The 144,179-nt window shown below is 40.5% G+C and overlaps 1 protein-coding gene across 4 annotated transcripts; it reads left to right on the top strand.

The window, feature by feature from the left end:
* The first annotated feature begins 23,460 nt into the window (after nucleotides 1–23,460).
* Nucleotides 23,461–137,972, top strand: NRP1 (neuropilin 1). 4 transcript variants are annotated; one of them, XM_075746525.1, is made up of 18 exons: nucleotides 23,461–23,639; nucleotides 23,838–24,328; nucleotides 27,599–27,773; nucleotides 70,190–70,371; nucleotides 75,073–75,300; nucleotides 82,939–83,094; nucleotides 85,847–86,013; nucleotides 103,489–103,644; nucleotides 106,459–106,603; nucleotides 108,054–108,385; nucleotides 112,959–113,103; nucleotides 116,048–116,152; nucleotides 119,156–119,215; nucleotides 126,422–126,559; nucleotides 130,406–130,677; nucleotides 131,178–131,271; nucleotides 132,889–132,945; nucleotides 134,196–137,972. In XM_075746525.1, the coding sequence occupies exons 2-18, from the start codon at nucleotides 24,262–24,264 to the stop codon at nucleotides 134,483–134,485; spliced, it is 2,769 nt and encodes a 922-aa protein (XP_075602640.1). In that variant the 5' UTR covers nucleotides 23,461–23,639; nucleotides 23,838–24,261; the 3' UTR covers nucleotides 134,486–137,972. The 4 variants fall into 4 exon arrangements, with proteins under 4 accessions (XP_075602640.1, XP_075602643.1, XP_075602641.1 ...); XM_075746528.1 differs by having other exon boundaries at nucleotides 23,482–23,639; nucleotides 116,048–116,131; XM_075746526.1 differs by having other exon boundaries at nucleotides 23,482–23,639; nucleotides 116,048–116,131; nucleotides 130,403–130,677.
* The last annotated feature ends 6,207 nt before the right edge of the window (nucleotides 137,973–144,179 follow it).

Below are 144,179 nucleotides of genomic sequence, written 5' to 3'. Positions count from 1 at the left end.
TGTATTTGCATATATTATATCTACATTACATAGAATAGTCTTGTTGAGTCCAAGTAAGCAGAGACACTGTTGGTTAGATGTGCCACATGAAGATCCATTTTAGTGCTGTGCTACCTGTCTTATGTAGCTGGTGTGATTTATCACAACAAAGGACATACTCTGGGATACTTAAAGAGATGTACTTTTGTTTAACTGTCCTAATATTAAGTAGAAAAAATGCTTTCTGTGAAGAGGAAGACTGTCATCCATCAAAGATTTTTAATCCTGGCTTTGCCGTGGTCATCCTTTTAGGGTTTTAAGGGTACAAAATGTACATTAACTGTAAGTACAAAAACTGAGATGATTCTTAACAGCTATGAAAGCAAATGAGGCATCATGTGAAGGTGAATACGCTGCAAATGAGAGCAGAGAGGCCGGGAAGCAAATTGTAGTATCCACTGAAGGGCAGCACAGTCTGCCTCACAGAGCTCTGAGCTGTGGAGAAAGGTCCTCTCCCCACCACCCCAAAACAGTAATGCTACAGAGAGGTTTTTAAGGATGCATCTCATCCTCAGATAAGCAGGTATTGCAGCCCTTCCTAGCATAGCAGAACAGGATTTGCCTGAAAAGTGTTCAGTAGAAATCTTGAGGTAAAGTAGGGTTGGGTGTACGGAAAGCACAGGAGTGTAGGTGAATCCCTTCTTCTCCCTGTCTGGAGCACCAAAACAGAAACAAAGGGGGAGTTTTATGACATAAGGTTAATTTTTTTTTAAATGTCCCTCCCTTTCATTTCTTGAACGCAGAGCCAGAAATAGCAGTTCTGAAATTCTGTAAGACCATTCTTGCACTTCTGGGAAATACCACTGTTATCTCTATATAGTCTGTTGCTGTGAGATTTGGAGATGTTTTGCTGACTGCAGAGAGCTGGATGTTCTTCAGATAAGGAATTGAAAGTTTATCTCATTACCAGATGCAAATCTCCACTCTAATGTCCACCCATTAACAGGTTAGACTATTGAAGTATGCTGAAATAGAATGATTGTACAAATGTGGTAGGGTCTCCTTGACATGAATGTTTGCAACATTGCTTTCAAAAGATTTATAAATATGAATGGACTGGTGATATGAGCCAGCATGATTAAGATGTTCCCTAAATCAATGTTACCACTGAGATGTCCACAAATGGCACAGAAATTATTTTATTCTGATAAATAAAATATCAGAGACAAAAAACACTGAGTGCTGTGCCTCCTGACCTTTTACCTTTTTACCTTCAATGAGCAACTGATACAAACAGCAATTAAGGGCTTACATTAAGCAAGAACTTAAGTTCCATGTGTTCAAGTGCTTTGTCAAGCAGGAATGAGGTTATTCATATACTTAAAGATTTGTCTTGGTATTAGACAAAGAATTCAAACTTTGAAATTTATATCCATGAAAATCCCATCCACATAGAACAGTTTTGCAAATCAAGAAATGTGCTGTGCTTTTTGGAGCTTACTGCATCCTGGAAAACAGAGAATACATTCTTCTGTCTCACTGGTTATTTCACTGAGCAAATGAATTTCTTGAAGAGTATTGGGCAGACTATGCATTCCTAACGATAAATATGCCAGTGTGATGACAACTGGTTTTACCTTGAATGCTTCCCTGGATAGTGAATTTTTTTCTAGTTGCTAATAATATGGCTCAGTCTCCCAGAGGGGTAAAAAGTACTTTCCTAGGAGCTGTGTTAGTCCATGCTGAATGAGAGGCCTAAGAACAATCACAGTGAGAAGTCACACGAAAGCTTTTTTAGTAAAAAAGGAAAAAAAAAAAAAAAAAAAAAAAAGAGGCTGGTCTAAAAGAGTTTACACAGCTGTGAGTGATAAAATATAGCAGCCATGGCAACCCACTCTCCAGTATTCTGATAATGCATCAGAAATGAGGCTATTAGAATTATTAATTCACATTAGTGGCTATTAAAATTACTACCTGCAGATTCACAGCCTGAAAATCCTTTTCTATTTCTAAGAGAAGGTTCAATTGCAGAAGGAACCTTTTTGCTAAATAGGTGCACTGTATTGTACGCTAGACATTATGGGAAGTCCAACAGATAATAAAGCTCACATTGCGCTTTATGTAGCTGCTTTGTAATGCAAGGGTAGCAGATGTAATACTTTATTCTTTTAATGATGGCAAAGAACCAATACAGCCCCAATAGCAGTAACAATAACTGGACTCTTACTGGTTCCCTGGAAGCTAATACTAGAAATCCAACTTACTGTAGGGTATTTCATTAAATAGCAAGTGACATACAAAATGCTCTACTTTGGTAGGTAATAAACAAAGCCAACAGAAATCAGCAGAAAAACTGAGCCAGACCCATAGAAAGGTTTTGTAGAGATGCTGCGGTGAGACTCAGGGAGTCCTGTAGAGATCTGGCTACATCCTTTCCATCCCCCATTAACTTAACTCAAAATGCAATTGCATGCTGTTTTAAGTAAAAGAAGAAACACTATTACACCAAGGCCACAGTGGGAAATAATCAGGGGGAACAGCAACATGGCAGAGAAAGAACATTTTATTTATGGAAATGAGCAGAAAAAGTAACACACAAGCTAGAAGCAGCCAAATAGGTATCAGTAAAAATAACACACAAGCAAAGAACATGAGCTTGGATCACAACCAGTTTTTAGGAATTCACATCACAGTCTATCTCCTTTAAGATCCCATGTACCAAAAATGGATATGACATCCAGTGTTCTTTCTAAAAATTACCGGTCTCAGAAAGAGAAGAGGAAAACAAGGGCAACTGCAAAATGAAATTTAGCATGTCCCCACAAGCTAGACACAGCAAATTCTGTAGGCATATACAATGGGGCTTGAGTAGCCTTTACACTAAATGCTATTCTAAATTCTCTTCCCCTGGCTGCCACCTAACTCAAGAACAGCCTGAATTCCTTAGAGAGACTATTTTTTTAACAAAGTTCCCCCTGTTCATACAGACATTTCTTTCTATAAATCCATTTTTTATTTCCTGCAGAACTCTACCAGTAATGCCAACAGGCACCTGGAAGTAGACATGTATCCACCTAAGCTTCCTTTGCAGCATGGAATCAGGCTCTCAACATAAAGAGACACTCTTCTTTTCAAACATGGTGGCAATTACTTTCCTATCCAATAAAAAGGTGTTAATACTTAAGGTCGTGAATTAGAAGGCCTGGGTTTGATTTCTTCCTAGAGATGTTCAGACTGCCAAACACTGGATGTCCAGATGGCAGTGTCCCTAATGCTCTCAAGGCTTGCCTAGAAAAGTTTGTTCAGTTTAGCAATGCCACCAAAAACCACCCACCGTGGGTGCACTTATAATGTTAAGAAGGTGAACGTAGAAATTTGGTTTAGTCCAGTTTGGCTAGCAAAATCAAAGAAATATTAGCTCATCGGGCATGCCAGAAAATGTTACCAATGTTCCTCATAAGAGATGACCAAGTAACAAAAATATTTGCCAGTGACCTTATTTGTAAAATTTCCAAGGACTACAATCCTACAGTATCAGTACCCTGCCCTTTTCCCATTTTTCCTCAGGCATTCAAACATTGGTGGATATGGTATTATTCATACAGATAACAGTATCCCTGCACAACCAAAGGGCTTCATGCATAAACAAAAGTATTTGTTGTTTCTTTTTCACTAGTCGCTGTTCATCAGTTCAAGTTCATGTCAGCAGGATGACTCATGTGCTTCTGTTTAGCACGTGCTTAGTGCTCAGCTGAGTGAAGCAGAGCCCGCTGTGGCCTGCAGAGCCCCGCTTGCTGACGGGGAGAGGAGAAGAGAACGGCTCGTGCCCCACGGAGAGGAGCTACACGAGCAACCAGCTGAACTGCCACGGAGGAAGTCCAACGCTGCTCCACGCAATGGGGAGTGCTCTCCCAAGTACCCCCAGATACAGCCACACTTTCTTAGGTCACAAAAGTGTCAGGGAAATATTTTTGCCTAAGAACTTGTTGTCTCATAAAAACTGAAAAGACTGGAAGAAGTGTTTTGGGTTTGACAATGCTGTGACAGAAGCCTGATCATGTCTCATAGACCTACCCGCCTGCCCGATCTCTGCTGACGGTCTCCTGGGTTTCCTGCCATTGCAGCTGCTCGGCTTCTCTATAGTCACTGTGGGGCATGGAGACAGCCTCAGCATGACCCCACAGGAGCAGGGCCAAAACCATCAGCAAACATCTTTTCTTTCCTCCTTTTGAAAAATCTGAATTTTTTTTTTTTTTGCTTTTTCCAAATTACAGCTGGAAACAAATTAAAATATTAACATATTCTACAAGGAAAAATCACCTTTCTCCATATAGTTTGTGTGCAATGGACTAATGAGCAGTCATTTGTCCATGCATCAGAAAGGAGATTTTTAGGAAACATTTGAAGTGAGAGACAAAAGAAACTTCACAGGGACTGGCTGGGGAGATCGTGTGAATCAGAACAGGCAGTAGAAAATGATACAGAGTCCAGACTAGGCAAAAAACACAGGTGGAGACCGCAAAAAGCAGGCTGAAAGGGGCGGAGGAAGTAGTGGAGGTGATAAAGCATTTCCCTTTCTCTTTTCACACACCATGAGTACATTTGCAGAGGTCATCAGTGTGACATGATGAGTCCCCTAAAAGTGCACCAGAGTGCATATCCCAGAAAGCATCCCTGTACTGGAAGAAGAGGAACAGCCGAAGTAGCCAAATACATTATTATTCCTTACAAAAGTGTCCATAGTTTAAAGAAGGAGTCCAGTTTTATAGTAAAATTTAGGTGGACAAATGCTGAAGGGTACATGATTAGATTCTTCAGTGGGCCAAGGGAGACTGACTCAACAAACGCACGGGTTGTTCCAGCCACGACTCCTGGGAGATGCTCCCCGTGCCTCGCACGTCACTGCTCCAGAGTGGCTCTGCGGAGGGAGCTGATGCTTCCACAGCAAAACGGGCTTTCCCCAGGAAACTACTTCTGCTAACAGTATCATCTGACAAAAGCAGTTTAAAATCATCTGCTTCTTTCTATTTTAACATTTTCTCTGTGTGTTTTCCTTCAGATCATTCTCTGTTAAGTCACCACAAAGGCACAGCTTCCATACATTGCCCATTGACTAAATGACTGCCGCTACTTTTAGTCATTTTTATTTTAACTTAATCTCATATTAAAATCTAAATGAAGGATGATTTCAATTTCTTCTTGGAGGCTGGAAGGAACAGCAATGTGGGACTGTACCAGCTGCAGCTTTAGAGCTTTATTTGGAAGGCTACAAGGACACACTTTATTTCCTTATGGATCTCAAAGGCCTGGACTAATTAGTACTTATTAGAAAACAAATTAGAAATGCATTTTATTTCTCCATATGGTGAAAGCAGGAGCTACAGTAAAGGGATAGGATATCAGAAGAGCCGAGATAGTGATTTGCAATGCGTAATTTATTTGATTAATTTTGCCTTTTATGCCTATGCATTGTCTACAAACAGGTAACAACTTTCTTGAATGCATCTGTTGTTCAAAACAATTTGTCAAATAATTTTTGCTATGTAGCTCATCTGTGAACAATTCATTGCATGTATTTGATCACTAAAATTCAAAATTGTAGTGCCAAAAATAATAGATACACAGGTGACCTGATTTTTTTTATGACCTTTTTATGTGAGCATGCTTAATTTGATTTTTTTAATTTTCTATCAGCATAAATTCTTCAAAATCAGCTTAAAACTGCTTGATTCCCAGTGAAATTGCTACTCAAGAGAAAACAGGCACTACCAGGACTACGTAGAATTCACAGAACCTTAGACCTTATCCTCACTGTTTTGTGAATATTTCTCCCATGATGTACTTTATGTATGTAGAAGGTGATCCTGACAGGTGAGTAAACAGAGTTAAAGCAATTTGATTTTTAAAAGTTAATGAATACCCAGAGAAAAAAAGAGAAGTGATCCCAGTAGCTACTGTCAGAGACACCTTATGGCAACTCATATCTGATACACTATTTCGGTCACAACCGATACACTATTTCTATGATTGTAAAAGACAGGAGCTCCAAGTATTTTGAGGCTGGAATAAAGAATTAACCGTTCAGTACTCCTTGAGTACCTTAGAAACAGAAACACCAATCACTTTGGTGATCTCCTTCTGATACTGTTCAGCAACAGGGTTACTCCAGCACTAAAACCTGCAGAACAACACCACACAGGTGGCTACGTCTTGGTGATGTTTGAGGTTGGAGCATCTCAAATCCACAGCTCTTATCTCCCTTTCTTGAGTAAGGCATAGTGGTCACCAAGCTAAAGTCATGCTTCTCAGCCCAAATCTTAACCTCTAACCTTGGGACTAGTTAAGGTAGTGAAAAACGCCACATGCCCGAAGTTCAGATCTTTAATTTCTGAGTAGATGCTATTCATATTCAATGGGCTTTTATATGAACTGTTTCTAGGAACTTCCCAACCACGTTTGTTGTGAAAGTCATGTTGTGTGGAAGTCAGTATTGCCAATGTGCTAGGTGTGCTTTCAGCATGCCCACCTACGAAACAGAGCGCCTTAGGGGAGCAAGGGCAGAAAAGCCAGATTTGTTCATCCCAAACAATTTCTCCCATTTGTCTGCTCTGGGCAATTTAAAACAGAGAAAATTATGCACAGAGAGAAGTGGATAAAAGTAATTATGTCTATATGCACGCTGGCCATGCAATTGCATGAACAATTGATTCCAGATATTCCTTTTATAGCCCCTACACCTGGCTGACTCTAAACTGTCATCTTTAGACCCCTGTACGGAGGGCACGTGCAGCCTAGTCCATTAGTAAGATATCTAAACCCTTTGGAAACAACCACATACCCTTCATACTACTAAATGCTCCAAGAAAAGGCATTCTATACATCTACTGGTAGAAAGAAGTGTAAAAAGAATCTATGCAAGCATGATAATTTGGGGGAATTGATTTTATCCCTGAATTAAATGGTTTTGTTCACTATTTGTAGATTGCAGTCAGACATAATCTATTTTATTCCTCTGAGAGGAAAAGGATAGGAGATCTGTTATCTTCCTTAAAATGTTTTTTGGCTAGAAAATGCTTCTAATTTGTATGATGCATTACTCCATTGATGTTATGGAACTACATGCTTAATTTATACAAACTGTAAGTATGCATGGATCATATGTAGTTTTCAAATTATGAAAGACTTATTGAAGTCTTGGTTTTCTCCGTTGGTTTCCTTTACTGACAGGACAGAGCTCACCTTTCAACCACCTCTTTTAACAGCACTTTGCTAATCTATAGGTAGTTTATAAACTCTTTTCTCTCTTTGAAAATATTTTCTCCGATATGTTCCACATTCAGAGCTGTATTTCAAAGTGCCACTTTAATCCTTTTTTTCTTTCTGATAACTTAGAGTATTGGTCATTACTTCGTTATTCTGGTCACATTTCACTGTTCTTCACTGAAATCTCAATAGAGAAAGAATGCTTTAGGCAAAATGAACTCTGAACTTTTGTGTCATCAAAATCTTAATGTAAGTATATTGAATACAGCCTGCACAGCTTAACCTAAAATCATAAGAAACACATTCACATTATAAAGTTTGCAAAAGCACACAAATGGAAGCTTTTGTGAAAAAGAAATTTCATTTCTCAGTGTTATTTCTTATGACCCTGGGTACTTACTAAATCTAATAATAAAAGAAGTTTGAAAATATTTATATAAAATCCAAGAATGGCAATGCAGAGAAGATAATAATAATAACTTCCTGCTCCCTCCTATACAAGCCATAATGCTTTTTACTGTCCATAAACTATTAAATGATTTGGCTTTCTACAATTACAAATCTAGGACATTGTCTTCATCTGCCACATTTGAATACTTACAGGTCATGATGACACCATAAAAGTTAATGTGCGTACTCTTTTTTTAAATACCATTACTACTCCAAGGAAGTAGTGCTTATCATAAAATTGTGTTTAAATTAAAAAGAGATATTAGCGTGAGTTAAAGTGTCCTTTTCTCTTTCATTCTTTTAATACTTCATCTCTCAGGGATCATCAGAAAACTACTTGTTTTCTAAAATAGCTGTTTCTGACTTAGGTACTTTGGCTCATACTTTTCACATATATCCCCACATCATTATTATATTAAATCACCATTTTTGTAGAGGATTTTGTCGTCTTCGCTTCACCTTCTGCATTAGTTATCAAACCTGCTGCTCCCTTCTGGTATAGACCAATTTCTCACAGCTTAATACTCAAATTATTATCTTAAAATTCCTAAAATGCAGTTCCACCATGGCTTAGCCACTTTTGCCGCTTTTAAAATCGCTACTTATTAATGTTAATCATGTTAGAATGCTGGGTTTTCTTAACTAGTATAAGAGCTTAAGTTTTTAATCTGAGTCTTTTTTCCCCTCACAAATTTCCAGAAAATTACTAGGATTAAAATACCATAAAGATTTCCTTTCAACCCATGTGAGCATGTAACTCAGATTGCTTAGAAGAGAATCTTTTCTCCCATTCAAAGGACATACGTGCAGACTGACATAAAGCACGATCTGTAGTTCATGTGTGTCCACTCCATCAGGACATTTGCACAGCTTGCATGCTGTGGTTAATAAAAAAGAACTGAGGGAATTTTGTTACAAGCAGCTATTTCTTCCCTTCACCTTCATCTTGTATCTGTGTCGTCACCCATCTTTTACACACCTTTTGAGTATCACCCTAGGTGAAATATATAAGGCTTTTAAGCTGTGCAGACCCCAAAGGGTAGTGAAACCTGGGTCTCCATTCAGAAGAATAAAGGTGACCCTACAGGGGAAGCCAAGCCAGCCTACTTCATTGCAATTAATTACCTGGGCTAAAGGAGAAGGACAAATGAACTCTTCACCCTCAGTGCTCTCCAAGACAAGCAGTGTCTCCACCTGTGGTCACACAGCTGGATTGGAAGAGATAAATGTGACCTGTTCTCTGGTGATATGTCAGACAGTTTAAGAAGCAGCAGTTTTGAAATTTGAGTAAGGACTTAATTTTGCAACCTGGATTTTAGAATCAAGCTGAGCACAAATGTATTAAATCAGATATTTCCGATTACCCATAAGAACTAAAGATACTATCTTTGCAAAACTATATGGCCATTGGTCTTCTTTAAAAATTAAAGTCTCGGTATTTGCAATTCTGTTGCTATCACATTGCTCCAAAATCTCACTTCTAAGGGTCTTCAAGAAGGAAGATGAGGCTACATAAACCAGTCTGGAACCTTAATCTGTCCTTCATCTTTTAATTCAGGTTAATTTCAGTTAGGAGAAGAGCACAAAGACTGTTCTAGTCTCACTTGGTTTTGGTTTCTCCCTAGCAATGGGCAATATCTCAGATGTTTGTTTTAATTTCTTAGCTCAGTCAGCAGACTTTGATACCTACGGCCCTTGGTTGTGATAAACAGCATAGCTTTTATGCTATCACTCACTTGAGTGATTTTGTTCTTTCCTCTCGAAATGTCAACTCCAGTTCCCACTGAACTCAACTGCAAAACTGCTTTAGGCTTCCACTAAAACAGGTTTGGGCCCCAGGAGATGAAAGAAAGTGATTTTGATCAATTGCTCATCTGCCCAAAGCACACTTTCACACAGGTTCTGTCAGGCTATATTTTAGCGCCCCTCCTCTATGTGATACTGAGAGAGATAATAACACAATTTGGGCTGTTGTGCTATCAAGATGCAGATGACACGCAGCTCTACGCCTCATTTTCATCAAACCCAGATGGTGCGGCATCTTTGCTTTGCCTGTGCCTGGCAGAGATTAATACTTAGATAAGGGCAAGCCGACAGAAGCTTAATTTGGACAAGATGGAGGAGGTGCTATTGTGTAAAGGAAAATAGGTGTGATCTTACTTCTTTTCCGCTTCCCATTTGGGAGGATTTCGACCTGCAGTGCATTTGGATTCCTCTTGCTATATGAAATCGCAGGTGGCTTTAAGGGCCGAAGACAGCATTTCATATCTGCTTCAGTTAGACATCTATCACATTTCTTCTTGGCTTCGGACAGTGCCACCTCCAATCCATGCCTTTGTAAATTCTAGACTTAATTATTGTGATGTGCTCTATATGGGGCTACAGATGAGGACCAACTGGAAACAATAGTGCGTGTTGAAACCAGCTGCTTGCCTGGCTGGCAACGGGAGCCGCTGAGCACATACTAGATAGTTTCTCTGGCAAAAATTCTGTCTCCCTCCCCACCAAAGGGATGGTTCCCTCCCTATTGAATCTGGCTCCTACACTGAATTAGTGTTAAATGACCTGGGTCCTATCTTCTTGAGAAAACATCTCCTGCCAAGTGAAGTCTCAAAGCAATTTCTGACAATATAATGTCAGAGCTCTGGAATTAAACAAATAGGAGGCAGTAGCAATGCTTTTAAAACAAACAGCTCTCAGCTTCAAAATTGGCTTCCCCAACTACTCCAACAGAGCCCAAATGTGTTAAGCTTGGCACAGTAAATGACCCTTCACTTTTCCCTGGCACTGGATTATCACCACGCTTATCACAAAGGACTGGTTTGGGAATCTCATAATAATTGCATCTGTATTCATGAGCTTTTTAACATCACCATTAATATCGCACTAGAGTTATGACTCCCCATGAAATTGCACTAAACTGACAAGAACTCAGTCTAAACAGCCTTGAAGTTTGGATTCTTATTTCAAAGATTCCATCCATGACCCATTGCTCCTCAAAATATGTGGTTCAGGTAAGCACTCCCAGGATTCAATATTTTTCTGACCTGCCTCTTGGGTCAGCAAAAGTGGTTTGGAAAACTCAAGAGAGTAGCCTTATTTATTACATTTCAGCACTTCTTTTTCAAGTTATAGCTAAAACCAGGAATTCTTAGGACATTAAAAAGCTCCTTTCAAATTTCAGAAGGACTTTATGTTTAGTTGTAAGATGGGAAAAGCCTGTCACTCCTTACTGCAGCCAAATCATCCATTACAGGGGGACAGCTTAAGTAGAATACCACAGTTAGAATTTACACTACTGTGTATTTAATGCAGAATACTAAAAAATCTTTTCTATTAGACAAATTTTGTTATCTGTATCCATGTCAGATAATCCTATTCTCCATCAGTAGTGAAACTGCCAAAATGGTGTAAGATACCAAGGACAAAGCTACAACTTTATGAGAGTAACAGTGGCAGAATCTGTTCTTTATGATAATACAAGAATCAAATTCCTTCTTCCATTGCTCCAGCTGACCAGTTCAGGCCTTGTTATCTGAATACAATAACTCTGTCTCAAATATTCTGAGTAAATGGGATTTAGATTTAATTTATAATTCTTGGAAGGGAAAATATTTCATTATTTCCAATATAGACTACGTACACCAATAATAATTTAAATTCCTAAAGATATGCAGGTGCTTGGATGGAAAAAGGAGATATTTCGATTCCTTGGTCTCTACTTTGCTTAATTGGATTTTACTGAGCATTTTAAATCGGCTGAGACTTTTGATCAACTGCACATCCACCGTCACTTCCAAGAGCTTTCACAACACCGCGAACCTGAATATGTATCTGACAGACATATTTTTTAATCTACTAACAGTTCCTTACTAAGATATTTTCATCAAAAATGTAAAACCTTATAAAAAATTCAAATGTTTTGGTTCAGTTGAGGCCCTCAGCCAGAATAATGTCATCTCATGTCTATACGACATGGTGTTGTTTTTATTTGGGGGCTTTTAACGCTACAGTGATAGTGATTTCAAAGGTTCTAGCTCCTTTTTAAGAGATAACTGCACTATTTTTGATTTTGATCTGTCACCACCTTGCCACAGTATGATATTCCAGGTTTCTTGTTTTGAGTAAATGTATTTTTTTATCATTTCAGCTTGATAAAACAGAAGCCCATTTTGAACAATAAAGCATAAGTAATGTATTTCTATTTTTATATGTTTTCTTGGATATGATTGCAATTTATGAGAAAAACCACTATAATTATGAATGCAAATGATTTCACAGTTACTGCAACAGATTTTGTTTATATATGTTAAACTATGCTGAGAAAGAGCCGGCTTTGATCTGGGAAACTCATTAATGTTTTTGCAAAACAGCAATCAGAACATGGTGTACAGCAGTGATAGTGACCATGGTTCACCAGGATGTGACTCAAACCATGCCAGCTTTGAAATTCAGAGACCTTCTTGTGTCAGCACACAGAGGTGGATCGTAAGGAAGCTAGTAAGTCTTTTTTAATAAAATTGTTTAAAAAATGTGTTTCTAGCCTGATACTAATAACAGTGTCGTTTATTAAAGTAATAGAACCATGGTTTCTACCAAGCAAAGGCAGAAGTTCCAGTGAAGACTGACAGTGCATATCCATACCCTGTGAAATTAAAAAGAGCGAGTGTGCAAGCTTGAGCAGTCAGCCCTTGACATCCACTCTGCATTCTCCTTTGTAGAGGTTTGGACTATTGCCCTTACGTCTCTTCAAGATGAAGCTTGGGTTCATGCTGGGGTTAGCTTCCACCAAGGAGCAGTATGGATGAGGCCATACCATGTTTAGCTATCTCCATCTGTCACCATCCTCCAACATTAACTCAGAAGACCTCATACTCTCACATGCAACCCAAAATATTCACACAACACTCCAGGGCATGTGTATACTCTCCACATAACACTTATTAAAATCCCACTCTTGAGGCTGTAAGGCAGTTTCCTCATTAGCAGCCTGGCCTATGGACCCAGTCCTGATGACAAGTGTTGTTAACACCACGTCAACAAATGTCTGAGAAGAACTGTGGAGCCAGCCTGGGCCTCACAGAGAGAGCAACCCTCCTTTCAACATGGAAAAAGAAAGCCCAGGAGGGGAGGGCCCGCCAGATGCCCCAGAAGAAACATCAGGATATTGCACCATCCACAGGCCGTAATGGTAGTACCACACAAGTTCAAAAAACAACAAAGTTATCCTGACAGTATCCCAAAGGCAATGTCTAAAAGGCATTCCTTGCCTTCACCTTGCCCAGTTTCCTGATATCTATTTACGCCTCAGTGTTTAACTCCTTCAGAGTTGGCCAAGGTGAGCTTAGAGGGATTTAGCTATGCCTTACACAAGGCATAGGGAATATCTGTGGGTGATCCAGCATGCAGGGGTAAGATGGGCAGTACCATGGACAGGCTCAAGACCTGGAAGAGGAAGGAGGGAAATATGGCATGAGAAAGGTCATCTCCCACTGCCTTCAGTGTTTTCCCAGAACAGTTGGAAGCCCTAGGCACCCTGGCCTGGTGACATAGGGAAATCTGGGCTATCACCTAGTAACTGAATAATAGGAATTTGGAAAGGAGAGAGATTATGAATCCTTTTCATGTCCTCATGCTCAAGACTCTCTGTCACGGTTTTACCCCAGCTGGCAGCTGAGCACCACGCAGCCGCTCGCTCACTCCCCCCTGGTGGGATGGGGGAGAGAATCAGAAGAGTGAAAATGAACAAACTCGTGGGTTGAAATAAAGACAGTTTAATAGGTAAAGTAAAAGCCGCTCACGCAAGCAAATAAGACAAGGAATTCATTCACCACTTTCCATCAGCAGGCAGGTGTTCAGCCATCTCCAGGAAAGCAGGGCTCCACCACATGTAATGGTGACTTGGGAAAACAAACACCATCACACCAAACGCCATCACCTCCCTTCCTCTTCCCCAAGCCCTTTATATTCCGGGCATGATGTCATATGGTATGTAATATCCCTTTGGTCAGTTGGGGTCAGCTGTCCCGGGTGTGTCCCCTCCCAACTTCTTGTGCATCCCCAGCCTGCTCACTGGTGGGGCAGTATGAGAAGCAGAAAAGGCCTTGGCTCAGTGTAAGCACTGCTCAGCAATAACTAAAAATCTCTATATAACAAAAACATCTTTATATCATTGACAGTGTTTCCAGCACAAATCCAAAACAGCCCCATTCTAGCTACTATGAAGAAAATTAACTCTATCATGTCAGCTGAAACCAGGACACCCTCCCAGAAACCTGTCTGGAACATCTGCAGGGGCTGATCCCTATGTATCAGCACAGGGACTGTCTCCACACTGGGGAGCTGAGCAACAGGTTGTAGTACATAGGGTCACCCATCACTTTGATTGCTTCCTCTCCACACCAAAAATATGTTCTCAAAAAAAGTAGCCCTTCATTTCAGTTAACTCTTACTTTGATAGCTTTCCATTTGCTGGATAGCACCAGTTTTTGCAAAGATGTAATTGTGCAGCTATGCCTATACTAGTTGATGAAACGGGTCAGGGACTGTGCTCTGGCCTGATGGCAATTAACCCAGTCTCGTTTACGCAGGACAGCTTTGTCCAGACTTCCTATGGGGAACGGTCCCTGGCCCATGCTAACTCCCAGACCTCACCCAAGCATTGCCTGCAAGCACTATCTTGCATTGACCAAAAACATACTGAAATCATGCTGGCAATTATCAAGACTGCTCAGATCCACACCACACCCTAATTAGTTTATCAGTCTAACTTATGGTCTGTTTAATTCACAAAAATAAGAAGCTGTTTCAAGTTGATATAAGTAGGAATTGGAATGACTGTAAGTTACAGAGCAACACTCTTTCCTTGTTCTGTCCTTTAGAAAAATAGATTTTTCTTTGGACTTGAAAATAGGTTGACAACTGAACAAAATTATCCTAATCTGTTTTAATATCTATAAAGTTGTGTTTCATGAAGATAAAATTTTCCATAGGGCACAGGCAAGCAACAGAATCTCCCAGAAAAACTGACTTATTTCAATGAGTATTTCTCAGATAAAACTGATCAGTCACCAAGGAATTGTTTCTTTTCAATGTTTGCAATACCTTACTCTTCAATGAGAGCTGATTATGGCTGGCAGCATTCTCATTCTGGGGCAGTAGGTCAATAGGTTAACATCCTGGCTAAAGGACCTGAGTGTGCTTCACTTGGCAACGCCGCAGCGTGCTGCCAGAATGCAGCAGCAGAAGATAATAGTGAGCTTCACTTCCCAGTAACGCTCCTCTTCGCCAAGGGAAGCATTACACACGAATATCCCCAGCCTCCTTTGAAGACCTGCTACTGTCCTTCTGCTGGGTTTTAGCATCTACACGTAGTCTTGCCACCATGTCTAGATACTAAACTTTTAAACTACTTTTTTTTTTTTGAAAGCAGTCGGTGTATAAAATGTTCACGTTTCATCTGCAAAAGTGTGGGCCTTTGGAAAGATGAGCACCAGCTCATCTCTGATCTTCTTTGGCCATAAAAAAGTTAACGTTTAAAAGCAAAAATTCTTTGTTAACACTGTCTCATCATAAACTTCAATTTTTTTCTCCAAGTACCACATTTACATAATTCAGAACCATTCATACACTTTGTTTTTAAATTTTAATTCACCTTAAACTCTCCAAAATAGAGCGTCTATACTTTACTTGGAGAGATTCTGAATATACTGATGAATATAAAATGTATTACATTTATACTGATTGCACCAGGATCATATAGGTGTGCCACAAAACTATCTTGTAAGACCAAAATCAAGGCAGTAAATACAAAAGAGGCATTTTCAATAAATCCAGTAAGTTCCCATCATTCTCAAAAATGATATTTTAATTACATTCAGGGAGTGATACTGCGCATGTCAAAAAATCAATTTAATTAATTTTCTAGCGTTTCATCCAGATACTGTATCACAAAGGTCTGGCAGCCCTTTTCTAATTATGGGTAATTGGGTGAAAGAACATTTGAATTTATATTAACATGTGAACTTTCTGCATGAAGGATACAGAGCTTTCCAGCAAGATGCTCAATGTTTTACTAAGGAGCTGAAAAAACATCAGCTCCTATTCCGTGTTGTGTGGCAGCTGAGGTGGCTCAGTCTTTTATAAGATTGCTCGGTATCTTGCAGGATTAATTTGAAGTGGGGTTCTTGGCCATTGGTCACAGCATGGTATTTTCTGCCTAGCTGAAATCATCTTCATTCCAGTCAATAAAAACCAAGCACCTTTTGGATTCACTACATGCAGTTGCCAAGCCGTTAAAGTGGGCTTTGACCTTTTTCCAGTCTATGTGTGGTACCTGGCTTTTGTCTGTTTATTACTTGTTAAGGTCTTTGTGATGGAAGAATTTGCCCCAAAGGAGGAGAAAATAATTGAAGGTTTTATGATATGCTATGGCATGATGAACAAGCCATGAAGGAAATCTCAAAAACAACATAACATATAAATGTCAGGGAGTTTCCATTCAAACACAAATCTCACCAGAATAAATCAATAACTGTTACTAATCAGAGTCTGAAATAATCTTAAAGAGCAAAGGTGTATGTAAGATTATAACTACAGGGATGAAAAAGGAGACAATGTCATGTTTACAGATTCGGCAATGGTGACAAAGGAGCTTCAACACAGTAAAGCCAACGGAGCAGTTGAGAACAAAAAAGCAATGTCTCTGGATAGATTTAGAAAAACATTGAATTTAATTTTTATTTCACAGCAAACAAGATGTTCTCTGGCAAATGATATGAATCCTTTGTCAAGGCTGTCCAGATGGCCTTTGCGAATAAAATACTGCACACAGCAGTGACATACTTGTTGGACAGATAACTTACAGATTTGGAAACAGCCTGTTGGAGAGCTTCTTCATTAAACTAATAATGTTTCTGGTTATTTGGTTACAAGAAGCCAAGGGCCTGGTGACAATTTCACAAAAAGGAAAGTTTTAGCTGCTATGACAACCTGGACAACTGTGTTTCTCCTCATGACAACCCATCTGAATTATATAAAATCATGAGCCCACAATGAAAACTAGATCCCGGAAAGGTCTCTAGGAAATGTAAAACCATACCTGGGAGATTACAAGAAATCTAACACAGTTATTCTGTTACCCTTTTCATGAAATAAGATTGAGAATATTGTGAGATGTGTTGAAAACTGCTTTGGTTATTGCTTAGAAGCTTCTTTAGAAAACTTTTTTTTTTCCACAAAAAGTAGATAAAAATTATTAAGTCAACTTTCCTCAAAGCAGGAGTTCTTCAGTTTACTTTATTGGCAACTAAATGGTCCTAGTACAGGTAAAAATGCAGTAGAAAAGATAGGAGAGAAAAAAAAGACAAACAGAACAAATTTCCAAGAAAAGTAAGGCCTTTTAAAACATAATTTCCTATTCCTTGTTCAGGCTCTCTTTTACATTCTTTTTCATTTTCTAGTTATATACCAAGGAGTCTGCCAGTCCAATTTTCTATCAATCACCCCCACTGGGTTTCTCTGACATCCCTCTACTCACCCTACAAATTCGGTTTTAAAAAAAATGACCACCCATATTCCATAGCCAAAACATCTTTCTGTTTTAACTGCATCTTCTTGATAGAGTAACAAAATAACAAAATAGCAAAACAAAATATTACTCTGTGGGGTTTTTTCAAAGCAATTTTACAAAACACAACATTTCAGAGCAATTTTTCTACAGACATAGCAATAAGGAGAAAATACTGAAAGAAACCAACATTCTGAAAATGAACCCATTAGATCAGACCTGTTATATTTCTTGCTTCCCACTTTCAAACCCCAACATGAATCGAAATTTACCCATGTAGAGCCTAAGACCTTCCAGATCTCAGTCCATATTCTTAGGGTGCAAGACCAACAACAGACATATAAATTAATTATATTTAACCTACTCGAACAGTACTCCTACCATTATATGTTATCACCTGAATAAAGATCTATGTGTTAAGGATTGCTTCCATCTCCTCCAATGAAGCTAACCGACTGGAGGTAATCCATTGCCTAAGAGTTAATCCATTGCCTAAGAGTTAATCCCTTTGAATAGGATTCCCTGAATTTCTAGTTAATCCACTATAGTCTACAAATGGGTTCTCCATTTCATGTATAACATCAAAGTATGCCAATGTAAATGTTCTCTAGTTAATAAATAACCCAAACAAGCATTTAGCTGAAAAGCCATTTAACATCAGCTGTAATAAGTGACAAAGAAAATTATGATAGAGAACATCTCTTGAAGAAGATGAGAGACGACTGAGAAAGGGAATCTGATCTGTAATGAATGCAGTACGACTGCTTGTTTACAGTGATTGCTGCATTGTAGCTAAAGGGGGTGCATGACAACTATGCAGTGTCGCTGTGACAGCTTCCATTTCCCTAATAACATCGCACCCTTCCTAGTATTATTCTATCAGATGTAACACGTATAAAGTAGTGCATATAATTTTCAATAATATGATATAATCATATGGACCTTTACAGATGAATAGATTACATGAGCAGGACACTAATTTTCCAGCCAAAAATAGAGCAAGACAAGAAATACAAAGATACATCTAACACTATTTTCACCTACTTCTTAATGATTATAGATCTGCAGTTTGGCACAGCCTTACTTTGAAAGGAACTGCTATTTTGGCTTTTTGCGGTAGTTATCTTAGTGTAAACACAGACATTGATATACCCATTGTGCAACCAAATGGAAACAACTGAAGTTGATAAAAACAAGTTTATAATTTAAGGGTCCATTACTGTCATACAGGATCTGCTTTTCTCCTTTGAAGTCAGTGGGATTTTGTCATTGCCATCAATGGAAATATAAGCAGATTTTTAGTCCGTATGGGTGGATTTGCTCTGTATTACTTCCTTCATCACAGAAACAGCTACTTCAAAACCCCTTGAGTTAATAAGGCGTTATTATTAAGGACACTAGCAAAAATCATATGCTGTATATGTCCCCCGCTTCCTATTTCAGATGAAAAGCAGATTACACTGAGAATATACGAATATTACTGAAGAAAAGGAGTGGGGCAATCTGGAAGAACAGGGTGACCATGCTTAGATTTTGGCAGCTGTAGCAATGCAAGCAGAAGAGGAATTAGGCCTAGGATAGACTTGACGAGCTTGTTGTCAAATTGGAAATGGGAGTAGAATGATATGTGTGATGATTTCCCTTTGACACAGATGAAAACATTTGACTTTTGATAATCAGATAATCAGCTAATAAAGCCTTGGGCTGTGCTAATTTGTTGGAGTGGAATGTGTTTAGACAGGATGATGAACATGTTTTGATAAGGCATTTGTGAGACGGCACAGTTGCAATTCCAAGGAGTTTGGTAAGATATTTGTAAAGTCACTCTAACCCTAACAATGTAGTCAGTGTGAAGATGTTGTAAATGCAAATGAGTCTGATCTCTAACCAATGGCGTATAGGATCTGAGTGTATTTTGTAATACCTGGCCATATGTAAATTTAAATAATGTATACATCAGATGGCATGGTTTATAAAAATACATGTATTTGCAGTGGTTCTTCGGAGAAGGGTAAGATGCACAGTGAAAGAAGAAGGATCATTCAGATGCATGTGGCTGTGCATGGAAAAAAGGTGTAACATGAGAGGACAGGGTAAAAAAGCATTGGGTGTGAGAGACTGAGTAGGAGGATAAAAGATGTAGGAGATAAAAGGGTTGAGAGAGGAGAGAGATAGACAAGTGAAAATGTATGTCTGATCTTAAAGATAAGGGTAAATAGCTTTGGTTCAGTACAGTAAGCAACATGAAGCCAAGCAGTGATTCATATGACAAAAGCAACAGGAGAGGAGATGACACAGAAGCCTAATTTTGGAGATATTGTTGGGGAAGATAAGTGAAAGAAAAGGAAAACATTAGAGACAATGTTATAAATGAGCACCAGGCTATGTATGAAGATATTAGTAGGTACTAGTCATAAAGCAAATCTATTTCTATTCTCCACTAAATATTGGTAGGAAGTCTCAATTTTCAGGCATTTAATATTATAGATGGGTTTAATTTGTTGTGTTTCTTTTTCAAAATAATACCAAATAAAGGTGTCTTCAGCCATGGATTAATCATTTGCCAAACTTAGTTTTTAATTAAATGCATTACTGTGCTACATGAGTTCATAAAGGAGTAAACATCAAAGTTGCTCTGTTCTGGTATTGTTAAAATGGGAAAAGTGTTTTTTCCTTTGGAATTTTAAGTTTTATATTACATGATTTAGCCCAAGGCAAATATTTTTTATGGCTGAATTATAAAGTTCTTGAGAAACAGGTTTATAACAGAAGTGCAGACAATCTTCAAAAAAGCATTATAAGCACCAAGTCAAATTATGAAGCAAAGATGGGCCTGAACCCAAACCCCAAAGCTAGCCACTCCATTAACTTTTACATACACTGGATTCAGATTCAGTCTTTGTAACACTAACTCATTCTTGCCATAAAATCCCATTACTGATGTGAAAAAGGAGAGCTGAACAAATGTGTAAGCAGTTGCAGGATCAGGACCTAAAATACCATGACTAAAATGTGAGAAGCGGATTATAAAAAGAGACTTCTGAATGTTTCATTTGATGCCAGTTTATATTCAAGATGATTAAAGATTAAACATTTTCAGATAAATATATGTAAACCAAGGATAGAATGTCTTCACTCATCATTTCAGGGCAATTCATACATGGAAGAAACCTGCACCTCTATCTGCGAATCAGAGAGAAAAAGATGGGTAGAAAAACTAGACTAATGCCATTCACATTATGATAGGGAAGGACGTTAATGTACCAGACTCTGCTATATTTCCTAGACCTTGAGAATTCAACAGAATTAAAAAAAAAAAAAAAAAAAAAATCCCAGTGTGAAACCCAAAATGCCGATGGAGTGCTGAAGAAAGGCAGAAATCTTCCTCCATGGGCCACGTTAGCCATAACAAAGGCCATTCCTGCTCTGCTGCCTTTGCAGCCTGGTGGACATCTCTCTGTGCCAGAGGAGGAAGCACTATTTGAGACATGAGCATGCTGAAATAAACCTTGGTGTATGGATTAGTGGTTGCAAGGTAGGCTCAGGTGATAAAAGCAACCTTCATCTTTAGTCTTACAATTTATCACATTGTACCATCTTCAAAATGTACATGTTCTGTCTGCATTTAAGTGTTTAATTTTTCTTTCAGAGAATGGAATTTCTTTAAAATACACTAGCCACTATCACACTGTGCCTGCATCTGCAGAAAGTGACTTGTTAATCCGATAGGAAAACAAATGGAAAAAAACCCCACAGTTGGTTGATTGGTTGGTTGGTTGTCTGGAGCATCTTTACAAGGTACGACTGGGAATGAGTATTTCCCCTCTGCAGATTCATAGAAATTACCCGACGGACAACGCTAATCCCAAAGCAAAGAGCCATCATTGTCATGCCCTGAGTGTAATTTTTGATATACATGCTCTCTGGATATCTGCTTACTACTTTTCACTTACAGAATTAATCTTGGTTTCTGAGACTGAGGTTTTAAAACAAACATGTATGTATACACTTCTGCAACCCCCACCCCCACCCCCGGTAAGCTATCATCAGTATTTTCTGTTTTCAAAAATAGATGTGCTTTATTTCAAAACCTATATTGTCTCTCAGTCAGTCACAGACTACGATGTGCTTCAGGACAGAACCAATTTATCTCAAGGACTGTCCAGCAGCATGAGAGTTTTAATAATCAGAAAGCACTGTTAACTCTCCCCTTCCCCCCTGTTCTGGGAACTTCTCTAAAAAAAAAAAGGGGGGGGGGGCTTAATGTGCTACCCATAAAATATACATCCCAATCAATCAAGGAAATGCATAAGTATTGTGTATGATGATCCAGGGACTGCCTAAAGACAGGGAAATGAGACTGAACCCAATAACTCAGTCTGACTAGTTCCAGCCTGCCTGGTTTCCAGCCTTGCCTACAGACACCGGCACAGGCAGGAGCAGGGGCAAGGGCAGGGACAGAGGCAGAAGTTAAGGAAGGAAAGAATGGAGTGTACAGAGAGTGTAAGAGGATCAAGCTGCGCTTTAGTGCATGATGTTACAGAACTGCAATCACGGAAGAGAAAGGGAATGTCTGGCAAAAACTCAGAAAGTAGTGATGAGAGAGTGTGCAGTATGAAACCAGCAGACAGATTTCCTACAGACTTAATCTCCAGACTTCGGCTGACCTTAAAGTCGGGGCTTCAAAAGGGCAGCGAGGGAGAGTGAGAGTGGAAGGCTCACTCCAGGCTGCAGACAAAGGGATGGAGGAGGCTGAATTTGTGTATGATTTCTGAACACAGATGTAACACATTTGTAGTTAATCTGTGTGGCTGCAGTCTTACAACTATGTTTGAAAACTATTTCAAACATAGTTACATCTTCGGAGTGGACAGGGATTTACTGCTGCGGCTGCACTTGGAGGATGACCCTGCCCGCAGCAAAGCCCAACTCTTTTCCCTCTGCATCCTTCAGAGAGACTCCTAGGAGGAGTAGGTCCTCTAACAGGCCTTTTTCCTGATGAAGCGTTAACAGAGTTTGTCTCGGCTGAGCACCAGTAACAAATTGTTTTCAAACTGCTCTGGGAGATGAGAGTGGCTGACATCCACCGTTGGCCGCAGGACATTTTCCTAGCACAGACCCATCTTTGGGGACCATTTAACACTGTGTTTCAGCTTTCAGCCCTAGAGCTCTTCCTCTAACCCCTACCCCAATGACTGGATTGCCTCCGCACAGAGGGAGCTGAAAGAGCTCCACATAAAAGACACAGTGGGGTTCAGCCAGGTAATCACTCCCTGGGTGTAGGGACAGCCTGTAAGGCAGGGCAATGGGGCAAGGAAGGGATAGGTCCCATGGCTGGTGAGCACCAGACCGTACAACCAAAGCAGCAGGATTCAAAGCCCACCAAGTCCCTGCTTTGTGCCTGTTCTGTGGTTTCAGGGGTGGGGAGATTGCTCAGAAGGAGATATGCAGTCCCCCGTGAGGATTTCGCACACCCTCCATGGGGAGCAGAGCAGGCCCAGAGGGGACGCCAGCAGCTCCTCAGCCCCTCAAGAGCCTTCATGAGAGGACAGACTTGAGAGGGGGCAAAGCGGCAAGAGAAGCTGAGAGAAGCAGGAATGACAGCCAGGGTGGGTGAGAGGGCCAGGATGCGGATGTAGAAATGCAAAGGGGACAAGGGTAGTGGGTCCGGGTGAGCCTGCCACCTGGGGGTCCCCTCACGGGGAGTCCCCACAGATCAGCCCACACCAGCGTAGCCAGCAGCCCCTAACATCACAGGGGACGGTGGTGTCCCACTGAGGGACCGCAGGGACTCCGAGGGAGGCGCGTGGGTCCGGGTGCTTGGCTGCACGCTTGCACGAAGCAGAAAGAGAGCGTTTGGGGGGCCGATGCTTGTGTCTGCGCGTCTGCGTGTGGGGCCGCGGCGACGGGGGGCGGCAGGGCCGGGCAGGGGACGGCAGGGCCAGGCAGGGCTGCGCGGGGCCGGGCAGGAGCCCGCGGGGGCGGCGGGGTGCAGGTGGGTGCCTCCGCCTGGATGGGCTCTACCTGCCGTGGCGGGGAAGGCCGCCTCTCGTCCCCCCTTTCCCCCTCCGCGTCCCCCCGAGCCAGCTTCTGCCTCGGCTGGGTGTCAGGGCTGGGGCTTGCCGTGTTTGTTTGTTGGTTCTTCCGCGCTGCCAATGTCTTGGGGGGCTGAGGAGGAGGAGGAGGAGGAGGAGGAGGGCGGGGAGGGGGAGGGGACTGGGGCTTGGGAGACGGCGGCTCCTCGGCCTCTCTTATTGCCGCTGAGTTGCGCTCCTCTTCCTCAGGCTGCGAGCAGGAGCCGCCCGGGCGCTTCCCCCTTCCCCGGCCGGCCGGGAGTCCCTGCGGCGGCAGCGCGCTCGCTCGCCTCCCGCCGGGGCAGGTGAGTGCTGGGCGCCGGGCACCGCCGCTCCGGCCGGGCAGTGCTGGGCACCGCCGGGCATCGCCGCCCCGGGGCTGCCGGCCCCGCGGGAGCCGCGACCGCGGGAGAGCGGGGCAGGAGGGAGGGGACGCAGTTTGCCAAACTCCGACGCCCGGCTGGTCCCCGCTCACGGCCGCTTTCCCTTCCTTCTCTCCGCAGAGCACCCCCGCCCCGTCTCCCGGAGCCCGCCCCGGCAGAGCTCTCCCGAGGTGCCAGCAGCCGCCAGGATTTTTGTCTGTCTTGTTTGTGTGTTTGTTGTTTTGTTGTTTTTTTTCCCCCCTCGTTTTCATTTGGCTTTCTAGTCTCCCTGGGAATGGCAGGGGCAGCGGCGCCCGGAGAAGGAACAAGTGTGGGGAAAGGGGAAGGGAGCCGGAGCTAAATGACAGGATGCGGGCGACTTAAGGCACAGAAAGAAGCCAGCCTCCCTCTGTGCCCGGGACTGCCCTTGCGGACTGTGCTTTCTGCTCCTGACGCCGGCTGGAGGATTTAAGACCTAGGAAGAGTTGTGCGTGGAGGGCTTTTTTTTTTCTTTTTTTCCTTTTTTTTTTTTTTTTTCCTCCTTTCCCTGCTCTCGGAAGGGAAAATGGATTGGGGACTTCTCCTGCACTGTGCAGCCCTCACCTTCACCCTCGCCAGGGCTCTGCGAAGCGGTAAGTGTCACGGGGCACGCAGGGTCTCAGCCTGGGCAGGCGGCTGCGGGGCTGGGCTGCGGGGCGGCTAGAGCCGGGGGCGGGCGGCGGGGCCGGCACCGACCTGAGCCCGGCTGGGGGGAACTTTCCGCCGGAGGAAGGAGGCGGCGCGGTCCTTGCCCGCCCTGGCATGGCCTTCCGACTTTATTTTCCGCTCTTTTGGGTTGTTGTATAAAGCAGGCTGCTCGTTCTCACTAGATCAGGACAGCTAATTATCTTAATACTGTTTCCTCCCGTAGGCAATTAAATGAGTCTCGTTTTCGATATCTGAAAGATAATGAACACTTTAAAGGAAGGCTTTCTCTCCCCCCCGTTTCTTTTTCCAAAGTGTAATTTCAGATTATCGTGCCTTTTACTAGCTGTGTGTGTACCTGAGGGTAGTCCTCAATTGGAGAGCTCTCTAGACTACCCCTTTCCCAAGTCTGCAGTTTACGTGTAACTTGCACAGTGCCAAGAGAGAAGCTGAGCTTCTCTGTGAAAGCTCAAGACTCCCTTCCAAGAGAGAAATCCCATAACAAATGACTGATGTAGCTAGTGTACTGTCAGGCAGCCCTTGAAAACACAACTAATTAAAAGCAGCGTGCTCCTCCTTCCCCGAACAATGCCAGGGCACCGTGAATATTTCACTGCATGATGCATTTTTAAAGACGGTCTAATTGTGGGACTGCTTGACGTTTAGCTCTCGCACATGAAACGGCTCGTGCGAGTTTTCCTTTACCGACAAATCCTGAACAATTATTATTAACTAATTATCAAATATTTACTTTTGCCTGACTGAGTTTTCAATCAAAGTAATTAAAAGAAGAGAGCACCCTCCACTTATGCTGGTATATTGTTTTAATAAGGGACCGCAAGTGGAGTGTCGTGGAAGAGAGAATATTAAAATCGCATGTTTTATGATGGAAGTTAATCTCTTTCTCCAATATGTTTTGAGGACAGTGCTTAATTTAATCAGAACAAGCTGCCTCCTCCAGCGCTGTGGCACAGGAGCAAAGGCGCTAGAGGCGTGCACCAAGCCCAGTTTGGGGATGCTCCAAGAGGTGCACTTTGCTCACCCCCCCAAACTAGGTGAGAGGAGCAGGCAGCCACTTCCCTGGCTCCCACATAAACCAGGACTGCCCCTAGTCCTGCACCCTCTGAGGGGTGGGAGGGAGGTACCCAGTGCTCTTGTTGATCATTTCTCCCCATTAAAAGAAGGGGAGTAGGGCGGGTTGCTGGGAAGAAGCCTCCACCATGGGCAGTTAATGTGGTGGCCCTGCTGGAGTCACCGAGGCTATTAACCTCCTCCATAACCTACCAGCCCTACTAATGCCACCATCACCTACATGCGGTACTAGTATCCACTAAATTAATTCATTAACCTTATTTAGAACTAATGGTCCAAAGTCATTAGAAACTACTCTTCTTAATCAAGTGTGAGAGAGATTGCACAGAGCCAGGGAGTCTAGCAGACCGCATTATCTTATTACACTGTCACTTTCCCAGAAGTCGCAGATTAAGGAGCGCTGGTGGTAGTGGGTCCACCTCAGCGTCCTCTGAAGTGACTCTGTCAAGTGACTAGAAGCAGCACTGCTTTATTTCAGGCATTTAACAGATGCCAGACTCTGCCATGTTGTTTGCAGGGCTGGAGTGGGCTTAATGAGACAGGATCACTTTCCGAGTGTGCTTACACAGGGAGGAAAAGGCAAGATTCCCTGAGAGCCCCAGACAGCGGATTAGCAAGATCACCAGTGACAGCTTTTGAGCTTTGAGCTGCAACGCCTTTTGTTCTGGTCAGAGGAAAACAGCCTGTTTTGCAAAGGCAAAGAGGAAATAAATAATAAGATAGCCTTTCCCAGCAACATGCTTAGCAATATCTGGGGTTTGACCATAAAATTGAGTACGTATTATCCCCTTCCCTCCTAATAAATGGCAAATAATTTCTACAAAGAGTGTAGCTTTATGCATTTTTGATGTGCATTTCCTCATTCATTTCCATTTGACCTGTTTTTCCTACAATAAAATCCTGTAGATTTATAAATTCATGCTGAGAGCAAGGAATGCCATTTTGCTTTCACAGGGAATGTATTAAATACAGCACTGCAGCCTGTACATACCATTATTGGGATGTAGTGATATATAGTCTCACTTTTTAGTGTGGACATTCTTCCTGTCTGTAGTTTACTGTCATATTTTGTTGCTCAAAATTAAACAATCAATGTGTGGAGAAAGTTTTTCCTCCCTGAAGGTCTATAGAAAGAAATCCATAGTAGTAAAAAAGTGGTAACACAAACCTGCACTGGACAGTAAAGTGAGTGACCATGTAGGTTGGATTTCTTGTCCCTTTTTATTTTTCCTGTAAGCCTTAAAATGCAACCCTGACAATGCTGGCCAAAGGGGCAAGATGCAGCATACCACATATTACAGTCACACTTGGTGATTCTGGAAACTTTTGCAACTATTTTGCTATTAGAAATAAATCTTTGTTGTTGCTGGGGGGGAGGAAGGGACGGAGGGAAGAGGAAAGGATGTTGTTCTGCTCCATTACTTTGATGCAGTCTCCAAGCATGAACAAACTTCCTTGAAGGAATAAATAGTGGATGACTTCTGCTTCACTAAAACCACTTTGTTCTCTGCTAGCCTGGTTTGAAGAGCACAGATAGTTTCAACCTGCCTAGATTTATGGACTGATAAAACAAAGGGAGGGTATGCTGCAAATGAGCTTGGATCCACCAAGACAATCCCAGTGGTCAGCGACACAGACCAGGCTTATCCCATAGCTGGGCAGGGGGTCAAATGGTATCCTTTTAGCTCTCCTCCCAGCTTTCCTTAAAACTTCATACTTAAAAAGATTATACTTTTTGGAGACAATTGTGTCTCAGATACCCTTCTGAGCCAACATTAACGCTGTTGTGAGGATGCAAGGTTTTAACACTGTAAGGGGCACTGTTTGCTCTGAGTGGAGGGCTTTTTAAAAGGACACTGTTTATCTTCTGCTACCTGCTGCCTCTCTAACCGCTGAACTTAAGGATGGGCATGGAGCAGCAGGCCTCTTCCCTTCAGTAAAATGTTGCAGAGATGCCTTTGTGTTAAAGGCATAAGGCTGCAGCAAAAGTTTGCTTGAAGAAGGCTGCACCCTCACCCCACCCCAGCATTCCCACAGCCGTCGGCTGGTTCACTCCTGCGGGCTGAAGCCGGGTGCTTGCCGCGGGGGGAGACTGAAAAAAGCCAATCGATTTGCTTCCCCCGCAGATAAGTGCGGCGACACGATCAAAATTTTGAACCCCGGGTACCTCACCTCTCCCGGCTACCCCCAGTCCTACCACCCCAGCCAAAAATGCGAGTGGCTGATCCAGGCCCCGGAGCCCTACCAGAGGATCCTCATCAATTTCAACCCCCACTTCGACCTGGAGGACCGCGACTGCAAGTAAGTGCGCGCGCCGCGCTCCGGAGCACCACGGCGCCACCTGCCGGCCCTCTGCTGCCGCCGCCCTGCGCACCCGGATCCCCCCCGCCGCGCTGAGCTCCGCGGGGCTCCGCGCCCTGCCCAGGGGCTGCGGGCGGTGTTTGCTGCGGCAAGATGCGGGAGGCCCTCAGCAGAGCATCCTTTGGGGTGGGGTGGGAGGAAGTCTAAAAAGATCTTTGCAAGTTTTTGAGCTTTATAAAGTATGTTTGAATTCTGCCAGCCTGATGGGAGAGGCAAGTGGATGATCTTGATGATGCGCGTTATGGGGGTGCGATTAGGCTAAGGCACCGTTGCGTGTTTGTTGGCCTGCTTGCTTCTCTAAGTCTCTAGAGTTTTTAAAAATAGTTGCCTTTCATTGTGTATCCTCACAGCTACAAACAGCCTATGGCAGGAACAGGCAATTTATAAATTGCCGAATCCTCTTAACTCAGAGTTAGTCTGGCATTTACTCTCAGTCATTAAGGGGCAGTGGACTGCAGGACTGATAGTCATACATCCCTCTTTCTCCCTTTGCTGCTGATTTATAGCCAGTAGCTCTTCTTTCCCCTCCTCCCGCTCCGCAGTAGTGCCCTGGGAGGAGGAAGGGGATAGCTGAGGCTCCCTTTGCTCCCCTGTGCTTGCCTCCCCTTTGACCATCTATTAGAGTAAGAGGGGGAGTCAGAGGCTCTCTGAAGCCGTTCCCCACCTTCCCCAAATCTGTAAATCACATAGCTTGCACAAGGCAACACATGGTCAGATCACTCCCCTCTTCAACATGCCCTCTAAATTCAGGCTACTTGTTTCATGAAGAAAATATTTTAGTGATTCATTATTTTAAAATTTCTTCAGTATCATGGTTTTTTCATCCCCTTCTGACAACTGCAAAAGAGAGTTACTGTTCATTAATGCTACCAGTCAAGGTTGTTCTCTGCATGTCAGAAAGAGATTGAACTCAATAGCCATTGGTGTTTGGCATTTCATGGGAGTATTCGAGATTTTACAGGATTTGGTCCTGTAAAATGAAGCTCAGCATCATCAGGAGTGGTTGTAACAGATCATGAGGCTGGAGTATTGGACTTAGAGAGCAAGTGTACTCGAGCACTTAATTTTTACCATGCACATCTTTGTTCCTACTATCTAATAAATTGATTAGTTAGATCACAATTATTGATTTCTCTTAAAATGAAGTTCTTTAATGATGCAGTATGGTGCTTAGTTGCTTTTTTGTTGGGTTTTTTTTTTTTTTTTTTTTTGTAATCTCTTATATATCAGCATTTCAGTACCATACTTGAGTGATAATGCAGGAAAACCCTATGCTCATAAAACTAAACTGTCTTTTCATTAAAATGAGTTTTTACTGTGGTGTTGGAGCTGCAGCTCATATTCACACCATATGTTCACACGCTGACTTCCCATTCTTTAATTTTTAATTTGTTGTACTCAGGCAATGATTCACTTCCCTGTGTCTTCTTGACACAGGTTTTGCTTTTGTTCTGTGGGACAGTGCTAATGCTTTAAAATGTTTGTCTGCCTCTCTTTGTCTCTTAGATAGAGATTAGGAAATTAAATCAAGCATATTTCAGTGTCAAACCCTTTTTGTTCCTTGCTAGAATACATGTTTTTCCAACGCTGTAAAACCAACATGGTCTTTGACAGCCCTAAAGTGGTGTACAGCATACAATTATTTGAAGAACAAGTAATCTTTGTGGCGTAGTGTTGTACTAAACAGTGCTAGACTGAGCTGAACTGGGTCCAGAGAAGGGATTGACTCCCTCCCTTCGTTGCTCCCTTCTCAATATTCATTGTCCACTCTCACTCCTGCACTATTTCTTTCTCTGAAAGGGGGCCCAGTGCAGTAATGAGATGGTAGTGGGTGGAAGGAAGTCTCTAAACAGGGTTGTTTGCATTGTCGTTGCAGTGTGCGATGATGACTTTACCGTCATTTGGTCTATGCTGATATGCTAATCTTCTAGGCTACGCTAAATTACTCATCTGCTACTTCCCTTATATTTAAAACTGCTCTTTTTAACTGGAGAGGGATTGTATTTGTGCCAAAAAAATCCCTTAGGACCAGAATAATAGAAAATTATTTCAGCAACAGGAATTTGTCAACAATATCTGTGGTTTGAAATTTCAGTGTCTACTTACAAAATTCAAATTCCTTGTACCAAATATTGGGCACAACAGGAGATTAATGCAATAAAACATATCACAAGATTTTTTTAGTTTTGCAACTAAGTACATTTTGATTTCCTAATATACTTAGTTTATTAGCAACTTGGTCCGCAATCTAGAAATGTGCAATTTAGGTTACACTCTAGTTTATTGAAAGGTTTAGCACTGGAAATTAATAAGCACTTAAATATGAAATGCAGATAGAAAATGGGAGATAGGGGAATTCATGTCTGGGAACGAAAAATGCCCCATACAATTAGAGTAGACTAGAGGAGAAGATTAGCTTGCTGGCCTAGCTCCCAAAATCCTCTTTATAATGCTGTTCATTGCATCTTAGACCTTAGTTAGCATTGAAAACAACTTTAATAACAAGGACCCTCTGAGCCCAGGGAGGGAAAGAATGTGACTTTGGAAAGGTTACCTTCTTGTTCTGTAGTGCCAACAAGAAAATTAAGAGACCTTATCTAACTTTTTTTAAATATTACTCTATATAGAGGACTAGATGTATTGAAATGTAAAACTGGTGAAAGGTTGATTCTCTGAGGAGAATCAAAAGCAGCAAATTTAAGCATTAGCTGTACTGAAGCTGTTCCCAGTTAGTCTCTTTGTATGTTAGGGTTTGGAATTCATTTTCAAAATATGCCCTTGATTTACCTACTTATTATGCTATGCTTTAATGAAGAAGTATTTCTCAAATGACTCCTAATAGAATTCATATATGTATGATTTTCTGATGATCAGAACCATTTGAGTTGTTTTAAATTTCAAGCAAACATGGTGAAAATTCCTGTTTCTCTGGAGGCATTCCAAAGGACTCAACTTTCACAGTTTTGAAGAATAAAGATACGCAAATAATTAAAAATATGTTCACACAAGCTAGGTTCATCTAATAAAAAAAATCTTCTAGCCAGAACTACTGAACCAGCATAATGGAAATACTGGGGCTCGACGGGAAGTATAGAATCATGTCAACCACAGATTGTTATCAAGGACATAATGAAAAAATACACAGTCTCTTTTTAACTTTTAACTTTAATGAGTGTTATGCCTCCTCTTCAGGAGGCCAAAAACCAGAAATGATGGTTGTACTTTAAGCGAAAACTAGTTTCTGTTTGCCGTTTTGCCTTTTCTCAAGCAAGCCCAAATAATAGCCGTGCATTTTTGGAGTCAGGAACACAGTTAAAGTGAATAGAGGAGACAAAACATATGGCTACATATTAGTTAAAATGCTCCAGTGTTTGTTGCATGTGGTAAATGCTTTTCAGCACTTCGTGCAAGCTGTACAAGTCTCGTGTTGCTGAAGTATCCTACTGTGTAAATGTAGCCATCTTGAATCTAGTAAAACTTTATACCTAGATAATAAACAAGAATGTCACTGATACAGTACCTTGAATTTATGGAACTTTTCCGGTTTCCCAGCAATGCACACTATCAGCATGATAATTTATAATGGTTTGTGACAAATGTTGCTGAGCAAAGAGGTGTGTGGTTACATTCAGATCAGATGTCATTATCTAGGGAGCAATAAAAATTTCACAGACACTAGGTTAAAAACATTAAGAAAATGAATGTGAAGCTTCAGAAGAAAAGGGCTTAAGAAAGGTGGAGGGTTGGGTAGAGAAAGCCCAATAGTGGTTTCCTTACTGACAAATTATTGACTTTGTTGCCAGACTTGACTGTATTGTTTCACAAGGTTTTCATAGATATATCACACAGCAAAATTTCTTTATTGGCCATCATTTAGATATAGAGAGTAAATACCATCCTTGCTTGACAATTATAGAGTGTATGCACAATGCTGTCAAATCACTTGGGATGGAAAAAAAATGCCCATTTTGGAAACATTCAAGTTGTAGAAGGAGAGATGTCATAGATAATTGTTCTTTATATTGCATATACCAGGGATTAGTTACACTGATGAGATTAGAGCTGTATAGAAATTGCAGTCAGTTCTAGAATACAGAGCAAAAAATACCTATGTTTGTTTATATAGAAGAAAACAGCTCCTCCAGATCCTTGAATATGGAAGAAAGCATACAGAGTGAAACTATAGCCCCACGGAACTCCTATAGACCTTAATGACGTTAGAAATTCATCCATCCATTTTATTTCTAAATAATGTCAATGGATTTATGCTATAAATCTGTAGGTATAACAAACTGAGACTGGTAAAATAAACAGGAGCAAGGCAAGCCACGGCTCAGCCTTTCTTTAGTTTCTGCAAAGTTTAAGCTTTCATTTGCTTTTGTCTAAATCCTGGCTCCTATTCTTCCATGCAGCAAGATCTGCTTTGTGCAGACTTTGTGCCTCATGTTTCTCTCATGCAGAGGCGGTTTGAGCCCTTTGGGTTGAGCCGATGGGAGTAAGAGGAGCCCCGGAGGGTGCTGAGCTGCCATGGCAGTGCAGCGGTGCTCGTGTCCTCGCTACCCGTCTGGAGGAGGACCAACTGTAAAGGTCATCGCTGGGCTGCCCGTCAAGCCTTGCCTGACAGAAGGATCCTGTCAATGGCTGCACGATAGCCGCTTTCTGGCTGCTCCCACAAGCTGCACGTCAGGTGTAATGGAGGGTCTGAGCCCAGTGCAGCCCCGTTGTTGTTGAAGGCAATGGGAACTTTGCCCTCCACCTCCATGGAGCTGTCTCCTGTTACTCTCTAAGGCTGTAGGAAGGGTGCAGCGCAGGCCCTGTAGGACTGGTTTATGACCATATCAGTTGTTTTGATGGCAAATGTCAGTCAGAGCTTCCTAATTCCCTCTCCCTCCGCCACTGTTGAGCGTGGCAGGCGGTGAGGTGACTGCAGCTGACAGCAGGAGGTAAGCAGCACAGCTAGCAAAGGAGCAGATTAATTCAGGCCTGTGAGAGGCAGGGGCCATATTTGCCCATGGTTGAGCAGAGAAGTCTGAAGGAGCCAAGGACTTCTGTTCTTTCAAACAGAAATATGGTTTTACTGGCCTGGCCCTGCTCCTCTGGGCATCGGCGCCAGGCTTTTGGGAAGGCTGTACCTGGGCCGAAGGGGCGGCATCTCCACCCCCTTGTGTCCCTCAAAATTCTGTCCCTCAAAAGCTGTTTGGGGTTCCTGAGGGATTATTTGGGAGTACTGAAGGGATGAAGGGGACTATCCTTCATTCTGTCCCCAAAACAAGAAACAAGTATTTTTGGCATATCTTAGGATGAGCCGTTGCAGTGGATTTGGGGAACACGTGGTATCTGATGTTTCTGTGTGCACCGCGAGAGCATTTCTGTACATAAAGCGTGGGACAGGCTTTCCCAGGGAGCACGCTGCTGGCTCCAGGCAGCCCTGCTGCTGGCTGCCGCTATTCCATGCCTCTGGAAGGCTACAGTAAACCCTGCCAAGGGAAGGAGTCAGCCCAGAGCCCGCACAGCACCAGGGAAGAAAAAAACACTTGTTGCAGTAGACATGGAGCACATTACCACACAGACACTCACAAAAATAATACTTTTTCTGAAGTTAAAGGTTCTGGATCATGAAAGTATATACAAGTATGTGCTCTTTGGTACAGGATTCAGCATGTATTTGCACACAAGTATTAGACACATGTATCTAAAGATAATGCTGTTATTTTATTGTGCATTGAGACTAAATAAGAGTTGAAAGAAGTTGGAAATTATATTGTTTTTCTGATTACACAGTGTAATAAACCAACTCTTTTGTTGTTTATTCAAACAGTTCACTCTTGTGAAAGTCTCTATTGTCAAACTGTTTAACAATTCTTTCTTTTAGAGTAGCAGTTTGGGTTTGAGTTTTCTCAGGAAAAGGTATTAGGGAAACCATGACCAAACTGCCTGGTCATAGCTGGAGAGTCTGTGCTGGCCTGCACTTGGGCTGAGGTGTTGGATGCAGAGCCTGGTTTTACACTCCATGTGTATGGGTGCATTCCTGGCCCGGTAGACTCTTGGCTTGGGTCTCTGTACAGTAGCATGTTGAAATTATGATAACAATCATATGCAGGTGTTTCTATTAATCCAGACAGTTAAGTGAACTGTGGGGGGAGTTCTGTCTTGATGTGCTACAACCAGATACCCTTCAGACAGGAAAAAAATTGAGGGTCGAATATGGATTCCCCTGAGCCTAATCCTTCATCCTTTCTGTGGACAGAGATAGACAAATTCAGAATAGAAGGCTGAGTCCTTTCTAAATTGAAACCCAGAGTCGTTAGCATTAGCCCCATGAAGCGCTCAGTATGTTTTAACTCAACCCCACCCTGCTCTTGTCTCCACCTCCCTCTCCTGTGCTAACGTAATTAAAACAAAAACCTATGTGTTGCTCAAAATTAGTTTCTTAATTATAGCTTATTGCAAGCTATAACATTGGATCATAATTTGATAATTATGATATAGAGATTTTTATACAGCTGATGTAAAACCAAATTCAATTATTTTCTTTTGTAGTATTTCCAAAGAATGAAATTATGTCTGAAAACAGGGTATACATGCACTCACATGTATACGTCTAGACTTATATATCACACAGAACTACTTGCACATAGGCATATGTGTTACATGCACATCCTTAAGACTGTGCATTTATACACACATTTATGCATATAGTGTAGATTTCTTAGTTTATGTAGAAGTTCCTAAAGTAAATCTACTAATTAAAGCACTAATACCCATCTTAAGGCTGATAATTAGGTATAAAGAGAAAAAGAGACAGGATTAGTGTTCAGATCATGTTCCAAATGCCTCTTAATTGGGTGTTTGTAATCAATCCTGATTGCAAGAGGCAGTGGTTTGGCAGAATAAAGAATGAAAAAGGCTTAGCCCTACTATTTTCCTGTTAGTTGACTTGGCCGTAGTATTTAGGTCAGGATCCAGTGTCAAACAAGGTAATTTTGTCAGCCTTAGTGATCCTCATAAAGCATATAAAAATCTTTTCCAATGATATTTTTCAAGCTAAAAACCCTCTCAAGCTAGAGAGTTATTTTTATCCAGAATCTTAAAAAGTGTTTTCAAGTGAACCACAGAAAAGACTTTGTTCTCCTGGCCTCCATCCACCACTGACTTCTGAAATCAGGTCTGAGTTCACTGTGGGTCTTTCATTGCATTGACCTTGGCACTTTTCTCACCAGGCCACAGTTTTCCATCACAAAACCACACAGCTTGGTATAATGATTATTTCTTTATCCCAAGTAACCAAACAATTTTTTAAACAGGGTGACAGATTTCCCTCTTGCACTGTGGGAAGCGAGCACCTGGCCATTTCCAAATAGAGTTTTAATGAACTTCCTGAAGGAGATTTGAGAGAAGTTTAATAAGTCACCTGCCAACTTTTTGGGAGCATAGGTCATTTGCTTTTCTGTAGAAATTCACAAAAATGTGAGAATAACCCCCTTCCCAAGTCCTGAACTTCCATGGAGGAAATTGATTTTCATGGGCAATATCAAAGGTTTTTAAAAACGTAACCTCAAAAAATCAAATTTCTGATTGTTTCTCACACATAAGGTACTGTGAAATTTTGTGATCCACAAAGCTGGTTGTGAACTGTGTGAGCTTTATAATAATTCATTTAAACAGAAAAGGATTGTGCATATTTAGATTCATCTTGCATGTTAATGGCATTACAAGTATTTTACGTAATGCTATAAAATGAAGAATTTGGATGGCTCAAAAGGACCATTGAGAAAATATCTCCATATGTGGAAGAGACACCCATTTGACGTGGTGATTTCTTCCAGAAGAAACTATATTTATGTATATAACTATATTTCCCAGAAGCACAATAACCAGCTGTTGTACAGGAGAAACTGGGCGGTTGTCTGCTGCCTTCCACACTTATGTGGAACTGCAGTGGCCACATGCCCCATGCCTCCCCTAAATACAGATGGGCCAAGCCTCACACTGAATGAGAGCCTGGCTTAATCCCTTCCTCACACTCCCAGCAGCTTGGACTCCACTGCATATTTGCACCATGGGCTGCTGCGTTGCCCCCATGTGAAGACACAGCCCGTCAGTGCTGGGGCGGGGGGGGAGAGGGGTTGCAGCACCCCACTGCAGGGGGGCCACACGCTGCCCTCGCAGCTCAGCCCTGTGCTGGGGCTGTGCCCCTCTGCTTTTCATGTTGTAAAAGAAGATACTGATAGTCTTTTTTCTTTTTTTCTTTTTGTTTGGTTTTTGTTTTACAACACTCCTTCTTAAATTGAAAGTTGGTAACCTAGAGGAAAATAGAGAGGTCTGTTTGCACCCGTGTGATTATTCTGCCTCAAGCTTTGAGAAATGCACCCTCACAGCCAAAGTTTTACTCATCTTATTCACATAAACAGTCCCACTGAAGTCAATGAAAACAACAGACTCACTTGTGCAGGGCTAATAGCTGGGACTTACATTTATGGCACTACACAAATTAATAATTACTTTTCATAACAATGGCTTTCAGATGCTTGCAGAGGAATTTACAATACAGTAGAAAATTCAGCTTAATTCTTTTTTGTCTCCTCAATTCATAAATCACATAAATAAGTTATCATTTCTTCTCCAGAATCTTCGCTCGTAGTAGTGAAGGTTTGGGACAAGTTGCTAGAGTGCATGGGTAAAAATCAAAGTTCACCTTGTAGGATCTTGTGCCAATCTGTCATTAAACCAGACAACTTCCACCAACTTTCCTCTGATGTATTCATCTGTAACAAGGGAAGCAGATCAGCAATTTAGAAAAGCTTTAGCTTGATCACCATGCAGAAACGTAGGCTGCACTGTCTATTTCCATAGTGATCACTCCACTTTGCCAGATGCAAAATGGGAGCCTTGCATCCCTCATGCTAAAAACCCTTCTTAGAGGAAATCCTAGGCTGTCGTTTTATTTGAGTAGCTTTAGTTAAGTCTGGAAAAATATGCAAAGGTAGCTTTTAAATAAAAGCTCTTTTTTCTGTTTCACAGCCATCTCCATAATCTGTTTTGGAGGCAGAGGCATAAGATGTATTAACATGGCAGGCATATGTTCTGAATGCTGAGTGTTTTTTGACATTCCCACAAAACCCCTGAGACTTTGTGTCACGATTCTATAAACTTTATCTATTTGTATATTCATATCTGGGCTTAAATCCAAAACTTCTTTACATGCATTTGCAGCAGACAATTTAGGTTCATCTCCTTGTATTTCAGATGGCAAGCAGTTAAAACAGGTATGCATTTTAACCACTCTGTATACTCTAAGGTTCGAATGCATTTCGAAAGTTTTCTGTTGTGTTTCAATAGCACATACACTATATAATGTAGGTATATAAAATAGATACAGGACCACATTGAGCTGCGAAGCAAGTGAAGACAGCTCCACTGATGCCAATAGTGTTGCACCTGCTAATAGCTCAAACACAAAATACCATAAGCATATCGTATTATGTTCCTCACTGGTTTCCATTTTCATTTATCCTCCACAGCTATACTAGATGATGGCCTTCAAACAGCATAATAGTCCTCTTTATCTCATTTCTCTGACATCATTTTCAAGTTCCTTATTACTCTTGAACAGTGTAACTAATAGTGCCCAAATTGCTTCTCATTCTTCCCACCATAGCATGTCATTATTCAAGAAACCAGTGCCCTTCAGCCTTTCCCACACAAATAGCTCTCCCCAAAACTAAACTTAAAACTTACTACCAAGAGCCAGTCTCACATTTCCCAGGCAATTAGGGTCCTTCTGCTGCTTCTTACATTTTTACTTCGTACATTTTTACACTTTTTAATTAACAGTACCTGTGTATTCCTTGAGACTTGAATCTTTGTCTTCTAAAGCCTAGTCTTCATACACTGATCTTTGTACTGATTTAGTGATCTCAATTAAGGTTTTGTTTGTGTATGGTTAAACAATTCAGCATGCACTGGGGAATACACATATTCTAGTATAAAGATGTCTTATGTCAGTACTTTTGCAGAAATAAACCTTGCTAGTGTCAGCAGTTTGTAGCAGGGACTCTACTGCTTTATCTATAACAGTTTCTAAACTGGTATAGCTAAAGAGTCTGTAAAAACAATGTATAGACCTACGTCTGTGTTACATAACTAGTCAGAAATGCTAGTAGAGGTTTTTGGGTACTGTATTAGCTAGATTTGTTAGCAACAATTAGATTGCCTTACTGACTGCAAGTTGCAAATTGCAATATAGACACATATATATACATACACACACACACATATACATGTGTGTGTGTGTGTGTGCATATTGGGGGACTTACTAACACACCCATTTTCTCCCAGCTTTTACTCTTTGAACAAAAGCTTAGGCAAAGTGTCTAAGCTAAGCAGTTCCTCTGCCTGCTGTAACTTAGGCTTTCCAGGAAGGTTTTTTTTGAACTTGCCTCCCTAGGCAGCTAGATAAATTACTGTCGTGTGACCTTCAGGCACCTCGCTTACTCCATGGAAATTGCCCGTATGCACACTCTCACCCCATGATATTCCATATGACATGCAAGGTAGTTTAACCCTTTTCTTAGTTATTCCTCCCCCCGTGCCCAACATTGCAAAGTAAAAACATGCTCATAGGTGTAACCACATCTCAGCTGATTCTCTGAAATCAAACTCAGAGTGCTCTGAAAATAAACATCTGATCACTGGGTAACTTTTTCATGTCCCCATGTGCTGAGCATAGAAAGGAAAATATATCCATCCTTGCCATGTCCCAGCTTCAGCTCTTTCTCATCTGAAAGATGCCAGATAACTTTGATTTAAATATGTAAAGAAAGGAAGCTGTTTTTCATGGGCCATGTTCTTAATTTGTCCAAAGGTCGTTCTAGTGAAGTTAGTGGAGCACCAGTGATTTCTATCAGCTGAGTAAGGAGCTGACTTTACATTTCTACAGTTCCCTAGAAATTCTCAGAAGAAAGGCCAGTAATGTAGCTGAAACAACATTAACTCAGAGTGAAGTCAGTTAAAGTTTTGCCATTCAGCAAGATCAGACTTCGATGATACTCATGAAGAATGGGTAGGAGTTTCTTAAAAGGAGGTGAAATAAAGACCGAAGTCCTCTGTCATGTGTACAAAACTTTCTTTCCACTACAAGAGCTTTAAAGTAGACAGGATTAGGTGTAGGCGCTGTGGCTGTTTACAGTGTTAACACTCTCATACTGCTTGATCTTGGGCCAGACAGTCAGTCATTATCTTTGTGCCTCAGTTTCCTTAGAGAGGATAATATTTCTCTGGTTTGCAAATATCTGAGGATGCGCTAATTAGTGTTTGTGAAGTACTTACAGACTGCTGGGTGGAAATGTAGTGCAGTGTAATAGTTATTTGCCATTGTTTTGCATTTGTTCATCTTCTCGCTGTTAATTTTTTTTTTTTTTTGACAATATACTGCTGTGCAAAAATGCATGTGGCAATCTTTTGACTTTCAGAGAGAAGTGTTATCCAAACAAAAATAAAGAATAAGACTCATGCTCACAAGAGACACATTATCCCTGATGAGAAGAATCTATAACAGACACGGCACTAACTCAAAACTCAGCACCAAACAGCATCCAAATGCAAGCAATTTCAAATGTGTGCATATTGCCAGTACAAAACCCGGCCATTCTGCAAACGCAGCGTCCCCCAAGGAGTAGTGAACCTAGCAGCAGCAACGCTAATGGCTGTCTTCTCATGTGCAGCGAGGGAAAGCAGCACTTTAGAGCCGCCTTGGGCAGCTGTTAAGTTATTCATTCTTAACTTACTTCTATAAAGCTGTTATTGGGTGGAAGCAGATGACACAAAGATTTTGGCCCTGCTCTGTCTGCTATGGGGGGAGCATTCCCCATCCTTGCACATAGGGGAAATTCTGGCTTCCTTCAAGTCAATGGCAAAATTTCTTCCCAATCTTGCTTGGAATGAAAAAAAAAAATATTTTAGGCTCCAGAAAAAACATTTCTGAAGAGCACTTTTCTGGTACCAGTGTGTATCATAGAATTTGTCTCAGTTTGGACATTACTTTCCTCGCTGTGGATACAGTGTGTGTAGGGGAGCAAAGAGGCCCATGAGTTTTCAAATGCATTTCTACTGCTAAAACAATGAGGAAATACTAAAAAAAAAACCCCAATTTTCTGTTCTTAGAGTACATGTAATGCATGAAGTACTGTGTTAGGTCACCTACCTTGTTTCTTAATCTCTTTTCAGAACATTTCAGGTTATTTTGTGGTTTGCTTGTTCCACCTGATGCCTCGTCCTTCCCTATCTTCTCTCTATAGGTGATGTGGAAGCTCACAGTTTCCTGAGCAAAACACAGTAGTTTTCTTTCTCAATATTGTCCATTCCAAGTTTTAGACATCTTTAGTGAGGCCTCAAAAATTTGTGAAACTTTTTAAAAATCCTTGTGTCTCAAAAAGTACTGTTGATTTCTTTTTCATTTTCAATCTAGCATATTTTTGGGAATTTCCTCTGTGATAATAATAGCCAGAGAATTCCTCTGTCTTAAATGAGAAGTTTGGCAGTATGATGATATCAGCAGCTGACGCTTTAAAACTTGTGACCAAATTTCATGATACTCATGATAAAAAACTTGAGCTGACCATGTTGGATTCTTGCTAAAGTCCCAACTTCCTGATGCTGTTTCTGTTCTCAGTCACAACCCTGAAACTCCCACTCAAACGACAGGCTTATAGAAGAGAAATAGAATCAAGAGGAAATGGAAGTATTTATGTTGATTTAACTGCTTGGCTACATTTCTTCACCCCTCACTGCATGATCAAAACTTTCAGAAAGCAAAATTCATCACAGAAAAAAAAAAACAAACAAACAAACAAACCAAACCACAACAAAACACAACCTCTGAGTTTACCACCCTTTTCTCTGAGTGCACATAAAATAGCATTAGGAGCCCTATTGTTATGGAGGCTAAATGTTTGCTTGGCTTCAAAGCCAGCTTACACCAATGAGAAGAAAATTGATTGAAAGCCATTAAACACAAGGAGCTGAGTTTTGGCACAGGAAGACCCTGATCTGCAAATTGCTGGCATATTTGGGACAAAGATCACATTGCAGGACCCTTGCACTGTCCCACTGCTATCCCCTGGCTGGCGTGCTGGAGATAAACGAGGTGAACTGACACAGAACTTTCTTATGCCATGTTCCTTTACATGTTGTGCAGGCTTATGTTTTCATACAGGGATTGTTCTCTTTCAAATACTACACAAAAATACTGTGCAAAATAGCTAACATTGACATTAAGGGTCCCATCCTCCACCTAACTATGCCATTTTTACGTCTGCATGTTTCTAGTGAAGTCAATGAAGTTGTGACTGACTGCTTTGTAATTCCTTTACGGTTTGGATCCTTCTCTGCTGCAGTTACAATAGCTACAGTGGGTCTAATCCGATGTGCAGAGAAGCTGAGAAGTGGCTGTACAGCACTAAACACAGGGGCTCTTCTGAGTACAAAACTAATTTTCAAAACATTTTTATAAACTCAAGGAAATTTTAATGTCTTTATTCTGTTATTACTTTAAAATAATAATCCCAAACTGACCTTGGAGCTATTACTCAGTGAGCACTGGCCCCTTGGAAGGTTTCAACTTGTCAAGTTTAGCCATTTTTTGATCGCACAGAGGAAGTCATTAAGGCACATCATGCTGCTGATTGCTATTAAACTCTGCAGAGAGTTCTGTGTAAAAATCAATGCCATAACAGGGCTACAAGAATCTAAGAGGCAGGAAAAGCATTTCTTTACCCTCTGGTAACTCAAAAATGGATTAATAGATTTTGTGAAACCTCAAGAAAATATCACCTATGAGCTAGGGGCCAAATGTAAACCTCTGTGACAAAATAATACAGCTCAGAAAGCTCCAAGCACGTGAAAATGGGATTATAATGGAACTGTCACTTCTGTAACCTCAACTGTATGTTCCTGTGCTGGAGAAATCTCACACATCTGCACATATACGCGTGCACATGCTTATTTATTGTATCCCAAGGAACACCTTTTTTGCTGTATTGCCACTAAGGAACCTGGAGGGAAAATGCGTTTTTAGTAAAGGATGATCTTATATAGCTTTTGCCAGAAAAGTATTACAAGAATTTTCCAGATGAGTTCAGTCCCTGCATCAGCGAAAGTGTTTCTTAGACAGCTGGTGGGTTTTGCTTGTGTGGGAACTGCACTGAAAAATGCAACACAGTTTGCTACTAGTTGAAGACTTTCATAGAAAAAATATTTTTCATTGGAAAAACTAATTTAAATCATATTAGGAAGTTTTCTTGTGAACATGTAGTATATAAACAGGCAAACTCCATTTTCTGGCTCTGAGGACATTTGCCATGGAATGGCTTAAAATCAAACTGTCCACTTCTCTTCTCCCAGAAAGCAGAGTGTCAGCATTCAATTCAATTTTTGGCATTAATTTTGTTCAATTATTGATGATAAAATGTTGAAGCACCTTTTAAATTTGATTATTTTTCTTTGATTCTTATATGAAAATAAAATTTTACTGAGCTGTATTAAATTTGCTTCATTCTATCATAAGATCATTTGGTTTGGAAGGAACCTCAGGAAATCATCTCGTCCAACTTACTACTCAAAGGAATTGCATTTTTTATGACACAAAAGCTAAAATGAAGCAATCCATGTAAAACCAAATATTTCCATAAAACCAAAGAAAGACCTAGTTAGGATGTTTCAGAACCTTTATTTCAAGGCCTGTCCCAGCCTTTCTGCTCAAGTAAATACTAATTTCTCACCAGCTCTCCTTAATCATCCTAAAATTTTATATTGCATGCTTTTCTTGAAAAGAAGGCTCCCTTCTGTTTTTCCATTTTAAAATACATGGAAATGTCATGTACACTTGACCCACCGTAGGAGGAGGGCTGAGGCGTGGTAGGGCCATAAGCAAGTCCCTACATGGTGGTCACAGGGCCCCACTGGGTCATGATCCTCTACCTCATCTAAGCCCAGAAAAGACCTTTTTAAAGAACGAGCATGAGTGTGAGCTGCCCCAGTATCAGGGCTCAGGGCAGGCAGGACTTAGGACCAAAATAGCCAGCTTTGGTCCAGGTGGAGGTAAGTTTTGCCCAAAGCTCACCAAGGCTACAGGTGTCTGACAGTTTCCACCCCGTTCTGGTGACCCACCACTGTGCATCCATCCCCCTGAATCCATGGCAGTCATGGCCACAGCCAGCATGGCAAACCCTCACAGAGTATCTGGCCCAAGACTGAGACCTGGAGAAAAGGATCAAAAATAATCTTTCTGTTAAGGACCATATCAGATGTATGCAATGAAAAAGCTCTTAATGAGCGAGTAAAGCCTGTTTTAGTGCGTATGGTCTGGATCGGCTGCAGCAATGGGGCAGATTGTGGTCCATTTCCCCAGCACGGCGCTGAGGATGGAGGCTCCTACACTCTCATTATAGCAGGGGAAAATCCACTTCTCTTGCATGGATAATTTGGAAGTTATGAATCAGCCTGTTGTTTTTATTTCAGCGGAGTACAGACAAGAGTTCTGTAAAATGAGACTGCTGCCTGTCTGTCAGGCAGCTGTAGTTTTTTACCCTGCAGCCTCTTTTAATGTGCATTCTTGGTGAATTCTGAAGAGAAGCAGTCACAACTGTGTGCTCAGACGTTAGAGCAGATCTCAGACCCTAGTCATTGAGCCAGGGACTTCACTCGTGCATCACCCTGTGTTTGACACAGCCATTTAAGCATCCTGACCCAGTAGCCAGAAAACTGAATTGGTGTCTAAGTTAAAAGGCACTGTACAAATATGTTCTTGAATCTTCTGGTTTTGAACAGAGATTAATATTTTCTTGCAGTGTATCTACTTTTCCCAGGTGTTAAATAGACCGTTTGCTGTCTGCTGGTTTTTAGGGTTTTTTAAAGAGGGTGTTAAAGGCTATTCCAGTCTAACTCTACAGGGTTTTAAGGCAGGAGAGACAGTTATCTGCAGAAAAATGCCCATCTCTCTCAAATAATTAGCAATTATCTGTCAAAAAAGCTTCTGAACCGACCACAGTAAGAAAAATACTTTTCATCTTTGGCGGTTTTTGTCTCCCTCTTTCCCCCTCCTCTTTGTCTCCCTCCCCCCTCTCCACTAGCATTTTCTGAACAGTCTTTGCCAAAGGAAACACTGATGAAAGTAACTTTCAGCGACTGAGCAGTTGCCTCCATCACCTCCTCCCTGTCCGCCCCCTAGATTGCAACAGACATCTGCCTTTGTACACACCATGTCAGAGTCCAGCAGAGACATTTTATGCTCATTGTTTCTCCAAAATAAATAAAAGCAGCACAGACGATGCGAACTGGCTGTAGACATCCCATTGCTAATAATGGAGCTATGTTGGTAATTGCTAATAATGATGCAGTGTTTCAGCATGGGAACACTGTTCTAGCTGTAATGTGGATCTGGCCTGAATAAAGTGACACAGATGGTAACATTATTGCATATTTCTTTGTAGTGGAATTGGAAATTTTACTGTGGGAAAAAACCCTATTCCTACATTTTCTTCCAGTTATTTCTTTAATATTAGCAGCACTGGCATGCTTGATCTGTGAACTGTGTCAGTGCCACCTCAGGAACTTGAGGAGTCTGCGAAGTGAAGAGAAGCAATTGTTTCCACTTAGAAAAGGAAGCACTTCGATGCTGTTTGACAGAATTGCATTTGCCTCCCTTGGCAGGGATGACCCATTTTGATCACACGCAACAACTAAACAACAACCAGCCAATTTGCAGTAAATCAGACTTTAAACATCTCTGTAGCTGCTATCTGAAAGACTGGTTCTGGAGTCCTCTCTCATGAACCAGAGCTCCCACATCTGTACCTCAGTCGTCCGGGAGTGCTTCGTTGCCTTTTTGCAGGCCGTAAACAGCAGGAACACATGCTTTGTGGGCCGGCTCCTGGGTTTCAGCTGCCTTTGATGCGCACAAAGTACGTGCTCCTCTGGGAGTGCCCGGCATCCTCTGTGCTTACGTGCACAACCACTTCAGCACCCTGGTGAGCCAAAACCAGTGGAAGCACATACTGCTACTTTGGCCTGACTGCAACATGTTTCCTTTGAAAGCTGTTTGTAAAGCTGTGGCAGCATGTCAAAGATAAGAGAGGCAGGAATTGGTTCTATTTGCCAAGCGCCTGTCTTTGTTGGATCTGTCTGCAAGAGCAGCATCCCTCACTTTTGAACTCTCCGAACTTGCTGCATGTTCACCCACAAAAATCACTAGCTCACCCAGACCTAGGGGGTAAGGGCCAGAGTTGTCCTTCCTGCAAGATTAGGTCACAGCATTAGATCAAAGTCCTACTGTGCCATTTTACACCATGTGGATGCAACAATCAGCCAAGTTTCAAGTCCCAAGCATAGGTGTCTAGTAACTGTACCACGCACACATGAAAGTTAGAGCCAGAAGCCAAATTTACAAGCTAAATTTAATCTTTTTCCCCAACATTACACCTTTCCCATCCACCCTTATAACTGCATTCCCAATTTAAATTTCAGAAGATCACTGTTAATGTCTAAAATTTTCCTGCCTGTCTTTCCTTTGCAATTTTCTGTCTTCATCTGGCAATTCAAAACTGAGCTTAATAATGCCATTTTAAACAGCTGAGAACGAGTGATCCACCAAAGAGACTTCTTCCTGGCAAAAGAAGTGCTGCACAGTATTAATTATGACCTGGAGGGAACATGTAGCAAAAAGCAGCATTGGCACGTGTGTAGGAAATAAACACAGTGTATTTGCTGCAGAGTTGCCAGGTAGCTGGAAGTGCAAGGCATGAGCAGGAGTGATAAGCAAGTGTCATTTAGAAATTGATTATGAGAAAAATAGCAAGCAAGTGCAGAAAGAACACCTAATTTCACCTAATTCATCCTTCCAAAAGCTGAATGTCTCCTATAAATTGGATATCTGGGCTTTTCCCGTGGCTTATGGGGAGGGAGATACCTCCAGCAAAAATACATCCCACCATTAGACAGATCACCAGGATAAATCATTCTTTCAAGGTGCCTCTATCTCTCTCCCTAGACTACTGAAGAATAACTAGCTCAGAGTAACTACTGTAAGGTGAAATAAATTCTACCCAGAGTCCTCAGAAATGGCTGCCCAAAGTGGACAGGAAAGCTGGCAGACTTAGATAGCTGCAGAAGCTCATTTCTGTCTGGTGGACACAGAGCTGATTGCCAGAGTTGGTACAGTATTGCCCATCTCAATGAGGTAAAAAAAATCTTGCAACCATTTGGAAAATATTTGCCATGTCACAGGCTTAATGTACAACAAACGGTATAATTGGTTTACAAGTGAAAATGAAAACAGAAAATGAAAGCAAGACCTTTATGTTCTGTTCGTATAGAAGTAAGCATTTTCTTCAAGAACTGAAACTGTTGGCTTAAAATATATCACATGTTGATGTACCTACAGTGTAAAATTGTGTTTGCTTGGGCAGCGCTACCTGCTGTTTCTGTGGCTTGGCTCAAAGCATTTTTGAATCTCAGTAGGGCAGGCTGACAGACCTGTGCTCACTGGTCTGTGGCATTCAAAGTCACCTCTGCAGAGCACACGCACTGCAGGAGCACACTGGTCAGCAGTTAGAGATCTTCTGTAGCAAAGAAGATACTTGAAAGAATTAAGGACATGAGCAACATCCCTGAAGTGGAAGGGAATGGAAAGGAAAATACCAGAGTAAACGCGCACAAAAAATAGACTAATTCAGCAAATGCAATTCATTCACTTGAGATTCCTCATTCTTCTCTCAGCACACACTCAGCCCTGTTTAACATATGCTTGAACTCTGCTTAATTTAATGTAGCCAACAGGTGCTTACAGTTAGGCACATGCTTAGTAATGTGACTGAATTAAGGCCCGAATATTCCTGCTTCAACACATGAACAAGACTGTTTCTATTAAGATGGAACATTGCACACTAGGATTTGTAATCACTGCAGACCACACCGCATGGACGATGAGGCACTATGAAATGCTTCTGTTCAGAAGACTGTTCACATGCATCCATTCAGGGCTGAGCTCAAAACGTTTTCTTAATCAGGGTTAAAGCAATGACTGTGTCTTAGGCCAAGTTATGAAGCCCAAATCCTGAAGTTCCTGTTGCTGCAAAACTCCCACAGACTTGAAACATGCAAATCGGATGCAGTTCATAGACTCCTGGCAGATTGTCAGGGTAGTGTCCTTAAGTTTCAATGTTTTGCTAAATTGCAGTAAGTAGTTCTGTAGTTTAAAATTCAGGAAAAACAGAGGACACTGCAATTTCATTTATGGCCTGATTTGTTGTCTCTACCACATGCAACTAAAATAGGGTGGACTTAAGCAGCAATAGGGTAAGCAGTAATGACGCCAGCGTTTTCTTTTGCTGAGGCTTTAGCCAAGCTAAGGACGCAATGCTAATCTAGAGTTGTTTCTCTTTTTCCTTAAATAATATTTTTATTGAGCAAGAAGCGGATGCCAGAATGGCCTTTTGATCAGCTAAAAACAACAGTGTCTCTAAGGGAATCTTTCCTGTTTATTGTATGCTGCTGCATTTGAAAAATGCTAGCCTACAGTAGAGCTAGACTCCTTAACATACAAGAAGCAAGGCAAAACAGGATGAGGCCAAAATGGGAACTGTATATCACAGGAACTTGGAAAAGCAGGAAGTAACAAAAGAAGTAGAAATTCTTGATTAAAAGTATAATTGTACCAGCTTGTGCAGGAGGATAATGACTTTCAAATGTCAGCCTTTGTGCCTGTTCATAATGATAAGCTATTAAACCATATGTACTATTCTTAATTCCATTTCTCATGGCAAGTCATTTAGAATCCACAACTATTCTGTCCACTAAAATCTAAAGTATTTCTTCAGCAGTACATTCAAACAGTAGATTAAAAGGAGTGCTAACTAGAGCAGTGCCAGCCGGAATGCTGCACGGTAGTTTAAACCATGTCAGAGATTCTGTTATAAGCCCTTACTTTCAAGGATTTAAATATCAGCCATAAAAATTCACTCCTAGGATAAAAGTCAGCCAAGGAGTGACTATTTAAGCCTAATTGGTTAAAATAAAAGACATAATTTTTGTGGTTGAGGAATTTTATGTGTAAAAAAAGAATAAGGTCTTAAAACATTTTTTTGCAGATCTGTAACTGAAAAGTAAATCTATTTCAAAAATTAACTCACTAAGAAATTAACTCTTAAAGCAGTCAATGGCTTTGTTATTTCAGAAAATTAGTTGTAGAAAAGCTAGTCACAAACAAGTTACCAGGTTTTAAAACCCCCGCTGCACAGTTGAGCTTGGTCCAGCTCTGCCCTGCTAATGGAAAAACACCATTTGCTTCAGTGGTAATTAGATTAAATGCTAACTTCCTCCTCAAGAAGTTAGATTCTGGAAGAAAAAGTAAGAGCTCAGGTTTCAAATCACAAGTCTTGGTAAAATGTTCATCTATAATATCAGTAAAGTTGCCTCCCAAGACAGGAAGACAAACACTGTGCTGGTGTCACCATGGGTGCTTGAGCCTTCCCCAGCATTTTGGTCAGTGTCAGTGCTTCTCATCCCAGGCCGTGGTATGCTGTTGCTTTCAAACTGAAGCTGGTAATAACATGTTTTATAATTATAGGCACATACCAACAGAAAAGCTATAGAATAAATTGTCATTACCAGATGGTTCAATTTTTCGGGGGGGGTTGAAGATGTTAGCAGAGTATTCTGCAGCAGCTTCTGCAAGTCCTACCCAGCAGGTGATATTTATGGACTGTTTACAAGATTTTCACATACGGCATTCTAAAGAGGTTTGTAACTTTTATACTCTGCCATCCAGTTTATTTATTTTACAAAAATCCCACTCCAAGGGTCAGTGATGTTCTGTCTCAGCAACTCCAGGCCTACGGAAAAATACCGAACATAATCTCAGCACAGAGTAGTTAAACAAATGTTCTTTTAAACACAGTAGAGATGGTTTTGAGTCTTGTTCTCATATATCTTAGACCCTGTGTCTCTTGGCTTTAGGCATCATTTAAATGAGAGTACTGTTTAGCACCTCTTTCACATTCAAATGATATATTTGTGTTCTTTTGTGTGGAAATGTCTGTATGTTTTCAACACTGCTCAGTTCATGTGAAAGCAGACAGGAACAAACCAAGGAGACAAAGGTTGTGTCAAAGTGGGTGAATAATACTGAAGTGATCATGATGCATCTATTCTTCTTTTCAAAATCTTCAGAAGAAATCCTCCTTTCCATTTCCAGCTTCCATCCAGCACAAGGAAGCTCATTTCAAACCCTTCCAGCCTGACACTCTGCTCTTGGTGTTGGGTTTCCATCTCTGAGCCTCCTCCTCTGCTCCATCTGATTCAGGCCAAACCCAGTACTGACTTCCCTCCTTATCTGAGAGCAAAACAGAATGTCTTCTCTTTTTCTGACCACATCTTCTCCATATACCTGAAGAGATCCCATGCTAAGTAATGAGTATCAGGTGAAATTCAAGCAGTGCAAATGCCACTACTCATCTGGTCAATTCATTTTGCGGGTGCAAAACATGCTTGCACACAGGGAAGCCACAGATCAGCTTTTCAATTTGTATCCTGAACATCACTGTAGCTGGGAGGTATTAGTACCTCAAAGTTATATTTACTGTAGAAGAAAGGTGATAAAATTTCAACAATTGAGTGAATAGTTGAATCTCTGATTCACAAAAGCAATATGATTACAGGGCAACTATTATTTATACAATGTCTGATTTGTGATATATGTGTATAATCAATTGCAAATTATGTGCTTTTCAAACATCTGCTGTAGTTTATTGTGAGTCTATTAGAGGATATCTAATATCTAGTAAGAAATTATGTGTAAGAAATCCATCACCTCTTTTCTGGCAGGAGGGCCTTGTAATTCAACCAGAGGCTGTCTGCCATCTTTGTTATATCGACCCTCTGGATTTCAGGATCTGAAGCTTTCTGCTGAGCCATCATGAAAATACGTTCAGGATATTTTCATGTCTGCCGTAATAAGCCTCTTTTCTGACCAAGAGGACACATACAGTATGCAAAAATGGGCGCAGCTATAAAACAGGCCTTAGTTCAAAGTCATGAAATAGTGCTGTTTTTGTTAGAAAAATAACAAAATCCATGTTTTCAAATGAAAATCACAAAATTGTTATTTCCATCAGCTGGTAATATCAGAAGCACTATTTCTTTTAGGAATACTACCCAGGAGTATAGATCCCCTTTGCTTTTAGGGGTGTACAAACTTTGGAAGCAGGATGTGCAGTTGCTTGTAGAATGCTTAGGGAGGTTTGCGATGTCTGGTCTTATACAAGCTTCGTCAAACCACCACAATTTACGAATTCCACATCCTTCACTGGATGTGGAAGAACACTTGAAACCGCATCTCAGCTGCAAGGTATAAAAGCAGCTATTAAATATACCTACTGCTACATGTTTATAGGTGTACTAAGGAGGACTTGCCCTGGGCTAGGCCTCAGCGGGTTAAATTGCATCCACTTAAATTAATAGAGCCGTGTCAGTTTTCAACTTTGGCGGATCTGGAGCAGCAGGACAGGACACCATGCAGGTCTTGCAAGCAGGACCAGAAAAGCTCTGTGAGAAGGACTTGAGCATATTTTCAAATTGCAGATTTCAAATTGCTCTTTAAGAGAGAACTCTTTAAGTACTCTTCAATCGGTACCACCTTTTCTCCTCCTGAGACTATTTGGCTCCACCAGCAGAACCCTCATACTGCCACGCTCTCCGCTGCCAAAGTCCACGGAGTTTCACAAAAAGCCAGAGAGGAGAGTGTGATTGCAGGGTGCAGGGTTTGGGTTCCCTGTTGGGTAAGGTGTCTGCCACAGAACCACGTACAGGGTGGCTGCTGCACAGCTCCCTTGGAGCTCCTGGGCTCAGCTGCATGGCAGACTGTCATGGGCACGTTTTTCCCTTTTCTTTTCCTCTCAGCCTGGAAAGAGTTCTATTATCTCTGTAAGAATTTAACTTATGCAGAGACCGTGGGATCAGGACCGCGGCTTACTCTGTTACACCTAATTAACCCTGGGAATTCATTTCCACAACACAGAACTAGGCCAAGAACATAGGTAGCTTTACGAAAGAAAATGAAGGATTTACAATGAAGATGTGGAATATCTAAAATTACATTTCATATGATACAAAATAGTTAAGGGATATAAGCCATAATGGTTCATGGCACAATCCAAGTTCTAACAGATGGGGATACGATGAAATTTCCCCATGGGAAAATGATTTTGTAATTGCAGAGGTGGGTGTATTCCATTTACTTCTGTATTTATTTTAGCTGTGTATTTATATTTGTATAAACATTAAGGAAAAGCATCAATCTATAACCTCTGGGTATTTTTACCATTTCTTTAAAATACAGAAGTAATTGCTGCATACTTCTTAAAGAATAAAAGGGAAAAAAAATTAAACCCCTCGTTTTTCCCCACCCACACATTTCTCTTCACTTCATACATCCCAACCCTGAGATTGCCCCTCCCTCTGCAAAAGCCTGGGAAAAGATTCACAAGCACATGTGAAAAATGATAGTTTCACATGGCTGTAGTAGGTTCACATCCTTATTATGTAAATGAGTGGTTTTGGTTTGGGTGTCTCTTTTGTGGTTTTTGTGCAGATGGTTAAATACTTAAAGACAGTGGGCCAAATTGTTCCTACTGGAATTTCACTGGCTTTGGCTAAGCTACGCCAGGAATTGAAATAGGCCGTGGAACCAAAATCTACTTTTGCATATAATGAAATAGCCAAACGGGTAATGGGATTGCTGCACAGTAGCAGAAAGGAAAAAGCAACCATGAACAGATTTCCCTTTGCCTGCTCAGTAATTAATGAAGTACCTGGTGAACGATAGATCTGAGAAACCTCGCTTTGCTCCTGTGATCTGCACTTCCTCCAGACAGGTAAGCGCAGAGCCGTGTGCGCTGGAGACTGATTAATTAGCCCAAGCCAGTTGTAAAATCTTTAGGAAACAAGTGGTGTCTGTTTTCTTTTGCACAGGATGCCAAGAGATGTATTTAAAGTGTGAGAGTCAAAGGTCAGTTTGACATCACGTTCTCTAAGAACGAGCCCTCGCTTGGATCCCTGTTTTGTGTTAGAAATACTGTCTGCAAGCCGTGAAGCTATTGCACTTGATAAGAGAAGGAGTGGGATTAATCTGCAGCAAGGAAAATTTAGGTTAAATATTATGAAAAATGTTCTAACTGTGAGATCACTTAAGCGAAGTAGCAGGCTGTCAAGGGAGACAGTCAAGGCTAGAAGTGACACTTTTCTATCAGAGCTGGTTCGGAGAATAATTAATAAGCATTTCTCTTTGAACTGGGGGAGGGGCAGGAGGCTCCGCTAGAGATCTCTGCCAAACCAAAGGAGCCGACGAATCTCGCAGGCTCACTGGGAGCTAATGCCTATGTGCAGATAAAATGGAGCTCTCCGAAAGGACTTTTCCAGCCTCTTCTCAGCTTGTCTTACATATTGTAAATGTAAACTGAATGCAAATACTTAAAGCTGTTCGCAACAAATCAGTTTGTAATCTACACTAAATTTGACCCACCGGAAATTTAAGGGGCCACAGTAGTAGTTCATAGGATTCTTTCAAAACTAATTGGGTTGCAACAGTGCAAAAGTCTGCTCCAGTCTCTATGATTTCTTCTGCCTGTTTTATATTTATTTTCACAAATTTCTTGTTATAGTTTAGTATTTCTAAGTTTTTAACCAATCTATTCTACTATCAAAGTTAATGAATGTGTTAACTTTGCATTCAGTGAGAAATGCATAAGCTAGATGCGTGGCTGAAGTTCTAAATATTCTGCTAAGGTTTTTATCTTCAGATTGTTCAGGCTTATCCGCTTGCACTGAACCAGCGATAATAACGTATCTTTCTTTCTGTCTTTGCTCTGGAAAGATAAAATTTGTCATTTCCTAGCATTATATCCAAGTGCAGCAAATTGCAAAACAAATGCATTACCTCTACATTATTTTGGGGGTGCAGTGTGTCTTAAATTCATTTTCAAAATCAGATTACAGGAGGTTAAATCTCAGTCCCTAATTTGTGCCAACAAAATTGGTAAATCATTTTAACAAAGGGCTAAAGAGTTATTGCCTTGATAATAACAGAAAATTTGAACTTGGCAGTTTTATAGATTGGCCCATGTCTAAAAAGCTTTAGTAAAGGTTGTTCTCCACCATCTCCAGTGGAGTGGTGCTTCATAAAAGAAAATGTTCATTTTGCCCACTAACAGTGGTTTTGGCAAGGTACAGGGGGGCATAGGCAACACAAAATTTAATCCATAGCTTTCCATCTACTGCACCCTACAAAGCCACAACCCGGGGAACCAGAAGAAAGAGATCAAAAGGCTTTAAAAATGTCATGCAACAGGATCTTATTTAAATTATTAGGTGAGATGCCCTCTTGTTTTTAACAATAGCAAAACATATCACGTAGCCTGTTTTCTTCTCTCCCTTTTATGCTGTTTTTGACAGGCTGGTGCAAATTGCATGTAGAAATTGTATTTCTGCTTTCCAGCATCACTTTGGACAACATTTGAAAACATGTTTTTGTAAAACAATGTAATATTCAAAGGTATGTGTATCATGTAGAAGCTGGAGGATTTGTAACAGGTTCTTAACTGGTATTGACTGAAATAAAACTAATTTGACAAAAAACCAGAAACCTGCCTTAGGTGAGGCTGATAAGCACTTAGGGAATATAAGAAGGCTTACCTGTAATTCTGTTAAGTGATTCAACTTTAAGAATTGCACATTTCTAATTCACATACATATGCTAAAAGGTTTTTTTGAGTTTCCAGCAATTGAAATTGCTAAAACCATATAAAAAGAGATTTTTTTTTTCTTGTTATTTATGTTGTCTTTATTGCAGAAAGATAGGCACTGTCCCAACCTGATGTCATATTGCAGAACAGTAAAACCTTTTCCCCAAGCTCTATGGGCAACCTCTATGCTGCTAAATCCTTGTGCGCATGAATAGTCTCACTGACGTCAGCAAAAGCAGGGCTGTACAGTCTAATTCTTAAAATATGTCATGTACATATCAATTCTTGACGCTGTCATTTTTATCTCAGATTTTTTAAGGTGAAGCATATGGCCTGAATATGAGACTGTCTGAATATTGAACTTCTCTAGCTTACTGAGTAATTTATGTTTCTAAATTATATGAGTAGTGGATAGTACTGATTTAATAAAGCACCAATCAGCCAAGACTGATGTGCTTAAAATGAAAGAAATACAAATAAAAGGCCATCAATATACATATGATTAATGACCACACATAAAAGCAGTTTTCACCATGCCTCCTAATCATGGATTTGCATGTCTGTGTGTCTTTGTGTGTGGAGGGTGGGCTGAAATGAGGGAAAAGAAGATCTCTGCACCATTCTGTCTTCCTTACTTATGTTAATACCTTTGGGATTCTTTTACAGAATAAAACAGATAGTGCAGATTAAGGAAAACAGGATGGACTATTTTTAGGATTCAATTCATATGAAACCATTTTCACTTACCTTATAGCAAGTCCCTTATTTTCTTCTCGCAAAGTGTGTTGGCTTAAGGTGGATAGGCAAGGGACTGCAAAAGTGAGGTGAACAGGACTTGCATTTCTACGAACTAAAAGCATCAGGAGACAAAATGTGTGTTGGAGAGGAGAGAGCTTAAGTTCTGGATGTAAAGGGCACTGGTCATACAGGATGAAAGGCATTTCACATTCAGAATGACTTGCCATAGTGAAGTGTTTGCTAATATGCTCGCTTCCGCTCACGTTGCCCCAGGTATCTAAGACAGTTCCTACATGGCAAACAGAGGGAGAGTCATTTATAACGTGACAGACTCATGCTAAGGCTGGCAGGGAATATCGTTAACCTCATAAGTCTTGATGTGACTGAAGAGGCTCGAGATCTGTATGGGAGACAAGTCTGAAAATTAACAGCCTCATTAATCAAATCACAATGTTTTGACAATTTCATGGTGTGTATGTAATCTATCCTGTATACAATTTGGCTAAGGCTTTTATGCAATGAGATGTTTTTTCCAATAACTTTTATGTGAAAAGACTCCACCCCACAGTACAATTACTGGATTATATGCTGATTATCAAAGGGTGAAAAAGCATAATCAGCTGAGATTCAACTAGAAAATACTGCCAGGATTATGAAGGAGGTAGCACACATCCTTGTTTCCTCTTCTGTTTTACTGAGTGGAGTATAATCACCATCATCATTTAGAAAGTCTGGGGGAAAGGTGGCCAACCTCTCACACCTGAGCTCAGGTACAGGAAATACCCCTCTTCAAAGAAAAAATCCTTTGAATCCATTTGCCCAATATGCTTAGCCAAGAGTGAAACAAGTGTGGGTAACCTGCTGGGGCACCCTGCTGCAACACAACAGAGCATCTCCCTCAGATAACCAGTTCTCCAGAGCAGCAGGATGCTCAGCACAGGGTAATTCAGAGTAATTCTGGGTCCCTCAGATGTCAGACCAGATGTTTTTCTGCTTAAAAATAGACTCTCCCCCAAATCCTTTGTTCTTCAGAATCCTTCTAAGTACCCATCTTAAGGAGCTTATGGATACGCGGTAGTCTTTCCACACCTAGGGATTTTTGCAGAAGGCTTATTAATACTTTTGGGTATTAATTGTGTAAATCCCTGCACATCTAGACAAGACTACACCCATGAGTATTTCTGCGTTATAAATAAATGTTATTGCTTGTTATAATGTGCTTACTAGAATGAGGTTTGATGTAGTAGCAAGGGTAGCAATATGCCATATTTCACGATGAACATTTTGAAATGGAGGCTCACAAAAATATATAGTATTTTAGGTCTCTTTTTGTCCTTCTTATTCATCATCCATCTGCAAAGATAAAAAATTTAAATCAAAGCTAAAAAGGTTAGGAGCAAGAATGCAGAGCTGTCAACTAAATATATCTCTTTGCAAAAGACGTATTAAATCACAAAATTAATGACAGTGTCACTAGTGTTGTAGCCACCTCAGTTCATCCAATGCCTTCAAACTCTCTCAGGGAAATATCAATATCTGATTTTCCAAACTGAGAAACTGAGGCATGGGGAAGTTAGCTGGCACTTGGCTTCACTGGATAGCGATGGCACAGAAACGGAGCCTGTGCTTCCAGCCTTCCAGTCCAGTCTCTGCCCACTTTCTCCCATCATCTCCAATGTCCCCAAACGATCTAAGCCCAATGGTACTGAGGGCCATCTAGGCTCACATTTACTTGCATTTCAAGCATGAAATCTCAACTCTCTCTTTAATTTCCTGACTTTGTGGCCCTGTTAGCTACTGTGTGAGCAGTACTGACCTGTAATGGTATGGAAAGTTTACAGGTGACTTAACAGGCAACCCCTGGGCAGCATGGCAGTCCTGCCCGATTCCCTTCCAGCACTCCTGCCTTCCCGGGCAGTGGCTCTCACAAAAGCAGAACGACTCCCAGCTTCCAGCCGGCCACATGTTGGACATCTGTATCCGTGCTGCAGTCAAAGACGTGACTGCGGCATCCATAATGGTGACAAATCCTCACCCGGTTAGTGGCAAAGCTGTGGTGGCATAGGTTTTATTGTCCCTGGTGGGAACATTCAGCACTAAACAGAGTCTGTGACATTATTAGTACCTCAGCCAGTTAAATAAAGATAGTTCAGCCATGTCCCTGTGTTGTAATCACATCTCCAAATGCAAGAATAGCAGTTTTTGGTAGAGTTTATCACTGCTCTGAGCAGTGCCATTAACAAGCAATATTGTTATTTTCCCAGAGCATAATGCTGCATAGAAACCTTACTCAGGTTCTTTCCACATGATGGATCCTTTTGTTGCTGGCATGAGAGGTTCTTCTATGATCCTTCTCCCCATATGAAAAAAGTGACAATCCTTCATCAGTTCCTCTCTTATCCCTCTGATAGTTCTGAATGTTGTGAATTCCCATGGGGAATTTTCATGGGGAAGGGACAAAGGTTTGAAACATTTCTCAAAGTTGTCTGGCTGGTGCAGTTCCTACATTAGACGTGTGGCAATCATGCAAGGGCAGAGGACACTCCATGTATCTGTTTGAGGAGAAATGTGCAGTAATTGAGGAAAAGCTGAAATGCAGGCTGTTATATGCCAAATATGTGAAAATTCAGTTCACTGGAGCTGTTTCAGGAATCTGTTCATCTCAACATGTGTTGATACTGTGAGTCAGGCAGGATTTTGCCTCTCCAATACTCTGTTAGTCTCTTAACATCCCTTTGTTCAGAGAGAGAGAAAGAAGGACTGGCTTTACAGTGCCCGCGAGACCAAATTCTGGTTAGAGCTAACGAGGAATGTGTACGTTTAATTTGTTAAAGGGTTTTTCTACATGTTTCAGGAAAGAGAGGGGATTATTACCATTTCACCCCAGTAATAAAAACCAGGATCCTGTATCTTGGAAATGTTTACAATGTAACAAAATGAGGTTATGTTACATTGTAAAATTTTAAAGGGGACTGTGCACTGACACCTAGGCTCAATGGCATGAAACAGGTGAGCTCTTCAAACAGGAAGGGTTTGCATTTAGAAGTTAGGAAAATAATGTTTCAGTTTGAGAAAAACAAGTGCTTTTGACAAAAAGTTTGGGATTCCCCCAACGACCGATCCTCCCCCTGCCAGGTACCAACTGTTTTGTTCAGAGCAGGGGATGAACACAGCGCATGTATCACCTGGCTCAAAGCTGGGCGTGACGTTGGGTACCTTAGCACCGAGAGAACAAAACGGCAGGTTTCCCTTTCGTTAACATGCTACAAGGCGACAGTGTCTGGCCCTATTGCTGGCGGAGGGCCGACGGCTCCAGAAGTGTACCGTGCAACCTGCCGTGCGCCCCGGGAGCTGCACCACCTCCCACACAGCACGGGGAGGGTTTGCAACAGGAGGATGGAGACTACGCTGCCAAAAGGAGTCCCTGATTCCTTCTGTGCAGGCCAGGCATCTCTGTGAGCCAGCTCAGAGGGCTCGAAGCGAGGAAAGGGATGGGGCATTATCTCATTTCCTTCCCAGACTTCCTACTACTGTTTTGGGTAATTTATACCTTTAAGAATGCATAAGGCAAACAAACCTTGTTCTCCCTAGTGTGCGAAAGCCTGTCTTTTGCATTATTAAACCGCAAAGGAAAGCACGGCGTTATCTCGCTCAGATTCTCTGCACGTACGAGAGAATCCGGCCCAAATACATTTCACGGCTTGTCTGTCTGGGTTAGTGTGCTGCTTGCGGTGAGCGAAGGAGAGGAAAGAATCAATGCTTAATACCACAGAGTCTCATACAGATTGTTCCTGTACGTTTATCACTACTGAGTAGACAAACAAAAATAAAAGCACTAATAGATACCTGACTAGAAGTGTAAATGAAACAAAAGCCGTCAAATCGGGATTTTATCCATTTAATTGCAGAGTAGGTGTTTTCATCAGCCGTGTAATGGTTTATTGCCTTTCAAGGCTTATTTATTGTAATTGATTAATGAAGACTTAGAGCACCACTCTCTTATGGATAACAAAAGCAAAGAAGTTGCAACACCATTTATGTTTGCAATTCATTGAGTTACTACAGGTCCCCTTGATATATCGGGTAATACATTACTATAGCTCCGTGTCACACTGTCCATTTCCCTGAGTAGAAAGCAAGGACAGAAGCCTGCCCCATGAAATGCAGAAGACAAATCACATCATTATCCCATGCTTTTTTGGACCCAGTAACAGCCCTTTCCCGAAGACTATGTTTTTCTGGATTACAGCTGTCGAAGCAGCCAGGACAAGGGTGGGAGAGAGTGGTTCTAGAAGAACATTACTGCTGACACCTCAAAACCAGCAATTTATGTGTGCGTTAGTCCTGACTTAGGTTTCACACTGCCCTGATTCCAAAGGCAGGGGTCATCTCACAGCCATGTGGCTCCAAACAAGATTTAGCCTTCACTGAGTATAGGTCCAAATGCTCAGTAGATTTAAGAGAGTCTATCTCAAGATGTTGCATTGATGAGGGAGGAAAAGGAAGTGGAAAGAAGATAAACTCGGTCCCATCTAATGAATACTTCCTTGACATTTGTGCAGCTCCTGCTGGGGATTTGAGCTGGCATGTATGTATGCTGTATGGTCCCAATTACTGAAGCCCACGAGCTGTGTATGTGTGTGTATGCTCATTGCTCTGCTTGCTTTCACAAGTAAGTATTTAGTACCAGAAGAAAACTATACAAAATTCTCTAGCAGACACTTGTGAATTCTGGCAGGTTTTCAACTTAGTTTTCCATTTTAAAATAGTGTAGGCCGATGCACCTCTGATGCAGCTCCAGTAAACTCTGTAAATTTGTACCAGGGATGATGCTGATCTGCTGTGCACATTTTCCTTCCTGTAAGTCATTATCACATGCTTCTCTTTCTAAGAAAGACATTTTTATGAGAGGTGGATCACTGGGGTGGGTTTTTTTGTATGCCTGGTTTGCCCCATGCTCCCGCTGTAACAATGCAGTTTCACTAGGCGCTGGGTCATATGGCTGACCTCAGCTAACAAGCTGTTCCTGTTTTTAGGCTACTGGGAATGTTTATTGGCAACTGTTTTCCTCCATTCTAAACACATAGTTATTTCTCAAGACCCATATAAATCGTAAGGGCACAAAACTCATAAAAAATGTGACATTCTCTCTGATACGGGATACAAATGAACTAACTTCAGGCTTAGCAGCTTTAAACATCTATGGTATATTTTATCATAATATAAATACATTCATTGAAGTTATATATACTTTTTAGTTCAATGATACACACAATAAAATGGTAATAAAATTGCTCAATGGGACGAACTTTTATATACTGATGTTTCAAATTGGTACAGTTTAACTGTGAGCTCTATTGCAAAAATGTACTGTAACTCTGTATGAAACTGAGTTGAAGAGAAATAGCGATCTGTTTGCAATAAATGTTAAGTATTCGTGTACTTTATAAGAAAATGATGCTGAGGATGCTATTGAATTTACTAATGTAGATTACAAGAGCAGAAACTCATGGAGAGGTCTGTACTAACATGTTGTATTGACACACACACTAGTGTGTGCAAAACCCAACACCTGTAAGGAAACACACTAAGTCATCAATAGGAGTATTATTCATAATGTCTGGACTGAAATTGGACAGCAAATTAATGGAAAAGGGTTGGTAGCAATTACTATAGTTAAATTTGCACAGAGGTTTCCGCTCTGCTTCCCTGTTCTCATTTGCTTTTGTTGTTTTGAAATGCACATCTTCCAGCCTGAAAATTTCCCAGGCTGATCCCCTGCTTGAGAATGAACTTTGGAAAGAGACGGCTAAAATTATTCAGATCTGTTTTTGTACAAAGAATATAAAAATATAGTCACAGAAACACACACACACACGTGCATACACGTCCCCATTGCAAAACAGAAGAAAAGGAACCGTGAGACTTTTTCAGGCAGCTCTTCAGCCGTACTTACTAAGCTCAGAGGCTGAAATTTGAAAGCACCATCCATGAGTAAATGTTCCTTGCACTGCTCTTGTGAAATATCATTTAGATTTCACAAAGCCAGGACTTCTTTAAAGTTGCCGGCTATGCGTATTACTCATGCTGCTTAAGGGTTGTTTGTTAAAATGGCAATGTACACAACCAAATGATTTTGTGCTGAGATAACGGCCCGACAGGAAACATGCAAACCTTGGAAAGGGGTTGATCTCTGAACGACGAATGCTTTTTATTCAGTTTTGTGCGCGTCCTGTGCCAGAGAGCATTCCTAGATCCCATGGCCAGGCACTTTGTCTTTCCAAGTTTGTATTACATGAAAGAAGGAGAGATGGTTTTCATCTTTAAGTGTTACAACAGACTGCCAAAGGTCTTCTCAGTGTTATGAGAATATTTAGCTACTAATGCCACACATTTCACATGCTTTGGGACTCCATTTTCAATCCAGAAAAGCCTTGAAAGTTTTGACCTCCTTTATGTAATTCAAACTCTTTTTTCCTTGGTGATAGCTTAAGAGAGTCTGCCCGCCACCTCCTCCCTTAAAAACCCTTAGGAAAAGCTGCACTACGTGTACATGATTAAACACTGACAAGTCAAAAGTTTCAACAACAGAGCTGTATTTTTTCTGGTAACTCCACTCGTTTGTACCTATGCCTAGTTGTGTGGCTATATACAGGTTTTAGACACAGTCTCGGCAAAAATCAATCGACTCATTTACATGTGTCACACTTTCAGGCAAAGACGACCCATAGCAATACATTTATATCAATACAGACGGGGTATGTGAAGACACTAATCTCACAGTGGATTTTTCACTTGGCCAACAGTCTGCCCAAAGGGAATGTGGTGCAGAAATCAGAACAAAGGGTACAACACTGAGAAATATTGAGTTCCAAGTGCTTAACGCTGCATCCTTAATACTCTCTTAATATAGTTCCTAACTGGAAATAAATGAAAATACCCATCATTTTACTGTGTTTACAGAGCTTCAGGACATGGTTGCTATGGAAGAAAATTGCCATAACTTGTGTTCTAAAGCTGATACGTATTTCTGCAATTTCCTTTCTCCTTTAGTCTCTTTTAGTTTCATTAATTATGGGTGTTGCTCAGAGAGGTTGTAGACAGCCCACAAGGGACAAATATTTGAGTTTCAAAAGCATGGAACTTATTTTATGTTTTGAACTTTCACAGTTTCTGTGAAAAGCTAACATCTACCTAATACTTTTAAAAGTCAAGTTCCTAAGGTTATGATTAATATACCACATAGATCCCAATAGGATAATTACAAATTAATCAGCAGTTCAAAACTCCCAAATGGAGTACTATAAGGTTGCCATCACTTTAAAGCATTCCTTTTCTATTTTCATGGAAAGAAAAAGAAATTACAAATGATTCTGATCTACGTTTGATACAACTTTTTCTCTGTTCTTTAGGCATTCAAGGAAGAAAACCTGAAGCTTCTATAACTTACCAATTAAGCAGGCTTTTTAGTGAATTCAGCAGTACATGCTAACAGCACTAATCAACCACAAATCATTATACTAGTTAGGCACATGAAAACAATGTTTAATGGATATAGAGGTGTACAGATAGTGCTTGACTCCTTGCAGCAGTGTGAGTGTGTATATACATGAGTCTCTGTATGCAAGTAATTTAGTCTAGTTCTCCTACAGAAAGCACACAAATGTATTTGTGAGGCTGCGCGAGACTTTGCAGACCCTTCTTCCACTCATTCTATGGCTTAAGAAAACTTCCAAGTTTTCAGCCTCAGTTAAGAAGCTTTATTTGAAACCCATAGAAGCCGTTAGGAATCTTTCCATTATTTCAGGAGTAGCTAGACTGGGGTCTTATATTTAAAACACGGTATCTGGCTATCTAGGCTTTGTTCCTTGCTGTTTGCAAAATTTCTGGGAGACTGTTGGCACTCAGTCTCTCTCTTCTGTCTCCACATATGTAAAATGAGAATGACAACTTTACCTCAGAGGAATGTTGCAAAGCTTCATTTATAAACAGATTGGCATACTTGGATGAAGTTGCCTAACTAACGAGAAGTTTTCTGATTGATGGGCGTCTCTTGGGAGGTCATAAAAACAAAAACAAAACTGTATAATTGGGGTTTGGGAAATATTTCTTTTTTGGCTTGCAAGAACCTACTCTTATGCAAGATGATTGCTTGTGCCATCTTTTTTTCTCTCTCTTATCACCTACAATATCTTTCCATATCGAACCATGTCAAATTAGTGGCTAAGTACCAAACTAAGCCAAGGCACAACCCTCATACCTGAAACGTCCGTATGAAAGAATGTAAAGCTTAAGATATAGTGAGTAACAAGAAAATTACTTTTTACATTTTTTTTCCAGTTTCTTAAGCCCTTAGCTGGCTCAATGTAGATAAAGTAACTATGAAACAACCAGTAAAAATTAGACTGCATTTTACATTGTGAAGAACACCGGAAAGTTGGCAAGAGTTAAGATTTTGCAGTGAAATAGGGAGGTGAACAAGTTGTAAATGACTCTAATATCTTCCAGATGGCATATTTTACTTGGGAACTGATTTTAGAGTAATTAGAGGCATGTGAATTTCCTATAAATACTAAACTTCACCAGTTTGACACTAGAAAGCTCCTTAGTCTCTGAAGTCTTTAAACTGCTAAGTGTTTCTTTTTCCACCACTTAAAGTGGAAGTCATGGATTTGTAAATTTGTCTTATTTGACAGACAGAAACCTTTTCCATGAAAAGATAGCATTTTGCTATGCCAGAAAGTTATGAACTGAAGTTCCTCACTGAAGAGGTTTAAAATTGAATGTTTCTTCCCAGAAGAGGTTTTCATTTTTATATACTGGGATCATTATATTATAATTTATTACAGTATATGGCAAGCAGTGAAATCAGTGGAGTTTGCCCTAACTCCAAGATCAAATCTTTTCATTGGTAAAATGCTTTTTGCAGATAGATATGCTGAAGACCTTAGCAGACGAATTTTGCTTTTACATCCCCTAGGACATTGCAATGCTAATATGGCAAAACCTGGTCCACAGCCTCTGATTCTTCTTCATTTTCTACATGACATTGTTACATTCATTCCCAGAGTGAATCCTGGAGTTCGCATTTCTGTTGGAAGAATTTTCCAGGTTTTATTTGGTGTTGATAGAATAGAACTAAGTAAATACAAGGTAAAATATTCTGTCACCACTTGCACCCTCTTTAGCCATATATCAATGTAAACTGGCTTAGATCCATTGACATAAAGGGGCTAATCTCATTTGCAGCAGCTAAATATCTGTCTACTGTTCTCAGTGGAGCTGTATAGATAAAAGTGCAGATATAATCTTGCTTATTTAGTTCAGATCTCCAGTTCTGCCAGTTCCAGGTATTCAAAAGGCATGAGCCAAACAACGAGAAACATGTGATAAGATGAGGGATGATCAGATTTTAAAATAGTAATGATTATTTTTATTACTTCTGGGTTTTGAACTTTCATTGCTTAAGGTATGCTCTATTTCAAATTCCTCTGTTCTGCAGAGAATTAAAAGCTTAGTTTTAAAATGAAAGGGAAAATCCCAAAGCATAAGATGATTCCAAAAACCAGTGTAATAACAAAACTGTTGCTAACATGCATCACAATCAAACCGTTACAGTGGGTAACTGTAGATCTTCATTGATGTCTTTGTTACATCTTTTCTCTTTTTCACTACAGCATTGCCTTTTACTAAAATAGACCCTCACTAGTTCATTCTTAATGGAGACCCAATGTCAGCTAATGGCATTAGTAAATTACTGAACAGTGGCCAAATCCCAATGGCCTTATTCCCAGAAATCTCTTAGGTTGACAGGACCTTTGTATGAGTAACTTCAGTGAATTTTGGCCCTGGGTGAAGACCATAAAAACACTAGCTCACAAAAGACCAGCAGAAACAAAGGCCCCCCAACCTGACGGAGATTTCAGTAAATTACAAATTGTTAATCTATTGCAAATTGTGTAGTTAAATATCCAGCACTTTAGAAAACTGTGGGATTCAGATGATATGTTGTCTCCCTTAAGAGGCTTCATTCGCACCATGAATCCAGTACAAGCAAAACCAGTTTAAAAGCCTCCTGCCACGGGCACTCGCTCCCGCCTCCCCCTTTCTTACCAAGTTTGCACTGCCTGACTGGTGCCGATTCAGCTGTATGCGTGTCCGCACACACAGAAATGATCTGTTGGGCTTTGTAATACATTTGGGAAAGAAAGAAGGAGGGAAAGGGAGGGAGGGAGGGAGGGAGGGAAGAAGGAAGGGAGGGAGGGAGGAAGGGAGGGAGGGAGGGAGGGAGGGAGGAAGGAAGGAAGGAAGGAAGGAAGGAAGGAAGGAAGGAAGGAAGGAAGGAAGGAAGGAAGGAAGGAAGGAAGGAAGGAAGGAGGTCACTTCACTCATCAAAGACACATCCACACCAACAGTTGAGTTGAGTTGGTGGGAAGGAGAAAGACTTCTCTGTTGGGAAGACTGTGGTGTGTGATGGGAACGAGCAGGCAGGCAGGAATGCACCATTCAGGACCCCATGGCACCAGACACACTGGGAAGGGGTTAAAAAAAAAAAAAAAACCTGCTGTTCCCTACAGTTCCCATGCATCCCAACGCCCAATGCTCCGGGAGTACCTGTGCCCTGCTTAGGCCTGGTGTCTGACTGCAGACACAGCAGTCACCCAGGATGCTTCAAGGGCCACGTGCTTTCAACTCCATCAAGGTGTGTGTTGAGGCCCATGCATGAGAGTTATATCTCCTCCGTGCAGATGCCTGCTCTGAGCTGCCCGGGGAGGCTGACTTGTCTTCAGAAGGAGGTGGCACCCTCCACCACCCATTAGACAGGTCACCTTGCTGGGGTGGGGCACAGGAGGTCCCAGAGAGCAGTCAGGCTGCACAGAGGCTGGGATGGAGAGCATCCCGACAGACACCGAGGTTACAGGCAGAACACCAGCTCATTTGGGGCTGTGCTTAATTTTTTATTTTTAACAGCATGTACTTCTTTTTCTTGTTGCTAATAAACTGGGATCAAGGTTGGTGTCCCTCGAGAGCCTGCAGTTCTTAAGCTTTTAGCTCTGGGATACAGATTGCCTTGTGCCACAAGCATTGCAGTAAATCCCACACCACTAACCCTCAGTTACTAATGGGGCACAAATCCATAGTGCAGAACAACTCAAAACTCTTTATTTAGATTTCCTCTTGCAATGCCTTCTGTTCAGCTAAAATGGAGCCTTGCTAGGAATAATAATAAAAAATCTTTATAAAATAAAGGCAAAAGATAGATACATACTAAGAAGCAAATTCTCAGAAACACCATCTGACCATGGTGGATCATTCATGTTAGGGAGAGATTTAGCAGCTTGGTGGTAGTGGAATCAGAGTGATAAAAGAAAAGAGAAGTGGAAAATATTTTCATTCCAACAGGTGAATAACCAAAGTACTCATAACCACCCTATAGATGCATATCATAGTAGGCTGGAGAAAAATATGGCATATTCAGATGTAAATTATAGTTGTATGTGCTTCACTGATCATTTCATAAGGTAAAATGGCAGATATTTAGATTTCAGCTGAGTTCTGCATATGCCTTGGGAAGGAATTTTTTTAGGCAAAAGGCATAAGATCTCACTGCCCTAATAACAGGAAAATGTGTAGAAGCGGAGCGTAGCTTGGCAGAGTGGCTGGCTTTGGCAGCAGGCAGAGCTTTCCAGCACTTTCACTTCACTTTCTGCAGTACAAGGTGCTATGGTGCACTTCAGGGGTCTCCAGCACGTTCAGAACTGAAACCAGACGCAAGCACTGTTATCACCTACTAGAGACTGGAAATAGAAAAATCACCAAAATTTGTATTCTGCAGCTGTTGATGTTTTTCATTGCCCAGTGCTCATTTTATAGGTATTGCTTGGCCTTTTCCTCAAACCCATAACTTAAACTTTCCAAAAAAAGAGCAAGTTTTTTGCAATTCCTTCAAGAATTTGTAGAGGAATTCTAGATTCCTTCATGTTTCCAATGGGAATCTGTCCCACACATTGTTTTACTGAACCATAAAATCAGGACCGTCTAGCAATAGCATGTTCAGGCACCGGCTGGGAGGAGCAGGGGGAGTGTGTGAGCTCTGCAGTGCGTTCCAGCACGCTCCCGCCCGAGAGCAACACACGGTCCTTGCACACCACAGAGAGTGCAAACAGAAAGCAAACAAAAATGGGATATCCTGAAAGATCCAGACAAGCAAAAAGGGAATGCTTTTTGCATCATGGCATAGTGGCTCCATGAACACATCCACTGATTACCCCCCTCTTCTGGGCAGGCATCTCCAATTTTGGCACATGAACTCGTGCTCTAGTCTTTGACCTGAAACTACACACAATGGTTAGCACCGTGTTTATATTTACATCTCTGTGCCATAAACCCTAAAGGACTATAACATTACAAGAAATATTTGCCACACCATTGGCAGCAGTAACTGAGCGAAGAATTGCCAAGTGGGAAATCCAAATTTGCAAACTCAGTATTCTGGGCTGCGCGCCAAGACTGGTCGCTGTGGAGGTGACACATCCAGTCTCCTCACAGGGATGCCAATGTGCCAACTGCATCCCTGGCACAGCATCTTCTCCTGACAAACTTATGGAGAAGAACTGCTACCAAGTCCAGAGGGAGATGCAAGCTGCTTTCTGAGCTTCCTTGGCAGCAACCCCACTTTCAAGTTGTGACTGTACTTTCTCCTATTTACAAGAACAGTTGTTTGTGATACACAGTGGTCTCTGGTAGGATTTTGAAAAGTGCAAAAATGACAGCAGGACATTGATTCCACGTATAAACTAGTAAAATCCAGATTAATTTAATTTCCATAAGAACAAAAATAATATAAATACTCAAATACAGCAGCCCAGATATCAGATGTTGCCGCCAGTGTGGGAGAATCCAAATCCATTTTTTAGCTGCCAAGTGAAAGACATGAACCTTAGAATACGAAGCTTGTAGGGCTGATCTCTAAAGTTTCCCCTTTTCAAATTGTACTTCGTACCTATTGTGTTACAGCTAAACTTCCTTTCTCTCTGTCAGTAATTTTTCAAAGCAAAAGAAAAAAACTGAAATATCCTCCAGTCTTCCACAGGGCTACATGACCTATAACTTGCAAAATGCATTAGAAGACAGCCTTTTAGTAACCAAATTGTGTCATTTACAATTGCACAGCAGCCAGAAAGAGCACCATAAATTACAATTCTGTCACTATACGGGACAATGGAAAGGTGTGGGCAGGCTATCGCTATAAAGGAGAAAACCTAGGAGAATGATAGAATTTAATTTGAATATTTTTTTTTGCCAAATTTGCTTCATATAATAGCAAAATTGGTACCTACAGGTTAATTTTTTTTTTGGCTATATACAAAAGACTGAGTAAGACTATAGAAGATTGTTTGGTTTTAAGGTGTAGCAGAATAAAAATACTGAATTCAAACCTTTAGGGTTTTGGAGGGTTTTTTTCTTTATGCATGAATTAAAGAAAGTATGTAAAAAATTTAATTAAAATTTTTCAAATCATTTCATAATTCAGAAATAGGGTTCTTCTTGGTATTCATTTGAAAAATTATCTACTGTTGAGGTTTGAGCAATGCACAGTGCCTGGGAAACTGGTGAAATAATGTCATCATGGAGAGAAGAGCAAAGACTGTCACTCAGATGCTGTGGTTTTATGTGGTTACTCTTTCTCTTTAATGAGCAGTTAATTATTTGGAGAAAGGTTGTCTTGTTACAAATTCTCAACATTAATTTTTTCCCTAAAGTATAAAATCTAGCAGCCTGCATTCCTGAGTACTTCCAATAGGTTTTGCAGGGAACCTAGAGCTGGTATTCTTAAGAATATTTCTAAAGGGGAAAAAAAACCCCAAAACCAAACCAACAAAGAAAAACAATTCTGAGGTCTTTTTACAACTCTCCTCCCAAATTTCAAATTCTTTTATGCATATATCATAAAGAAATTATAGAAAGAGGAGAAGTCTAATTTAAAAAGAATGCAGGCTACTTAAAGTATCTGTAAAATTATCTCAGAAATGAACATTTCCACTTTGTATTTCCACCAATCCAAAATGGGACAGTGAAGCTAACTAGCTGAGCAATTGCTACTAGAAAAATCAAATACATAAGAGGAAATGCAGTTAACACAATATTTCACATATGTTAATGCTTACAGTTCCATCAGTGTCAGCTTTATTTTCTACTTGATATACACCAAAGCTGGCACACAATTTTAACTGATGAGGTAATGTCATTTTCAATTTAAGGAGCCTGAAGCTGTCCACTTTAACTAGTGATATCATCTTTGCAGTTGTCTCACGGGGCTTCATGTAAACATAAGTAATGTGCCCTGGACGGTTTGGAGCAGAGTTGTTAAAAATGACATTGGTCACCATGAAGACATTTTTTTTCCTTTGATCTCTTTAAAAATGTCAGACACACTTTATTGTCCTGTCATTTTTAGCTCTTCCTTGTATATTAATACGCTCGGAACATTTCAGTGAACATAACAGTAGAATAAAGGTCTAAACAAATTAATGGCAGCATTTTAATGTCAGTCATAGTAGGATAATGAAAAGTAAATGAGATTGTCTGGCTAACAGCAACTTGTTAAATAAAGCGGCGGCACGGCTGAGACACAAAGAGGCAGGGGCAGAGAAAAGCCTTTCACCGCCGTCCGAAAGAAGCCCGGAGCACAGCCCAGGCTCCAAATGCCACCACCTTTTAGGAAAAGATTAAACTGATTCTACAAATTGTGTCTGCTCCTCCTTCCCGTCCGGGGTCGAGTGAAATCATCTGCTAATAAAACTTAAAACCAGACCCGTCTCCACACCTGCAGCCTCTGCCTCTGCGTGACTTTTAATCTCATTTGTATTCTCTCGGCTGGCTCAGTGCACCAAGCTGCCGGGCTCTCCTCAGCCCCCTGAAACCAAACCCGTCAGACCGGGCGCTACGTATCGGCATCTCTGGTGAAGGGGCTGAGGAACCCGGCGTGACTGCTGCTCCCGGGCAAACTTTTACCACCAATCTTTATTGCATACTATATACCTTCTCTTATCAAGTCCTCAGGAATCAAGCAAGTAACTAGGGGAGGATTTAGCCCAGCCTGTTCAGTAATCACACGCTGTACGAGTATGAATATTATAACGTGCCCTTCTTGATTCAAATACCTAAGCAAAGACGATTTGTAATGAAACAAGTTTTGTCTGAGAAAAGCCAAGTGCCGTGACTGATGTGTGGATTTTGTGATTTGCTCCAAATTATTTGTCCAGCTAACAAGGAAAATAACAGATTTTTCTACCGCTGATCTGAAACATGGTGGAGTTTTGAGCAAAATCTAATGTTTAGGGATTTATTTATTATTCTGTGGACATATGTTTGGAGGACAGCATATTGAAATCAAAGTATTGTTCATAAAGAGCTCCAGCCAAAAAGACATTTTTGAATTCATAACAGAACTTCACAGTTTGAAAAGAATGCTATGCATTATGTATTGATAACAACACTACACAGACAAAGGAACACAATTTAATAATACAGAATTGTGCTCATGAGATTTCCTTTTTTTTTTGTTAATTGGTTACTTTAGCTGACATTGTCTGCAAGCATAATGGACACCATTCTTCCTAATAGTTCCATGTTGCCAGATGATGTCTACAGACATAATGTAGTCCATTTTAATTATTTCATTTTGCTTACATCTTTCAGCATAATGCATTTTCCAAGCAAGCTAGCATTTTTCTTGATTATCTATGTTGTGTTATGGTTTCTAAATTAATTAGGTTTCCTTCTTTCCTGGAAGTTAAAAGTTTCTTCCTTCCATTTATCTACCAGGTATGATTATGTTGAAGTGATTGATGGAGATAATGCTGAAGGACGCTTATGGGGAAAGTATTGTGGAAAAATTGCTCCCCCTCCTTTAGTGTCTTCAGGACCATATCTTTTTATTAAATTTGTTTCCGACTATGAGACACACGGAGCAGGATTTTCTATCCGTTACGAAGTTTTCAAAAGAGGTGAGAAACAATTCATTGTTATATAGCTCATAACCTGTGATTTTTGCTTTCATCAAAAAATGCACCATAATTCTTTGGGATGTGGGGAATACAAGAAAATGCTTGAAAGATAAAACTGAATTACCCTTGTCGTTCCAAGGTGGGGCATGTATTCCATGGGTGTAAATCATTATGAATCCAATGGGTCAGCTGCATCTGAGGGTTGACTCCTCTGGGTGTAATGTGATAGTCTTCATCAGCTGTTTGGTTCAACCTTTTTAAAACCATTAGCTTGCTTTCTTCTTTTCTTCTTCTTTTTTTTTGGGGGTGGGGGGTGGGGGAGGTGATAATAATTGCTGTATGATTTACAATGTGACTGCCTTAACAGCACTGTAATCTTCTGAGTCCCTGACTTATTTTGGTTAGTGTTTTGCTCTGCATTCCCAAGAGACGGCTGTGGGCTTGGAAAGGACCAGAATACACATGGGCAGCAGATGATGTTGCTGTTGCTTTCACAAATTGTGTTTGGGAGGTAAAGGAGAGGAGAAGCTCACACTGTTCACAGGCATGACCTGCTGGATGCTTGTGCCAGGAGTTCAGTGCTGGTGAGCACAGATAGCTGTATGGGGCACAGAGAAAGCCTACAGAAACAAACAGTCCAGGATTAACCAGACCTATAGACAGTCCCTCTTTGATAACTCTCTGAGTCAATAGCTAGAAGGGGGTTAAGATCTTTTTATTTTGGCATACACCTTCCCTATAGCTGGATGAATTCACATGTTCAATGCCTGGAGAACAGAGGGCCAAAACTCATAATATACAGAAACACAATAAGCTTAGCTTTATAGAAAAAAACACTGACTTCAACATCAATGTTTAGGGTCATATTCACAAAAGCAGCTCAAGACTCTGACTTTCCAGTCCACACCACTCCTAGACAGTGCCCCATTTTCAGAACCAGTTCAAGTCCCTTTTACGCACCTAAACCAGAGCCAGATTTTCAGCTGTGTTCAGTACACGCGCTTGGTGGCAGCTGTACTGTTAATGAGGAGAAGCACAGTAGTGAAGTCTCTTTTCTATTGCATGCTATTGCTGCTCTGCACAGTGCTAATTGGGGCCACAGACCTCTTGTTCACCATCTTCTCTGTCTGTAAATCCACTCTTGGCTCCCAGAAATTCTTGCGGTGACCTTTGGGGTCACATTTTTTGAAAGAACTCAGCATCCAAATGACACCAAGCTTTCCTGAAAAAATATCTCTATTTATTTTGGTGTCTTTAGGAGGCTAAACTCTTGAAACTGTGTCCTGAAGTTTCTCAGTGCTTATATATACAGTACCATCTTTCGTAAAGAACAAGGCTGAAACACAAGAACAAGTGAAAGAATGACGTGTAAAACAAGCTATTTTGGCAACTTAGCGTTTTCAAGTTTAAAAAAAAAAAAAAAGCTTTTATTTATTTCCTAATAGTGTAGTGGCAACTCAGAGCTCTGACAGGAATGTTGTGTTTATTTCCTTGTGTGGTCATTTACATCTCTCAGTGATACACATTAACCACGTTAAGATGGCATTATGAATGTGATTTTATACACACAGAAGTCAGGAAACTCAAAATTATGGCTCCCAGAGCAACTTTAACTCTAGTTCATTCCACATAAACTGTATATTAAGGCAGGAAAGTTATCACCAGGTACAGTGTTAGAAATGCTGTGTGTACACAAAGGATACAAGTTATAGTTGCTGTGGGAACACAGCCATTTTTAACTTTTGAGTTAATGCATATATGCTATTCCAAATTTACATTTTAATTTCTGTACTGAATAAAGCTGACCAGTTTACCCTGTTACGCAAGTGAAGTTCAGTTGCTCATACCAGACCAATATGCTTCATTTTAGCATATTCACAACTTAACTCATCATTTCCCAGGTATGAGAAGTGTTAAAATGATCCCAAGCCCAAGGTCCTGTGATTGTGAGCTGAAGGCTGAGCTGCATTCCAGCACACAGTATATTTTTGCCCATTATTCCTGTGAAAGCACCTTTAGTTTTTGAAAAGAAAAAATGCATTATGCTACCTGTGTCCTAAGCTGAATGCTTAATCTGATGCTTAAAATGCCATACGCCATGGAAATTGTAAGGAAAGACCAGCACGTATAATGACCATGATAAATGTAGTATGGGCTTTGAGAGTAGGAGCTGCTTTTACTTCTCAACCAGCTCCTTAACCAGAAAGACACAGAAGAAGTTGAATTCCAGACTAAAACATGAAACCTGTATTGCCCAACATTTAGCCCATCTGAAATGCTCATCATTTTGTCTCCATCAGCCAGCTTATCTTAGGATGGATAAGTAGCCTGTTCGCCAGAAGAGGACCTACACAGTTCACATTCAATATTCCTAACTTCAGTTGACTAAATTTATGGTGTAAACTGAAAGAAAAGACAAAGTCAGTCAAGAAGGCAAATGATTTTCTGGCTCAGTGACATCTATAAAAAGCAAGTGAAGTTATCTCCAATGTCATCTCTTTCTCTTTTTTGCTTGCTCTTTTGCCTCCTCTCTCTCTTTCCTTCAGCTTCTCTCTCTTCCTTTATTTCATACACGCACACACACATACGTAGCTTCTCCACCTCAGAAGTATCTATTCTGTCCGGTCTCTGCTAGAACCTTTTCTGCCAGTTTTCTGTGAACATCACCCCATGAAGTTCCTTGTAGCCTTGGTGTTGATTTAATTCCTGGAGTTCCTTCACAGTGTCAATAAAGGGTCAAAATCTGTGGAGGGCATTTTAGTGAGGCAGCTCTTCTGAAAACAGTTTTTGTTTCTTGCACCAGATTGGCTTGAACATGTTTAAAATAAAGCAAGCTGGTATTGAGATACCATGTGTGAGTGTAAGGAGCCTGACGATTGTGCACTCGCAGAGCCAGGATCTGGCTGTATTTAATAAAGCAATAATGACTCTGGCTTACATTTTATATTGCGTCTTTTATTGGATTCCAAGAGGAGTACAGAGCACTTTATGCTATGAATGGCATAGCAAAGCTATTTTATCCTGAAACAGCAGCTACTGGTGGGAGTGAGGAGCAACAACCAGAATATAACTCTCCCATACATGACAAGGAGACAAGGGAATGACAGGGAGAGGAGAGAAATACCCAACTAATGTGTAAGGGGGCGATTTAATTATAGGCAAAATGTCATTTCCCAAATTGGAATGGGTCAGGTTACATGAGCATTAATATCTACATCTTCCAAAATATGCCATGAAGTGCTCTGAATATTGATGTGATAGCTCAAGCATTTCCTATCAGTGCCTGTTGAAGGACAAAAATACCTGAACTGACTAAATTCATTCAGACCTCTCTCTTGCATGCTGAATTTAGCTGGGAGGTGGCCAAATCTGTGGGGGGTAATATGTTTGGCACATTCACAAGAAAACATTTTCTATGGTGAAATAAGAGTATTCATATATGCAACAAGCCAGACTGTTTTCCTTCAATGATTTGTGTTAAGCATTGGAAATCCTCTAAGGCTCCTGACTCCGCTCCCGAGGGATGCTGGGCATCATCCTCGCACACACTCATCCTCCAGCACAACCTGTTGCAACCAAACTCTGTCGCTTGTGTCCTGCCTATGCTCCATGTCCGAAGACCTTTACCTGAGTCATCCTACCCAAACTCCCCAGGTCAGCTGCTATCCACCAATGCCCCAAATCCCATATATCACTTTCCATTAAATTGGGAGTGTCAAAAATCAGAGAGAGAGGGGTACCTATGCTGACCTTGTGGGAGGATGTGTGGGCAGTGCCTGTGGCTGGCTCTGAGCACACCTGCAGATGTGGGATCCACGGAGAGGATTCCTGAGGGACCCAAATAAAGGAGAAATGCGATCTGTCAACAAGAGAGGGACTTGTTTTGTATTCACAAAGGCAAATCCACTGATCTGGCCTTTTATACCCTTACATCTTTACTGGCACTTCCCTGCTCCACCATGAGCAGTGTTTGGAGCATCCCATTATGCCATGGTGGGGACATCAGGGAAAGCTGGTGTGTCAACATTGACATTAGGTGACTTCTAGCAACACTGCCTGTAATCACACAGTTTATCATGCCTGCACTAACAGCCACATTTTACTGGTGCACCTGTGTCAACACCACTCAGAATGAGTCACTCACCCTTGGTACATGTACGAATTACCTTTCACATTTAGTTTGTCAAGGAGGCATAGGTCACATCTGGCAGAGTTACTGAGTCAGTGCTCCAGGAATCTGAAACCACTACTCCCTCTACTGAATTCACTCACCCGCTTTCGTAAAAAATTCTATTTCACCAATAAAAGCCTGTCAGCTGTAAGATTTAAAGATTTGAGCTTGAAGGGGCTATAATTATTTCTCTAGGGCTCTGTCGAGATTTCTGCAGCTTACACTTTCATTGTTCCCACATGACTTTGTATTTGTCATAATTTTTTCTAGAGCTGGTACAAGTTTTCATATTGTTCCATACAAATTGAAAATTGGAGATCAGACAGTATATGCGAATTGAGCTTTAAAACCTGACTATCAATAATAGGAACAAGCTGGCTGAATGATTAATAGAGCGATTAAAATGAGGTGTTTCATTGAAAAGCCACCTTTGCTGCAGGAGAGACAATACGACCTAATTTGTTTTCCAGCTAACTACTTTGCTTAGTAGCATAGTGTTAACTCCGGTGATTTTTCTCTTTCTCTTACAGGACCTGAGTGTTCCAGAAACTTTACTTCGTCAAGTGGAGTGATAAAGTCCCCTGGATTCCCTGAAAAATATCCCAATAGCCTTGAATGCACTTATATTATCTTCGCACCAAAGATGTCAGAGATTATACTGGAATTTGAAAGCTTTGAGCTAGAACCTGATTCAAATACTCCAGGGGGAGCATTCTGTCGCTATGACCGATTGGAAATATGGGATGGATTCCCTGATGGTAAGAGAAAAATGGACTGTGATATGCATAACCATTACTCTGAAGAGGGCTGCAAAAGGCATATTCTCATTTTTTTAAATGTCACGGTAGAGAGGTCCTTGCTTGATTTATGTGAAACTAGTTGAATTAGAGAGAAATGGGGGAAATGCTCTGTAAATTCATTCAGTACAGCATATCATGGTGTGAATGATTTTTTTTTTTTTTAATGAAATGTGTTTAATTTTGAACAGTTGGCTTTGGGGAAACCTCTATTTTTAGAGGGAATATGTGATGGACCTCCTATGCTAAAATAAATTAAATATGAAGCCTTCTAATGGGTCCCCAAACTTTCACAGCTAGCACATGAGTGAGTATTGTCCAGAAATTTCCAACAACTTGCACAAACTGTACTTCAGGTTCTAACCCTCCAGCTTGAGGAGAACCCGGGTTACAGACCAGCAGTCAAAGCAAAGAATTTCTTTGCCAGAGAAAACCTGGTGTCCATGCAATTGAAATCATAGTGACTAAATGACTGCCCAGGTCAGTAAACAGTCATTGAGTTATTCATTCATGTGGCTTCCGTGATAGGGCACTGCAGGGTTCCTCCTTTATAGTGCTCTCTCTTCAAGCGGTTTAAGCAAATCCAAAGGTTTTATCTTAATTTGTTAATTTATAATCTCTGGTGAGCTGGGCACATGTGTCAGGGTGGGTGTGTTGGGTACCCTTCTGGAACTTACTTCTCTGCCATCTCAGTAATTTTCCACTTAGTTGTTGACCACACTTGACCTTCTGCAAATTCACTAAGTGCATGGCTAGATATTAGCTAAGCCTATAGAGCCAGTGAGCCCTCATTTCACGCTCCGCCCAATCTCATATCCCTGTTTTACACTGAGACTGATGAACAAAATAGCTGCATGATTTCGCTATTTTTTTCATAGACGGCAATGGGGCTGCAAGATCCAAGTCCCCTCTAGGCAGAACAGCCATGTACCAGTTCCCCAAGGACCCCGGGTTGATAGGCTGCGGCTCCAGCCTAAAAGGGGCCGTTCAAGCTGAATGCCTAACCTTTAGGGTGCCCATATGCCTATATGAATTGTGCAAACAGCTATGTAAAACTGATTGTGATGCCTTTTTCACTGTTTCTATGTATGGCATAAGCTGATAACGAGAAGCATCCTGAAACTGTCCTTTTTCTTCTTAATTTTGTAACTTGTAGCAAAATTCAACAACTGAGGATTTATGTTGTTTGTGTTGGGCACTAATTACAGCTATTTCAGTTTTCCACTGGTGTGATAACCCATATTAATAGATATTTTCTTTGCTTTTATGAACAGCAGTGGCAATTTCTACAGACTGCTAATCCTACATTAATATTTCATTTAAATGAAAACATATAACTTAAGGTACATATTTTAATAACACATTTAAACTTGCCTGTTTTCCTAGATAAATCTCCAATATAATTTTAATTAAAGCTTTTATTAATGTTGCAGTAAATAGGTATGTGCTTTTTAACGTATATTTGTGTTCTCTTTTTGGTTTATGCTTAATGGGTTTATCATGGCTCTTTTCAATCCACTCCAATAAATAGTGAAGAAAGACCCATAACAGTAGCTGAAAGACTATTTAGTATTTAATGCCTCAGTTAGGAAAACAGTATTGTAGCACTACAATAACAATGTCTGGAACATTTAATAATAGGTTTATTTGTATATAGGCCAAATCTTTCCAAGCTGAATTCCTGTAGAACTTGCATTTAAACTGACATCTGAAAAGATGATCCAATCAATCAATTTATGTGTAATATTACCAAAAAGAAATGCATTATTGTTAGTGCAAGAGGGTTTCAAAACGGTAATTTCCTAGTTCAAGAAAGTGACTGAGCCATACAGAAGAGCAATTAACAACAGGCATTATCAGCCTTCCAATTCCCTCACAAACTGTCTAAACCCAAAATGATCCTGACATCCAATAAGGGCGTTTACATGCTTTTGTAAATATTCAACTGAATTTGTAGGCTAGAAAGAAATGTTTCCTTAGATACAAACCATTGGAGGTTGTGGCGGTTGCAGGGAAATGTTTGCTGCATCATGTCACTATAGGAGGGTCCTAAGCCAGCAGTCGGTCCCTCTTGTTTAACTTAACACTGCAAAGGCAGAGAGGACGTGATTACTTCTCTATAGATGCATCACAGGATGAATCACTGGGAGGAAGAAAAACTATATTTCAACCAAACAGCAAAGCTGACACAGAAAGCCACTGATACGACCTGGCCATAAACTGAAGATAGAAATTAAGTTGCTAGATTTCAAAAAGAGAGTATCCAGATAATCTTGGGACGGGGAAGGAGAAAGAAAGATAAAATAAATCTAATTTGCATCCACATGGAAGTAGTAAATTTCTGAAAAATTTTAGACAGTATGGTTGCCTTTGATGAAAGGAGGCTCACCCGGGGTGAGTCTTTCAGCCATTTGTCCATTTCCCTTTAGTCTGTGAAAAAATATTCCGAAGCTATATCTACACTGTTAACTAAAATGGGGCCAAGGCATGGTTGTGCATACTTCTTAATTGCTGGCGTACTCCCTTACACAATTTTAGCCCACGTCAGTTTGCACTTTTCCAAGCAACTCCTGAGCACAGTTTGGAGGACAGCGAAAGGCGGCGGCCATTCCCAAAAGGCACGTTGGACGTGGCCATCCTGCTTCAGAGGGAAGAGCCCTGTGGGAGCAAGCTGTGTCACACTGGTAGTCTGCTCCCAGGAACAGTCCCTGGCCACTAGCTGCAGGTCCGGAGGGTGGTCCCTGGCCTGTTCTACTTTGTGATAGACACATAGTCGTAAAAAAGGAAGCTGTTTTGCTTTGTTGTACTGCATTGCTGCTCACATGCCCAGTTGTGTTCGAGGTTAAAGCCCCCATTGCACTACACTGATATAAACATGAAGTAGAAGGATTTTTAAAATGTTTGGAAAAAATGATATCCTTCAGTGCAAACCCTCTGCGCCACAGCAACGCAGCTGCTGTTTGCCAGGATAATGGCAGTTTTTAATTGGACACAGAGAACAGTTTGATGGAAACCGATGGAAAAAGTTGTGGCTGCAACCAAGGCAGAATTAGATGGACAGCCCCCTGAATGTGCTGCTCTCAGCCACCTCTGGAAACCAGGCATCAATATTTGAGCCAGGCACTGCCAGTGTCTCCATTCTCAGCAGAGAACAGCACCCCGCTCTGATTTCTCTCCGACATCTACTTTAGGGCAGTTGATGGAGCTCTGGAGGTGCTTATCACATTGATTGTACTGGGAGCTATAGATCACTAACTCAGTCATAAACTTTAGATACCTAAGTCAGAGCAGATGAAACTCACCATAAGTGGGAAAAGTTTTCACTGTAGAGTTTGATCAGCTACAGTCACTGGAGATCAGTGGGAAATGAATTTGCTGTTTTCTACAGTTATGATTTTTTTTCATTCCTCCCCCAAAAAAAAAGGGAAAAAAAAAAAAGAGATATGTTCTCTTAAACAAATTTTCACAATGATGTTTAAAAGGATATGTCAAAATCAGTATGCTTCCATTTAAATTTTGCTTCTATGTAAAAGCCATTTTCCTGATGGAAAACAATTTTGTTAGACAATTTGCCAGCAACTATAACAGTCATTCACAAAGACGTTAATCCTGAAAAGCTCTGTCACAACCATGGAGTCCTCAGCCTACCTGGATGTCCTTTTAGTGAATTGAATCTGGCAAGTGCTGAGTACTTGCGCCTTGATTCTGCAACGCATGTGCTTATCTTTGAAGCATGTGAGCAGTTAGATTGACTTCAAAAGGAATTCACTGAGGACCCTTATGGTTCTGAAGTTAAACACTAGTGTAAGTGTTGTGCTAGTTCAGGAGGGGAATGGTAGGCATTCAGGAAAACTGGCATTTTGTTTCTGCATAACTGCATGCCAAGGGCACCCTTTGGTCTCTTCTTTAAAACAAAGCAGTATGTGAAACAAACCCTGTTGGACAATGTTTGAGAACTACAAGTGCATATTGCAAATATTGTGCAGAAAAGGGACCATGGTTTGAAGGAGATAACAAGTGGAATTGGAGCAGGAGAGTGAGTAGATCGCAGAATAGAAATATGTGATTTTGCATGAATAAACTATACACCAAAAATACCTTTGCCCAAGGCACAAATATACCTCAGCCAGCCTTGACTGAGAACAGTCCATTGATGACTTTGAAGAAAAATAGCCCACTCAAAACCAGGACTAGCTTAAGTGATGAATTGCACATATTCATCATGCAGCTCTCTTTGAAGCTCTATAGACTGTCTACCAGGGGCTCAAAAGTAATTTAAAGAAGTTTACATATGGTTTGAGAACCAGAGGCTAAGCATTGCTGCTTCAGTCAATACCACAAGAGCTTCCACTGAATTACAGAGCAAAACAGAATGCTTTACTACGGTCATTAACATCAGTGCAAATGAAGGTTGCTATTAATCTAGGTGTGTTTCTCCTCTGTTGCAGCTGCTTTCTACACTCTTGAGAAATTGCTAAGAGATAAGAATATACACAAGCTCAGTGTAGGTGACTACTGGACTGTGAGGATGGGATTCATTTTTCAGTTATTTTCTCTTTAGCGTTCTAAATTGTGTGCAAATGTTTTGTCAATAACAGTCATACTGCTGCGAAAATACTGTCCATAGCACACCAGCTTTTAAAGACCAGCTTTAAAATTCAGTAAAATGGCTAGTTAGCATAGCATTTTTTTTTAATATTTTAGAAGTCTGATATACCATTTTTCCTTACTTGTGTTTTGCTGGGGGTTTTTTAACTGAATTTGAAAAGCTAAGATTTCAACTGGATGGGTAAATGTGTATTTCAGTAAGTCTCAAAGTTTTCTGATACTGATTCTCTTTGACCAGAAGGGCAAAGTAAGGCCTTAGTAAGGGTAAGGTTTCTGTTTTGTCTTAAACCACCAGCCATATTCTAAATGTTCCACACTCAGATCCTGTAAACCTTCAAACATACATTTATTAATAATTAATCAAGGATTTATTCAAGTTCTAGAATTAGACTCTGCATGTTGGGAAAAGCTTGCAAAACAGGTTTCTTAGTTGTCCCTCCATCTTTTAACCTGAAAATTACTCAGTTTTCCACTATATCATACTATGCCAGTGGACAGAGGAGCCAAGGTCCCAGAAATAGCTACAGCATGGGCAGTCAAATGAAGTAGCTGGCTCGCTAAAATGCCTCTGTTCTGTGGGTAATGTAGAAGTGTCCTTGAGTGAGGACATTTCCAAGTGACTCATATTTGGAGTAGACCTTCCTGAGGAATGCTGACAGTGTCGTGACGGTCTACAGGTAGAGGCTGCAAAAAGATTTCTGGGCCTAAAGACTTTTCAGCACCTGCCACCCTAAAATTCCCATTTAGAACTGTATATGATCTATTAGGAAAGCCCATCTTGGTTCGTAAGGAAGGGTCAGGAAGATGGTTAAAAAAAAGCAGACAGCAGTATCATCCCCTGAATCATTGCTCAGATGGAGTTCCCCACACAGCATTTATCTGATGCGGTGACACCTGAAGCATTTGGTAATTTATTATCATACAAAAGTTTTCAAGAGTTGAAAGGAAGAAAGGAGAACTTTGTGTTAGCTATTTATGTAAGAAGAATAAGAATCTCTATTTCATCCAGTTCTGCTCAGATCAATACTGTATTAGCTCAGGGCTAAGGTTTACATGTTGTGCAAAAAAATTCAATACCTCTTTGTATCATATTCTGCAAGTTTTTAGCTCTTGCATCTACGCAGCTAGCAAAGGGAATAGTACTGTGATAGCGGGACCAATCTGTAGAATATTGAAATGCAGAATCACTAAATATGTCTTAAAAATTATAAACCAGTGAGTCATGGGCAATCTTAAAGCCTGTCTGCTTTAAACAAAGTTCTCTTCTGTTTGTCATTTCAAAGAGGCTTCCCTACAGGAAATGGGAGGAGGGAGGCTCAGAGCGCCATAGCATGGTGGCCTTATCCTCCTTATTTTCTTGCAGTTCAGAGCAACATCAGCAGCTATAATGTTGAAAGGCCATCACGGGAAAGGATCAGAGCTGTTTGCACATAGAAAATGTAAATTAAAAAAAAAAACCCACCACCAAACCTGCAGCAATTGGAGTGGAGACATTATTTTGTGTTTTTAAAAAGCCACTAACACTCTAAAGCAACTTTCTCACTCCAAATAATAAATCTGTAAAGCTTTAATGATTTCTAGGATGAGGAGAATTCAACTCATATTCTCTATAGGGTGTTTCATTCTATCAATACTGCATTGAACAGCCCTGGTGGAAAAGGGCTGAACTGGCAGGTATTTTAAATGCCATGGGATTGCCAAGGCAGCTGAAGACAAGCTATGGCCAGAATATGGATAGAAAAGCACATGCTGGCAGCAAGAGCTATAACATCTGAGCTCCCTCTTTCTGGCAACTCTAGGGCCTTACAGAAATGTGTAGCTTACATAATAAACTTATTCCAAGCTGGAACTGTTTTACTTGTTGAAAAATGCCAATAAATGACTACAAAATTATGTTAGCTGAGGATTTTCTTTGAACTGTGAATAATTAGGATATATAAACATTTTATATTTTAAACTGAAAGTGAAATGGACTTCCTAGAGAAATGGGAAGCTGTTAATTTAAGCCTGGAAATCCAGTGGTGTAAGCATTAGAATGACATCTTAAGATTATTTTCATGATTGACTCCATGGATGGGTTTTAGCATTATCTTTTCTTATTGTTTGTAAGCACAGATGTACTACTATTCAACAGCCTGGGGACCTATCTGTAGGGAATGCTCAAGTGCTAGAAGGCCACATATGTTGGTTGTGAATTGAGTAGCTTAATTAAGGAAAAAGATTATCTCACTGCACAGGAAATCCAGAAAAATATCACAAACTGGTTTATACATTATTAACACAGAGAGATCATGTATGTGTGTATGTGTGTGTGTTCTGTGACATGGAGATATACTTAAGAAATCCTTGCTCTTTTGAAACGATTAAGATTTTCCTCTTGAAATCTTTTACAGTATTCTTTAATATTGAGCATATGGGCAAAAGATCCATGAGGGTGTGCTGAAACCCTAAATAGGAGGGATAAAGAGTCATTGGTCATAGCCTTAATATAAGTGCAAAAATGTTTTTCTAAGTTTTCTATAAAATTAACAGATTATCTGCAGTATTGAGCATAAAATCTGGAAGGTGCTGTTTGAACTCCTATACCCAGAGCATCTTGTAGACTGGATGGGCAAATCAGGCCATTCAGATGTTCTTGTCATAAATAGGTGCTTCAATCACACTTTGGAAAATACTTTTGGTGTTCGTACATGTAATTTTGTGGATCGTTGCCCTCCCTGCACACTTTAAAGGACACTTTTTGAAATCCTGGTTCTTTACCTTTTCAGAGGTTTATGAAATGCTATCATCTGGAACATTTTAGAAGCAAGATTACTAGGATAGGATAAGCAATTTATTCTTCACCGCTAAGTTATTGATGAGATTGTGATTTTGAACTGTTGTAGAGGTTCACTATTTCCTGCTGGGGGACTCTCTTTAGGAGGCTATTGTAGTGGCATCTATTGTTGTAGTAGAACTGGTAGTTTACTATTATATCCTGTCTCTTTGCAGTTGGCCCACACATAGGGCGTTATTGTGGGCAGAACAACCCAGGACGTGTCCGGTCTTCAACAGGGATTCTTTCAATGGTATTTTACACTGACAGTGCAATAGCAAAAGAGGGATTCTCAGCAAACTACAGCGTGTCACAGAGCAGTGTATCAGAAGGTCAGTATTTATCTATCTTGCAGAGCTTCTTGGAAAATATTCTCTGTTATGTCTTCTTGCACACCAGGTGTTGCATGAAACTTTAAAGAAACCTTAAATAAATAAGATGGTGGAGAAGGGTTGGTTCTGTTTTGCTTTTTTCTTTTTTTTTTTTTTTTTTTCAAAAACAGCTGCCCTTTGAAAAGCTGTGCAAGAAGCAGAATTCTCCTTACAGTTTTATTCTGCAGTATTGCCAGGAAGTTGGGATAATTATTGTAAAAAACTGTGCTGACCAAGGAAATGCAGGAATGCAGAGCAATTGAACACTTGCATTAAAACAATGAAACATGAACAATGAATGCACTATCCAAAGCTTTCTTTTATTACATGGAATAAGCTTTGATGATCGATTTCTTGAATAAAAAGAGCCCATTTAATATATGTGCTCTTGTTAAACCATTTCATAAGCTATCTAAGCTTTGTTCTCTGTCTTGTATTTTTTTCCCAGTTGCCTCATTTTCATGCTTACCCTTTGGACAGAGAGTGAAATGAAGTGAAGGAGACACAGGAAAATAACAGGCTGTGTTACACCATGTTCTTGCAGATTTCCTTGCTTTGCTCGATAAAACACACACTTTAAATCAAACTCTCCTTTCTGCAACTTACTGACTTTTGAGAAGATTCACCCAGATTTGATGTACTTGTTTAGTCAGAGAAGGAACAAAAGAAAAATGAGTAAACGGAAATTATCCACGTCAGTCCCCACCTCTCCTCTGCCCCTTGCCTCTTAATTAGCTTTCTCATACATGCATAGCCAGGAAGAGGGACCGGGACATACCCTGGCCTCTGCAGATGGGAAGCATTCTTCTCCATCTCTCTCAGATTGTACATCCAGCGAGTTTGGCTTCTCGTTATGTAGGTGCTGCTCCTACCCCTTCATTAGCTAGCACAGCCAGCTTGGGTCCCCATGTCCACCTCTGCCACCTCCCTGGGCTGTTGAGGCACCACCACACTGGAGCCAGAATTAATATCTGCTATGCTGGGATGCCTTCAGCTCTTAAACACAGGACAACAAAACAGGAGAAGTTAGCATGTGTGAAAACCCTTTTGGATGGCAGGAGGAAACATTTTCTACGATGCAGGCTTAGAGGAGTGATTCTTCTCACTTAATTTCACCCACCCTTGCTCTTTATGTTGTCACTACAGAGAGGGTCACCTCCAGAGGACAACTCAGCCTACTTGTCTCAGACATGTGAGATGTCGCCCGGAGGTACCTGTCCCTCTCAGTAGACTACAGGGAAAGCCCACATGTCTAGATCAAACTAGACATCTGCCTTTTAGACATTTTAATATGACTCCCACCTACCATGTCTTAAGTTCTTTGCAGTAGCTTGGGCTCTCCTTCTGATTCCAAGAAGTTAATTTACTTTGAGTCTTACCCTAAAGCCGTTCAGTCTCAGTACTTTACCCAAGGCCTCTAATATGTTCAAGTAGCACAAAAATAGTGGAAAGAGTGGTATGCCACAGGAAATGAAGTTTGGCAACAAGTTTGGTAAATCAGTTATGGGGCACCCTAACTGTAACTCCTGTAAGGTCCCCTGATAGCATTTCTAAATATAAGTTTTTGGATCCTGGGTAAAAGGTTTTAAACATTTTTTTTTTCAGAATATTTTCTTTTTCACTGAAAAATCAGAACTTCACTTATTAAAAGCTCATTTTTCCAACTCATAGATTTTGAAACCTTCAGCTCAGCACCTAGCCCTCTGTTAGAGATACGTCAGCTCCAGGGAACGTGTGATAAAAAGGAGCGTGTACCCAAATGTCATGCCTTCCACTTCACACACTGGTATTTTACCTTAAACTGCTAATGAAGGAATGCATTGTATTCATATACTATGAAGTCCCTGAACAAAAGTGTAGGCACATGTTATTTTCTCTTGCCCTTGCAATGGGGTTGGTAAACCTCTGACAGAGAGGTGTATGAGCAACTGGGTGTGAGGATCCTTCTAAAGCCACCTGCCTCTCTTGCTTCAGGGGGGTTGGGCCTTGATTTTTGAAAAGTGAGAGAAGAATTTAGTCTCTGTGCCATATCAGCCTTTGAACTCACTATAGTGACTGGTTTATCAACTTATTCTAAATTATCTTGGTAATTTTTGTGTCAACAAAAAGAGATTGGATGGAGATGATCAACTCATTTAAAATACAGTATGTTATAGAAGAGGTGGTAATTCCCTTAGGTCAATGCTCTTCTGGCTTGGATTCAAATTTTGTTGAACTGTTTCTTTCCAGTGTCCAGGATCAAAAGAAAATGGCTAGAATTTTAATAACATTTTTAAAACATTTTATACTTTTTGTACTGGAGTAAATAGTTTTAAAATAAAATTATTTTATACAGTCATCTGGTTTGTCTTTCCTGGCTTTGTGCATAATTATGAGTTGAACATACGTTGTTTTATATTATGAATCCACAGAAGTGCCTATGCTACCCTAGAAAAGAGAATTCTATTGTCCTATATTGAAATGGCTACAATGCTGGGCTAAAAATATTTGTATAGCATTATTATTGCAGGAATTGCCATGGCAACTCAAATGACAGTATTAAGAATGACACCATAAGCCCAATACCGCCTCACTTAAAGTTGCTAAAGAATTCAAAGTCACATAAAAATAAATTCTTTAGATATTCATATTCAAAGCAGGAAAACGCTCTCATTACTCAAAGTCTAAATCAAAAAGCTGACCATAATAATGATGGTAATTTATTTTTCTTCAGATTTCCAGTGCATGGAACCACTAGGTATGGAGTCAGGAGAAATTCACTCTGATCAAATCACTGTCTCCTCCCAGTACAGCGCTATCTGGTCTTCAGAAAGGTCCCGACTAAATTACCCTGAGAATGGATGGACCCCAGGGGAAGATTCTATCAGAGAATGGATACAGGTAAAAAGATAACATTTTAAAGATATTATTAATAATATTCTGTGGAGTTTATTGAATGTGGAGAATGCAAAAGAAAGAAAAAAAAATAACAGAGTGGAGTACTTCTACATAATCTAAGAATCATTGCAAGTGAATAGCTCACATTCCCTATTAGACACACAAAAAAAGACTGACTCCCAAAGGTATAAAAAAAGAAAAGGTCAGGAAGATTAATTCTTCTGCTTCCCACGTCTATTGTTTTTTCAGTCTTCTGGGCACAAATAACAGAGATTTTGGTTTAGTGGAAAAGTCAATATTAGTTTAACATGCACTTAAAGTGGAATGTCCCAGTAAACTGAGCATGTGCTGTGTCTCTAGCTGATTACAGTTAAGCATTAATACAGCGTGGTGTTTTCATGCACTCAGATTTCACCTCAGAAGACCTGTGTCCCTTCTAGAATGTTAAATATGAAATGAGTTTAGTGATCTGTCTAGTGGTTGTTCTTCCATGTCCTTAAACACAACATTCATTAGCGAGATCAGCCACCTTGGCTTTGCTCTGTTAATACGGGAGAAATCCTGCAAACATTTGACCCCACAAAGAGACTCCTTGAGTTCAGTTAGTCTGCTTAGGCTTGTTGTTTGTTATTTGCCATCAGGACCATAGCTTAATGGTGCATGATTCCTGAACAGGTTAGAATTATTCATATGAATTACTGTACACAAATAATCTGTACTAGCAGGCAAGTATTAATATCATTAGCTGAAAATATAGTGATTTGTGTCAATTGTAGGTTGACTTATACTTCTTAGTTACGATCTAGACTCTATTTCTTTTTGGCAAAAGCTAAGAGAAAGGCTTGAGCATATTAGATCAATATTACTACTGTTGAAAACTTGTTCATATATTTGAAATATTCCTCCTGCTTCTGTTGTTTTCTGTAGGAAATTACTAACTGACATATAAAAACAATGCCTTATTAGCCGTCCATATGAATGTTCACATTGATGTTTCCTGTGAGGTTTGCTGTCTGCAAGAAAGCTTAAAAACATGTTGAGTAGTAGTTAGTAAAGGGAAGAAAGAGGGGGAAATCTTTTATTTCTGATCCTTTGCACACAATGGGACTCTCAGGTGTCCTGCTTAGGGGCCCCTACACATTCTGAGTTCTTGGCAAATTGGTAATCACGTATGATGGACCTAATCAGACTTTGGAGTGGCAAAAAAATTCTGTTAATCCTTTTTCCTTATTTAGGAATAAATGTTAAAATCTTCCCAGTCTTATCTAAGTGCAAGGCTTGTTATTAATCATTGCCACTTGCAATCCATGGAATGCACATGGAAAAAGGGTGGAATGCATCAGAATCAAATTCCATGTGTTTCATCTGGTCAGAGGGCCGCCACTTTTTCTTTATTTCCTTCTTTTCTGCTGTCACTTACACATTTATGACTGGATAATCAAAACAAGAGAGCTAGTCAAATCCCATTCATGTGTTCTGTGTGCTTATTAACTTTATTAAGTTATGATGACTACATACATAGCTTAATCCTTTCACTTAGAACTAGATATTTCTGAGAAAAAGTTTCAAAGGACTTTTTTTAACCATTAACTTTTTTAATAACAAACTCATAGCAGAATCCAAGCTACTCTGGGGTTTCTGCTTAAAAGAGCTCAAGGTACCTCAGTCCTCTTGCCCATGAATTTCTCAGCTTCCTTTGCATTCTGCCATAAACCAGGGTGCTCAGGGGCTGAAACAACCACCGAGCATAATTTTTAGCAGCTTTACGCTGCCTCCAGCTACCACATCAGCCAAGAAGTTGGTGGTGATTTGTATGCTGTACTGCTCACGCCACAGCTCTCACCTACTTCACCCAGTCCCTGGTTTGGAAAAGGCGGCATGAACCGTTTCCCGGAGCTGCTCGTCTTAGGGCATCTCCTCCACTGCCCGAGGCCCACGCGGAGGGACCAGCACCCCCCAGGCAGACTTCATGACAGAGCAACTAGGCTGTAGCAGCCTTCACTGCTGAGTTCGGTCTTGTTTGCAAGACTGAGCCTACAAAGTCTTGCTTGAAGATTCATTGCATTGAATAAGTGTGCTTTACATGGGTTGCAGAAGAATGATTAGTCATTTCTACCATTCAATCTATGTAGCAGAAAGCAGCTGAACTGCTAAGCTAGTTTGGAGATTGAGCATGCCATCCCCTGGCTCTTCACAAGGTACAAAGGTTTAACTCATCTTTGGTTCCACTTCTGTCAGCAGAATATTAATTCTTATTTATTATAATTTAATTCAATACTAACATTGCTAATTCAAGCCTCCAAAGTGTGTTCTAAATGCTTTCCTGTTAAACTTAATTGATAATCTTAAGATGGGTGCTAAATGCCTCAGACCATCAGGCACCTCAATAACAGGGCCCTTGTGCACATGAACCATCATCTTCTACAAGTCTTGATGCCATTGGCAGTAAGCACGTTGCAAGTACGTATCTGGAGAAAATATTGAAATCCCATGTTTCCTCTGTACAAATATCCCCAGGAGCAGATGTTCATCTCCATAAGGGCTTACAGACAAACAACCAAGGACATGTAACTAATAAAATACTCTGAAATTACCTGTTGAAAAAAATATAATATTTTATAAAAGGCAGAAGGCACTTGTATATGAAGGACTGAGGTCACTTAGTTCTTTTTGGTTCTGTATGCTATCGTAAACTAGTCATTTATGCGAAGAATTTGCTTTTGTGCAGTACAGCATAAATGGATTTTTGCTGCACAGTGCAAGAACTCACTCTAGAAAATATTCGACTGCAAAAAACAGGCTAAAGGATACAGCAATGCTGAACTTGGAACTTTTAAAGTGAAAATTTCTGCCTCTATGCCCTTGTCTGAGAGACACAGATTTTGTGTTTATCAGTATTCATTAATTTTTTTCACAATTGCAGGTTTCCATACCTGCACACACACTGCAGCTGGTTAAGTAGTGATATCTGCCTTCAAACTGCTAATTTGCATACGCAACTAGGGCATATATATGAGATCTGCAACCATACATGGGCAAAGCAGCTTGAAAATTCAGCTCCAAATACTAATTTCCTTATTGTATCCTTTTTTGTATAGGGGAAATATTATAGTTCTCCTTTCCCTTCCTTTTACTCCTCCCTTCAAGGTTAATGTTTTGGTAAGACAAAAGCAACAGAAAACCTCAGTTAAGTATTAGCAAAGGGAGATTGATATCTATAGAGGACGTCTAGAGGGCATGTGATATGATTGTCTCCTTTGAGGTGTTGAAGTCTTTTGGACCATTTCGTTGAAAATAATTAGGAAAATAGTGTTGGCTTGCTGTTAGTAATGGATTTGCATGAATTCCATCTCTGGATGTGAAATCCATTCTTTGGTGGAAAAACCAGATTGCTCCTTTGTGGCTGACAAGGTACTAACTCCTGAGTTCATCTGAATGCTGCCTGCTTACCGGGCTCTGCTAAAAGCTGGCTGGCTGTTCCTTTCCTTAGCTGTTTGGAAATAAATGTCAAACCTTAGATTCAAAATATCCATAACACAGTCACACCATAGGTCTGCACAATACTTTCTCCATTTTAGTTTTACCCTCAAACACACTTTTGAAAATTGCTCAACTAACTTGAGATTTGGAGTGACTCCATAATCAGAAACAGAGTCACTCCAGATTGAATTTCTTCTCTAAAAACACATTAATAAAGTCTGTGGATTTTCCAATATGAATGGAATAAAGATATGCATGAGGCAAGGGCTGCCAAAAATAAGCATGAAGTTAGTTTAGTGTCATATGGGATGTTATTAGCTCCTCAACCTTAGGCTCAGCCTACTTGTTCATTACACTTACGTTTCACACACTTGATTGCCCTTCAGTGTGAAATAGCATAATTTAAAATAAAAAATAAAAACAGCCCTTTAATTTAATCAAGAGCAGGGACCTGCCATTGCAACACAAGTCATTGTCCCTCATTAACGTATCCTTTCACAGGAAAAATAGTATAGTGTTTCCATTTCTGTAATCTGAACAACAAACATGTTAATAGGTATCAATTACCAGCCAGTTTCAGTACTTAGAACCAGTGAGAAGGCCAGTGTGAGGGTTTCACATCTGGTTTTAGTGAAACTGTTCCTGTCTGTGGTATTTAAAATTTGAAGAACTCCTGTTATTGTGCAATTGGGAATCCTAGGGGAGTACAATGTTAATGAAATCCATAACGTGCAGGGATTTTATGATTGCATTTTCAAGGCATTCCTTCAAAAGGGACGACTGATTTCTGCCATGGCAGCAGTAATTGTGTTTTTACAGAGTAGATTTAATGTTCGTATTTAAGAACAGCAGTTACGTTTACACTCATCTGAAAAAGTAACATGCAAAATCTTTGTATTTAGGGAACTTTTTCATCTTATTTCTGAAGCCTTTGAGCAGGAGCCACCGGCCGCTGTGCATGGCAAGCCCTTGTGCCTCAGGGATGTCCCGATGGGTCGTGGCCAGCAGCCCCCCAGGGCAGCGCAGGAGCGGGGGCAGCTCCAGGAGGAGTGCCCGACCGGATAGGTGCCGTCAGCTAAAGACACTTGAGACCCACGTGTGTGTGGTTTTGAAGGGAGACCGACTGCCTATTACCAGGGTCACTGGGAATGTGTGCTATCATCAATCCTCGTAATGGTGTGGGTTTTCAAACCTGCAAGGAGCAACACCGTCTGGGTACTTTTACGGCAGAATCCGCATGTTTTCTATCAAAATGTTTCTTCTAATGCATATAACACAAATCTTTACACTCCCTCCAAGCTGGATGATAGTTTCTGGGTAGCACAATTTTTCTCGCATCCTGTAATACTGAGTGAGACCTCCAGCTTGCCCAGAAAGCGAAGCACGTTCGTTAATAACACAAGATCTTCAGTTCATATTATGGCCAGGGTTGGACAAAACCATAAATCCAGCTTAAGAATCCTAGTATCGGATCAAAACTTTGCAGCCATAAACCAAAAAGCACTACTCTGGTATAAACACACTCTGCCAGTTCAAATTTGTTCAAAAAAGGTTAACAGGGGGTTAACATAAATAGACATTGTACTCTGGATCGGGTATTATCTGTCATTCTGCAGCTGACATAAGGCCATACACTAAGATCAACTCCCTATTGTGTGTTCTGCCTAACATGACATAAATGGCTAATCCAGCCCAAATTTGTACTGCTGGGTTTCTCAGCAGGGCACAGATCCGGTATCACACGGAAACGGCCGGAGTCAGAGGTTGGCACAGGGAGCAGGTCTGGTCGCTCCCTCTGGGCTCTGCCTGCCCGACTCTGCCTCGTCCCCCACCCGTCCCTTTGGCACCTTCGACTCTTGCAGAGTAATTCTCTGGACCTCTAGACTGGTCAGCCCCAGGAATATCAGCTGATCTGATGCAAAATTCTCCCTCTGCATCTTGCAGCATTTAGGGATCTGGAGAAAGGCCAGAGAGAGGTAAGAGTAGACCTCCTCAGAAAGCAACCTGGGAGATCCTGCTCGCCCCCACTGATTGAAATATCAGTTGTTTATTTAACACTAACTCTCCCATTCAAGGAAAATATGCTTCCATTGATTTAAAACACTTCTCTGTATACACTACTTCACCACAACGAGAGAGACCTCTGAGGTGGAATTTTCCTTCCACATTTGTCTTCATTCCTTTACATTTGCAGTAACCTACGTTCTTCATTATTTGCTCCTTTGTAAGTGAAACCCAGAAGCATGCATGGCTGATGTGAACTGGTATATAGATTAGTACAGATTTATTTCTGTAGCACTTCTGAAAATAATTGCAGTTCATCATTTGGTGTCTCGACCTTTCATATGTGTCATAGCTTATTTCCTTATCAGGTATTCACTCAAAAATATAGTCAGTATTTATACATGCTGCTGCACAGCACATTTGTTTCATTAACAGGTTTATTCTTACATCAGGCAGCTGTTTAGGTTGATTTTACCGAGGAAGCTTATCTAAATATTTCACATGAAAGCTCAAGGAAGTGCAAGTCAACAATGCCTGTTATTTTTATTCTTATTATTTCTGTTTCTTTTGGAGGTTGATATTGCAATGAAGTACATCATATTACTGCATAGAATAACACGAAACCTGGGAAACCTCAGCCTCCCAGTTCTCCTAGCCTTTGAAGGACTGCCTGAGAGCTGAAGCTCAGAGGCTTTGTGGCAGGGCTTGCCCATCATTAGGGAGCACACTGACATGAAAGCACAAAAACTGTCAGTCCTTTGTCTTCTCTACCAATTTAGAATACAAGTCATGTATTTGGTTCATGTCATTTTACAGTTCATAACTGCACTCCAGAAATTACAAAAAGCGGAGTTAGCTTTGTGTGGAAAAGTGTTACAGTTATCTTACGGTCTTAACATACTTTGCACATGGGCAAAGAATGACAAAAGAATATTCCTTTCTGGAAATCACAGCCAGTACAAACTGTGACACAGAGCAGAACCAGGGTTAATTGACCCAGCAGGATACATTCGTACCTTTATTTACTGTGACATGGGAATAAATGGTAGAGTTTCACAAAGGCAAGTACTGAAATTAGACAAGAGGGAGAGGGAGAAATAAAAGGGCCCTACAAAGTAGGAAGGTTTTTTTGATTATTCAAAGTGCTTTAAGAGCTATTTTAGTACCAGAAAGTTCCCAGCCATAGATTTATCACTCTGGGGAGGCTGAAGGGATGCTCAGAGAACTGAGCCTTATTGCTCCAGAAGTGCAGGTGCAAAATGCAGTTTAGAAGAAAATCCTCTCTACCTCCCTCCGACATGTTTCAGCATCAGCCCTAATACAGAGGGGAGTCCTGCGTGGCTTCGAGCAATCCTGCGTGCAACATATGGAGGAGCAGCAGAAGCAGAGCCCCTCTGAGCCTCCACTACCAGCCTAATCATTATAATAGTTTCAGTTCTTTCAGGGGATCCATTATGCAGAGATCTGAGTAGTTTGTATATAACTCTGTAATTACCTATGCATCCACTTCTCAGTCCAGCCCTACATCCCCTCAACGGCTGCAAGACAGATGGCCCTTTAGAGCTGAGATAGCGAATTAAAAATGTGTCCAGCAAAAGCACTGATTCAGCAGCTACTAAAATAATTTTGTAAATTTATCTCACTTTCACTAGTTGGTTCCAGGAGGCAAAGAAATTAAAACCTTAAAACATGGTCTTAAACTAAACACCGCAGGTTGTTTTTTTTTTAAATCACAACATCTTTTTCTTCTACTTTCTTTCACAGAAATTAAAGCCACTTAAAAAAACTCTGTACAAAATGATTCTTCTCTCTCTTTTTTTCCTGTTCACCAGGTCCATGTGTTTGGCTTGACTCGAAACATTTGTTATTGTTTGCTGGTTTTTAGACTGCCATCAAGCCAAAAAATCAGTTGTTTGTGCCATTCTGCTTGGTAGGAGACCTCTCTCCCAGATGGCTTGCAGACCCCGTGGGGGCTGAGGCAGCCTTGCCCACCCAGCTACCAGGCACTGCAACACATCTGCTCCACCGCAGCCAGGACTTTCTGCAGATGTGAAGGGAGGTATCTCAGAAGGATATTTTTCTGAGTCCAGCAGAAATAAATTAATCTACAAGACTAGGCAGGTGTCAAACTGCGGGTGAGGTAGAGCTCAAGGCTAGAAGTTAAGTGACTAAGGATAGTGGCTAGAAACACAGCCTTGGGTAGGAAAGCACAGCTGAGGCATGTTATAATAAGCAGAGTCGTTACTGAGCTAAAGGTCTCTGTTCTCACGGGGCCGACCCTGGGTTGGAGATGATAGGTGTACTGCTGAGTGCTTTGCAGATACGATTGTGCATTTTTCTTCAGTCTTTCCACACCTGCACAGTAGTATGAAGCTGAAGAGTTCATGAGTCCTATGGGCCCTTCCCCATCCCAGCATCCATGCTCCAGATTTTCTGTTGCTGAGCTATTATTTGCCTCCCCTGTTCTTGGATCATTCTGCTTTTCTGTCCCAGTTTAATTCTGTTCTGCCCATTAGGTGACATTTTCACAGCAGTAGCAAGATAGGTAAAGTGGAAGGATAAATAAGATTTCTTCCAAGTGGTAAATACCTGCCCTTCAGAAAGCAATTTGTCTTCTTCCCATGAAAAAAGAAAAAAGAAAGAAGAACTATATTTCAACAGGGAAATACTTCCATTTTTGCTTTACCTCTAACGTTTTCATTCAGAATTTTAAAAAACTCTTTAAAAAGGCATCCAAGTAAACTTCATAGCAAAATCTACTAGCAGAGAAAACACAGTTGACCAAACATTAAGCCGAGATTCAGTGCCTCTGTTTTGAGGAGCAACAGGCTTCTCATCAGAGCAGCACTGTTTGCACATAACTTCCACCAACCAGCTGTACCTGTGTAGTCTGGTCTGTCTCTTCGGCGCAGCCTCCTGTGTTGAACACTTCAAGCCAAACTCATTTCTGGTGTTGATCCTCTGAAGCTCCTGAAAAGATCGATTTGTCCTATCACATGTAAAACGAGGGAGTATTTTAACTGGTCATATTTAGGTTATAGATTATTGTACTATAGACTAAGGTGGCTTTCAGCCCTAACAGAGACAGAAGCAGGCTCTTCCATTGCAAAACCTATTAAATTCAAGCTATGGGCTGACATAGCACAGAATAATTTTAAAAAGCTCTTATCGAGCCATAAAAATTAACTGTCCATAGCAGTGCTCCCTCCTTTCATGATATGCTTAACTAAGAAAATATATCCTGTGTTTACTTTAAAAAGACGTGGCACTTAAAAACCCATAGCTTTGCTCTTTACATAGCTGAAGACAGAGCAACTTTTAGAGAGGCCAGGTGGGGGTACACAAACCAGGCACCATTCTTTGGTCCAAAAAAAGGTGGAAATTAAATCCCCGTGGCTGCAGTTTGAGTGGGTTTTGTTGAGATAAGGGCAGAGCTGAGGAGCAGCCAGTCTCCCTCGTTTGCTTTAGCACCAGGGGGAAGTTGCCTCGGCAGTCACTGACCTGCACCATTCCTTCTGCTGTCCCACCGCCGCCTCCAGCACGGGGCGAGAGCATCGCTCCCAGCAGCGCTTCTTCCAAATCACAGCCTCAGACGTATTTCATCCACTTGTGAGCATTTTCTCAGAGCTGTGAGGGACATACCAAGGAAAAAGCAAAATCATCTTTGCATATATAGTCTTTGTCTCTCGTTTTCCCCTGTACATTTACAGCACCCTCACCATACCATCTAACTGCAGCTACCTGACATTTTTCTAGAAGGTAGCAGAAACTCATATTTTAAAAAAGCACTGACTTGCTTGGTGACCCAGTAGTAAATTAAAATCATCATACACAATGTGTATGAAATGGAAAATCGAATTTTGGTGCAACAAAACTGACAGTTCCATTTAACAGAGAATAAATGAATGCAGACTCCTGTGGATGACTGACTGATTTAAAGAGACTGTGACGATTTTCCAAGATGAGAAAGCTGATCACAAGAAAATACATATATTTCTATGTGACACAGGTTATACACCTATTCCAATTGCCGGTGAAATTAGGCTTAAAAAGTATTAAATCTTTGACACTGGCACTTTTTCCCCATTATGTTGCTATTTTTTCATAGAAAACTCAAAGCCTGAACTTTCAGAAATATCCAAGTGTAGCAAATTCCAGTGATTTCAGTGGAACTCTCTCTGAACACAGTGATTGCATGGTCAGATCTGTCTACACCATCAAGGTGTGCTGTCTGAGACAGTAGAGGTTTAATCCTGCATAGTATATCACCCCCCCACTTACCAGCTTCCTACCCAATTAGCATAGGTATGCTGTGAAACAGGAAGAGGCAGAGGTTATTTCTGTGTGTTTATGCATGTGTAATATCGTGCTTACATTCAAAATACCAAATTAGAAATTTATAACATAAATCAAACCCTGCTGCCTGTACCCTCTGATTCCAGCAGGACAGCAGCTGGCAAAAATATTGCTACAGAATAACTTCATAGGCAAAATTCAGTGTTTTCCACCCAAAGCCCAGTTGTTCACATGTGAAGGAGTCTGATAGAGAGCTTTGGATTACTTGTTTCCCATTTGTACATTAGTTGCTCAGTACACTTGGGGGAAAAAAAAAGTCCTACAATTATGTCCTTCTCTCAGAAAAGAGTGGTTCTGCAAGTATTGCTATAGAGTTTCCCTTTTCTATAGTTTCTAACACAAACTGGGGAAAGTTACATTCAAACTGCACTAAATAGTTGTCTTCATTCCAGATCAGAGGATTAAGCTCAGGTTTAAAATTAAATGTAAATTACAAATAAGTATTCAGAAAACGTTAATTAAAAGTATTACGTTCCTGACTCATTTATTGCTCAGCAAGGGTTCCTAAGTATCTTAGCTGGAGAAAGGGGCCATTCACATTCCTCCTTTTTTGACCAAGTCATTGTACATGTCTTAGGTTATCCATTTGCAAGTTAATGTAGTGCCGAAGCAAAGGTTTTCATTTTAAAGAAGTAATATTTCACAGCAAGATATGCTCCTGCAAGATGTAAAACAATCTTTTTCTAAAGCACAGGGAGTTAATCAGCCTTTCTCTTCATTGCTACAGAGAGGGTTCGAATGGCATAAGATGCTGATTACTTAGAGCCCAGCGTCTATAGAAATCCCAATACGATTACATTTTCCTCCCTTTGTTATCAGAGTTTATTGTATCTCGGTGTTCAGGTTTTAAGTAGTTTTCAAGTAAAAAAATAAATTAAGAAGAAGGTATTTTCTGAGTCTTCTGAATAACGATCGTGTTACATCAGAGCACCACATGAATGCGTAAGGTGGAGCTTGCAAATGAATAGCAGAAGGATTGTTCCCTATCACTGCATGGGCACTGGACGCATTTCGTACAATACTGTGCGCCCATTTCAGGGGAGCGTTGCATGGCCCTTGCTTTTAAACCAAACTCCTTCAAAGACTCACACTAAAAATATCACACAGAGCTAATGTGTACCAGTGGCACTGCCTCTCCCGGCCCACTCGCAACATTTCTCTTTCATATTTGATCTTTATAGTTTCCATACTGGAGCGATTTGGTTTGCTGAATTCTGGAAATGTCTCAAGTTGAAATGCTAGTGTATTAACCTGCTGTACTGAGTCTCTTTTGTTTCTCTTTACCAGAGTGCCGCTTGCCAATTTTTACAACTACAGCAGATTTTACTATTCAAACAGAACCAGATGGAACACCAGTTCAAAGAACATGTCAGAATTAAATATTTCTTTTTTAATTAGTTGCTTCTGATTTATGCAAAAAAAAATTAACATAAGAGTGGGAGAATGTGCCATGAATCCAGATGCAACACAGCCCACACAAGCATTATCTTTTCTCTGTCAGAGACACAGAGGCCTTTTCTTTCATTTTTTCTTGTCTTTTCTTTTTTCCCTTTTGTTTCTGGATTTCATTTTTCTTAAACTTTCTGCATCTTTTCCTTCTCAAACCAGCCCCATAATGATGACTGAAGTTCTCTTATGTTCATCAGTCATACTTTTTCATCATTATCTTAAATCTTCTCTTGTAGAAACTGGCTATTCTGCCTCTAAAAATTCCTGTACTCAAAACTGCAAACCCAGCATCCGTAGCTCAATGTGATAGCATCCTTTGAGTCTAGTCTTTGTTTTCTGTTGAGGGAATCTTTACACTTACATTTTTTCTGCTGCAGAAAAGGATTTGGGCAGAAGGTGGAGATTGTGAGGAATATTTCAACTGCTAAAGAAAGTTCATTTCCTTTTTTGCTGCCAAGCAATTCGATTTCTTTGGCATGAATGTTTGCTCATCTTCTCTTTCATGCTTCCCCACTTTTGCCAAGTCACATAAGCATCAGTTCAGTAAAGCATACTGACTGAGGACAGTTGTTAGGCACAGACTAGAAGTTGAGCGTGTGATTAGCTGCTTTCTCTTCTGGGGCTTTCAGGATGTTGCTGTCAAGGTCAATGAGAAAGGCTTCGGTGACTCAGGAGAGATCTTACTAACAGCAATATTTTCTCCTCTCTTTATGGAGCTGCCACAAATATCACTGAGAATTTTGCACAAAGGTTTGAGATGGTTTATAGCCTTAACTATTTTCACTTAAACCCAGGATGAATATTTACACCCTGTCATTAATCAAGGAGTTGTGCTCTTGTAATGACTACTTATTTCAAGGACAAAGACTTTTGGAAGTAATTTTCCAATCAAAATAATGAAACTATTTTCAGAATTTCTACTAAAGCCTGTGCCCTTTTTAATTAGCATTATATTCTCCTTCACTTAAAGCTCAGTAAATAAAGGAACTAAGTGATAGTTGTATATACATCATGGGAGAGCATGATTGGTCAAATCAAACAGCAACACCTCATAAAAAAGATCAACTCTTGCTTAATTAAATATTTGACAGAAGAACAGTGAAGCGTCACAACAGTTAATCTGACCCAGAGCACTGTATGCTGTCTAGGGAAATGACACAGTTCTCTAAAAATATTTACTTTGGTATGTTGTGTCAAGTGATGGATTATACAGCTTTTCAAGCCACAAGAGATGCCCACAACAAAAAGCTTCCTGTTGTTAATCAAACTCCAGCACTTTGTCCTTTATTTTCTCAGGCTGTTGAACAGACCTACAGTAGGAGTGTTAAAAGCTGGTGAAACTGCTCCCTTGCTACAGCTCCCTCAATGACTGTATTTTATTTAGCAAGGCAGATTTTCATTCTGAAAATAAGGTCTTCCATGCTATGACATGGTTATGTATGATGACAGGAAGCAACAATATTCATTTCAAGTTGTGCATGTTGTATGTTGCTCCTTATCCAGCAGTTTGGTAAGATTTGTTGTGTGATATGTTGTGCAGAGCTAAATGTTTTTCTTTTTCCTTCTCCTTAACTTGTCTCTAATTAAATGCATATGCCACCCCTTGCATATCTATGTCTTAAAAATGTGTCACCCACCCACATTTTTCAGAGTCAGGAAGACAGTAATGAAAGTATTTTTCCTGGATGCTAGAAGATCTTGCAGAATAACTAGAGAAGAAGTAATTCATATGTAGAAACAGCTAGCGTCTTGCAATATGCTTTCACATTAAAGAAATTGATTTTAGAAGCAGGAACAACTGGGACTTTTTTTACATGAACATTTCTCTCCTGGAAAAAAATACACACCTGAGATGTTCCTCATTTCTTGTAAGTTAGGGGCTAATTCCTATAGGCAAGTCTGCTCCCAGTCTTGTACGTAACCAATAAAGACGGTCACATTGCAACGCAGGCAATTATCAAAGGCTGTGTTTTTGGATAAGGCCCGAAGGCATCATTTTCCAGAAGAGATATGCTTTTTAATCTGAATGAAAGTGAACAAATTTTTTTAAAAGAGCTAGCAATATACTGCAGTTAGTCAAAGCTAAAACTCTGGTCATGGAAATGAAATGTCATGATTTCAGGTTTGGAGACAGCTGCCTATCTCGGATCACAGCCATACAGCATGCAATAACTTACAAAATTGTTTGCATCCTCTAAAATAAATACCAGATGTTTGTTTATCATATGTGCAGAAAGTTAAATGTCAAATAATTGCAGGGAAATGCATTTGATGTTCATCTTCAAAAGTACTGTATTTCATCACCACCTCTCTCCACAGTTCATTTTAACATGAAACACAAGTTCTTGAAACAGAAAAAGGACAAGAAGCCCAAAGCAAACATCTAGTTGTTAAAGAGCTGTATTACTATCTCAGCTGGAGGAGACTAGATCTGAGAAAAACGGGTTACCACTGGTCATGTTAACACTTGGAGACCTCTGTGGAGCGGATATACTAAGCTGACTGGTAATCACACAAATAGTTGGACTCTATAAGCATAAGCCTCCCAAAAGCATGAGAACATCCTATCTGTTCGGTGACACAGCTGTATTAGAGCTGCTGTGCTTTGCAACGATTCCTCCAGCTAACATATTACAGAAGAGCTGTGTCTTACCACAGCTGCATCTTGGTACCTTCAGGTTCCAGTTGTTAAAAGCAGTTGGTATGATTGAATGTCAGCTCTGAGCAGTCCCTGTGACATTTAGAATGTGTGTTTTATGCACTATTTTGCATTTTACTGAAGGTAAACTTTCAAAAGACATCGGAAAGAAAACAAAATACATCACAAAGTGATTAATGAAGGTGAGCTTAACAGCCCCTTAAGATGTGTCATGCAGTTTCCAAGGTAGTCTTCTACATAATTTATTTCTATCACCTCACTTAGAGAAGAAGATTAGTAAATTTAGAGCTTGATTTACAAACATACTTAGGCACCACAGAGGGGTGCTCAGTGTTGCAATTCTGTTTGTATGCACCTGGAGAGGAGCAGTTCCTCCAGAGGCCACTGCAGAGAACTGTCAAAGGGAGGAAAATGCCTTAAGCTCTACCTCTCTCCTCCATCTCTGCTCTGAGACTTGAAAACTCCAACCCTTCCGCTTCTCTGCTGCTTAACCCCACCTTTCTTGTTCGCACTGCTCCTTTCTCACAAAACACTGATGGAGGAAGTTTATTCTTTTTTCCTCTATCAGCTTGTGAGCAAACACCCCCCTGGCATGCAGAGGTCGGGGGTTACAGCTTGCTTTGCGAGGGGTTTAAAGCTGTGGCACGCAGCTGAACACTCGAGCCATCAGCCTCCAGGCGCTCCAGGAGAGGACTGCTGTTGACATAGTTCCCATTTTCAAGAAGCACATAAAGATTTGCTGATCCGGAGAGAGCACCTCTGTGTGAAGAGATGTTCTCCCCAACAACAAGAGAAGCCCCCCCTCCTGTACTGTATGACACAGTTACTGGAGCCAGGAGCGCTGATGAGGTTCCTTCTTCCCTACCTATAGGCAATAAATTAGATGTCTTCTCAGAGTCCCTCTCTCCCCCAGTGAGCTGTTAACTTCTGGCAGGAGAATTTCTGCCTACCTTTTGAATTCTGCCGGGTTATAAGCACGAAGGTGGTGTCTAAAGGACACGAAGGTGTGTGTTTAGGACTTACTTCTGGGCAGTGGAATAGATGCTATAGGATATTCAGTGCTGCAAGAGTTACGGGGGTATATTGAATACCAGCACTTGGGACTGAGCAAAATCTGGGCACCTGAATTTCTTTGATGGGACAAGCCTGAGTCGTCTGAATGGTCAGTGACCGGTAGGTGTAATTGTTAGCTCAGGCATCAACTAATCAAAACTTCCCTAAACCCCTGATGTTAAATTTTAACTTGGCTTCAGATACCTAGAACTCTTGTAATAGGCCATTGCTTGACTTTATTCACAATGAAGTACTTACTGTATATTAAAAAGCCCCTACTAGAATCATTTCAAATCAGTTGGAACAGTACAGGCTTGGGACCCTAATCATTTCAAAACTGAAGAGCTGTTTCAAATTGTAAGAGAAGCAGATCATTTAAATAACTTAGCTCTGCACTCCCTCAGACTTCCAGATTTTCAAGTGCACTTCAGCCTGGAAGTGAATGTGGTATTGGACATAACTCAGTGCAGCACACTTTACAATCAGCGGAGTACAGTTTGGAGAGCATTTGAAGTTAAGCTGAGATTGCTCAGAGCAATGATGCCCAGATTCCCCCATTAACTTTCAGATTGCAACAATCTAACATCTGAGACTCTCTAGTTACTTTAAATCACTTGATTGTTTTTGTAAGGCGGTGCTGGGATTTTTTATTTTTTTTAAGACTGAATTTTTTTATCACGACAAAACAAAGTGTTGCAGTATTTCACCCCAAAAGACAAGGGCTAAAATGTTACGTATAGACTATACCAGCCTTAAAAACTGGGGCAGGGGCTTTGCCCTGAAAGCTAGTTCTATCTGCCACACACAAGGCTGCTATTCTTGTGTTGGAAGGCTTCAAAATGCCTTCCATATGACATGGGCATTGAGAGAGCAGCCAGTCTGTCCTCAATAGCACTTCCTTCAGCCTTTTGAGAGAGAAAGCAGAGCGTGTTGATGTAACTGCTCCAGCGCCTTTGGATATATGACATACATCCAGGAAAAAGGATGCCTGTGGGACACAGGGGACGTATATTCTGCATCCTGCGTACTTTGGAAATAATGAAAAAGCCTGACACATTCATGGGACATTCACTTGAGAAGGGTTAATGCAACCTATTATTTTCCTACTAAAGTCTGGACAACTGAACTTTAGGGGAATAAATTACTCTAATTCATATTTTGCGAATAGTGTCATTTTATATTGAAATTAAATGGCTTGCTTTAGGTAACAAAGAGAAGGTTCTAGCTGCATAGAAAGAGGGTGATGAATTTGATTTTAATTGGTTTGTTGTTATGGCTAAAGAAAGGCTGTAAGGAAATGGCAGGTGTTTCAAAGCTGTGGTCACCAACCTGGCTGTAAGAAAGTTTTGTGCCTAGTTTCAGCCATTTGGCATCTGGACTTGTGCACCAGGACAAAGGATTCTTTTGCCAGCAGAACTGACTGGAGTAACCCCACTCTTGCACTCTACCTCATCCTCCCAGCTATGCCGATAGATCTTCTGGGATGCCGCATGATGAACTAGATGAGGAAACAGATCTGGATGACAAATAAAGAACTGAGGGAGAGGAAGGTTAACCTAAATCATTTGTCCATTTGGTTGCAATGTAACTTCATGAAAGGAGAAAGACAGAGAATAAGTGAAGAAGAGAGAAGGCCTCTAACACACATTCATGTGCACACCGTAGCACTCATTTCTCCCGCAAGTTCAAAATGCCATTATTTTCTAATGAGTAAGGTTCACTACATTTGACAGTTGGAACAGAATTATTGCACTTGTGTTAATGCTTCTTTCTGTTTTCTTCAAATACATCATATGGTACAAGCAACTCATTTGCCTTTTTCCCAACAAAATCACAGTGATTTTTAATTACCTTGTGACTAACTGATACACTGCAGGATTCTTTTCTCCTCTTCTGTTTGCAAATGATGAACTCCTGGGTTTTAGCAGAATTCTTGTTATCATTCCCTAAGTGCATTACTTTGGCATTGTACGATTAAATTTCATCCCATTTCTCATACTCCAGTCCTCAGGGTCATTCACTTCTCACTGCATGACTCTCCTCTGTATTGACAATGCCTTGCAGCTTTGTGTCCTCAGCCAATTTCATTAGCATCTGTGCAAGGTAGTTAATGAAAGTATTAAGTAAGATTGTTCACCATAATGGTCCTTGAGGAACTTCTCCAGTAACTTCTTTGCAGTCTGATGGTTCCCACTTGCACTGATGGGGGTCTCTGGTTCCTCCCCCATAGAGGAAAGATAATTCCCTGGCACGTGAATAGCCCTCCTGGCTAATTAGCAAATGTTCCTGTCTGCTATGATGACACTGTTTACAAAAGAGGAGATTATGGCTATGTTATTATCAACAATATGCTGTGATTTCTTTTACATAAAATCCTTATTACCTCTGTAAAACATGGCGGGGCAGAGGGAGTGTCACTTCTGCGTTCCTGTTATGCTCTGAACTGATTGTCCTCATGTCCCAATTCCTTACCACAGGTAGATCTAGGCCTTCTCCGCTTTGTTTCTGGGATTGGGACCCAAGGAGCGATCTCAAAGGAAACAAAGAAAGAATATTATCTGAAAACATACCGCGTAGATGTCAGCTCCAATGGAGAGGACTGGATTACACTGAAGGAGGGAAACAAGCCTGTTGTAAGTCTTTTCTCTTTTACCTCTCTTTGGCCAAGAAATAGGCTGTTGAACTGTTTGGTTAGTATCAGTTGTTAAAAAGAGAGGAATAAGGTATCACAGGTTTAATCAGCATGATCAGGGTTAGCAGTATCCCAAATCCAAAAGATAGCTGTTGTCTCAGTAGTAATGGGCCACAGAAATTGTTTATCCAAAGCCTGGAGCAGCTGAAAAGTATGCAAGGTGCTGCCCCATCTGTTGTACCCATCATAATTTGGGTGGTTTGGGTCTTTTCCCTGGAGTGTGCTGCAGTTTGCCAGAGATTTTCTATGTGACCTTGAGAAAAACATTATGGGAAACCTTTTAAAAAATAGGTAGGTCCCTTATCTGCAGTGAAGCTCTGGATATGCAGTGTGTCAGCTCCTCAGCTCCCTGTGCATAGCCATGCCTTCTTGCAGGAGTGCTAGCAGGTCATTAGTAGTTTGTTAGACTTCCAAGTGTCTCAGTGATGGGGGTCATGCAGACAGATAATTAGGCACATCTTTCCATCCTTACAGATTTTTATCACCTTTCCATTTTATCAGCGGATTTGCTCTTTGTGACCTCGTAATGAAACAGCTTTAGACACTCGTAAGAAAAATCTTCATTATCCTCTATCATGAGCATAAAGCTCGTTACTGAGAAGTCAGTTCTGCTCCAACTCTCACATGAATAGTCCCAGTGAGGCTGTGCCTCCCTTCCCACCTCACTCAGGATGCACCCAGGAGCAGCATCCCCAGGCACTGCCAGGGACTGACGCAACTGGAAAGGTTTTGTGGTACCTCCCTTCAAAATAGCTTTTTTGTGACCCTTCTGTGAGGATCCAGAAGAGCTATGTAATATTAAACTCTATCAGTGTAACCATATCTACCTCTAAATATTTGGTTACTGGTTTGTCCCTGATTCATCTGTAAGTTCTATGCCAAGTCCACTGCATTTATCTAATCAAAATGGTAGCAGTTTAACACATACATCCCTCTTCTTTGAAGCACTTTGTAAAACAATAAAAAATGAACGCTGAAAGCTTCTCTTTGACAGGTATTATCCTGGTTTTACAGACAAGGAACTTTAGAAGGTCAAATGCCACAATGTGGGCACTGTGTAATGATGTATAAAGGTACAATAACCAACTTGCCCAAAGTCACAAGAGGAGCCAAGGCTGTGGCTGGTATGAGACACAGGGTTTCCTGCCCCTGGTTCCTGTAATCTGAACAAATGCCTCTTTCAAAATCAGACCAGGACTGATTTTCATTACCAATTTCAATTTTTAAACTCTCCAAGAGTGTATTTTACATGCTTAATTATTAAGAACAGTTCCTAAACCTCTTATTTGTTCAAAGGGTTTGTAAAAAAATCAGGTTTCTAAAATGGCAATATTTTGCTGTTGATCAGGACAGAAACTACTGTCTTTATTCAGATGAAAACTTAAGGAGACTTGGCTACTGAAGGAACAACAAAAGCAGGCAGCCGCAGATCTCTTCAAGGTAGCCTCACACAAGTGTTGCACTAACCACATATAAAGAGTTGTGTACTTTTGAGAAGAGAGTCATTTCCTCTGCCAGATGCAGACCTTGAGAAAACTACAGCAGGTCCTCCAAGAGAAAAAAAAGTTGCTGAAAAGAAATGTAGCTCCATTTAAAATCTTTTGCTGGATATGAAACTCCTATATTAAATTACTTGAGATATAACTGAACCTGATGAGTTGACAGCTGTGCGCTGCTGGCCTCCGCTCCAAATCAGTGCAGTTATTGCAAGTAACAAACAGGAAAGTAGACAGTGTGTGTAAGAAATGGGAGAATCTCCCATAAAAGGAGAGGGGTTTATATCCATGGAAAACAACAGGAAATTGGTCCTCTCTACGTGAGGAAGAAGCAGGAAACTGAATCACGTTCTTTGGACTAGAACATTGCAAGGTTTCAGCTCTGCTAGGAAGGAGTGTGTCTGCAGGATCCTCAACATGAAAGCACAGCACAATGCTGTCCCTTCTTGTGGAAGTCTCATTGTTCATCTAATTTGACTGTTAGCCTCAGGGGACGCAGAGAAAATCTTAGAACCTGCTATATAGATTTTAAATAGATTTCCACCTCAGTATGCAAAGAGAAAGAAAGTCTGAGTACTTGTTAAAAAGGATTTAAAAATGGAAGGTTAACAAAGCAAGGTTTGCACGATACACTCTGCAAAACTCTTAAGCCCAAGGACAGCAAAACAATATGTGCTTTTATCCTAACTCCATATAGGATTTTTACATGGTCTTATTGAAATCCAAACCTTTAATTTGGGCCTGAGATTCTGTAGCTTTTTGTGTCATTCTACGAGTGTATGAGGAATAACACTGTCCTAATGGGGCATTGAGGGATTTTTCCAGGACACAGCAGTCCTTGGTTGGCAAAGACCAGTGTATATCATTCCTGCATATAGATCTGGGCATTAGGAACACCTCAAAATAGGCAGGGAGTGGAAAGACCCTTGTTGCACTCAGGTGAGCTCCTGCTCTTAGGATGGCCCTGACTTCTGCTCTGCTCTGCAACGTTATGGTGTGTTGTGGGGCTCTGCAGGTGGCAAGTATTTTTTAGTATCATTACCTTACATCTTCTTTTTTCCTCTCCAAGGAAAGCTTATCTGTCTGAAAAATTGGGTTAGGAGTTTAATGAAATAGCTTCCAATGCAAGTCTTTTGTCTTATCTCCCCCGAAAATAGCCCTGGTTAGACCTCGTATCATAACTATCTGTAAACTATAGAATTATAAGCACCATTTAAGAGAAAGCCTAACAAATATATACTTTTTCTTTCCACACAAAGGTGTTTCAAGGGAATAGCAATCCCACTGACGTTGTTTACAGACCTTTTGCCAAACCAGTTTTAACACGGTTTGTGCGAATTAGACCTGTGTCTTGGGAAAATGGAGTATCACTGAGATTTGAAGTTTATGGGTGCAAGATAACAGGTAGGTCTTGGTTTTAAAACCAAAGGAATTTATTGTGCCTATGCTGTGGGGTTTATTTTTCTGAGTGAAATGCATCTTCACTATTTCCACTGTGGTCTGAATGTAGAAATGTTAAAAAAAAAAAAAAAAAAAAGTGAACCACGACAACCCAAATACCCGGTGTTATCTGAATGTTGTTCTGGCATTATCTTTTAGGTGTTCAGCTTTAAGTGAAAAACAAATAAGGTTTAATTACTTGTCTTGCAATTATTTGCAATTATGATAATAATTTAATATTTTTTACAAAGTTGATTTTTCTAAAAAGTATCTAGTGCCATATTATAGCACAATACAGGTCATTGGCACTAATTTTTAATAGTTCTATGGATATTTTTTTTTCCCTCAAAGTGTTTCTTTAGTCTTGAAAATGTTTCTTAGAATTGGGTTCCATACATCAGGAAAATAAGATTATTGATTAATAGGTTATAGAATTCCAGGTCATTCTACAAAATCTTTTCAAATTAGATAAAGGTAATACCAGCAGAACTACTGTTACATTCTATATTGGAAATCTTCATTCCTTGTTAGCACCTTTTCCTATTTCTAATTTATATTTATGTGGGACCATAAAAGAATCATAGAATCATAGAATTGTTTTGGTTGGAAAAGGCCTTTAAGATCATCGAGTCCAACCCTTAACCCAGCACTGCCAAGTCCACCACTAAATCATGTCCCTAAGCACCACATTTACACGTCTTTTAAATACCTCCAGGGATGGTGGCTCAACCACTTCCCTGGGCAGCCTGTTCCAGTGCTTCATAACCCTTTCTGTGAATAAATTTTTCCTAATATCCAATCTAAACCTCCACTCGTGCAACTTGAGGCCATTTCCTCTTGTCCTGTCACTTGTTACTTGGCAGAAGAGACCAACACCCACCTGGCTACAACCTCCCTTCAGGAAAAGGTAAAAGAAGCAACTATTTAGCTTCTATGTCATTCGAAAAAGCCTGAGAGTGCAAAGAAATACAACAGGAAAATCCCAAGTTCAGCAATAAATTATATTTTACAGCATATGTAAAAGATTTCCATTTCCAATGTCACCAAAATTAAGTAATCTGCAACCAGGTTTTGGCTGATTTTGGAAGTTTTCTCTAGGGATGTATTCACAAATTCAGATGTGACCCCTGCACTCTTTGCCTTAGCAAAAAGAATAGAAAACAAGAATAGAATAGGATTTTCTGATCCTTTTGGTTCTCATCAAGCCAGAAATACTTGTGGTATTTTTGTACTTCCTGCCAAAACTAGGATGTGCAAGTTTGAACAAATGAAAATTATATACAAATCCAATTAGATTATTTTGGATAGAAGAAAGAAATAAGTAATTGCTTGCGATAGTTGAATTGACTGATGTGTCCTGTTTCTGTTTTGGTGCTTGTTCAGATCAACTATTTATTTGTTGTTTTCTCTGTAGATTATCCTTGCTCTGGGATGCTGGGTATGGTGTCTGGGCTCATTCCTGACTCTCAGATTACTGCATCTACCCAAGTTGATCGAAACTGGATCCCAGAAAATGCTCGCCTCATAACAAGCCGTTCAGGGTGGGCGCTCCCACCAACTACTCATCCATATACAAATGAATGGCTTCAAATAGACCTTGGTGAAGAAAAAAAAGTGAGGGGCATAATTGTCCAAGGAGGCAAGCACCGAGAAAACAAAGTATTCATGAAAAAATTCAAAATTGGCTACAGCAACAATGGATCAGATTGGAAAATGATCATGGATTCCAGCAAGAAAAAGATAAAGGTAAGGAGGAAAGCTGTACACTAAAAAGACATTGCATTAAAAAAAAAAAAGTTTGTGTTAAATTTCTACACATCTATCTCTGACCTTAGAAAAGGCAAACAGCTGGGATGAGGCCAAGCAGGAGGACTCCTAGGGCAGCAGCCCTGAGGGATGCTGTGGGAACCATCCCATGCCTGAGGGTAGGAGATGGCCTTAGGACATTCGCCTCCATGGCAAAGGTTTTGTTTATTCTACAGCTAGTTCAGGCTTGATTTCTGACAAGGGTGGTGTGCCTCTGTGGCCCCTAGGCTACTGCAAAATCCCATGCAATGGCAATATGCAACACTGCCAAAAAAGTAGAGTTTCCTCTGCAGTGTTTCCACTGAGAGTGAACGAATTTATTTGAGACACTGAATTAATTTTCCTTTGCTGCTTTTTTGTCTGAGCTGTAGAATGAGAATGGTGTTCTTTAACTCAATGGGGTACCTGTTGGATTTCTGAACTGCCTGTAGACTGCTCTGAGAGCTTCACAGGCTCTCTGTAATGGTCTGATCCAAGTCCCATTGAAAGAAAGTGACAGCAGTTCTGGCCTGTTGTCCCATCCAAAGTGAAAAGTACTATCGTACTCTAACAAGCGAAGCATCTTGGAGGTTGCTTGGGAAAATAGGGCAACTGGTTCATAGGTCCAAGCAGAACCTGCAAGACATTTACAGAGGAGGGCCAAATGAATTGCTGGGTTAGATGCCAAGGAAAAGAAAATGAGTGAGGCCTAGAAAAGTTTCTGGGAATGTACCTATTTTGGTTTGCCTTTGAATATAGGCTTTTCAGGACATGACTGTTTAGCTTATTTACCCCAGATCCCATTTATTAGGTCTTCTATCCTGTTTTGTTATCATCGCTCACAAAGTGCATTTTTGCCTCAAGAGGCATAACCCTTTTTTAGTCCTCCTACCCTGATCCTTGAGGAAAACAGTGGGCATGCAGTCCGGTTCAGGAACTGGTGCTGCAGTGCTGGGGTGATCAGGGAATCATCTACCAAGAATGTGTCCTCAAAAGGCAAATCGGTGTGGTGCTTGGCAGATAGGAACCCTGAGAGTTGCTCCATATCTCAGCTGCGTTAGTCTGAAAATTAGATGTAAAAGCTGTTTTGCTATGTAGACTCATCCATTGGACAAACCTGTGTTTCCTTAAAAGAAAAGCTGAGTGGGCCCATGGATGTAGCTTTTCCAGGCACATTTGGTAAATATTGGACTTCATTCTCTCCTGTTTTAATCTCACTGAATATGTCTGCATTTTCTCACTTCTCATCACTTTTCATCATTTGTTTTAGGGATTAAAACTAAATGAATTCAGCCTTTGCAGTCAGCGCCTTTCTCTTGTTACCATGAGTTTTGACTTCATCATAAAGTGTGAAGAGAGTGTAAATCAACAATGGGATCTAACCATTTTCTTTCTAAAATAGATGTTGTTTTGACATGTACTTCTTCACTGTGGCTCAACGAGGGAAAAAAATAATGCCATATGCTTTCAAAGCAGTGCGCCGTCTGCTGCATGGCTCTCTGTTTTCTAATACAAGCACTTGCCGTCATTGTCAGAAGTTAGCAGTTTGACAAGAAAACTAGTGTGCTAACTAACGCACTGAGCCCATCCTCAGCTTTCATCACTACCAGAAATTAACTTTCAAGCTTAATGGAATGGAGAGGGCTGGAATTCAAATCTCTTGTGGCATAATTATAATCCTTCCGAAAAATTCAAGACATTTAATAAACTTTCTTCCAAAGCACAAGTTGTCTTTAAAGAGAATCAGATAAATCCTATGATTTGGGAGTCTGAGAGATTTAAAATGTTAATACTGGAATGTAGAATTTTTAAATGTAAGTGAGCTCGATGGGACAGCATTCTATAATGAGTCACAGCAGGAATGTGGATTAGAAACAGCCCTGTTATATGAAATGAAACACATCATTTCACTTGGTTAAAGTCTTGACTTTCAATAAACAACTGCATTTTGGGAAAAGAAAGAGCAATGACGAGCTAAACATAACAACGGAATATGTCCTTGTTTCTCAACGTGATCTTATCATCAGTGCCTGCAGCTCCTTTCACTAAGACTGCCATAACCCTCTCCTCTGTGGCTGACCCAATTTCTGCTATTTTTGAACGTGCAGAAGTTTCCCCCTTTAGCCTAGCTCAAGCACTCAAAGGACTGAACATCACTCAAATCCTCAAACAACCACACAGAACCCCATTTCATTTCAAGATACAATTTGTATTTCTTCTCCATAGTCTTACTCAAGCTTATTCCATAAAGTCATCTTTCTCTTTCATACTTCTTTCCTCCTTCCACTTACCTACTGATGACTTTTTTGGGGGTTTTTTACACTTCCTCTCATCATTTCTGGTACAAGAAACTTCTGACTATCCTGCCATTTGGAACAACTTTTTTAAATTTTTCTGCCATGTTTATTTTGATTTTAAAAGATATTAGCAAGAATTTTTTCCCTCTCATCAGTTTAGCTTTTCTTTTGTTTAGCTATTATTTATTATAACTTATCTTTGTAATGAAGTAAAGCAATTTGTGACACAGCCTGTATAAAAGACATTCACAAAGTGAAGTTTTACTGTGTGCTCCTCTCTCCTCCCCCACAAAGAATATCAGTACGTGTTTTAAATGAACAGTCAAAATTGAATCACAGGCAGCTCTGCACTACAAAGGACAATGATTCAATATAATTATGATTCAATATAATTCTAGATGCCTATTGAATTCTAATGTCTATGTGTCAGTACTCCAGTACTGATGTCTTTTATAAAACAGTTTTCATTATTATATGTTGCTATTAAGACTACTATTAAAAAGGAAGCAAGGATTCCGCAGATACATGTGTCTGTCTACTTTTTACACATAAAATGGCATTCATTCTTTCTTATATGGTAGGTAGCTTTTCTGATCATTTGCACTATATTGCTATTCAAATATAATAATATGTAATTGCATGTTAATTAGATCTGACAGGCTATCTACATGTGAATTCTTGACAACTATCTTCCAAGCACTGGCAGAACACCAGGTCAGCCAGTGCCCCTTGAAGCCACCTTGGAGGTACAAGCTCCCCGAGGCAATAGGAGCAGAAGCATTAATGCTGAAATTATTTTTTTTAATTTGGTTGGTCATAGTCTCCCATAATTATTGGCTGTTGTGACTGGCACTCTAACCAATGTCCAGAAGGATTTGTGGACCATTGGTTCATAATATAGAGGTGTATAGCAAAAACAAGCAAAGCTTTTAGGACAGCACTGAAAATACAAGCAACTATCAGTTTTACCTATGCTGGTTTTCTGCCTTGGGAAATATAGCCAGCTTTTCCCATGGCCTCTGTTTCATCTGCCCTCAGATCAATAAGAGGAGTTCATTGCAGGTTGGGTTTTGTTCTCATCCAAAACAAAGGACATCTGGTGGTTTCTTCCTGAAGAAGGCTTTGAGGCTTCGCAGCCATGAGTTAGAAGTATCTTACAAATAGCACTTCTAATCCCAAATTTGAACTCCAGTTCAAAGAAGATGTTTTTTAATGTTTTGCCATTTAACTAATTCATAGAAAAGAAAAGTTGAAAATATTTTACTTTTACTTCATTGTTATACACATTTTCATATTTGGTACTTTAGAGTATTCTCTAAATGTCACTATTGATATTCCAAAGTTGTCTTTTTACCATAAAATAGGGTGAAAATAACTCCTTTTACCTATCTTGGGTTATAAAGTCTTCGTGGCAAGGACTGCTTCTTTGTACAATTAATTCATTCTAAGGACCAATCATCTCCATGGAGGCACTGGAGGTGTTGTTATAAGTACAAATTATAACTTGTTCTATATGCAAAAGATCACTGACAAGAGAAGCTGAAGGTATCAAACAAATGCCATTGAGAGCTGCATTATGGCTGAAGAACCCAGAGTGCAACTCAGAGAAGGGATTTTTGTCTGAAATGTACATTTGCTGACCTGCCTTGCCCGTTAGATTATATTGCAGTTTTGTCAGGAAGCAGCTTTCTTCTTTCTTTCTTTTTATTCTTATTCAATAGCAACCTCACTGGAAGAACTCTTGCAGCTACTGTTCCTGGAGTTTAATTTATGCCTTTTGAAATAACTACAACTTGTGAAACTCTGTCACTGGGGGAAATCAGATTGAAATTTTCTCTTGAATAGTTGGATTATTATTGTAACCACTTAAAAGGTGACAGGATCTTCACCTCAGCCATTTTTTTTTCCCTGAGAAGTGTTGAAAATGTCACCCAGTTAAACCCCAGATCAGAGCGTCATTTAAAAACATGTCTCATTAAACACTCAGCTCTTGTTATGACCCTGATGGATTGGTTGCTACTGAGTTTATGAAAAATGAAATGCATTACTTTTCTGAGAAGCTTTAACTATGTATTTTCCCTTCTCATTTAGGACAGGAATGCCTGACACTTATTAAGCGGTTAGAATCTGGCCTACTGCTCACCGAATTCAAAGACTAGAGAATGAAGGGAAAAAGATGAGTGTTGAAAATAGCTTGCTTTTTTTTTTTAACAAGTAGCATTTGTCATGCTTTGCAGACTTTTGAAGGCAACACCAACTATGACACGCCTGAACTGCGGACTTTTGAACCTGTATCGACAAGATTCATCCGTGTCTATCCTGAGAGAGCCACACATGGAGGACTGGGGCTGCGGATGGAGCTGCTGGGCTGTGAACTCGAAGGTAATTGCTCTGCTAGAGATGAATGCACTTTATTATTTTCATAAATACATCCTACATTTGGACTACTGCTGAACACTGCTGTGTCTGTACAGGCAGCACATCGGACTCTCGCTTCCATGACTGCCATTAATGCTGTTCTTGGCCTAATCAGTTCCTTCTCTGCAGACATTTGAATATGCCCAGGGCACAAATATTATTCTTTCTCCCATCCCTCTGTTGAATCACAGTGATATTCTCCACATGGTTTTCTGTTCCGTTAAGCAGCATTATGATTACACTTTCAAGAAGCATAGAGCTATTAGAAAAGAATAAAGACAGGAACTTATATTATATGTTACCATGATACAACCCTGGAAGAGATATTTTCTGAGAATGAAGAGGGAGCTTTGCACCAAATAGAGCAATTACGTCCCTTGCTCCTTCAAAGGACGTGAAAGTCACACCAGACACTATGGTGGGCAATGATTACTTGGCTGGACAGGCTCTGTGCTCTTCCTTTTTGAGGACAAGAGGGGGCCTTTCTGTTCCTTACCAAGCTTTAATTTTGCAAGACTATGTAGGAGATGAAAGACCAAGAAAAGCAAAGTTTAGACATTTATCCTTGGACTGTGATATGAAGTCAAGCTTTGATTCTTGTTATATAAACAATAATTACTTAACTTCATAGATAACTACAGATAACACCATCTGAATTTCACGATTTTATCTGATGGATGATGGTACAGTGGTGTGGTTTATAAACCACACAGCTTAACAGTACACAGAATAACAAACCATGTTACTCAGGGTTTCATATGATACCTCATAGAGAAGTAGCTGAACAGGCTCCCAAGATGAATGGAACTGACTGCTCTGCCTCCATTTATTTCTCGCCATTTCTCCCCCAAGGCGGAAGAGTGGGAGGCATTAGCTGTGAGAAGTCATGAGTTCTGTGTTGTTTTTAGTGAAGGCCAGATTGAGTAAGTGTGCTTTTTACTTGGCCCGGAAAGTGGGGAGGTTGGAAATACTTCTTAGTTCCCGCAGGAAGTCTTCATTTCCTGTGGGAATGCTTAGTTCCTGCAGACTATTGTGCTACTTGCTCAGAAAAAAGAAAACCCAGCACCTGCCTTAAGTAAACTCACAACCTGTAGGCCAAGTCCTTCAGCCACAGGGCTCCTATAGCCACCTAGGCATCAAGAAGTGAGCTCGTGGACCACCTTACAAGAACACATTGCTCAGTGAGATGGAGGAGCCAAAAAAGGAGACTGACCAGGCAAAACACCTTTGCTTTTAGGCAAACGGCAGTAGCAAGTATAATTTTTCCCTGGGACACATCTTCTTCCATTTGTCTTCCCGCTATGGTGTACTTTTGAAGGGTGCTCAACTGTAGGTCACCCATGGACGAGTGAGGTCAATTCCCATTTACCTGTGGGAGAAGCATAATAAGAAAACTTTGTTGTGTAACTATAACAAGAGAGAGTTGAAGGAAGAGAAGTCACTTGAGATTTACTGAGCAGGAAAGGACTTGAGATGGGGAAAAAAAGTGTGGAGGTAGGCACAGAAAGGAGTAGAAATCAGCTCTCCAGCAGTAATGAGCAAGGAGAAGCTTTGTGTGCTCAAAGCATCCCAAGGGACTTCGATGAAATGATGGCAGAGATGCAGGCAAGCTTGAGGCTATAAAGGGGCATGAAGATCAAGATAGGAAACTTAACTCAATGTAGAAAGCTAGAGGGAGCTCCCAGAGTGGTTTTTAAAGAGATGTGGGGAACAGAGGCTCTGCATAATTCATAATAGGTACAGAACTGTTTCTTTAACTAGGGCTAGATGGTACCTGTACAGCATAGATTGGGGTCCTAAAGAGCCATATTTCATCCCAGAATATAGCTACTTCAGAAACTACCATCCCTCCTGACATTTTCAGGCCAAGATGTCAGTGTATAAGATCTTATGTGGCCAGCAGGCTCTGGGGGCAGTAGAAGAGCACAGAAGAATCCAAAATAGGGACGCATTATTTTATAGCTTATAATGAGAGTAAAACATTGTTAATGAAAATAACAGTAGGTGGGAACAGACAAAAGCCTGGATTGCATTCCCAGAGTGGTTATCTTAAGCCAGGGAACTATACTTGCAGCATAAAACATAAACCTAAACATAACACCAAGTACCTGTATTCTGATTTTCCAGATGTGATATGTTTTGCAGATTCTGGGGTACAGATATGTTTTCTGGCACCTTGCACAAATCTCAAACTTTTAACTGTAATAACAATGCTCAGGCTTTTACTGGTTATGCAGCAGCTACCGGAAAGTCATCACCAGTGAGAAGCAGGCAGGTGGCCGGGAGGGATGACTGACATCACTGATGTCTTATTTATAACTTCAACAAAAACAAAAGAAACTCCTTCCAGATCTCCTCATTGAGCACAAAGTGATTCTACATCACCCTGCCTTCCTGCTGCTGTTACCAGGACTCTGCTCAGACATTTCCTTTCTTACATGTGCTCTGCAGAGGTTTCTTCAGCAATGTGGTGGGTGCTGGAGAATTGCCACCTTGAGGTTGCACCTCTCCTGCTCCTCTGCACAGGTCCACTCACAGGCATTTTGGCCTGCAATAAAATGATGGGGTTTCTACCCCTCCCCACGCCTCCTGTTCTGCCTTGCCAGACTTTCACTTTTTGTTGGTAGAAACAACAAACACTCATCAGCTAGTGAACAGAAAGTCTGCAGTTTTGCTGCCCAACTCTGCTCAGCCCTTGAGCTCAGATGCAGCAGAGTGCCTTGGCAGAACAAGGCAAAACAGATACGTCCCATTGCAAAGAAATACTAACTAACCTGCAAAGCAGAGTTGCTCCTTTCCTCAGATACAACACAGGAAGACAGCATATGGTGCTTATCAAAATGTTACTGCCAATTGCATGCTGATTCTCCAGCACATTTTTTAACTGCACGACTGGATTTTGTTTCAGCTCCTACTGCTATCCCTACCGTTTCTGAAGGCAAACCCGTGGATGAGTGCGATGATGACCAGGCAAACTGTCACAGTGGCACAGGTGATGACTACCAACTGACAGGTGCAGAAACCATCTTCATTCCATTGCAGCTTCATTGTAGCTCATATCCATCACCCGTTACCAGCTAAATGTTTGCACTGATTTAATCACTCAACATAAATGGACATTGGTATGCAGTTCATATTGTCAGTGCTGTCAAAACATAGGCATCTGCCTTTTACATATGACAATACTTTTGATTGTTTTCTCAGCTATGTAATTTTTGAAGCAAATAATAGTGACTAGCTGGAAGAGAGGGCAATTTTTTTGAGCAGGAATTGTGTCTAATCAAATGTCCTAATCAAACCTTCTGTTATTAAGAAAAAAGCTGGACAAACCTTTTGAAGTTTACTGTCTGAGATTGAAGAACTCAAAATGAAATATTGTTAAGGTTCAAGATATGTATACACTTCCATACCTAAAATTTAGTATAGGACTCAAATCTCAGCCCCAAACCTTTCCCAGACAGAAACAAAGCAGACTGGTTTCATCAAAGCATACTCACACATATACCACCAGAAATATTTCCATGAGCTTCCCCACCAACGCTGCACTACAGCCACAGAGGAGCTGATGTTCTCCAAACTGCCATTACTAGCAGAAAAATAGGAGGGGAAGACATGACATAGTCTGCATCTGGAATGGAGGAAGCTTGCTAGTTGTCATATTCTCCCACTTTTGCACAGAACCACTGTCCTTTTGAGAGAGCTGACACTGCACCACTATGTTTTTGATCTCTTCTTGGAGGTCACTTGCTCCACAAAGCTCTGGGCCTGTTTGATGAGATCTTCCTGTAGCAGATCTGTACATCTACAGCAATTGAGCTTATTTTTGGACACAGCGACACAAGCTATTTCATCACTGCTCTCTGGTGTGCTTATCTAATAAATGTTTATTGCTTCTTATATACATGATATAAATTAGCATTAAAATCTGGCAATAGCTGTCCAAGAGGACACTGGGAAACCTTAGGTAAGAGATTGTCTTTTTGGAAGCAGCCAAGTAGAACATCTGAAAACAGATAGAAATGAAAGTGCAGTTTCAGCATCAAACTCTTTCTGAGCTTTGCCAATGTCTCCTGTTAATGCATGTTGCAAATCATAAATTGAAAAGCAGTTCTTGAGTGGAAAAGACGCTGCACGGTCACTGTCACTGCTTTTCAAATCAGTGTCCCAGATGAATCTTATTCTTTTTGAAAACAGCCATGCAGGGAGTCTGATAAAATAGTCTGTATTGTGTTAAGGTAGGTCAGAAAGCTTTCAGTGTTACTAAACATTGCAATTTATTTATTTTTCTGAAAGGAAAGAGTCAGGTCAGGAAACGCTGGGGCTTCCTGCAAAGCCCTACACTGAGGGCTGGCTTGCAAAGCCCAATAGGTAGAGACATATTTCACAGAGGCTGCATGAGGGAAAGGAGACAGATCTATGCAAGCACCTTCCCTGTTCATGCATAGTCTCTGCACTTCAGGGAGCTCAGGACTGCATCCCACATGTCCCTTAGGGAAACCTTATTGAGCAGAAGAAACTCCCTCTGGCAATTTTTGCAGGTTGTGCTTAGGGAGCAGTTTATAATCTCTCAGACAAGTGAACAGTCACCAGCCTTCCTGAGCACCAGCTCTTTTGGGAAACTGAACCTATTTCGGTACTAAAATTGAAAATTACTACATTGCCCTTCTAACAAAAGGGGAGACACTTTACTATAATTTATCACTATACCACCTAGAAACCCTGAGCAGTGCGTGCCCAGTTGTTCTAGATGCTGTAGCAACGCTGCTTTGTATGTATGATGTTACCTGTAACACTAAAATGCACAGAAGTGATTTTACCAATAATTTCATTGTAAACATTCTTTTCTTCCTCCAAAATGCATAGAAGGAAAGTATGTAAATCTCATGGCCCATAAAGGATAGCAGGGCAGTACAGAGGGGATTCCACCGGTGCCTTACCCTCTTTTATCCACTCTCGATGCACGTGTGGCGCCCGCGTTCTCATGGGTACGACTGTTAGAGTCGCTTCCCTGATAGCACTTGCACATATGTGAGTATCACAATGAAGCCTCCCTTGCAATTAACTGTAATTGTGCTGTAGGCCAGATTCCTTCCTGCTCTATTTGGACCCCATACAGAGCTACTCTATTTGTGTGCCTTATAGCATTTCCCATCAGATCATTCTCACAAACATAAAGCTGATATAGCTTGGCCATTCATTCTCATTGGAAGTCATCATAGTCATCTTTTCTATAATGCTTAAGCACTTGCTTGCTGGAGAAAAGCCATTGACTGGTAATCAGCACCCCACTGCGCATTTATAATTGTGCTAATTTACTTTTTGTTTCCTTTATCAATATGAGGCTTGCTTTAAAAAGTCAAGTATTTAAAAAATATCAATTAGTGAGCCTAGGAGAGGGCCATGACCCCACTCACCTCTTGTTCATCTGCTTGAAGAAGACAATAAAGGGGAAGTCCTTAATTCCTCCTGCTGTTTGAGACAGAAGTGAAACCTGCCTTAGACTATAGCCTAAAGTCGGGCAGTTCCCATGCACCTCTCGTGACCTGGTCTCACGATGCAGCTGTGAAACTACGCACCGGGAGGACCCAGCAGGGCAGGGGCTGGAGGACCTCACGTCCCTGGTACGAGAAACAACATGTCGTGGGTGAATGCACAAACTGGTGACTGTCAGGAGGTGCGATGGAGACAGTCACTGACTTCCCATGTGATTTGGAGCAAATCAGTGTCTATAAAACAAGGACGGCCACAGGGACATGGTGAGGATTGATCAGTTGGTGTTTGCAAGGACTCCAAAGATATAACAGCTTTATTTAATGATGAGTTCTTGTTTTCTTTTTTTTTGATAAAGGAAACCAGATCTTTAATGTCATATTTTCTGGCTTAAGTTCACATACTCAGTTACCTACACATCTAATAAAAATGGTAATATTTCAGATTTATATATAGGCTATTCCTAATGACTGCTGTGTCTTTTGTTGTGTCACATGTATCATTATATGTATAATTTCTTTTCCAGGTGGTACTACAGTGCTGAATACAGAAAAGCCAACAGTAATAGACAACACATTACAACCAGGTAAAAAAAAAATAATATTTTTTTCTTATTGAAAACATAATAAATTCCATACTCAAATTTTATGCCAGAGACAAAATAATGAATTGCAGCACTTCCTGATTTCCCATTCCCTAAAAGTCTCTGAAGTAAAGAAGCATCTGGTCTCTCAGCTCTGTACAGTAAATATTTTATTCCTTTCATCCACATGTAGACACAGCAGAGAACAAGATTTCCTTCTGCATCAGCAAATGCCAAATGCTGACAAAATTAAACTAACTTAATCACACAGTGCACTCTGTTTAAATGTGGCATGTCAGTGACACAAAGTGTGTTTGCAAACTCCAGGAAAACAAAAACAGCCACACAGGCCTACTCACTATTTATATCCATGGTTTTACAAAACTAAGACAAGTTTGCCAGTTTTCTCCACCAGGGAGCTGGCGGTTTTACAATATTGTTTCCTAGCAAGTTTTCTCAAAATGGGGTTACATAAACTGCTACCCTAAACTTGAAAAGGGAAAAACAAGTTGTCACTGGCAGCAGGTCCTTTGTACTTAATCAATACAATAACTAGCAGCTTTTAAAATCCTTAGTTTGCTGCTTCCACAGCTTTCATACTATTTTTTTAATATCCTGTACAATTTACTGGAGTGGGGGAGAGGCTAGATTTGGGCAGAAAATCCAAACTCCAAAAACTATGAGCACCAGTTTAAAATCCTTTTCATTAATAACTGTGGAGCCGTAAAGAGGTCAGTTTTCAGTTACTCCCATTTCCTCCATTAAAGCACAGTCAGGCACAGTCTTGCAAGTGATTTATTAACGGGGTGGGTAAGTGTTTATCATTGTTTCCTCAACCATGTGACACAATCCGCTCTTGCTTCAAGTAAAAGAAAGGGACTAAAGGACACTGATGGTGTTGACCAGATTAAGAGAGAGAGCTGACTTAACTCAGGCGTTATTCCCACTCTTGGCTTTGGCCTTCTGATATCGCAGAAGCAAATGCTTTTACTTCTCAAAATTTGTCTCCAGGGCCATCCAGTTGGCTTAGTCAGCATGCACTATTTCTAGCTCTGCCCTGCTTTATGAGCAGAGGGAGACTGTGGCGTACCAGTGCAATGAGAAAGACGATGGCAGGCTGCTCCGCCTTTGCGGGACACCTCTCCCTGCTGCTCTACCACAGTCCACGTTGCTGAGGGGCTGGAGCTGCTGGGGATCCCACAGTTTGGAACGGGATGGGGGATGCAAAGGAAGAAAGGATGCTGTGCAGTGGTTTTAGAGTAAAATTTTTTAAGTTTTATGTCTGAAATGGTCTTTCAGCTTTCTATTTTGCTGAGATGAAGGATTTTTTACAGGTTTTTTAACTATCTTCTTGCATTTAAATAAATTTCAAACTCACAAAGTGCCTCTGTGCAGTGCAGTTTTCCTCCCTCCTCCCGAGTGCCAGTTGCATTTGCAGGTTGCGTTTAGTCCCCTTGGCTTGGGTGGGACTCTCCAGTAACAGATTGTTTCTGCCAGAGATTAAGATATCCTCATTTTCTCTCCTTACTTCCCTCCTGCACCACCTTTGCTTATTCTGTGATGAGCCAAGTTTTTTTCTTTACTAAAGGAGTTTCTGAGGTTCCCTTCAGAGCATGCCAATGTTACTTCCCTGCATTGTGCTGGTAGGAACTGTTTCCTTCCGGGGAATAAGGGACAAGTTCACATCCCAAACTCCAGGCTCCCACATGGCAGCACATTATAGAGATCATAGATAGAGATCAGTCAGATGCTAATAAATAGGAATAAGGTTTCCAGAATCTCTAGTTTAAGACTTAAAGGTTTCCAGCTGCTTCATAATCCCTCACTGAAAATGAGCCAGAAAACTCCGAAAAAGGGGCAGACAGAAATTCCTCTCGACATGGGGAAACCCCTCCTGGCATGAAGGTGGTGAAAGCATTTCCTTCTGCTAGAGGGGCACGGCTGGACCTGGCTGGCATGATGAAGCACCTTAGAGCAAGGGGCCATGCAGCTGGGAGCGAGAGTCTGCTACGGCAGCCATGAATAACAGTTTAACCTGGCCTTGAAGTTACGGAGCTGCCCAGGGGCCCCCCTGGCCCCCCCAGCCCTCAGCTGGCTGAGGATCAGGGGATCGGTGCATTCCAGCTCTTTCAGCTATTCTCAAGCTGAACAAGGTATGAATTTAACAAGCCGAGGACTGAGCCTTCAGCTTCAGCCTTAATTCCCTCTAAGGGCTGGTTTACCTTAAGATCATAGAATCAGAGAATTATTAAGGTTGGAAAAGACCTCTAAGATCATCAAGTCCAACCGTCAACCAAGATGCTAATACACCTTGAGGTAAATAATGAACTCCAAGCCAAAGAGCTATTCGAGATCAGTTTCAGGCTCCGGCAAATAACCCTGCACGAGTCGTATCGTGCCAGTGCTGGCCACAGCAGCTTGTGCCACGGTGGCTGGGGACAGAGATTTACCAGCTCCCTCAGTAGCAGCACCTGCCGTGGTGCAGGTACTTTTGCAATAGGTGCTAACGCTGTGTATTGCTGCCCTCCTGCCTGCATTCAAGCCTGCAAACACCTCTAATCTTGTTATCCCAGACTAACGTGCTTGTGTGTGTCAAAGCCGGAGATTATCCTATTCCAACCAGCTTTCATAAACTGTGGAAACAGTTAAGAGCAAATAGCTGGAAAGCCTCCATGTATAAACAAGCTTTCCATCAAGGAGACTTTTACAGTTCATTTTAAGGGCACTGAATTGTAAGGAAAAAAAAATCATGATTTCAAACTGCTAAAAATGTTTAAAGGTTTGGATTTTTTTTAAGAGAGGATCTACTTTCCTCCTCAAACTTAAAAAGATGCCTTTAACAAATCTGTCTCTCAAGGTAAATACCTTTCAGACCTCAGTCCTAAGACTCACCAACATCTAGTCTTTTTGAACACATCTTTTTCAATTCCAAAGGACTATTTGAAATACTTGACTCTTAGCTATTTACATACAGAGCAAGCTGTTCATTTACATTATGTGCTCTCAGCATGTAAGCTCAGTCCTTTGTAAAGCGCACTGTTCAAGAAGAAAAAAGTATCTTGTTTTTCACACATGTAGTAGCTATTTCAGAAAAATATATCTAAGAAATCCTGAGGTTAACATTTCTGCTATGAAATCATTTAAAAGTAGAATAGGTCTGATTCTTATTTACGATGGGACAACTTTGCTTCAATAAAGGGATCTTAAAGCAGTTAAATTATCATTTACTATCATTTAAGGTAATTCTGTGCTGCCAGGATAAGTGGTATAAAAAGGTGAAATGCAAATATGAACCAGACCCAATATACTACTTTGAAGTGGTCCAAATTATGTTTGCAATTTCCCATTTTAATGTTGATTTACACTTTGGCAAGACGATCCTATAGAGAATTTTCATAGCATCTTTAATGCCATCATGCTCCTTCTTGCCTCTTGTTGGAGGAGTTATAAAAATATGTCAAAGTCTGTGGGCCACGAAAGATTAATGGACTTGCAAGAAACTCACTCAACTAGATTTTCAAATGACTTTCTTGTTCGTGTGCAGTAAAGGTTCCAGCTGTGAGCAAGATGTGGTCAAGAAGTACAGCTGTTGGTTATTCTTTGAGAGGATAAATCTGTTTTAATTCAGTATCACGTACCCTACATTTTGAAAAAGGCATATGGGATTTCGTCACACCTCCCTCCCAGATTCTCATCTGAACTGCTGCTATTTGGTTACATAATAGCTGCTTTTCTTCATCCTCTCAATCCACACAAACACGGAGATCAATCACCTATTGGCAGGAGAATTATCCTATGAGTAGAACGGGCCAGTGCTGCAGAGGGAGCCCACCATATCCTACTTGTCCCTACTTTCCTTCCTTCCACCAGAGCTGCCAAGCTGTGGTTCAAGGGCAAAGAAGAGGACAGATTGCCTGTAGCTTACTGTGAGCTACTGTATCAGCCCCCTGAGACCTTTAATAGAAGTGCTGAACTATCCTGTCTTTTGCTGGGGCAGATCCATTGTCCATACGACTAATGAACCTATCTTGATGCTACAAGTGTCTATTATTAATTGGTTAGCAGGTCTATTTTTTTCTTTTTATGGGTCCATGGGAGAAGCACTGGAAGAGACATAAGAATAGACAATAAGAGATGGCATGTTTAAGGAGCCCATAAAATAAGAGCACTCTGAAATGCCTTGCCTTTGACCTTCAATCCCATTGCTGCGATTGTCTAAGCAATATATTAACACAATCACTTTTAAGAAAACAATACGAACCTAGAAAGAAATAGCTAACTGAGAGCAGGTTACTGCTCAAATTCTGCTTAATTTCAGGGCATTCTTACTAACTTCTGCATGGAAAAGAAGTTCATTTTTATGCTACACCATGCTGTCTGTGAGTCCGAAGCCAAAGAATACAGGCATGGCCAAAGCATATCAGACTTAGGCTCTTTGCCAATTTCCTGGACTATATATTTCAAATGAAAGTGTAAGAAATTCTTTATTAGATACTGTGAAAGTTAGCTCTGCTTTGAAACTCACCTTCTAATCCCAATGTTCAGAACTGGCTCCAGACCATGAAGCAAAAGGCTTCTGTCACCCCCAGCACTTTAGAATTAACAATTAAATTCTGGATATTTTCCTTATCCATTTCAGTGTCCAGTTCTCTTTGAATTGTGTTCAGCCTTACCAGCATTTGAAGGAAGCAAGTATCGCTCACGTTATATGAGAATTTTTTTCCTTTGATCCGCATTGAACTTCACTGGATTATCTTACAGTTCTCAGACTATGAAATGGAGAAAACAGAATATTGTAATCTTCCGTCTCTGGATTCTTCACCCATTTACATACTTCTCCTGTGTCTTCTGCTATTTATTTTTATTCAGAGTTGAACAAAACCAGTCCTTTCAATCTCTTTGTGCTATGTGCTCATTTATGCTGTGTGATATCTTCAGATTGATGTGATCTATCTACCACTGTTCTCCTTTCTTGTGGTTTGAATACCACACAGGCTATCACTACCTTTGCATGATATAATCCTTCGGGATTAATAAGATTAATTTTGTTTTACGTTTTCTAAGACCTTTACTAAAGTTCTGTTTCATGGCTCTGATGTCAAAGCCATGCAATATAGCTCTCCCTAGGCTTCCTTGACAATGAAAGGCTATTTTTCACAAACTTAAAACCCTTTAATTCATTTCAATGTCGCTCTGTTTCTTTAAAAACTCCCCTTGATTTTCAGATGTCCTCTTTTGGGCAAGATGTCTTTGATCATGGCCTCATTGTCTAGAAAAAAAAAAAAAAAAAAGACCATATACTGGAGAAAGAAGCATAATGGATTGCCTTTCTGCACTCATGTGCACACAGGCTTCTTCAACGCTTTGAGCCCAAAGAGAGATTATTCCTAGAAAGGGCTAGGGTCCTCCAGGAAACATGTTTTCGCCACATTGAATTCCTGTGCCAGACATTATCTGTTTAATTCATTTGTTCCCAGCTAGGATGCTGTATTCGTGACAATGTGGAGTAGACTCTTCCAGAGGCCAGCAGGAGGGAGTGGGGAAGCAGGCGGGATGGGGCAGATGAAAGGAAGGAGCGAAGAATGAGGGCTCAGCGCGGAGAGATGCCACAGTATGGCCGAGGTTCTGACAGGTGGAGAAGAGGGGCAGGAGCTGCTGCATGCTCAGACCTCTCTGCTGACAGAAAGAAATTTTCTAGGGGCCAGAGGGGAGAGGGTACAGTGGCTGCAATGCAGGAATCCAGTGAGTTGAGTTAAAACTGTGTCTGGGAGCAAGGACCCACCAAACAAGAACACAGCAGGCAAGGAGAGAATGATAGATGAACCCTTTTTCTATCTCTTCTGTCTCAACCTACTCACCTGAGGTTTTCTTTGTGTCGACACAATGATTATTCTAGTTTACTTGCCATTAAAATCTGGGTTGTGAGTTCAAAACCCTTTCCAATCTTCCCTGGGAAGCTCGCTATGTGGAGGATGTCTTTGCCTCTTCAGACTGTAAGAGCTCCACCTCAAAGGTCTGGCCAGCCACAGGTCCCAACACACTTCCCATATTTCTCTGTATTTTCCCACAATAAACAAAACACATTCTAGGGGTTGCATTATCTTTCCTGGCTTTTTTTTTTTAATCATGAGCAAGAAACACAGTTCTTCCCCCAGAGATTATATTGATGGGAGCACAGTCCTTTGTTCTTAGTTCATACTTGCACAAAGCATCTCATTAAAGTAAACCTAAGTTATTCCTTTAATAAGGCGTGAATCATGCCTGAGAAAAGACTTCAGGATTTGGTCACATTGCTGTGGGAAGGGTATTGCTCTACTGGGAGTTGTCATTGCTCAAGGTGAGGTAAAAGTTCATACCGATGGGATAGGAACCAAAAGCCCAAAAGATTTCAAACTGCTTCTGAAAATAAGAAATGCAAGGGATTTATATACTATCTTTGTATAATCTTTCCATTCAAATTCCAAATCCTATTGAAGAAAATAAGCTACTATGTATTAAACCTTTGGGCAGAATTGAAGAGAAGCTGAAAACAAGATATGATCTCATCCTGACCATAATACCAGACTTCCCTTGTTTTACGTGGAGCTTGTTTTGAAGCTTATTTTGAGTTCATTTGGCAATCAGCCACATTTCTCCCTTTTCCATCTCAATTTGTCCATTTCAATGCTGCCATCTTGTGGGCCTACTTAACCATCTGGAAGATGCCGAAATAAGTTCCTTACTGAAGCCATGTACTATACATTTCACCAGAAATCCTTTCCTGCCAAGGACATTCCATTAATGTTTCTGCCCTTTCTTATTTTTGTCCAAATCTTATTGTGAGTTGTTGCAAAATGTTGCACCATTATGGTACAAATAGATATTAGCAACCAGAAAATCTGTCTGATAATAAGCCAGAGCTTTCTTTTTGAGTCATATATATTACAGCACAATTATCAGCTAATGTGGGCAAATCAGAAGAATTAATCTAACTACAAAAGATTCCAAAATATGGGTCATAAAGAGACAAGAAACAACTACACCATTTACTAGAAATAGTCATTCTTCATCTGTTTCCCAGCAGGCTTGCTCTTGCTATAGCTTCTCAGAGTTTCAGGTAGGAATGGTTCTGTTAGTGGTCAGATGCATGCATTTGGTTTTGAAGTACAAAATCTGAATTACGCAATTACTAATCACATTTCATCCCTCCTTTTCCCTCTTTCCCTGCAGAGCTGCCACTATACAACTTCAACTGTGCCTTTGGCTGGGGATCCCAAAAGACTTTGTGCCACTGGGAGCATGACAACCAGGTGGATTTAAAGTGGGCAATCCTGACCAGCAAAACTGGGCCGATTCAAGACCACACAGGTAATCATGAGTTCATGATTTAGCCATTTTACATGGGAATAGGTTGTTCTGTTTAATTCCAGCATGCCTTCCAAAACCGTAGGAGAGTTGAATTATACCTAAAATACGAGGAGTCACAAAGATGATTCTCTAGGCGACCTAATCTGCTATATGCAGTCACAACTGACCATAATTGTCCTTTCTGTTGGGGAATAAAGATAATTTATTGTCAGGAATTGAAGATTTTCCCTTCCCCTGACTTGCCTTTGGATAACCATCATCTGAGGTAGAAAAAAAAATCTGAATGACCAAATATTCTCCTAATATCACTTACCAAGTGATAGAGACATGAACAAACCTCACATTATTCCTGTTTGTAGTTACAGGGAGTTTGCCCACCACAGAAAGCTATTCTAAGTGAAACTTCCCAGATGGATGTATTTCCATGCCCTTCTCCTCTCCAGCAGGAGTTGGAGAGTATAGCCATCCCTTTGCTCACACAGTTTTTCCAGAAATATCACCCTGGGAAATTGATTGGTTGGTTTTGTAGTATCTAACTCATGGCTCTGCATAATTAGGCAATAAATATGCTGCTGGCTAGTGGAGAAGGGAGGGCACTGCGTGACCTGCACAGCCTCTCACTTTAGTGTTCTCTCTTGCATACGTGCAGATTAATCAAATGTGTTGAGATGAATCCCCCTTCCCACTTCTGCAACCCCTTTGCCTAATGAGAATGACAAGGAAATTAGACAAAATTGGACTTTTTAAATTCTGAGACACTTTCAATTGAATCTTAAGACAAGTACAGTAGTTTCAGGGAAAAAAAAAAAAACTTATAATACTTTGACTATAAATGGCATTGTACAAATAAATGGCATCAAATTAACTAAATGCAGTTAGCTGAAGTGAAGGCTGTAATGGTGGAAAAATTGATGTAGAGTAAAGTGAAATGGCTCAGTAGGATCTGACATTGAAAGGAGGTTAAAAGCTATGTTAGCCAGAGACTGACAAAATCTAAAAGGCATGCATAAGTAAGGCTCTAATTAAGACAATGAAGACAGAGTTCCTGACCCAGCACTGCAATAATATTCTGGAAATGAGAACTATCTGCACTTTGCAACCAAGGATTATAGAGAGACTGAACCTGTCTTCAATCAAGAGAAGAAGAAATTATATTCTTCAAATGAGATTTTGTTGTTTCCACTGGGCCCTACTAGTTATTTGTTCCATTAGCTGTAGCTTCAGTAAGTCTTAGAGGCAGCCTCTTTTTCTCCTTACTGCACTAACTTTCAATATTTTCCAAAATTTTCCTTCAACTCTAAGGGCACCTTCACCTGCCAGGTTTGCCATTCGCCTCCCAGCAGGTACAGAATGAGTGGGGTGGGTGTGAATGCAGACCATGAGCAGTCTGAACGGCACTGATGTCCCAGACAAGCTCCTCAGTGTCACCGCTACACAGCAAGGCCACCTTACATATTGGGAGAACCACAATGAGCAGCTCCCAGGCGTATCTTGCTCTCAGCTGCACACGTATAAAGCTGAAGAAACTCCACAGAAGTGATCTTCAACAGCAATTGCTTTAAGACAGCAGGACACGCTGTATGTCACTTCAAATTATACGTGTTATGATTAAATCTGACCAGAGTTAGGTCTTCCAACTGAGACAGCCATCCTAATGCCGTGATTATTTTCCTTTTTTCCTCCCTTTGGATTTCCCTATCACCATTCTTTGATGAGATTTGCACATGTTGTGCTGCCCTCTGCACAAAGGAAAAGCCCTCTGCAAAGTTGGAAAGAACATACAGGCACAAGCACTGCTGCTGAAGAAGCTGGACAAGATGTTACTACAGTAAGACAGAAAAAAGGAAAAAAAAAAAAGCCTCATTTTTTTTGGCAATTTAATATTATCTTCCCCTATAAAATTCTTTCAAAGACCAGATACTTCTACATGCATATTGGCCAGGATACCTCTGACTGCCCTCTGAAAAATCCAAACAAAAGAAAACATCCTTGTCTCATGTTAGAAGACATATTTCTCTTTCTCATTTATTAGGCCCACTCCTTCCAGCCACTGGGTTTAACCCACCTCTCTTTGATCCTGGTTCACCTTTTACTACCCTGTCCTTCTTATGCTTCCCAGAGTAGCAATGCTTATCTTCCCTCTTCACTGGTGCAGAACTATACCTTTACAATCCAGCAAGTCTCCATTATACATTATTTGAAATGAAATTCAAGAATATTGTGTATAAGCAAAGAGCAATGTTGGTAAAGCACCGCCCTTCCAAAATATCTTCTTTTGCCTCTTTTATTTTGTTTACGCATTGGTATAAACAGAGATATGTATACTTATTTCAGCATTTGAGGAACAGCATTTATTATTATTACTTTTCTCCTTCCTACAACTTTATATCAATGCCAGTAAACGCTGTCTCCATCCTTCTGTGTGAGTGCATTACACATGCAATCTATTCTTGCACACATCAGAATGAACTTCATATTTTTCTGCCATAATTCTCTGCAAAGAAGCTGTTCAAAAGCTGACTGGAATTGATGCCTGTCTGGTGTAAATCAGAAGCACTTCTCTGTAGTCAGTATCTTACTTAGCAATTTTCTGTTACCAAACTAATCACTCCCACGTGCTTCTCTCCCAGTGTGATTAAGCAAGTAATTTTCCAAGTTAAGGGTATTAGGTGTTCAGATTTCAATGTGTATAAATCCATTGTGCTCTTCAGAAAATACCAGCCATAATCTTAACTCTTTTGGGAAACGGCTCACAAATATACAGAGCCCAATATATTATTACAAAAAATCAAGGGAATAACTCTGGCACTGTTTGTGACAATGCTCAGACTCTATTTAGGAGCACTGTTTAGATTTCAGTTCCTGATCTCTGACCATAGCTGCTCAAAGCTATTTTATCCTCCAGTGTTCTTCCCATTCTAATCTTGCCTTCGCAAGCACAGATTACTTTAAACAGAGATTAAAAATAGATCTTTGCACAATTAGTGTAGAGTAGGCCTCAGGGATTTCTGTCTAGCCTGCTGAACTAGGGCTGGCTCTCTTCAGGAGGTGCACGCTGACTGATGGAACATATGCTGTCACACCAAACATGCTTTGCCTCCTTCCCTGAGCAAAAGCAAATGCCCTGTGTGTGCCACGTAGTGAACATGTTCTTACAGTTCACTCTTGGCACAAAGCATCCCAGTGAACATCAAAGGAGACTGCCAGAAGAAATCACAGAATCATTGAATAGTTTGGGTTGGAAGGGACATTTAAAGGTCATGTAGTCCAACCCCCCCTGCAATGAGCAGGGACATCTTCAACTAGATCAAGTTGCTCAGAGCCCCATCCACCCTGACCTTGAGTGTTTCCGGGGATGGGACATCTACCACCTCTCTGGGCAACCTGTTCCAGTGTCTCACCACCCTCATTATAGAAAAATTCTTCCTTATATCTAGTCTAAATCCACCCTCTTTTAGTTTAAAAGCATTACCCATCATCTTATCACAACAGGCCCTGCTAAAAAGTTTGTCCCCATCTTTCTTATGAGCCCCTTTAAGTACTGAAAGGCCACAATAAGGTGTCCCTGGAGCCTTCTCTTCTCCAGGCTGAACAACTCCAACTCTCTCAGCCTGTCCTCATAGGAGAGGTGCTCCAGCCCTCTGATCAGCTTTGTGGCCCTCTCCTTAGAGCACATCAGCTGTCCTAGAGCCCCCAAACCAACACCCTCTGACTCTCTTGGTTGTGAGGCTTGACCCATCAGCACGGAAAGAAATCAAAATGATCAAGGGTGGTCGGGGCTTCTTGGGTAAAGAAAGAAAATGAAAACTGGTGGCTATTCCTAACACAGTCCTTCTGTCACAGTAGGAGATGGCAATTTCATTTACTCGCAAGCTGACGAAAGCCAGAAAGGCAAAGTTGCCCGACTGCTGAGCCCCGTGATTTACTCGCAGAACTCTGCCCACTGCATGACTTTCTGGTACCACATGTCCGGCGCACACGTAGGCACCCTGAAGATCAAACTGCGGTACCAAAAGCCGGATGAATATGACCAGGTGCTGTGGACGCTGAGTGGGCACCAGGCAAACTTCTGGAAGGAAGGACGCGTTCTTCTTCACAAGTCTGTGAAGCACTATCAGGTGAGTTTGGCTGCTCCTTGCTGAGCAGAGCCGAGGCCAGTAAGACCTTGCTGGTCATGTTTTATATACTGTAGCAGAAGATGTCACTGAAGTATTTGTGTAGACTGTATTATACCTACAGATGAGGTGCTGTTGCTGTGACAGTAATAATAGTCACATATTTCATGGTATCTCAGATGACAGTGATACAAGCAATTTCTTATCGAAGGCCAAATAAATACTTTAGAAATAATTTCTCATTTGTCACAAAACTGCATCCTTGCCACAGTTTTGCCGCTGATGTAAAAGTCTTTAATGAAGTTATGACATTATATAAATTCACATTTGCATATGTAAGTTCATAAAGGCATGCAGTGCAGATTGGCAGGCCACAATCAAAGTACATGTAAATGTGGCATAATGACAAGTGAAGGTATGTGTTAACAACTAAGTAAGATATCCTGAATGCTGCAATTGTGTGTTAACATGAAAACAATGTGAACATTATCTTGTTTTGCCAGGTTGTTATTGAGGGAGAAATTGGAAAAGGAACTGGAGGAATTGCTGTGGATGATATTAAAATTGACAATCACGTAGCACAAGAGGATTGCCGAAGTAAGTATGAATAGCAAGAACATATAGAAATCTCATCCAGAACATTATTTATTTTGTTTTGATAGCTGTTTTTATCTGTGAGAAAGGGATAGATAATTATTGGCTATGTAGGAAGTTTTGCATGGAAAACATCCTGATCTGTCCCATAGCTTTATTCGTAGTAACTGCTACTGGTGTCATCTCAGTACTGCAGCAACTGCAGTCTTTTGGATCAGAACTGGCATCCTACTGACATAGGTCACAGCATGTTCATAGTCTCACATCTCTCCCTGTATTTTATATTGCCGCCCTCTCTACATTTCTCTGCTTTTCCTAATGCTTTTCTCTGTATTAACTAATGCTCAAAATCCAGTTTTATTTCTTCACCCTTTTTAGATCACTTACTACCAAGCCTACTTGAATTCTATTTTAATGGACCATATCAAACCTTTACAGGATACACAGATAGGGTGAAATGGCCCCTGCTCTGTCCTCTGCTGTTCTGTAATTCTGAGTTTGCTGTGACTCGTTTGCTGTAGTCACCAGCTCCCAGGCACGTCGGACACAAAGTAATCTTAGAACGTGGCCTTTTCCACGTCTGAGCCAGGCTGTTCCTGAGGTCCTATTTGAGGCTATTTAAGTCCTCCTATTTCTGGCCAGTCTTGAGTTATTCCAGTCACTGCAGATCATATGTACATTGCATACTGCACATAATTTGGCAGCAGCAACCTCAGATAAATGCAAACAACTGAACCCTGTCCTTCATGATGGAGATGAAGCAATGACATTTATGTAGGAGAGGGAATAGAACTGAGAGCCCTCAGCATTAGGAAGATAAGCTTATGCCATGTGAGTTGGTCATACAACTGAGAGCAATAACGGAGGGTGTTCCTCACCTTTTGTAGCTAATACCCTTTTGAGGGTAACATGACAGACTTCAGCTACATGGTAGTTTCACTGCAGGATGAGAAAACTGTACAATCTCTTTCTATGACAGTCCATTTTCTGGGGTTCATCACATGCCACCAGAGTGACAGTTATGAGGAAAGAGGCAGGACACACCTCTTGGTCCTCCTGCAGTGTCCTCAGTGCCAAGAAGGCTGCTGGGACCGCAGTGACGGTATTTACCTGCCTCCAAAATGAGAGAGGAATGTAACTTCTTTCTTACCTCCACATGCTTTGGTTGTTCAAACTGAATGCTGAGCAAAGATTTTGGCCTGTGTGAGCTAAAGCCAAAAGCTCAGTCTGAAGCCCAAACACAAGTGGTCTCGCTGCAGTCAGTGAAAGTATTCTTATGATTAACCATGCCTATGCTGATGAAGTGTTATGGAATTGAGCTCCAAAATTGTAAATACAATGAATGAGATGCTAATTCATCACACTGATTTCCCTTTCCCAGGCATGGAAAAACCCTGCTGATAACTAAAACTGTGCCAAGACTGGGTGGGGAGGAGTTTTTAAATCTTTTTTTTTTTTTCCCTCCATTAATTTTCAGAGCCCATCATAATGAACAGTTCTGTCAAGCTGACATAATGATGCTCTGACACAGGAAAATCTGCTATACCATTATTGCCAGCATGATAGTCAATCAGTGTTTGTAACCCTAATAATCAATGTCAATTCTCTTTGCTTCATTAGAATCAACTGATGTGGAGAATGAAATAGATGAAGAAGACCCAGAAAGTAATCAAACAGGTAAAAATTGTGTTATTGTTAAAAGGGAATGCATTTTAAAGTGTATTTTCATGTGAATTTGTGTATTTTATTTATTTATTTATAGATTAGATCTCTAACTGCATATTGTATTAAGGTTTTTTGATTTATCTAGATCAGATGCTAAGAAGGCTTACATTTATTTGAAGAATGTAATAGTCTTATTTTTCTATGTCTTCTCTATCTTATGGACTTTGTATTATTTATACCTATCTCAAACCTTCCAAATTTTATATCCATAATTTGTTACATTGCATGCATATATATGCATGCACACTATAGCTCCTCTAATATTTTGTTATCTAGAAGGCTTGTCCACAGCTGAAGAAACAACTATCATTATATCTTACGATTTATGACTCGCACAGTGTCTAGGTAATTAGGCTCAAAACTCTTCAGGCTAATTGTTTCACAGACCTGGCTGAAAATGTCATTTTATGACCAGTCTACCAAAGCATTATCATTTTCAATGATGATAGCTGTAAATGGATCATTAAATGGATCATAATTGTCATATTGTCCCAATAATAAAATATACTTGCATTTTGCAGGCAATGAGCTTAATTTTTTTCTGTTACAGTCAATGGGATTGCTATCATTGATTTCAGTGAAAGCAGAGTTTGTCCAAAAAGACTTCTGGCTTTTCCTGCAATAATTAGTAGGGTTTGCAAGCTTATTGGATCTCTTTCATAAACCAAAAGGGTTGAGGGAAAACATTGTTATACCCAGTGAATATTTTATACAAGGGGGTAGAGTGCTTTTCTGTGTCAGTTCTGTCACTATTTCCATTTCAAGGTCCAATCCTGAAGTCAATGAAGTGGAGATGGATGCAAAATGGCTGCAGATTCCCAACTGATGTCTAAGGCTATAAACATTCACACTGAGCAAATAAGATGTAATTAACATTTTTGAACTAAATACCGTAAGCTGACAAAATATAATCAAAAGGTCTGGTTATTCATTCTCAAGACTCCCACTTGGTCCAAGGCAGAGTCAGACCCCTACTAACATGCAGCAGAGTCAAGGATTGGAGAACTGTTTTTAAAAAATCAACAATTATTTGGGCCACGTTATAGTTTTCAGCTATTTATGACTACCTCCAAGAAGCTAGGTTTTCAAATTATGTAGCAATTTATGTCAAAAACTTGATGTCTTTTCTCCAAATTTCCAACTCATCGAAGTTCTAACTAGAATCAGTTCTGAAAATTTTGCAATTCTTTACTCCATTTCAGGGTTTACGCCTCCATACCATACAGGCGAGGACTACGATGATAACATCTCCAGGAAACCAGGCAACGTCCTGAAGACCCTAGATCCAATCCTTATTACCATCATAGCCATGAGTGCCCTCGGGGTGCTTTTAGGAGCCATCTGTGGAGTTGTCCTGTACTGTGCCTGTTGGCACAATGGGATGTCAGAGAGGAACTTGTCTGCACTGGAGAACTACAATTTTGAACTGGTCGATGGTGTAAAACTGAAAAAAGATAAACTAAACACACAGAATTCATACTCAGAAGCATGAAGGTATAAAGCGACTGGAGAAGTTTCAGAGAATCGGGATGGAAGGACATAGCTCGATCGTGCTGGGGAACTGTTTTGATCTTTTACTGTACAGGCTGAAAAGTGCATTGATGACACTGAGCCAAGCTTTTCTCAGGAGCTTCAATGAGTGTGTAACCGACAAACATGGACAACAATCTGTGTTAACAATCTGAATCATGTACAGTCTGCTTTTTCTGTTGGTTTTATTTGAAATAATCAAATGCTGGTGTTGAGACCAAGTATGATTGACTTATAGTTCATTTTGTCTTTCTTTCTCTCCCTCTCTTTTGTTTTCCGTTAATGGATAATTTTGTTTTTACTGTGCAAAATCCAAGATGCTGTCACAAAATGTATTCAGTGGGGTCCCTTGGATGGACATGCTGTCTGTAGCTCAGTGCCCAGAAAATATTGGAGTAACAGCAATTAGTGGACTCCCGCACTTGTATTTGTGTATAATTGCTCGTGTTGTGCATAGGCAAAGAAGGGTTAGGATGTTTTTGAAAGTACTGCTGCATCAGTACCGATATAGTGTGTCAGCTCTGTTTACGAAGCAATACAGTCAAATTTTATTGATGTTTTTCAGTGTTGTACTAAATTTTGTGCTTGTGAACTCCATAAAAGAGTATGTGCCATCATCAGACACAACTGGTAACCGAGTGTACTGCCTAAAAACTAAACAAAAAAAGTCCTTGGCACTGGCTAGTGTATGTCCTCTCAAGTGCCTTTTTGTTTGTACTGCTTCTCATTGTGTTAACATTAACTACAGCTCTGCTTCTCTGCAGTTATGCCCTTGTCTTTAATCATATTCTGATGGCTCACTGGCTAAAAGAAAAGTATATTTTAGTGTAAGAAAGTAGCCTCAGCAAGGCAAGAGCTAAACAGATTTGACAACCTGGCTCGATTGTTCTGCTTTCTGTATTTCAGCTTCATGTCTCTTGACCCTTTTGTATAAAGCTGCAATATCCCCTTTTATTGTTCTTTCATATAGAATGTATTTTCAAATGTAAAATCTCTTTCCCTTTCTCTTCTCTTCTCTTTCTCTCTCTCTTTCTCTCTCTGACTAGATTGCATAAGCATTTGCCATTGCCAAGGAAAGAAAACTGCAGCTTTAACTTGTTGGTAATGGCAAAGGATTTTATTAGACTTTGTGTTAAAAAATAAGGGAAAATTCTTAACTTTACCCTCCAAAGTCGAACTTTGGGTTTCTTCTTAACAGCATAAAGTGACAGTATCTTTTTTCCTGAAGTCATGAAACATGTCTTTTATCCTGAACAGCTTGCCTGTTAATTACACTAGGGAAAATGATTCTCTTACTGAAAAGATTGCCTTTAAAATGAGAAGTTTCCTCCTCCTGCCCCTACCTGAACCCAGAGTTCTGTTCTCTCAGTAAACGTGTATTTTCATGCTAATCAATGCTAATTGGGCTTATGCATGGGTACTGAGGGCAGAATAAAATCCCACAGTGTATGTAGGGTATGTTCTTACCATCCTGTTATACCCAATTGGCATTTCATACCAGGAGGTTTCTGTTTGACCAGAAGTGCAGATAGTGACAGATTCAGTGAGCTGAGTAGTGTAAGCTGTCAGAAAAATGTGTTTGACAATTACATGGCAATTTTTTAATATTTTAGGACAAATATTATTGGATAAATAATATTCAACAGCCTATGCAGCTGGTCCAACAGGGTAAAATGAAACAAGAGTATGTTTCCCGCAGGGGTCCATAGGAGGAGGCGAGGGGCTGGAGGGGTCGGTCCCCTCCTGCAAGAGCGAGGGGAACCCCTATGTTTTCTGCGCTGACCCGCACACAGCACAGCCATAACGGGGGAGGCAGTGAAGAAGGCAGCTTTAACCTTCCCCTCGGTATCTACCAACCAGCAGCTAAAACCAGCGCAAACGTGGGGAAAGGAACATGCTGCAAAGTGCTGAATTAATCTTTTTCCTCACTGAATTCCTCAAGTAGAGTCGGGGAAGTGATTGTGACTTTCTGAGTTAGTCTTTTCCACAATTGCTTTTGTAGTAGAGCAATGAAGTATTCTGTCCAGGATTAGGACTAAAGAAGGGCTACTTCAGCCTTAAATTACTAGAGCAACAGAATCCACGCCTATTTGGCAATTAAGTGTTTCGCAGCATATCATTTCATCAATACAAAAGATAAACCAGAAAAACATGTAGAAAATCCACCAGTAACCTAGAAATTGAAGAAAAGGGAGGGAGACTGGAGGTAAAAAATATGAGTTTGGGAATTGAAAATATTTTAAAGGAAGATCCAATAGAAAAAAGAGTGGACAGTTGCTACTTCAAAGGAGTCCTAACAACAGAGACTATAGTGAATATTCAAATACCCATTGAGATGCCTAAATTGGAAGAGTAACCTCCCCAGGCTCTAGACCCTGGGTCCTCCAGAAGGTAAGACACAGCACCTAAGGCCTGAAAGTTAAGCCTAAAATTTAGTCCATGAAATGTCCCAAGTGACAAACTCACTTTGGCAGAGGCAGAAATTTCATTTGTATCCAACAGTGTAATTTGGCCATAATGGTATCGCAGCAGCTAGTTAATTAACCCAAAGAAAAAATGGATTTTTCAAAATTATTTTCAGCACACCACCACTGTGTGATGCAGGTGTTAGGGTCTGTTCTCCTTAGCTGAAAAAACTTCTAGTCCACTACCCTGACTTGAGTTACATACATATATTGCCTTGAAGAGAAAATCCCATTGGGAAGCCCGAGCCCAAAACCTTTTGAAATATTCCCATGGATTTCAATAGATCCTGGACCAGCTCTTGGTCTTGATCTATTTGAACAGTAAAGCTGGTGGTTGGTGGTATTTTTCTTCTTTTAACTTAGTGAGAATAGTGAACATAAAAAGAAATACATCTCCTTTGTGGTCTTCAGACCTTATTATGATAATGAGGATCTAGCACTGAAGATTTGATTTCTCTGAAGGTAATAGAATGAAAGTTGCCCTTCAATAAAGGAAAAATGATACTGCAACTTTACATTGAAAAGTATCTTGCACTGATAAATATATTTAAAAGAATTATATGTTTATAAAGTTATTAATTTGTAAAGGCAGTGTTACAAAATGTTCAGTTTATATTGTTTTAGATTGTTTCATAATTTTTAAAGTGTAAAATAACATATTTTTTTCTTTATTGAAAAACTATAAAAATCTTCTGTAGTAAAATGATTTCATTTTACTGGTATATTATTGCTTCATGTTTTGTACCATCATAAAACTTTGTGCAAATTTTTTTTACAGAAATTTTTATTTTCTATGACAATAAGACACTTGTAAATTGTTGTTTCAAAATGAACAGCGAAGCCTTAACTTTAAATGACATTTGTATTCTCAGACACTGAGTAGCATAAAAAAAAAATCACATAGAACTGAACTGTAACTTAAATTTCCAAACTATGACTACTACATTCCAAAGAAACAGTTGAATTAAACATTTTCATAAAATATCCCATACCTGATGTATTTTATTATACTAAAACAGATCGGGTTTTTTAAATGGCTGGTTTTATTTAGCATCTTGCAACAAACACAATGTTTTAATCATGGTTCCATTTGTTGGTAGGCATCTCCAACAAACACACACACCATGGTGGGACCATTCATGGTTTAGGATGGAGCGATTCACCCACTGCCTGCCCAATTCTCTCTCCCTGCTGGAAGACACTCCCACTACATGCCTAACTTTTAGCCAAACAGCAGGGATTTAAGAGGACAAACGTGCCACCACTGCTCACAGGTTGTAATTCACCTCACTGCTGTGGGAAGCCCAAGCCGCACACCCTGCATAGGTCATGCGTGTGCCTCGTGGCTTGCTCTTAGAGGGGTGAATTTCACCAGGGACTAATGTCCTTTTTTCACAAGTTGCTCCACTTCATCTCTGCTCCAGTAGTAAGATTTGCACTGATGAGCTCCCTGCAAATATCGACGAAGTCATTAGGACTTATGCAACCATGGTCAAATCTGCCAATGCAGAGCAGAAGTTACTGATGGGAGCAAATGCTGCAAGAGCAGCCCATTGGACCTGATTCAGCGTTCAGTTGGGTATTGAACTCATCTGTAGAACATACAACCATGGGTAGGGAGACCTTCAAGAAATTTACATCCAGACCATAAGCTTTAGATGGCACATTTCCTGTTTTATGCAGTACTTACTTACCTATTTGTTTCTTTTTAATACTGAGCAGTCTGCACATTAAAGTTTGCCAAATCCTTTCTTTAAGCTGCACATACGAACAATGCACATACTGTCAGTATGTCACTAGGTTGAGTGCTCATGAACAAACATTTTACTTCAGCTAATGTACTACTCCTGGGAATAACATTGTACTTATTACCACATAATTGATGATTGCTACACTTGAAGAGAAAGTATCAAATCTTTCCTCCTCAGGAGAGCAGTGTTGTGGGTACCTGTTTAAAATATGAGATGGAAATAGAGCAATGCGCCTGAGTAAAACTTAGTTTTGTGGTCAGAATAGGGATTGCTTTCAAAAGTCAGTTGTGAAGGTTGTTGTCCATATAATCACTATATCCCAATTCCTTAGAAATTTACTTCATTGCACTCTGTTTCCTTCTGTGATAATCAGCCATGGGGCTCTTTGAGGGAAAATAAATGGCAATGGAATTAATTAGTGAAAAAAAGAAATCTATAAAGTGAATCCATTGAGGATGAAGTTCAGAAAAGGGAGACAGGTATTTTAAGTTAACTCTTTCTTTCATTTAGGGGAAATTAATTAGCCTAGAAGCTAACAACTACTTAGCATTAAGCCTTCAGTTTTCCACACTAAATAAGCTGCATAAAGGAAATACAAAAATGGTGCAATGGGATCTGAAGCACATTTCAGAACATAACTTGCAAACTTGAAAGAAAAAGAAAAGCAGATGGAAATAACAGATGGGTCAGCAACAGACAACCAGTGCCAGGAGTGCACAAGTCTGAGGCTCAAATATTAGGGTCATGGTCTGTAAAAAGGGTCTTTGGCAGGTAGACACAAGCAAACCCTATTATTATTTCACCGGTCAAACATACAAGCCCTGAGCCAGCAGTCACATAGCCACAGTGCTGAGCCCAGTCCCATTTCCTTGCCTTTTGGCAGGACATAAAATAAAATTACACAGCAGAAGGCAGATGTGCAGGAGAGGCAAGGGCAGCACGGCTGATGTATGGCTGGGTCAGGCCCACTGGCATCAAGGAAATGACAGCAGTGCCTACCTGTACCAACCTGCCCGCTGGACCAAAGCTGCCGGTCCCAGTGGAGTTGAAGGCTCCTCAGTGCTCATAAACTACCTTTTATGATGCATATGAGGACCTAACAGATGTGTATTAGTATAGCTCTAAAATTGACCCTTGTTGTTTCTTATGTACAATTAGTCCATTTCTAAGTCAATTCTCCTAACCTGCTTTCCCAAAGCGAGTCACAGTTGGTTTTGACTTTCAGATCATGGCATCTGGATATTGGATTCCCTTCCCATTCCTTAATTGTCCTGTCTTTTGCAATGCATTATGCCTAACAGCGTATCGGTTCGAGCAACATTAATTTATTAGAGCTTTAATTTCTTCTTTTATACCATTTTATGCCTCAAGTCACCCATAACCACAATTTTATCTACAAGTGTTTGTTAAATTATAGCAGAATGTATCTAATTTTTTTTTTTTTTTTGCCATGGGATACTTTGTATAGCTGTTTTGTTTGCTGATTAGTCCCCCTGTAAACCCTAATTGCTTTTCTACAGTAGGTCAGTTCTCTATATACACTTCTGTTCTCCTAGCTACACACAATCAAACTCTAATCTTATCACCACAGGACTGATGGTGTCTCAACGTTTATAACTGAAAATCTCATTAAAAAATCTTCTGGCCTTTTTCACAGATGGATGGAGTCTTATCATGTGTCCAAACCTAATTCCACCTTCAATAATCATATTCTCCTATTTAAATGTACATTGTTTTTATTCATCTCTCAGACATTTGATTCATGTCCCTGTCATTGTACAGCATCACTGTGCACCATGCACTGTGTTTTATTACAGGCAGTCGTGTTTCCATAATGGGTGAGGTGGGTCCAATTGAAAAAGGAATTAGTCTTACTGGAGCACTGTTGGTACCAAACAGAGAGGTCAGCTGGTGCTCTCAAGGGGACCAGGTAAGTAGGAAGTTTGGCAGGGTTTGTCAGATGTTGCCATGACAAAGACTGAGGGACTTAACGATGAGAGAGCCTGGAGGATGAAGGGCTTGTCTGAGGAAACAGGTATTTCAGGTGACGTGAACTGCAAAAAGGAATTATCAGAAAACTCCCTTGTCTGGTTCCTTCATTTTTCCCTCACCAAAAAAACAGCTTCACAATTCTCAAAAAAAAAATGTCTGCATTACAGAAATGTCTCTGGAAGCTGCCAAGCACTTTTAAATCCTCAGACATGGAAGAAGGGAGTGGAGGTACCACCGTCGGTTAGCTGAACCTATATGGTGGATTTCTACGCTCAAAGAGGCAACAGGTGTGGATGTGTCTTTGAAGACCCAGGGAGCATCTCAGGACTATAGGATTGGCATTCTTCATGCATCATTTTCATCCTGAGCACCTCTATTCCCTTTCCTCTGTAACGTGTTGATTTATGCCATTTGTTTCAGAAGTAAATTGCCTGGGCAGAACTACTGGTTTTTATGATTTTCTACTGTTAATATATTTTTCCTTAGTGCAATTTATGCTTCCCTCACTGCTCAAAAACATCTCCCTATGCATTACTAAGGCATGCATAGCATGAAATAGCCCCACTCGGTGCCACACACATACCCCATGTCAGAAGGGAGAAGAGCCCACCTCATCCCACCTCTCCTCTTCCACATCTCTGCCAGGGCTATGTTCTCCATGTCAGGGACCCAGATACTATGCCTTTAATAAATAATCCACTTTTCAGGGAGCCTCAATTTTTTGTACATCAGGCCTGATATCTTTGCATTAATTCATTAATTAAATATTGATACCAATCTTCCTACTAAATATTTACTTACCAGCTTCATAACTGTTAGCATACCAGAGCAGTTGACTCTCATTCTGCCATTTGAGACTGCTTTATCTTTCTCTCCTTTTAACTTTCTAATCTGACTCTGTTTCCCATAGCTCTATCAGCAAGGAAAAAAAAAAATGAGAAAAGCTAAAATGAAGGCATAGCTGTGTCTGCTTTCTATCCATGTGACTGAAAGAATCCAATGAATATGTAAAAAAAATTTTTTTTAAATTTTTAAATGGATTGTTGTGGAGTGAAGAGGAAAGCCACCAGACTGGTGGTGGATTTGAGATGTCTGGGAAGCCATAAGGAGACAGCTACTGGAGCCTTCTAAAAACTATGTCATAACAACTAGAAAGGTTTAACAACTCCTCAGAGTGATGGGAGCACAGAATTATCAAAGCAGTCAGGTTGTGAAGGTATTAGTTTACCCCAAGCATGGTTGACAAAATGGAAGAAAATCAGGAAAATACTTAGTGTTAAGAGTAGATCAGAAAGGACCTCCTTATTTTAGGTTCTACCAGTTTCTCTTTTAATCAGTCCTCAGAAGATGGGAGGCAAAGCAAGGAATGAACTCAACTAGGACTCAGTCCCACCTATAGCTCATGTTGACTAATTCATGTCTTACAGTTATCATGCAGCTCTGAGACTGAGGCAAGAAGCTGGTTGCCACCAACTTTAGTGTGAAATATCTCTGACCCTCAGCACCAACGCCTTTGCATGTCTTCTGAACGGTTATTTGCAGGAAGTGATACCACTTTGTACCCGTTGCCCACATATTCAAATGTTTTTTGCTTGCTGTAGGCCATATTATCTTTCTTTCGCATTTCTTTGGCCTTTCTTCTTCTTAAGACAAGGCCTGCCAGATAAGCCACATTTCCCTAGACTCTCTGTCTTGCATGGTGTGGGGCATCCAAGTTCCCATTTATCAGCTTAGGAAGCCAAGTGTGGGACCAGACCCCCCCATTGCTCAGCTGATGCTGCTCTGCTGCCCCAGCCACTTGCGGTCTGCTGGTTGTTTTGCATGACTATCTTGTTTGTGATAGAGGGTCATTGAAAGTTCACTTGAAATGTAGACTCTTATTTCAATGCCATAATCTGTAGGCAACTAAGGATCATCTTTGCTACTTTTAACAAGTCTTTTCAAAATCTATTCCCTTTTCTTCATGCATACTGAGGTCTTAAAGTGGTCAGCTTAAATCCATATATCTTGATAAAGTGGCTGAATTACTGCCGCTGAATGCTAGGCCATTATCTACAATTAGTTTATGGCTCTTAATAGCTATTATTGCAAAAGATGGATTTCTCTATAGCATAAGTCTCTTACCAAAGATCCTGTTAGTACTCTTGCTTATGAAAAGTTAAGTGGTAGCTGCTTTCTGGAAAAGATCAAGTTACTCTCCAAGCTGAAATAAACTGGTACCAGCTTATTACTACGGGTAATAAATAGGTTATATGCATTATAAGGACTATCTGGTTCTTCTTTGCTATGTACTGTATGTAATAATGTAAATATGCACAACACTATATAGATAAACAGACTGAAGAAATGCTGAGAGGATGTTACCATCTAGTTTAAGAGAAAAATACCAAACATCTGTCAGTCACAAGCAGAGGATGTATTAACTTGCCTCAGAGTAGCAGCTTTTCTTTTTCTGTTTATAGAAGTATGGTGGTTATAACAGTTAGAATAAGTCTGTGCCAATTCGCTGAAGAAAACTATGGATTTATGAATCTCCTTGAGGAAGTGCCTTCTGATGAAGGACATGAAGGAGCAGAGAGTAGAGGCAGAGTAGATGGGGTCATGAACTTCATTTTACTTCTCATCGTGAGTAATAGTGCTAAACTGATAGTCAGTCAGATCTCTCATTTTCTTTAATTTAACGCTATTCTTCTTGCTCCTTGCATTACTGACCCAACATTATAACTGAAACGTGTTTTATTACAATGCTAAGCACTGCTTTAAATGCATATGAGAAGTTTTCAGTGCTTTTTATACCGCACAGTTATGTGTGGTAAGTTTTGTTCTCTTCACATAAAGAACCATCTCAGAGCTAACAACTTGTATTATTTTAATCAAGTCTCATTTCATACAGGTTGTGAACTTTAATACAGATTGCCATTTCTTCTGGGCTTCAAATATAATGCACAGCTCAGCACAAGTCTGACCTTTGTGGCTTCATATCAGCACATACTGCTGAAGGCACTTCATTAGACACCAATGGCAATAGGGTTTCAGCTTTTTTACCAGCTTTCTTTGGACCTGCTGCTGATTACCTATATATACATTTTAACCAATAACACATTGTGTGTGCATTAAACATAGTGAGCACACATATATACATATGTCCTGAGATGCAACCATGATTCTACAACAGAAGGTGAAGCAGCACTAGAAGTACTAGAATAGAGGGTCTGCCTAAAGGTAAAGGTCTGTGTGATTGTTAAACATCTGAAGGTTTTAGTAAGGTTTGGAGATTCCTTGTGACAGCGTAATGCACTTAGAAATGCAAAGAGCATCTCTACAGGCAGAAGTGTTTTTGTGCCGCTCTCATGTTGCTCTTCTAGCTCAATTCCTAGCTCAGATTTTGCAGGCTAAAGAGTCTAATTTTTTGCAAATATTTTCCCCTACTAATTTATGCATATAATAT

The sequence above is a fragment of the Balearica regulorum genome, chromosome 2, assembly GCF_011004875.1.
Source record: "Balearica regulorum gibbericeps isolate bBalReg1 chromosome 2, bBalReg1.pri, whole genome shotgun sequence".
Lineage (NCBI taxonomy): Eukaryota > Metazoa > Chordata > Aves > Gruiformes > Gruidae > Balearica > Balearica regulorum.
The sequence above is the reverse complement of the archived record's forward strand: the minus strand, read 5'-3'. Positions and strand labels throughout refer to the sequence as shown.

Coding starts and splice junctions, on each gene's coding strand:
- NRP1 (XM_075746524.1), top strand. CDS start 24,262: ATGGATTGGGGACTTCTCCTGCACTGTGCAGCCCTCACCTTCACCCTC. Junction 106,604..108,053: donor TTATGGGTGCAAGATAACAG/GTAGGTCTTGGT, acceptor TTTTCTCTGTAG/ATTATCCTTGCTCTGGGATG. Junction 119,216..126,421: donor AGACAACACATTACAACCAG/GTAAAAAAAAAA, acceptor CTTTCCCTGCAG/AGCTGCCACTATACAACTTC.